At 45.2% G+C, this 140,407-nt stretch overlaps 4 protein-coding genes and 1 long non-coding RNA gene across 12 annotated transcripts; all 5 read right to left on the reverse strand.

Moving 5' to 3' along the window:
* Positions 1–8,320: 8,320 nt before the first annotated feature.
* Positions 8,321–11,387, reverse strand: LOC125728006 (uncharacterized). Its single transcript, XR_007388894.1, has 5 exons — positions 10,543–11,387; positions 10,351–10,427; positions 10,075–10,230; positions 8,737–8,826; positions 8,321–8,625 (listed from the first exon to the last, which is right to left on the reverse strand). It is a non-coding gene; the product is annotated as an uncharacterized LOC125728006 (long non-coding RNA).
* Positions 11,388–11,724: 337 nt separating this feature from the next.
* LOC125728005 (signal peptide peptidase-like 3) lies at positions 11,725–32,042 on the reverse strand. Of its 2 annotated transcripts, none has more exons than XM_049005033.1 (11): positions 31,518–32,042; positions 17,882–17,959; positions 17,582–17,688; positions 17,128–17,247; positions 16,934–17,012; positions 16,684–16,796; positions 16,397–16,503; positions 14,648–14,811; positions 13,986–14,176; positions 13,568–13,677; positions 11,725–13,482 (listed from the first exon to the last, which is right to left on the reverse strand). In XM_049005033.1, the coding sequence occupies exons 1-11, from the start codon at positions 31,541–31,543 to the stop codon at positions 13,411–13,413; spliced, it is 1,167 nt and encodes a 388-aa protein (XP_048860990.1). In that variant the 5' UTR covers positions 31,544–32,042; the 3' UTR covers positions 11,725–13,410. The 2 variants fall into 2 exon arrangements, with proteins under 2 accessions (XP_048860990.1, XP_048860991.1); XM_049005034.1 differs by having other exon boundaries at positions 17,588–17,688; positions 31,518–32,041.
* A 15,779-nt stretch (positions 32,043–47,821) lies between these two features.
* LOC125728010 (guanine nucleotide-binding protein G(z) subunit alpha-like) lies at positions 47,822–78,519 on the reverse strand. Of its 2 annotated transcripts, none has more exons than XM_049005036.1 (3): positions 78,376–78,519; positions 60,234–61,492; positions 47,822–49,301 (listed from the first exon to the last, which is right to left on the reverse strand). In XM_049005036.1, exons 2-3 carry the CDS (start codon positions 60,954–60,956, stop codon positions 48,957–48,959), a joined length of 1,068 nt encoding a protein of 355 aa, XP_048860993.1. In that variant the 5' UTR covers positions 60,957–61,492; positions 78,376–78,519; the 3' UTR covers positions 47,822–48,956. The 2 variants fall into 2 exon arrangements, with proteins under 2 accessions (XP_048860993.1, XP_048860994.1); XM_049005037.1 differs by lacking the exon at positions 78,376–78,519 and adding an exon at positions 74,254–74,505.
* Positions 78,520–93,094: 14,575 nt separating this feature from the next.
* LOC125728016 (indoleamine 2,3-dioxygenase 1-like) lies at positions 93,095–98,759 on the reverse strand. The gene is made up of 10 exons (XM_049005043.1): positions 98,581–98,759; positions 97,919–98,014; positions 97,564–97,683; positions 96,846–96,964; positions 96,505–96,519; positions 96,182–96,281; positions 95,934–96,051; positions 95,603–95,654; positions 95,253–95,395; positions 93,095–94,236 (listed from the first exon to the last, which is right to left on the reverse strand). The coding sequence occupies exons 1-10, from the start codon at positions 98,650–98,652 to the stop codon at positions 93,902–93,904; spliced, it is 1,170 nt and encodes a 389-aa protein (XP_048861000.1). The 5' UTR covers positions 98,653–98,759; the 3' UTR covers positions 93,095–93,901.
* Positions 98,760–101,869: 3,110 nt separating this feature from the next.
* LOC125728001 (disintegrin and metalloproteinase domain-containing protein 9-like) lies at positions 101,870–137,873 on the reverse strand. 6 transcript variants are annotated; one of them, XM_049005026.1, is made up of 22 exons: positions 137,550–137,872; positions 132,794–132,897; positions 131,931–131,989; positions 130,093–130,171; positions 127,107–127,183; positions 126,683–126,857; positions 126,522–126,587; positions 126,198–126,269; positions 125,915–126,084; positions 125,336–125,417; positions 125,054–125,187; positions 124,633–124,804; positions 122,842–122,934; positions 122,495–122,690; positions 121,298–121,403; positions 120,734–120,917; positions 119,677–119,757; positions 119,410–119,515; positions 119,123–119,261; positions 118,159–118,237; positions 102,841–102,914; positions 101,870–102,507 (listed from the first exon to the last, which is right to left on the reverse strand). In XM_049005026.1, exons 1-22 carry the CDS (start codon positions 137,629–137,631, stop codon positions 102,405–102,407), a joined length of 2,433 nt encoding a protein of 810 aa, XP_048860983.1. In that variant the 5' UTR covers positions 137,632–137,872; the 3' UTR covers positions 101,870–102,404. The 6 variants fall into 6 exon arrangements, with proteins under 6 accessions (XP_048860983.1, XP_048860982.1, XP_048860986.1 ...); XM_049005025.1 differs by lacking the exon at positions 102,841–102,914 and adding an exon at positions 112,834–112,907; XM_049005029.1 differs by having other exon boundaries at positions 102,354–102,507; positions 119,123–119,176; positions 137,550–137,873.
* Between the last annotated feature and the right edge of the window lie 2,534 nt (positions 137,874–140,407).

Genomic DNA, 140,407 nt, shown 5'->3' on the forward strand with positions numbered 1-140,407 from the left:
ACAGGAAACCGGAGAGGCATGAGAGGTGGGGGGGGGGGCGCAGGACAGCCACCGTGAAGAAAGGGGGGAATCGGCACAGTTAGGAAGGAAACGTGGGATCAGGATGCTGGTCGATAAGCTGCTGACCGGATGGGGGGGGGGGTCATCTGGCTGCAGTGAATCTGCATTGGTGCCATCCAGCCTCACTGGATGAGGGGGAAGTTCAGGAGACTGTAACTCAAACAGTGGTCCATCACAGTGACCAGCTGACAGGTAGCAACACCTGGCAGTGCGTTGGATGCACAGCTAGCCCTCTGATTGGTCGAGGTGCAGAGGTCCCCCATTTTACGATGTCACTTTCTTCCTCCTTTCACTTTCTTTTTTCACTCTTTTCCACTATCGTGCTCGTGTTCCCCTCAAAACCAAAGCCCTGACAGAAAACCCAAATTTCAGCATGGAATGAATATAGTGAATTTAACAAATCGATGTTAGATCCTTAAACTTATATTTTCTTTATATTTGATACGGGTCACACACTGGAAGCTCAGCTTATTTACACTTGTACCTATTTGTTGCTGACATCTGTATGATTGTTAAGAAATATCCGCCTCACCCCTATATCACTTTGGACCAAAGCATCTGCCAAGTAATCAAACAAACACATAAACAAATAAACAAACAAACTCCCCCCACTAACTGAAATAAGCAATGGCCGTGTCTGATCGTCACAAAAGCAGGATGGCGAAAGGTGAGCATGATCGCCAGCAGAAGATCTGTCCCGGCCCTGGCAGAGCACGTGGGATCCCGTGTTTGGCTGGAACGCCTCAGGTCTCTGAGGGAGCTGAGCAGACAGGGATACCACGCGGCAAAATCACGCGAGGGTCCGTCTGAGAGTGCCCCCCCCCCTTTAATGGGACGCTTCATTGCCATTACCTGAGACATCTGAAATATTTCTCCAGAGCTGCTCCACATTTCACCCTTATCAAAGGCCTCAGTTGGTACTGAAAGGGGAAACTGCTTGACCCCGTGGCGACCTTTCACCCTCGGGGGGGCGGGGGGTCAAGGCCCGTGGAATTTCCAGGTCCCGGGGCCGCGCTGCCGAGGAGCCACAGGGTTTCCCGGGCCGAGTGGCGCCAGGCGGAGGTGGATACTCGCAGACATCTAAGGACAGCCTATCACAACGGCTAATGCGATGTGGGTGTGGCTTCACTGCGGTGGTGGTGGGGGGTGCTTTCAGTGAATTACAGAGCACAGTTGAGGACTCGGGCATGCTCAGACAAGTAAACGAAGTCATAATAGAATTCTGCAATAATGTCTAAATCATATTAGAGCAGAAATGCACAATTTTTCCCTCTCTGTGATGTATACACGTGTACATTTCATTGTGATGTCAATAAATAATTTTAATTGTCTGTTGCTTTTTAAAATGTTCATAGTAAGAATAAATGTAAAATATATAGTACAGTTTGTGTTTTAACAATATTTTAAATTTCTTATACTTAAAATAATATGTGCGAATTGAACTAGCGCTCATTTATTCATAATTTATACTCGTTTATTTAACTGTTCAATATTTACTTTACATATTTTTCAGCTGCCAATGGCATTTTCGAATATCTTCAGCTGCTACAGCAATTCGATGAGAAATAAAAATGTATGTCTGATCAAAGGATGTCGTTTAAAGGTTGGATAGATGATAGATTTGTTGTTTCTACTAGAGCAAAGCGGAAAGTCCTCCGAAGTTGTAGGGGGCGTTAGGGGTTTGGCTCTTTCCGCGAACATGTGTCCCACCCAGCAGTACATCTCCATGCCTTTGCGAAACCAATACTGATTTATCTAGTAAAACAATTTAATATGGTAACGGAAAGGCTTATGATTTCTATGTGTAAAGCAAAACAAAACTGGATAACAGGACAAACCTGGCATTGATTTAATCAGCCAACAGCTACCGGCGTAGCATGATTTATTCAGCTTGTGACTGGTTACGTTGGAGTTTCAAACCATTTGAACTGGTCTAGAACACGATCCAGCAAACGAAGGCAGTTATGCCTTTTTTCAGCCGTTTTAAATAAGGTGTCTCAAATTGTTTCGATATAACAACCAACAAAAAAGAAAACATTGTGAATAGAAAATGATTTTTGTTTAAAATAAACCAAGCTATTTTTTCAGTTAATGAAGTAGAATACGATTAACATCTACTGCCTTTAATACACAATTAATTTATGGGTATGGTTGCGAGATGACGCTCCTGAATAAACTACTTTTGTACCTTTGAACAAGTTCCTTATCCGGAATTGCTACAGTGAGTTATGCGTTTGCATTCACATTTAGAAACAAATTCTTTGTTGCGATTTTACATAAAATTGTAAGGCAAGAAAATCGTTCATTATAATAAATTCCTTAACATTTTGTTAAGCATTGACATAATTTAACAGGTGCTAGGAAATGTGTTTTGAAAAAAGCAAATCCTGTAAAAAAACTTACAAAAAACTGAATGTGACGTCAATTAAAGCTACAAAATATTAATGTTTCAAACTAAAATTTAATCAGATCGATTGAAAAAAATAAACAAAACAGTGGACATCTACGGAACAATCTTATTATAAATATGATCTCAAAAACAAAAGATTTGGAAAAGTTTCTTATAAAAAAAATTGCCTACATCTTGCTTTTTATGTTTGTTTAACTGGGATTTTACCTTGATTTTATTTGGATTTCGTAAGAGTAAAACCAAAAACATATTTAAGAAATAATAATTTCATATATTTGAAATATTTTCTAATAGCTCCGACATATTTATTTTAACAGGAATACATTCTTAACACATTTCATGAGATGGAACACATATTTTTAATGAAAGAATTTAACAGTTCGTTTTTCCAACGACTGTTTTTAAATTCAAAAAACGGTAATTGTTGCATTATAGCCTCTGCTCAAAATGTACGGATAGTTCGTTCCAATTAAACTATTATTTGAAAATAGTCCAAAATATTAATATAGTTTGAAAAACTACTTTAATTGTATATTTTAAGATAGATACATATCCTAAACTGCTATTTTTAAATGAATTGCAATAAACTAAATTCAGATAATGGATCACAGATAAGTAAGATCTGAAACAGACTGTAAATTTAAAACGGAGTGTATTATTGTGATTATTCAGTATTCAGAGTTCCTCTGTGGCCTTTCAGATTATTCTGATATTATTTTATTCAAGGTGAGATAAATAAAAATAACAGGGATGAGTTATGAAGCACCTTGATGTTCTTGATGGAAAAACTACCCTGTGATTGATGGCAGGCCAACGAAGGATTGATTACAATGTCTGTCCCATCACAGGACACACAGTAGCCCTGTGCTTACGCCTGCGCTTTGTCTGCGTCCCCAGCAAGCAGGTAAATGGACACCTTTAAGACACAGAGAATGACGATGTTTGAGATGCCAGAATAAAATCCACAAAAGTGTCTACCCTCTTTCCGGTTGTCTCTTCCTCTCTCCTGCTATTTCTCCCTCTCCTCTTCTTCCTCACTCCCTGAGACGGCCAGTTTTCAGGAGAAATTTCTGCCTGTGCATTTACTGTCTGTGCTCCTGTGGGTCAAGTGGCAAAAATCAGACTGGCCTTGCACTAACAGCCCTGGAAACCCATGCTTGGGAGAGGGGAGGGCTCCGAAAAGATCACCCCCACCCCCCATCCAATCAGACATAATGCACTATGAGCAGGGGTGGCTTTTGTGAGCGGGGTGGCCACACCCCTCTGACAGACCAGCAGAAGCTGCTTAATTAGGAGTCCCCCCCCCACATATACACACCCTAAATTCGTTAGGACCACCTACAAGGCATGAGACCAGGTGCTGAAACACGGCAGCAGGGCAGTGAGGGTGATCCCCAGATTGCTTCGCACCAGTGTATCAATTCTCAGGAGCTGCTGGGGTTTTACCGTGTTTCCACCATGGATACTCCTGAAGAGATTTCTGTGTGACCCCCCCCCCCTCCATCATGGTCCGGGTGTGGCTGTGTGGAGCGCCGCCCCATGGGTCAGTGGGAAAGGAGGCCGAGGGTTTGGAACGTCCACTGGTCCTTTCATTATTTCAATCTGTGACCCCTATGTACCTCTCCTCCCCCAAACCCTACACCACCACAACCCCCCCTCCCCATGTCCTCTCCTTTCATCCCACTGCCCCTGCGATTCTGCCTCTCTTTCACTTTCTTCCTCTCCGGAAGCAAAGGGAGGGAGGGGGGGTGGGTGAGGGTCGATCGCAGGTCTGCGTGCTGCATTTCAGCCCCCTCTCTTTTTTTTTTTTCTCCAACGCAATCGGAAGCAATAAATCTGCTTTGAGTATTTTTTTAAAATCAACAGCACCGGGTTTCCCGCACAAACACAGCAAGGAGAAGGAGTGCTGTAGTACCAGGAATCACCCCCAGAGAGACCAGCTTAGGTGCAGAAAAATATCCTGCAAGTTTTTACCAGAATAGAAAATGGATTGTATGTTGTCTCTGTCATTGGCGACACAGCAGTGAAAGTCTGACCCCTTCCTTGAATGAGCAGGTGTAACGTTTTTCGTGGTTTCTTTTAGCGTTAGGGTTTCACTAGCTGACTGCACCAGTCACAAGCTGACATCTTGGAGCCCCGTCTCTATGCTTAAAAAACTTGATTAGCGTCATATAAAATTTCCAGCATTAAATGCATTTCTGGCTTTACAAAGCCAGACGGATATCATTTCACCAGAGAGCAGCAATCGCTTGTGTTCCCGCTCCTCAGATGTCTTCTGCTCTGTTATGCTCGGACACTGATACTCTACAGCATTAACGGCCATGATGTCCGACCGTCATGCCGTTTTGGTCGTCAGACCTTTGTCGTTTGCTTTGAGCCGGCTGCCCTGGGACGGGAGCCATGCAAACATACATTGATCCTGACTGAGTGACGGTTACTTCTCAGAGACATTCTGGACCTCCGCAGTCACACTCGTAGTTATCGATGAATGACATTTGTTCCCAAATTAGCCGTTTAAACTGGCAGCGGCACCTTTCCTTTTGGGATCCAAGCGTAGAATGTTCAGGTCCCAGCTGAACTCTCTCAGCTCACTACAGAAGCCATTTGTCTATTGATTTTTGCAGATGGATTCCCATCCATCCATTTTTCATAACTCTTTATCAGTATGGGGGGGGGGGGGGGGGGGGCTAGAGCCCAACCCAGGAAGTGCAGGACAAGAGGCAAGGTAAATGGGATGCCATCATTGAGCATCTCTCTCTCTCTCTCTCTCTCACACACACACATACACACAAACAATAACACACTTTGGCCAATTCAGAGTGACTAATTGACCTAAACTGCATGATTTCGGATAGTGGTAGGAAACCAGAGTAACCACAGGGCCAGGAGGAAGCTTACGGAAAGACAGGGAAACCTTGTATGTGCAAATTCCCGCAAGCAGCACAAGGGGGACACAAACCCACAACACACCACCTCTGCAAGACACATATGTTATTCCCAACGTACATGAAGGCCGCCAGGAACCGGCCTGCTGCTCCCGGCCACTCAGGGCGGACCGGTCCCTCGTGATATAATGAAATGCAAATTGCCTTCGGTGTCACGGCTTCATATCTGTAGTGCAATCGTAAGGTGTCTATCCCCGCAAAGCAGCATCTGTTACACTAATAAATGACAGCGTGATATTATAATTACTGCGTGTTCAGTTCAAATGCTCTGCTACCTCGCAGAAACTGGTGATTGTGGCTGGAACAAAGGGGCCTTGTTCTTGAGATGATGAATTGAATTGATTATGCGTCCCAGTTCACATTAGGCCTCTCGCACCTGCCGCGGTGTCCGGAAAGCCATCCACTCTAGCCTTTTGCCTCGCGACCCTTTCACCCCACTCTGAGATGGAGAATGGAGGACCCGTCGTGCTCAGAGGTGGGGGTGGGGTTAAGGGGGAGGGGGGGGGTGACGGCTTTGCGGTGTCAGCAGAAGACTGGGGACGAAAAGGATTCGTAAAGGGCTGAAGAGCGGAACACATGCTTAAGAACTGAATGCTGAAACACTGGCCTGTGCACAAAAATACATGACATCTACAAAATGTGTGTCTTCACCTTAAGTCAGGTCCACCCATAGCGAGAAGAATGAATATCAGACCCTGCAGAAGAAAGAGGCAAAAGCAGAAACGTCTGACCTCAGAGCAGGAATATGCATGCAGCTTGCAGTGAGATTAAAAATACCCGCAGGCTATTCTGCCCTCTAGTGGTACGTTAAAAGCGGCGCATCGAGTGCGCGCATCTCCGCGGAGAAACACGCCTTGGTTAACGACCCGGTGGCACAGGCTGGAACAGCCTGTTTCAACGTAAAATGAGGATATCCTGTTACAACCGTCATTTTCATCTTTGAGTTTCACTGTCGCCTGGAATGTTTCTAATACATGAATTTATTACATTTAAATTTAATCAAATCATACGTTGAGAGATCTACACTTTCATTGTTGTATAGTCACCCACCATTGCTTAACATATGATTTGGTTGTCATAATAAATTCGCAACTTATTTATAGCATAATAATATACTAGACAATCATTTCGCATGGAGAAAACAATGAATTTATTGAATCTAATGAAAATCGGATTTTTAAAAAGATCTCTTCAAAGTATATTGAGTGTAAACTTTTTATGAAACGATTACCGTAACTTCTCACAAAATCAATTGAAATGACTGAAGAAATATCGCCGTAACACAATTGACTAAAATATACATTTTTAAATAATCTTTATATTTCCTGCACTCAAAGAGACTTTACTAAGATTTGTTCGGTTATGAAATCTAATGACAATTTAACAAATTAATAAATTAAACATAGAGTATTATTCGGTTTTACTGGGAGAAGTCGTACAAAATATTTGTTAAAAAAAAAGAACATTCCAGAATAGAAAACTAGTACAACTGGTCATTTTAAGAAAAAAATGTGTAGGCCTATTTTCAGCGATTTTAAATTTACTAAACACTGAATATCGATGTACATATAACATTATATTTTTTGTGAATTAAATGTAGCGTTAATTTTCATCAAGCTCTAAGGAAGAAACCCGTTTAAAATGCAATATAGAACAGAAATATTGAGTAATGCATAAATGTCTGTATGCAGAGTACCTCGTTATGTATTCGGACTAGCCATTTTAACAATTGAATATCCATGAAGACGCCGATTACCTCGAACATGCAGCCATTCAATAACGGGACACGGCTTTGAGCTTCGGCTAACTTAAACTTCTCTCCATGTCCTTACACCTTTTTTTCCTCAGCCGATTGCAACCGTGTGTTTTCCTGTTGTGCGACCGATCGCTGGATAGCGTTTTATATTCCACCCATCCAGTTTCTATATCCACTTTTTCATATTAACTCTGCGTCTTATTACATAAAAATAGGTGGTCCGATTAACGTTCACCTTAAATATACTTTAAATGTTAAAATAGTGGTGTATAGTACACTGTAAAAAATTATTCATTGACTCAACTTGACTTAGTCAAGTCATCTTGTTGCTTTGACAGAGTTAAGTCATATCTATGTAAAGTGATAAATTAACTACAATTAAAATAATTTGTTGATACAACATGAAGCATGTTGACTGAACATTTTGTGTCAAATAATTTGGATTAAAAAAGATTAGCTAAAATAACAAACCAATGCTGGGTGAACTTAATTCATTAAGTTGTTTTTACAAATGTGAATCATGCTTGTTCAACATAAAATACTTATTTTTTTCAACTTAGTCCTCAAATTTAGTTTGGTTAAGTTTACAGAGGTTGATAGAGCATTACAAAACCTACCAGGATATGCAAATAATACCTACAAAGCTACTACTAATCTACAAAAGAAGTAGTCCAACAAATATTAGCATAGAAAATAACCCAAGACATATTTCAATCTGGAATATTTATTCTCAACTGCAGACAAATGTCAACTAAGACACATGGTCAACTATCTTAACATCAAAAGTATAGGTACTGCTCAAATGTAAACTCCGTTCAAGGCTCCTTTAAAACCAAATAAAATTGTGTCTCAGAGACACATTTCCTCTGAACAGAGCAGCCACAACAAAAAATATTAAATGTCAATTGTACAGCTGCCAAAAAATAATAATAAAAATAATATAGTGTCTTGCTGATACATTAAAGAGATACTTTAAATATTACAAAAATGCCTCTGTTCACGGGAATAGGGCTGAAATACATAAAGTGTATAAGTAAATATAAGTAAGTATATAGACACATTTGCTTCAAAGATCAGCAAGAACATCAAGACACAGAAAATCAAAACATAACCAATGAAGATGCTTGCATTATATCTAATTAAATGAACAATTTATTCTTCAGAGAGTGGACTCTGGCAGTGCATGCGTCCAGCCCTATTCCCATGAATAGTCGTTGAATTACTTCAAAAGTGTACTTCAAGTCTTTTGGATAGTCAATGTTCAGAATGTACAGCAGTCCCATCAGATTGACAAAAGCACTGGGTACATCTCGCAAGTGGCGAATGACAATAATTTCTTCAACCACAATGGCAATATCATTGTAGGAAGCTGGAAGGGGCTCCTTCACATCCTCAGCAACTAAGAGTATTCCAGTGAGCATTCCCCTGATGACATCCTCCTCAGGATCCGTGGGCTTTAGGAAAAAATACAAGGGTTTGTTCTTTAGGAAAGTTTTGCCAAATAATGCACAAGTGTATCCCTGCTCCATGTGAATTAGCTTTTTGGATGACATGACACTTCTTACCTCACACATCTTCATGAATGCAGATGGATTTTCCTTCATGTACCACGGTAGACCATGCAAAGCTGTTGCCCTCTTCTTTTGGTTTGATACCTGCCAAAACACACGAGTAATATTTATTTTAGTTTGAAATCTAAAACTGGGGATACACAATAAGAAAACTTTTGCGCACGACACTCAGCTGCATCACAATAAGGTGATGAACACATGTCCGTAATTAACACTGAACATATCAAGCAAGTGGCAGTGTTGCAAGCAGAATGCTGGATGCTGCTATCAATCAGCTAAAATATGAGTTGTAAAAGGGAGGATTTGACTGAACTGTAGCACGTGCTGGAGTTCCATGTGGGAGTGAGCATTTACATGGTGAAAGATGTCACTGATACGGTTTTATGCAGGTGCTTGTTTTTGTAGACCGATGAAGGTGTGTTGGTGGTGTGCTGGCGCTTGTTTCCAGTCAGACATCATGAGTGAAATGCCCCCTTTTAAAAGGCGCTATCTGCCAGCAAGCAGTTTCACCAATTCTATTAGCCAACTTTATCAGATTTAATGTATTTTTTCGGGGCAATAAAAATATCGGCCGATAAATTATCTGTCCGATAAATATCGTGCATCCCTACCTAAAAGTAAAAAGAAAGTGATAAATCAACAGTAGGGTGAAGTAAGAGTTTACCCCTCATTTTCTCTCTCCTTCACTTCTTTCCATCCCCACTCCTTCTCCCTAGTCATAAAAGATCCATTCTCCCACCCAACTTGTTACATAATATAGGTGTGTAAACTACTGCTAACAATGAGTGATGAAGACCTGCCAGTTGCAGGGTGTTCACCTTACACACATAATGAAAGAAAAGTGAAAAACTGAGTGATTGTCATTGTGAACATAGCACAGCACAGCACCACAACAAAATGTGACCTCCGCATTTGACACATCTGAAGGAGCAGCGGGCGGCTAACATAGGTAGCAGCCAGGGTCCAGGGCTTGGGAATGGTACCTTGCTCACCAGTGGTACCTTTAACAGTCTGGGACTCAAACCTGCGACCTTCTGATCACGCGACCAGTTCCCTAACCATTATGCTACAGACTACCATGTCAAATAAAAGCATTTTAGTTTTGTTCAAACCCCTGAAGTTTGAGCTCTGAGTAGTAAAAAAATTGTGCATGTATATGTGATGAAAGTGACACAGTGTACAGCACCTTTGGTTGATAAGATTTGAAATGTTTGACTGAGACTATATTCCACTCATGCAGAGAGCTTTTCACAACATGGAACAAGCACAGCATACCCGAGGTATCCAAGAAGCACCTGTATGACCACAAAGACCCAGCAGAAATATACTCACATCCTTGTCAAGGCTCTCCAGTAAGGATGTCATTTCTTTACTCCCCTCAAAGCGCTTTGACCTCAACAACTGAAGAAGTCTGAGCAGGTGACTGTCCAAACGCTCATAGAACAAAGTGAGGTCCATAGACATCAGCCTGGTGAATTCTTTGACGATCTACAATAAGAAGGGACATTTTAAAAACTTGTGACAGTACACTGGCCTTTCACTATTTACTTAAATATAAGTGACAGTAATATTTACATTCCAGCAAGCTGTCCAGAAACAATACTCAACATTGCCCTTGCCTTTGTAGACGGTCTTCTCTTTTCAGGCTACCGTACTTTGTGCTGAATGAAATCTTCAAGAAGGCACTATAGAGGAAGGAGATTACATGTTAACCCACAACCGCTTGAATCACATATGATTAAACTCGTTTCAGTATATATAACTAATAAATATTTCAGGAACATAGAACAAGCCACCTACCTCTCCTCAGAGGGTAAAACTTGCCGTTTTAAGTAAGCATGGCGACAAAAAAACAAAATTCACAAGAGCTTCCAATAATGCGAACAAAAAAAAGCACAACCTACGTACATTGAATAGGATCTTCAACAAAACAAGATTGTTAAATAATCTCTTCCTTATAGTTATCCCGTTATTGGTGAAATGATTTATGAGCTATATAAATATTGAAGATTTAACAACTTCTCTGCTACACATACATGCATGATTGAACGCAGTTTACGTTAAAACACTCCAGTGATTGAAACGGATTTTCGCTTGAAGCGAGATCAGTTTGCTATAATATACGCGTATCCACTTACCCTTAACCTTATACTAAAAATAAAACGCGGCATGTTAAAAGTTAGCCAAATTATCACATCATCATAAAAAATCCAACCAACGGCTAGCCAGAGCTACCTAAGATGCTAATCTATGTCCAATAATCACAACGAACTAAATATAAAATATGGATAAAAGGTTATGGTAACTGGCCGTGTAAGACAGAATAGTTTATTAATTAACTATGTTTCCTAATAAACTGTGTCCAGGTACTTGCTTGTTAACAGCATTGTGGTTCCAATTTTGACGAAATGGCGGGCAATTTCTTCATCGGGCTTTGTGTGTCATGTGACCCTGGCGCAACATTAGTGCGCATGCGTGTTATGTAAAATGCGGATTGCGACGCATTTTTTGCAGTTAATTGAACGAAATATTTTGAGTTCATGAGTATTTTTGTGAGTTGGAGTTGTTCTAACTGATCTTACTTAGTCACAATGAGCAATGAGTTCACTCAGCATGATTACACTAGCCCATCTGACTAAAACCCCAGATCACTTTTTACAGTGTAATAAACGTGAAAACGGAACGTACCAATCACAAGTTATCATTTTACTATATTAAATATGCAACAATCCCGCGGCACGTATATCAAAGGCGGAAAATTGTGAAGAATCTGCAGAATGTTATTAGTTCTGCTGATTTCCCGACTATTAGCAACAAGTAACGACAATGGGTACGGCACCAACACATCGTTCTTACTGCACTGGGCTCGCTAGAGAGCAGAAAAAAAACTTTGTTGGTTTGCGCAAAAGTATATCGGTGCATGACAAATCACCGGCTCAACCAAAGACCGGACCCAAGAGACAGACCACGCAAGACACAGCATTGTACAGTTAGAGTCATAGTCATCTTTATTTACAGCCAATCCTTCGCCCTATCAGGCGACGCCTTTAGGGTCACTTGACCGGGCTCCATCTCGCACACATTATCAATTTTTTTTTAAATTCTGCGTTAATTAAACAGAATTCATTGAAATAATGGCGATGATCCAGAGCTGGCGCCCTCTGTTGTGAGGATGGGACGGAGCGTAACAAAAAGCCTAAACTATAGCACAAAGACGAAGTGAGAACACAATACAAAGAAGAGTTTTTCCTTTTTAAAAAAAACTTTCATAAAAAAAAAACGTTCCATATCTTTATTTTGTCATTACAATGCCTACTGCAGTAAGAGTCTATATGTTGTGTCCCCCCTCTCCCACCCACCTCCAGAGGCGATGGCAGCCACTGTGCAAAGTGCTCCGTTCGGAAAGCCGTGGGCCAGGCTCCGAGACGAGGTGAGCTGCACACATCCGCCACTGACTGGAGTGTAGCAGGGGGTGGTACCAGGCAGGGTCACTCCAGGACAGGGACAAATATTCTGATGACTGGTGTCACCATTCACTCCATTTGGCACCCCCCCCCCCCCCGGCATGCGTGCACGCACGCACACATACACACACACGCTTTGTCCATGTCTGGTTCTCTATCCAAAGTCTCCATGCCGCAAAATGGCTGCAAAGCCGAAAAGGGGCTGTGGAAAGAAAGGGCGGATTCAGCCACCATGGCCACCACAGCCACGTCCGTCGGTCCTTGTTTGAGCAGCCGAGGCCATGATACACGGGAAGGGCAGGCATTCACCCGGGAAGGGCAGGCATTCACCCGGGAAGGGCAGGCATTCACCCGGGAAGGGCAGGCATTCACCCGGGAAGGGCAGGCATTCACCCGGGAAGGGCAGGCATTCACCCGGGAAGGGCAGGCATTCACACGGGAAGGGCAGGCATTCACACGGGAAGGGCAGGCATTCACACGGGCCACCCACACAGCACGCTGCTTCACTGCAAATATGGGCACACGCGCAGACGGATACACAGACACACCTGTGCTTCAGGAAGAACATCTGCTAAATAAAAGGGAATTATGAAAAGTATCCCAGGAGTAGTGTATTAGAAATGATACAGAAATCATCAAGTTGTAGAAGTTCTACTCTCCTGAATCCCTTTGCTGGTCCCTGGCCAACACACACACACACACACACACACAGACACACACAGACACACACACACACAGACACACACACACACAGACACACACACACACAGACACACACACACAGACACACACACACAGAGCATGGTCCCATGTCATCTCAGCCTGGAGCACGGCGGTTAAATGGGGGAAAAGAAGAATAGCAAAATTAAAAAGACCCCAGTAGCGGCCAGTCCCACTGATGTCCAACACGGCCGTCCGAATGGCCTCCGACGAAAAACAAAATGTATATATACTTGTTTTTGTTTGGGGGTGGGGTGCGGTTTATGTCTGAGGATGAAAAACTCCCCGATTAGAAACTGACTTCCGGTCAAAGTGACAGTCACACGCCAAACTGATGACACAGGGTGGATAAAGAGGGGCGGGGTATCCGGTGGTCAGATCCGCGTGCAGGGAGGCGTCCTGCCCAGGGAAGGGGAGGGGCCCAGGGGGAGCCCCACCCTGTCCGTCTCTCCTCTGCGCACTCCCAGAGATCCTGGACGCTGGATCATACCTCCAGGAAGCGGGAGCCGCTGCTCTTCGTGTGGAAGGGCTCCGACCACATGCGCCGCAGGTCCCCCTGCGTGCACAGAGACACGAGCGCAGTCAGCAACTCTGCCTGTCATTTGGAAACACTTCACTACGCTACTGTGCCGCGGACGCACCTTCAGGTAGGCCATGGTGAGCAGGGGTAGCAGGGTGAAGGGCACGAGGTACAGCAGCGCAGGCTGGGCGGCTCGGTGGATCCTGGATGCCACGGTCGCGGTCAGGAGGCCTGGGGGGATGGAGAGAGAGTGGAGGGGGAAGGAGGCGCACATCAGCTCAGCTGGAAGCCAAGGCAGCTGCCTGCGCTTCTGACTGCCCTCTTCAGGACAAATGAAACTGCTTTGAGGGACAGAGCAGAGCCTTTTCACAGAAATGCCATGATGCCATGTCCATCTGGAAGATTCTCCTCTCTATGCACCATTCCTCTGCAGCGGCCCTTTCATAGATCGAACAGCGGCAAGATGGGTCCTGAATACGCAGGAGAGCAGATGAACCCGCGGCGTTACCCTGGCAACGCTCCCCTCCCCCAAAACTCACCCACGAAGTATCCTATGAGAGTACAGTGGAAGTAGGAGACGCGCTGCATGCGGCCCGACATGTTGGGGAGGCCCGGCGGCTCACTGCCCGCCTGTTTCTTGTAGTTGTCGTAGCGCAGAACGAAGCAGAGGAGCAGGCCTGGCATCACGATGTCCCCGATGCCCAGCATAGAGAAGTGGCTCCCCGTCGAACTGCGGGCAGAGCCAGAGTCAGAGGGCAGAGCAACAAACAGAAGAACGCACTTGACTGATTCCTTAAAGAGCGTTTTGTTTATGAATCAACGCTAAGGTATGGAAGCAGGGCACAGATATTCAGCAGAGGATATGCTGAGACAGCCCTGGCTATGTTTGAATGATGTGTGTGTTCTCCCTCTGTTCAGTGCTTTTCCTCTGGGTTTCTCCTGCAGCCCAAACGAGATGCTGGTAGGAGAACACGCCTCTAAACAGGCCATAATGTGGGAATGTGCTCAGCATCCTGCCTGGGGCGTCCCTGGCCTTGTGCCCTTGACTCAAGGCTCCCCGCTGCCCTCTACTGGGTTAGCGGCTGGAAGGTTGATAAACAGGCTGGAAACATTGGCTGCCTGCTTAAAAGCGAGGCGAGAAGCTACAACGTCTTTTGGTCATGGCCAGTGGGGCCGGGCCAGAAGCGGCTGCCTCTCCTACCTAGGGAAGACCAGCTTGCCGGGCAGCGAGAGGCGGGGCACGTCCCGGCCCATGCCGGGCCCTAGGTGCAGCTTGCGGGACAGAACGTCCAGGGGGTTATCAGCTGGCTGCGTGGCCACCTTCACCATCACGTTGCTGTTGAAGATGTAGGCTGAGAAGAAGACCTGGGGGCAGAAGGGGTGGTCGTTACCCCAGGAGTGTGGCTATCGGAGTCAAGGACAAGTTGAGGTCTAGCCCAGGCAGTCCCGCCAGGCTCCTCCCCCTTCACATGCATGTCCCATTACCCATCAGCCCCCACACAACCTCATGGGGCATGACTTAAGCCAAATTCACACTTCACCTTTCCACGTGCGCTTTCAGGCTGCAGACAGTTGCACGTGCGGCAGCTTGTGTTCATGCTACATTTGGCTGCAAATGGTTGCGATCTGTGCATTAATACAGCGATGATACTCCACCAGACCAGCAGAGGGCAGATGTATCACAAAAACCACAAATACAAGCAGTGAAGTGAAACGTTTAAACTTTTTATGAAGAGTTGTAAAGGCATTCAAGGCTTTGGTAGTGTTAAGGTAACACTGCATACCAAGGTATTCTGAAATCGTTACGACAAAATTTGCTATGAAGATGCTCCCCCACCCCACCACCACAGCTCAGTGTTTCGCCAAAATTTCTAAATGCCGGAATTCTGCTGCCTTTTAAAATATAGAGTAAATTGTGTCTGGACAGTATGAAAAATTAGGTATGTGGGTACCTTCGCACCCCGGTATGCAGCTGTTCACCACAACTACTACTACAGCTATTCTTCCTCTACTCTTTCTTGGTTGACCACTGCACCGTGAACGTCGGTGCTGCCACCTAGTGGAAATATCTAGTCAATTATTTTGCATATACGCAGCCGACTCGCCTGGACGTGCATGATCTCTGCCGGACAAAATCCTGGGCTACACAGGCACTGTCTACAGCTCTCTGTCACAAACCTTGGATGTAATGTGTCACGTCACCCTGTGCATGACCAAAAGCACAAAGTATGAATGGGCCTTCACAGCGCTAACCGTTCAGCTAGAGAGGCTTAGGCGAGGGCCATGCTCAGCCATTAAGATGGTGGGGGTTCGGTAAATTAGAGTTGAACACACTAATAAGCAGGCTAATCACATTGCTAACGCTTGCTGTTAGGATGTGCGCATGCTTTCGATCACCTGTTGATTAATACAGTGATCCCCGCTATATCGCGGTACAGCTAACGTGACCCTGCTTTAAATATCACGGATATTTCCCAGACGCATCACAGTTTATATATACATTACATAATAATAATATTATGTCACTTGTATCCTTAGCCTGACATCCACATATATGTGTTTACAAAGTGTGTTTTAATAAGTTAACGTGTTTAAAGCGTGTGGGAAGGATGTTTTAAGGCTTAAACTAATAAAACATGTTTATTTATATAGTCTTTCTATATCGCGGATTTTTACCTCTCTCTGATGGGTCTGGAACGCAACTTCTGCGATAGTTACGATAGACTGTACTGAAATCTGTTAGGGAACTTTATGAAGGACCCCAAGCAAACACGTTTATGCCAAGACAGGAACCAAGCAGATCTTTGTAGATCTTGCGTGTCGGGGTTTGTAATCGTACTAGCGTTAATGATCAATAAACCCTGGGTTTGGGGGAGTTGAGGCATGATATGTGGGTGGGGCCTGCTAGCTGGGAGGTGGGGCCTGCTAGCTGGGAGGTGGGGCGACGTACCCAGAAGACGTCGTAGATGAGCAGTCCCGAGAGCAGGAGGCAGGACACCTTGAGGCTGGGCAGGCGGACGAAGGCGATCATGGCGACGCAGAGCCCCATGGCCAAAGCTGTGGACACACCGAAGTATCAGGCACCGCCAGTGGTCTGTAGTCTGCAGCTTGTTCTTTCTGGGACAGCTAAACCCAAGTAATGGACTTCGAGATTCCAGACCTGCTACATTCAAATCACACAGCCGAAGACGCACTCATACGTGGACACATGTACATGGGGGAGGAACCGTCACGCACCGTCCATGAGCAGCCAGTGTCCCGTGAGCACCCAGATAAGCACCAGGGTGATCGACAGAGAAAAGGAGAGCAGCTCTGCCAGGGTGAAGCGTCCACAACAGCCGAAGGAGATTCTGTGGGATGAGTAAACGGTCATGTGCAGAACCCGTGCACGACCAGCGGAGGAACTCCGCTTCACACAAGCGGGGGGCGTGTCCCCAGAACTCCGGACTGCCCAGAGATTCACGCGACTATCGGTTAGCGTTCTTACTTGTTCTGCGGGGAGCAGGGCCGGGTCAGGTACTGGCACATGGGCAACAGGAGGAAGGCAAACGCTATCGTCGCTAAAACTACAGAAAGAAGGGAGGGGGGGGGGGAGGGTCAGACAGGTTCTTCCAGGGCGAGTGCCGACCGGACGGACAAACAGGCCAGGCACGCACGTGTGACTGAGAGGCTGCCGGGTACCTGCAGTGCAGATGGTGAAGACCACCTGGACAGAGTCGAAGAAGAAGAACATGACGAGCAGGGAGACAGAGGCACCGATGGGCAAAAAGAGGGCCTGCGTGGAGTCGATGGTCTGAATACCTGCAAGGGCCGAGACCCGAAGGGAGAGAATGCTGAGGATATGCATACATAGGCACACACACACACACACACACAGACGTGCTTGTACTCATATCTTTGTGGGGGCTGTCCATTCATTTATGTGGGAAAAACCCTAATCCCAGCAATGACAACAAATAACCCCAACCATCACCAAAAGTGAACAAAATGCAAGAATTTCTCTTTTGATTAGTCACAGATTTTCATAAAATTGGGTTCCCCCCCCCATTGTGGGGACGGAAAAATGGTCATTCGGTGTGATGCAGGCGCACAGTGTGATGTGCAGGTCCTCAGCAGCTCCTCCCCCCAGACATACACTCACTGTTGCTGCTGTTGTTGCCGCCTGTGGTGTTGAAGGCCCCAGGTACAGAGCCCCCCCCGTCTTTCTCCTTCTCTTGGTTTTCGCAATCCATGTTTAACGACCTGTGTGCAGAGGGGATACGGCTCGAGTGGACCAGTCATGGTCCACGCCCCACCCCACACTGTAGAGCTCGCACACTACCAAGCCGTCAGACATCTGAGTGACCCGCCACGACCCCCAGTTCGGCTCCTCATTCGTTTCCACATTCCAGCGATTTCAGTCCAGCACAAAATGGGAAGCCTGAAAGGTGCTTACCTGAAACTGCCGTAGACAATGAGGAGGATGGAGATGAGGAAGGTGGAAACTTGGCTGGAGTCGATGAGCGAGTACGCCCTGCGGAGAGATTGGGGGGGGGGGGGGGTGGGGGAGAGTAAGTCTCTGGAAGGGCAGGGAGCCTCAGCACAGGCTGATAGACACACAGAAGGTGAGCTCAGAAATATCTGCCTTCAGAGGCTGTTTTCAACGAACTCTTTAAATGCCATTTTGGCCGATGGACGGGTTTCCAAATGGCAGATCCGAGAGGCTGCCTTAGCTGCAAGCCGTCAGACCACCATGTCCTCGCCGGCTTTGCAGGCAGGTGACCACCTCCGGCGACCCGTCATGGCGCCTGCAGACTGATTAAATCCCGTCTTTCGGTCCCGAAAGACTGGAATGTGCCCGAGACGTAAACGCCAAAGCGGAGTCAGCATGCAGGTGCTTAGCCACCGGCATTCCATTCGACCCCCCCCCCCCCCCAAACAGCCATGTCAGACCACACGAAAAATCTGCGTGTGCTTGTTGCCATAGAGACTGACGCCCTTCCCCACTGCAGCAACCTGGCAAATGCAGACAGATGTACAATATACAGCCCCCATTCACAGCAGCACTCCAGCACACAGGCAAACATTTTCTAATGATTCGTTGGTATATACACTATACTTTTACTGTACTGTACTACAGGCAGTCCTTGGATTACGAACAACATCTAATCCTAAGGGCCAGTTTATACTTACGCATGCTGTCACTCGTACTTGCACGTAGAGTTTACATATATTTGGAGGACTAAAAGTTATGTCCACCAGGGGGCAGTGCAAGAAAACCCATCATGGTTAGCTCTTGTCTTCAGTCTTACTTGTTTGTATGAGGCTGTGGCATGAAACATTTTTCACACTAGCTACCTTCACTGCAAGTTACTAATTATGTAATACTGCTGCAGCATTCTCTATATTCTAATCACTGCTCCATTTCATATTGGTACTTTGCCATCACTTTACTCTCTCATGTTGAATGTTGCATTATGTGTTGCGAAATCTCTTGTAGTAGTTAGTATTGTGTAGTTAGGGTTACGGCCACACAATATTGGGGGAAACTGCAAAACTTATTAAGCTAAAAGGAGTTCAAAGAAATACATTTCTAAACAAACACTTGAGTGAGGAAACAGCAAGGAGGAAATGGATTAGGATTGACTTGGTAAGCGCATGCAGACCTCATGCAAGCGCAGCAGTGATTATATTTAAAAATAGAAAAAGAAAAGAAAAAAAAAAACATTAAATGCCTTCATAATGCAGTACAAAGCATCCTATAGTGCATTACTGATGAGAGCTTCATAGAGCAGTCACAATACATTTTAAATATTTATAGCTGTCTTTATACTAATTTATGAAGGCATCATAAGCATACATACCTTCATAATGCCTTAAGTAACGTGTTCTCTCTCCCTCCCTCCCTCGGTTGGGCATTCCTAAGATTTTATGAATTCTGATTCTGCTCATCAAATCTGATTCTCATCGATTCTTGGTTCCAATTATAATATGGTAAAAAAAGTTCAAATGTTCCAATAACAAAACACTGCATTTATTCTCTTTAAAGAGTTCAAGTGTTACAACAAAAAGGTTGGCTGTAGCAGTTATGTCATTTCCATGTTTTGTGATAAAAACCTTAAATTTATCTTAAAATACTGTGAACAACCACAATGAATCTTGGATGGCAGTTTGCCACTGATGTCAGTAATACTGTATAATCTGCCTAAACTGGATGGTATGCAGGTCCGGCTTTAATAGGCTGTAAATGGTAAATAAGTTGGGTTCCATCCATAATGCAGTTTAATACCAGGAGGTACATTAAGCTGAATTAATGAAACAATGGCTGAATATGAAATATATATACATACATATATATACATATACACATATACACACATACATATACACATATACACACATACATATACACATGTATACATATACACATATACATATACACATATACATATATATATATAAAACATATACACACACACACACACACTCCCCCCCCTCCATTTAAAAACGCATTATAGCTACTTATACCATGGTTGTTACATATCTGTCTTACACATTTGTACATAAACTGGCCTTTATGTTTGTTAGCAATTTCCAAACTAACGCCTGGCTTATGGTCGCTCGCGAGTAATCGAGAAGAAAAATTTCAATGGATGCTTTTTAATATTTGGGTAATTGGGCCAAGTGTAATTGTGACAGTTATAATATCGAAATACGCCCAAACTGACCTGCATCTGGTGGTCCCAGTTCCCAAATGCGGATGCAGATCTATGGATACCTGTATTTATATATCCTTGAGCTTGAAAGTCAAACCTTTTGTAAACCAGTTGAGCAAACAATGTTGCACACAAGTAGAATCTGAAAAGTGTATGAAGGACGAAACGTGACTTAATTCCTTATACATTTTCCACGTGAATAATGGAATAAATCAATCCTGGGCATACATAAGGAATAAAAATAAATTAATTTATGTTCGTTTCAAGTTGAGAATATCATTTATCTTTTAGAGGGCTTTGACAAGGACAAAATGTATTGAGTAGGTGTATTGAGCAGGTGTCTACACACAAGTATGTTTTAAATAAATTCATGCATTCTAGTTTTTTAATGCTTTACCTAATCAAACTACCAGTATATGCTGTCTTTCTAGCCCAGACCCCCAGGTCCTCCAGGGGAAGGGAGCCTGGCTGCTAACTCATACTGATAAGCACAGAAACCTCTCACCATGCACCTGCTACAAGGCAGGTTAGCAGGCCACAGAGGGTGATTAGGGGCCAAAGGGTGCGTGATATAAAATTTCAGTCCATACATTCTAGTTCTGATACCAATCTGTTTATGCTGCAGGTGGTCTCTCTGTTAAGGGTTAAAGGGCACATGGGGAAATAAAAAAAAAAAGTCAGATCTGAGGATATAGAGAAACAAACAACTTGCCACACACAGGCCCAGTGTGACTGCAACTATCAGGGGCAAACCCACATCCTTTTGCAAAGTCGTTATCAGCATCAAAGATGACTTACATATTAATACAATGAAAAGGCTTCCTGTTGAGTGAAGTACCTTACTTAGAACTCATTCCATCACCCTATGTGTACAGCGTTCGTTTTACCTAGGGAGGTTCAGCATGTAGTTTAAGTGATTTGTCTGGGATAAGAAACACGTCATTTCCCCAAATTACCCGAGACGGCAGAAATAAAAGAATTCCCATCTGCTGGTGTCAACATCAGAGTTTGCACATCTTGAAAGCAAATAACTTGAATTCTCATTTCCGTGTGATATAACCCTTTAACATACTAAGGAACCTAATAAAAACAGAACTTTTTTTCCCCTCCAACCCATACGGTAGCTTACAAGTTGGTGGGTATTGCTCCGCACATACAGAAAACCATCACGCAGAAGAGGATGTAAGATGGCGGACGTTTAGGCAGACAACTAAACACCCACAGAAACTCCGTTTTTTGCATACATTTCCACCTAAAAAATAATTGACATTTGGTTACAGATGTGGCCGTATTATCAAGATGACGATTCACACTAGACTACCATTACCGAACGTGGTCCGTGTTCGTTGCAATACAGAAGAACCTACTCCTGAATTGTTACTCTGAAGGCTTGTAATAATTATAGGCATGGAGATTCAGGATGGGTTAAAGTTACAGACCTCGTCGGTAATTGCTTCAATTACATTACATCCCCAGGTAAAACTAATCCCTTGCAAACAGTACTAATAGCTGCATCTACTGCTGTACTGTTGTGCATTTGATAAATAAACCTTGGTTTGAGTGCCATTAAGCAATGTCAGTGCAGTCGATTGCTCCGATCACTTAAGGAAAACTGGATCTCACTGCAAATGTAGTTTTTATTTATTTAATTAGTTTGCTTTATGTATATGTTCACACACAACATAAGGAAACATACAAATAATGCAAAAACAGACAAAGTGCAAAGACATTAAACGCAGGGCTAACATCCATCCATTTCCTGAAATCGCTTGTCCTGTTCAGGGTCGAGGCAGGGTCTGGAGCCGCCCCCGGAAGCAATGGGCACGAGGAAGGGAACAACCCAGGATGGGGGGCCAACCCACTGCAGGACACGCTCATACAATATTCACTCGCATGTGCACATCTATGGACGGTTTGGTAACTCCAATTAACCTCAACATGTCTTTGCACTGCTGGGGGAAACCGGAGTACCTGGAGAAAACCTGCCACGACACGGGGAGAACATGCAAACTCTACAAACACAGAGCCAGGGCGGGGAGACAACATAGTGCAAACACAAGTAAAAATAATCTTGGTGGTCCATGAAAACTCGTTCCCGAGGGATTTCCCTAGTTAATCTGCAGTTATTCAAGTTCTATTCATTAAGTTCACTCATTTACAGCTGTTATATTTCCTCCTATCTTTCCTTCCTTTCCTCGCTAGTTGCTTCTGTCACCCATTCGTTCCTCACATCATGTTCTTTCCATTTCTTACGCAAACCACTCTCAAAGCCATCTGACCCCCAGGCTCAAGGCGTCTGTACAAAGCCCATAGATAAAGGGCCTGTTTCACTCAGTGGGGGCAGAGACAGACACAGACAGACACTTAACCAGCCGTGCACGAATCTTCATTCTCTCTCTCAATAAACTGCTTAAGGAACCTGCCTCACCATTCGACTCAAAGAACCCAAGGTTTCACTGAAGAAATCTATCAGGCCCAAATCTTCCTGTTATACAGTCACTATCAAGAAAGCTGTATGTATCACATTTTCATGAATATAAAGCTAATTTATATGTGGATCCATTAGGGGCATAACGATTCTGCAAATCCACGGCTCGGTTCATACCTGTTTAAATTTTGCAAGAACGGGGGGGGGGGGAATACTGTTTTTTTTTTTTTTTTTTTTTTTTTTTTTTTTTTAAATCGGTCAAACTAAACAGAAGAACACTAAAGAACAAGTTAAATTATTATTTTTTTTTAATTAAAAATACTATACTGAATAACCAAAATGTTGACACGCTGCTGACTCATGTGCCTGGGTACTCAAATAAATGGACAAAATAAAAATAAATACATTTTTCGATTTACTTTTTCACGTGAAGGCACGTGTGCATGGTACAAATTGTCGGCCTGCACATTTTGGTTATTTTGCTGTTTTACCTGCAGTTCCCTGCTTTACAGCCGGGTGTCGCCTTTTCCCAATTTGTGCAGAACATTGTGTACGGCTGCCCCTGAGCTTCCTGTTAGAGATGCACTGATTGCAATTTTCTTGCACGATTCAGATTTCCGATTTTTTCTGCAAGTGTGATCTGCCAGTACAGATTTTTGCCGATTCAGAATTTCGTAACAAGAAAACAAACTTTGTAATTTTCCTCAAACCGCACTAAGTTACAGGGTCTTCTCACATTTAAGAGATAATAATTAACTGAAAATGAGTTGCTGTGCACCCAAGTTTATCTGACCTATTTTACTTTACCAAACAAGAGCAGGTGCAACAGATTTAAATAATAAAACAAATGTCAGTTACTTATTTTCCAGTAGGTTTACATGCACCAGATAAACTGAAGTGTAACTACTCTCTTCCAAATAATAGGCGCAGGGTAATATTGTTAATACCAACATTGCATGTTATGCAAATTACGTGGCTAGTAAGCTAGATTAAAATCAGGCTTTTTCATACCTTCATACTGTATGGGCATTATATTATGCATATGCATATATTATTATGCAGAGGGTCAAAGTTTCGCTAACAAAAAAAAAAAAAAAAAAAAAAACTTTAGCTTAGCTTTGCAATTTTAATGATCATTCCATTTCAAGATTATCTTGTGTATGTTTAATAATCAGTTTAAAGCTCACCTCCGATGTTTCACTACGTTTTTGTCCTGGCTCCCTCGCGGCTTACTTTGGTTCACATGTATTACGAATTGCAAGCTTTGTGTTGTCTTCACTCACACTGAAGAACTCTTAGGACACGCTAGCGAGTGGCTGTGAGTGTGTAAGCGGCTGTGAGGTAACCAATAATGGACCAGTTCGGAAAATGGCTCAACTTCCTTGGTCGACCATGGCGAGGCCTGTTCTGAGTGGAACCTATCCTGTTAAACCACTGTAGGTCTTGGTCACCGTGCTGCAGCTTAGTTTCAGGGCGTTGGCAGTCTTCGTACAGCCTAGGCCATCTTTATGTAGAGCAGTGGTTCTCAAACTTGGTCCTCGGGACCCACTGCCCTGCTTGTTTTCCAGCTATCCCTGCCCCACTCACTGCTGATTGACTGAACACACCTGATCCAGGTAATCAGAAGCTGAAAGACAGCTGGGACTTGTGTGTGGGGCAGGGATAGCAGGAAAACAAGCAGGGCAGTGGGGCCCGAGGACCAAGTTTGAGAACCACTGATGTAGAGCAACAATTCTTTTTTTCAGATCCTCCGAGTTCTTTGCCATGTTGAACTTGAACAGTGACCAGTTTGAGAGTGTGTGTGAGAGCGATAACACCAAGTTTAACACACCTACTCCCCATTCACACCTGAGACCTTGTAACACAGTCACATGACACCAGAGGGGAAATGGCTAACTGGGCACAGTTTGGACATTTTCACTTAGATGTACTTACTTTTGTTGCAAGCGGTTTATACATTAATGGCTGCGTTTTTAGTTATTTTGAGGGGACAGCAAATTTACACTGTTATACAAGCTGTACACTGACTACTTTACACTATCAAAGTGTCACATCTTCAGTGTTGTCCCATGAAAAGATACAACATATTTACAAGAATGTGAGGGGTGTATTCACTTTTGTGAGATACTGTAAATCATAGTACTGTATTCCGTTCTGTACTGTTGTTGCATTCATCTACAAAAAAGCCATTTATATATGTTCAAATGTGTTTAATAATGAAATAAAGGATTTTCTTTGCCGTGGTATCGAATTGGGTACTGAAAATTATGTAATTTGACTGGTATTGGTACCGATTACTACATTTCTGGTATCATGACCTCTGGTATCATGACTTCTCTTCCTTTCACACATGCAATGTACAATGCGTAAAACATTCCCAGTTTGACAACATAGCGACATGGATAAGTTGGTACCTAAAAAGAAATTGACATCAGTAATATGGAACTTTTTTGGATTTTATGTAACTGACATGGCACAGACAGTTATACAGAAAATACGTGAAGACAAGTTTCACACGTTGGATGGCAACAGCAAAAAAACCCTTTTAACCACCTAAAAAGAGAACCCCACAAAATTATGCTGAATATTTTTTGAAACAGGGGAATTAGTTTGGTTGTACAGTTCAGTAACCAACAAAACCAACATGAAAAAAAAATGTACTAAGATCATGGATGGTAATCCATTATCTGGGAAAAAAAAAAGTAAAAATATTTTTGCCATGTCACGCACAACTAACTCAGGACATGTGTAACTTCACACTGGAGGGGGGTGGGGGGCAACAAAACCGCTTATCCGTGAGAGCCTTTCCAAAAATGTCATGGCACCTTTCAACTGAATTACTCCATATTGTACCGAACGGAACCTGATACTATGAAAGCTGATGCCTTTGTATAAACGCTGCAACATGCCATCATTAATTCACACCTATTAGAGACACACTGCTGAGCGCAGTGGTCCCGCCACTGCCTCCACCTCATTGGTTAGCTATGACACAGCTTAAAGGCTAAAAAGGCTCGGAGGCCTTATTTTAGGAGCCCTTAACACATATAACCTGAAACTGGGGATCCACAGACACTAGGATCGGTATCAGGTCTGAAACTGTACTCATACTCATGACGATGCAACAACACCTACAACCAATTCCAAGTAATGACAGACCAGCAATATCACTATAAAGCCAAGTAAACCAGACAGAATATGTGCTGAAGCAATAATCCAAAAATGAACTATGAGAAAAAGCACAGCTGGACTTGCAAACAGTGCTCTATTAAACTAAAGAGGTAATAAAGCAGGTTCATACAAAACTAGTAATATAAAAACAATATATAAGAGTAGGACAAAATTGCCACCAGCAGCACTGCACAACAACCCACTGTGCAGCAAACACGGAAAGAGAAAATGTCAAATGATAACCTTTGTGCAGTGAAAATAACAAAAGGTCTTACCCAGTACGTTGTTCTTCACAATCAAGCATGACGTCGTAATGGCGGCACGCAGAAGGTGTAATACTCTGAGGTGCAAAAACTTCGCGATTCACCGCTTTAGACGGCTCACTACATGTTCTTAAACTGTAATTAACACTGGCCCGGCGATCCATCGTTTTCCACAGACTAAAAAAAAAAAAACCACGATGAGCAACGCTAACGAGCTACTGCCCCAAATTAATGCTGGCTGTTCAGCAGATAAGTGAACAAAAGAAAAAGGGAAATATGCACCGTTTGCTGCGATTAAACAAAAGGAGACATGAGAAAGAATAAACGGGATGTGGGGTGCAGACATGAGCCGCGAGTGAAAGATGGAGCAAGGTCGGTCATGCGAGAATAAGGTACACGGCTCAGGCACACATAAATGCATGCACGCACACGTAGCATGATGCAGCCCCCACCCAATGCCAAAACAATAAGCCAGCTGCAATTTTCCCACCTCCCCACCCTGCACTGACCCAACCCATCCCCTTCCCTAAAAGTGGGTCAGTGAAACCCACTGGGATTAATCCCAGGTAGCACCGGTGCCAAAGCAAACTGGCACAGACTCAGACACACCGCAGTGACAGGGAAGGGAGTGACGGTAATAAAAAGCGAGAGGAATCGCGGATGACATTCTTGCTACACCCACAGATTAAACGACAGGAACACCTCCGACAAAGTCACGTACCCCGATTAAGAGACCGGTTGATGCAGTCTATCACACGGCTCCGCAACTGTTTTCCCTGCAAAACCATAGAGAGATCCACTCGCCCACAGTAAGCAGCCATTAAGCAATGCAAAGCACAGCCTCAACAACCTGTCCCCAATGCATTATTCTGTGGCCAAATTCATAAAACAGCATACTTCACTGACGGCGGGGGGGGGGGGGGGGGTGGGGGGTTAGGGCGGAGGGCGGGATACAGACCCTCAGTGCTGGTTCGCATACCTTTGAGCTGGAGAAACTCACTGCCCTCATTGTTCCAGTTAGAAAAAGAAGCATTTCGGGTTTCTAAAGTGTCATACAGTTCCAAGACCCTTTCTGCTACCCAGCCCACTTTTCTGCCTTTCCAAACACCAGGGACTTGTGGGAAACTGAGGATAATAAACCAGAGAAGATGGGGCTGAGATGGCCCCCATTTAATACAAGTTTCAATTTGGATACTCATTAAAAGGTGGAAACTGGACAGGAGCGCAAGGGGCAGCTGTTAGGGAGATGTGACCAGCACTGAGGGGTGTAATTCTACTCCAGCTCCTATCCTGATTGTGTCAGAAGTGCTACCGACTCACAATAGATGTTTCACATGGGCTTCAGTTGAAAGTTCACACGAAAAAATGTGGACACGCGGGAGCATCTAATGACCTACAGCATGAATGACATTTGGGGGGTGATTTGTGCTGCTTCTACACATGTCCAGTCGACAGGGAACGGCCCCCTGTGCCCTGCACCGGCCAGTTCTTCTCTTGGCTCCTGGGAGCCCTAAAGAGTAGGTTCCAGTGACGCCCTTTCGCCTCCCTGTTTGCTTTCCTGCTTATTCTTATCTCAAGCATCAAGAAAATGTGATTCATGGGTGGTGGGTGATCTTGAGGAACATCCCAGGATTTGCATGCACACAGAGACGTGCCTGACAAGACCTCGAAAAACCATGGCCTCTGATCGAGCTCTGGAGGTGCTATATAGGCAGTCAGGGTGTCACCTTCCTGAACACTGGAATCTGGTCAGTCCACCTACCAGGAGGAGGCCCTCAGCACTGATAATCCTTAAAACCTCTCTCGTGACGCAACAGGCACTGCGGTGATGTTATTAATAACATTTCAAAACACTGGGAAAAAAATTAACTTCGCAATTAATATTACAACATTTATAAAAGAAAGTTGAAATTTACCTAAAATAAACTATAACCAAATAGAGTTCATTATCTAACAGTAGAGTGTACCGAAGTCTGACTTTGCACTTTGTCTGTTTGGTTCTATATGTATGTTCATCTGGGCAGCACGTTCTTACTACTGTATGCAACAGAAATGTATCTTAATCTTAAATAAGTTGGTGGTGTTGCCAACAGACACAAAGCAGTGTCGACAAATGCCCTGCTTTTGGTCGATATGTTCTCTACGGAACCCAAAGTATTTTCATACAGCAGAAAGCGAATGTGTTTTGGTGACCAATTCTTGTTTGAATTTCTTCTTGTTTCTAACACACCACACTGTCTATGGCCGAGTCAGACAGCAAGAACAAAAATGATTATGATGAGCTCTGCATGTGCTCTCTTCTCAGAAACAGAGGTGGAAAACTTTAGATCGCTTTTTTAAAAGCATATTACAGATAATGTTGAAAAGGACCCATCATTAAAACTGCAACACACGCTTTGTTTGCCATGACAAAGTAAAAACGTTATTGTCTTAACTCAGTAGACTATAGCAGTGCTTGCGGTTTGAAAACTGCATATGCATGACATGCGATGATGATATTAATACCGCATATTTTGCGGCTCTTGTCGTTAAGCCCAAACACATCCAACCAATGGGAGGCCTGGTAGGAATAATCACTGGGGCTTGAGGGCAGGATCATTAAATAGTGTGGCCTGAGCAGTTGGTAATTCCCAACCAGTGCGAGCCTAAAATCCAGCTGGGGCTCCTTCTGGCAATGCTCATCGCATGCTAACGACATTCCCACCCCCCACAAAACGGAGACACCCTGTACAGCTGTTCTTCGATGCTCCTCAAGATCGCCCACTAGTTCCCCCTTCAGGAGGATCTGACGTTGTCAGTCATGAACAACATCTCCTTGATGGTAAGAATAAACACGGAATCAAAGCACCAATCAGGTCCTCACGCTATCAAAGACGGTTTTTAAATCTTCTTCAGATGTTAAATGATCCTGCCACAATCACCATATTAGCATAAGATCTCTCTCCAGTGCCATAATACCCCACGTGTGTAACCACTCGCATACATTTCAGCTGCCTGGTAGCCTGGTCTCAGACAGGAACAGCTAATACTCGCTTCACCGCAAGGCCAGTCACATGATGTGCTCCTACTGATGTGGTGTGACCACAGGATTCGCCCACAGCTAAGCTGCTCTCGGGCTGCGCAGGGACCCAGCCGACCTCCAGCTTATCCTGTTTCTGTTACCGCAGGAACACCTGTGAAATCACAACGATTAAGATAGTTGGGAAGCGAGAGGCTTAAAAAAATCCAGAGTGGGTGGGATCATTATATTCTGCGAATCACTAATAACCAATGAGAAGCTGGTAAAACCCACCATAACTCCTAAAGCTCAGATTCTTTTCAAACTGTATGTGACCTATATGATGACATCACAAGCTATACCTTTCAAGACAGCTAGAAACAAGCGTGTCGCTCAACAAACCGAGGTACCTAATTATCTCAGCCTCACTAGTATCTAAAGGCTCTTTGGGTTCGCAGATGGACACCAGCATCGGAAATTCAATGCAGAGCCATGACAGGCAATCATGAGGTCTTCACAGATGTTCCTGGAAAGTAAGTCACAGCAGGACTGCGGCCAAAGTTTTGCCATCGGATGAAACTAGGAGGAACCTCAAGTAAGTCTGGCTCAGTGGAGATGCCCAGGCCAGAGGGCTCAGCACCAGGTCCCCATAGTATTTCCACAGGATTCCTCCTGCTAGTGCCGGCCAATGTCCATAAACAGACACAAACAAAAACTATTCTTTTAAAAGGAAGTTGAAAGTGCTGGTTGAAGCAAAACACTATAGGCCCAACTTGGGCCTGAAACCTGCAACTGTCCTGCTCTGAGCTGGGCCGAGTCAAGGAGGAAGTCAGAATACCCTCTGTACAGTTTGTACACCGCACACACACATAAAATGCAGCATTTCCGTAACTCTTTCAGGAGCCAATCGAACTGGAGAAGCACTTCTTCTGTGAGAGCTCAGCAGCGCTGCCCCCTGAGGAGAGGAAGAGGGGGAATTCAAGACAGCGTTACGCCAGACGCCCTGGCTTCTGCGCGGCGTTTAATCTTTGCGGTTTCCCCAGCATTATTTAATCACAGCCGCGCTGCCTCCAGCGTGGGGGAAAAAAAGCAGAGATTTAAGATGGTGAGGAAAGGGAGCACCCAGCGCCTACCCCAGACCATCACAGCCCTTCCAAGACCTGTAACGTCACACGGCGGTCACCACTGGAGACATGACGAAATGGCGTCAACCCAATGCAACCTACAAACAAGGGCAGAGAGGCTCCCTTTCAACCGCGGGGCCTCAGTCATGCAGACATCAGCAATTAAGTCTTTGTTTTGACTCTGTGTTGTTATTGAGAGTGGTTTGCAATGGCAGCTTGATAGCAGCCTTGGTGCAAACTTTTCTGGCCGACATATACTCCCAAAAAAATTATGTCAACCCTTCAAAATACTACAAAGTCAATGGTTCTTTTTCCTGGCAGGAAATAAAACAGGATACAACTATAATAAAAATGTCAGAAACCCGTTTTGTGCCCGTTTTTTATGCCACTCACACAGACGGGATCATCATCGAAGAAAAAAATATGGCTTCTAAAATGTCAGAACCATTCTTCTCGTCTCTTCAAAATGTCACCTATGGCTAGGATCTATGAGCATGGGAGACAACAAAACCCAATCTATTTCGGGTTGGACGGTCATTAACTGCTGCAATGTGAGACGGGGGCTCTCCAAACAGACCAATTTCACATTTATTTTCCACCCGCCCCCAAAATGTCTCCCCTGCCAAACTGATAAAACCAAAAGCCGGGTTGGTCTACTATTATTCAGCTGACGGCCTGTCTTTCTAATGACAGAGGACTAGATATCTTCACAAAACTTTAATAACAACAGTGAATAAACACGCAAACAGGAGCGTAGTCATAGAAAACACTCCTTAGTGTATCCACACGTCTTCGTTGCAGATTCGATCAGCGTTTAAAAATGTAGAAACAATCCCCATTTCCAGCCTGATGGACGAGATTACAAAAACTGCATAGTTTATAACCTGAAAGAGAAAACCGACCGGCTCGCCAAGAAAAGGGAGTATTTATCGGGTCAAGGGACATGTTTCAGTCTAAGTATACGATAGTGTAGCCGTGCTTGGTAACAAAAACTCTTACAGTGCCTGGACTTTTCAAATACAATAAAGGGATGCGGTCAATGGCCGTTATGGACATTATGCCATTAATTACACTACAAGACAACGAACCCGGAGGCCGAATAACATGCGATGGGCGGTGGGCTTTTTTTTTGACAACGTTTGTCATTGTCATGTTTGGCACTAAACATAATACAGAGGGAGGACTGGTTTTACCTGCAAGAGCACCGGGGCAGTGCTAAAAATACACATTTTTAAAGTGCAGAGACGCGCGCGGTACGAACGCGGCCGGTCCGGCTCGTCGCCGTCAATACGCGACCCCGCCAGGGCCGGCAGCCCATAATAAGAGCCGAGCACTCGGCCGTCGCCGCGGACGGGCAGCGACCTCACGGCCGCCCGGTATGCGCTCACTCACCACGACGAGTAGCTCTGCTCCGCCATGTCGCCGTGCAGCTGGGCTTCCACACGGCCGCGGCGCTGCGCTCCGGCTTCCCCCGCTTCCCGGACGGCGGAGGGGAAACTCCGGTTAGGTCTGAGGCGTCGGCTACTCAGCGGGCGCCGTTCGACGGCGACATGGCAGTTTGGTGGCTCGCCCCGGCTCACGGGCGTCGCATAGACGGCCTCGCGTGCGCCGGAGGAATGGCAGCGATGTCCGGTTAGCTAGCCAGCTAATGTAACAAAGCGCTCCAGCGGGGCGCAGAGAAACTCAAAAATTCCTCCGATTCTGAGGATGTCTTGCGGAACCAATGTCCTCCGCGCCGCCACCGGGTCTCGACGGCACCTAATATCGTTCTGTATCCATAATTATCCTCCTTTTATCTGCCCTTGTTCAAGCAGCTCTCGTTGAACCTCTCCTCGGTTATAATAGAAACCACGCAGTTAGCTTTGTTTTCAATGGCCATGGGCACAGGAGCGCGCACCCTCCCCCGTGCTTTGACGCGTGCACGCGGAAACGCGCACGCTGCTGAGCGTGTTCCTGTCAGCAAACTGAAATAAATAGTATTATTTATATATTGTGGTGCTCACTTTCTATATTTACGTTTTTAATCACTTGAGGGGGCAGTAATAAATGTATCGTAATTTATACCATGTAAATTTACAAATGTGTGGTTAAACAAGAGAACGTGATCTTGCCATCTGGAAAAAACAGGAGCAAACATGATAAACAATCTAAAGTAATTTTTTTAGAGATTTTAAATCTTAATTGGATATTATGGTGGTGCCTTTCTCTAGAAGAATGCCTGGAAAAGAAGGCCCACACAAGAGTTAGTGGGTCCCTGGCAGTACCAGCCAGGATTACAATAATCCACAGGGATCTATTGTCATTGCAGATGATAAGCAATCTGTTTAAGGGCAGCAGGGTCATGGATTAAAGGTAAAAGGCTTCCCTCAGAGAGTGATAAATGTCAGCGAATCACAGCCCTGCTGTAATCCACTTTCTTATGTCTTCACCAATCAGAACCAAGCGGGTGGATGCTGTCAGTGTGGGGATTTGGGTTCCTCTTTGTGTGTTATGCTGATTGGTCATGGTCACTTGGAGTTAACTCAGGAGACAGGCGAATCACTGCCAGTTGGTGCAGACTGAGTGAAAGACCCATTGCTTAACAATTTACAAAGCATGCTTAAATACATGCTAATTGGGCCTTAATAAATTGAATGTCACCCTTGTGCATATCAAATATAGGTCACCCCCTTACCAGAAGGGGCTGAGATCATCAGCTTCCCCGATTAGAAATCCCAGCAATTTGTGATGGTATGAGTGAAGCCCTGTGTTTTCAGCATGCTCTGACCCCTGTTTGTCAGAAGGTGGCTGTAGTGAGTCCATTGTGTAAGCAGACTAAGTACAGCAGCTGTAGTTAGAACTGAAATTCAGTAAGACAGGAACCACTGCAACCCAGTAACCAATAGGAAGTTGGTGAATCCACTGTGAGCTTTCAGATAAGATCTGCTTTTGTGTTAAGCATTGTTCATTTTTTTATTTAAAGTGTATTGGCAATATTTAAAAACAGAAGGCTGTAAATGTAAATGTAAGGCTGATTCTTAAAGGATTGAGAGACGAGGCCTTAAAACCCAAGGGAGATGGATTATCCTTGTGTTGTCAGTCACACATAAGTCTAACTAAATTCCTATTGGCCGCTTTGCTTTTGATTGGATTGAGTGAGCCAGTGATTGACAGTGCATGGTTGTTCCACCTTCCACCTGATTCGTATCCTAGCCAGGACAAGACTAGCCTTTGTGAGGCTTGTGAGTTTTGCCATTGGGAATTATCATATTATCTCATCATAACTTGTGACTGATGGTGGTCAGACAGTGTGAGATAAAAACAGTATTAACACATTGCTGGAGTTATAAATACTATAAAGTAAATATTGTTTGTAGATTGGAAAAAGCACCATGGGTGCTCATGGCTTTATTGTGTGCATTGCCATTTCCTGCTTTGGTTTCCTGTCTGCATATTACCCCCCCCCCCCAAAAAAAAAAAAATAAATAAAAAAAACCCTCACAGACTCTGTGGGAATTTCTTCATGAATGGTCTTTGCTGTATCATTGCCTGTCAGGGTATTCTTACACTCACGGACAGAATCTGCTACAGGCAGAGAAATGTCTGCAATCCTCTCTCTCAGGCATGGGGGGGGGGGGGGGGGGCAGGGAACAGTTTTTTTCTAGTCGTTTCATATAAAACCTTGTTCTTCCTGCCATGACCATGTCCCTTATCCCTTATCTAGGGCAGGCACCCCCAAAATAAAATAGACCATAACTAGAGACTCTCCCCCAGGGCTGGACTGGCCATCTGGCTGACATGTTGGGCATTTTCCCAGGGGGCAGAGGGATATGTGGGCCGGGAAAAATAATTGTGGGGACCCCCTGGTAGGCAAAATTAATCTTTAGGCTAAAATTATCATGGGGAACCCCTCCCTGGCTTGGCAAAATGCATCGCCGGAGACCTCACCCCAGTCGGCAAAATTAATTGTGAGGAACCCCCCCCCCCCCTCTCCCGTGGAGAACCCCATAGACTAGGGCTTATTTGAGTCCCAGTCCAGCCCTACTCTAATATGTTTTTCTTTGCTGGGGAGAAAGCCCTCTGATTATTTTTTGCTCTGATCGGTCCTTCTGTAGTGTTTCCATAAGCACCTGCTATGAATATTCTACACTCCCCCAGGGGTCGTGACCCCCCAAGTAGAAAATCAGTTCTAGGGAGTGAACGTTTCGTCCATCAAACGTGTCTTCACTTGCAGTGGTTTGGCTCAAAACATTAATGCACCAGGCCTGGAAAAGTCGAGTTATTCATGTCATTTGAGTTAAAACCAGCCTGAAGTTGTACCTGTGTACTGTGCTCTGGAGATGAGCCCAGCTTTCCGGCATTTTGGTTAATATAATTTAATCTGTCTGATGATGCTTTAACATGTAGGGACCAAACAGGCTTTTCTGCATGGCTTTTACTACAAAGGTAGAGACAAGCTAATCAGGCTACCAGTAATTTGGCTTGTTTACATATTACATGCCTTGTGTTTTTGCGTGCACCTCTTAGGGAGTTGCTAACTGTTCTTGTCTTGTGCATTGACAATAAAGAATTGAATCTTGTAGAAGATAAAGAGCTGTATCACTTGACCGAAGCAGAGACGAACACCTCTTCCAGAAGCAAAAGAATTTACTGGAAAGGTAGCCATAAAACTGTAAAAATTAGTATTTGTACTTGTATAGTACAGAAGGGTATCTGGTATCTGTTTCTATCATTTTAACTGAGTAGACGTGACAGTTTTCCAGGATGTTCTGTGATTTTCTGCGGATTGATGTTTGTTGCTACCTGATCTGTACATCATCATTTTGCAGGAAACACGCTCTAGCTGTCACTGACCAGCAGCGATTCGCTTTCACAACCCAACAGGCAAAACCTTCTTCTCCATGCCACTCCATGGTGATTGTGGTATCTGGGATGCTCTGGCATTCTTGACATCTCTCCAATCATAGGGTTACCATACAACTAGGTCTCCCCAGACACGTCCTCTTTTTGAGCCCTTGTCCAGGCATCCGGGAGATTTTTCAAAGATCGGTGGTCTGTCTGGCTTTTAGTGCTGCAACCCATATGATCCTGCGTTGCATGTTATAGTGGAGTAACGAGTGAAGGAAAAGGCAGCAATTTTCAATATACAGCAGCCACTCAGTATCATCACATGGCGTTTGAAAGGTTTGTATACGCATTTACTTTAAAAATTAAACGATATGCACATCCCTATGTGTCACCCTGCTCATGGATTACGTCAACTTCTGGAAACCGTTGATGCTTTGATACTTTGCTTTTTTGTGTGTGAACAGTGAATCTTGAGCCGATGTCTGCCAGCTGTAGTAAAAAGGTGGAGTCCAGGTACGCTCTTTGGCAAACCCATTTGACTGTGAGTCAAGACTCAAACTTGGCTCGTTTGCCTTATACTGTGCCCAAGCAGGATTGCTTACCCCCCCCCCCCCACTGCTCTGCGCTCACGTTGCACTTAATGACACTGCCCCAAGGACGCTTTCGTCATCACCGGGCGACTTTTTTGTTTTCCAGAAAACACAGGAAGGTAAGTGCTATTGCACAATAGAATGGAATTCATGTTTTGTGTCCTTATTTTAAGGCCTATGAGGAGCCATTTTGGGCGTGATGACACACATACACTATATGGACAAAAGTATTGGGACACCTGGCCATTACACCTACAGGAACTTTTATGACGTCCCATTCTAAATCCAAAGGCATCAGTATGGAGTTGCCCCCCCCCTTTGCAGCTATAATGGCTGCCAATCTTCTGGGGAGGCTTTCCACAAGATTATGGAGTGTGTCTGTGGGAATTTTTGCCCATTTATCCAGAAAAGCACTGGTGAGGTCAGGTATTGATTTTAAACGTGCAGTCCTCACCTGGAATCTCTGTACTAGTTCATCCCAAAGGTGTGCAATAAAGTTGAGGTGAAGGCACTGGTTGGGCCAGTCAAGTTCGCCAAACACACCCAACCATGTCTTTATGGACCTTACTTTGTGCACTGGGGCACAGTCATGCTGGAACAGAAAAGGTCCTTCCCCAAACTGTTCCCACAAAGCTGGAAGTATAGAATTGTCCAAAATATCTTGGTATGCTGAAGTATTAAGAGTTCCCTTCACTGGAGCTAAGGGGCCTTGCCCAGCCACTGAAAAACAACCCCATACCATTATCCCTCCTCCACCAAACTTTACAGTTGGCACAATGCAGTCAGGCAGGTAACATTCTCTTGGCATCCGCCAAACCCAGACTCACCCATCAGGCTGCCAGACAGAGAAGCATGATTCATCACTCCACAGAACACGTTTCCACTGCTCCAGAGCCCAGTGGTGGCGTGCTTTACACCACACTTGGCATTGTGCTTTGTGATGTGAAGCTTGCATGCAGGTGCTTAGCCATGGAAGCCCATTCCATGAAGCTCCCGGCACAGTTTTTTTCCTGGGGTTAATGCCAGAGGAAGTTTAGAACTTTGTAGTTATTCAATCAGTAGAGCATTGGCAACTTTTACGCTCTACGCACCTCAGCACTCGGTGACCCCGCTGTTACTTTATGCGGTCTGCCACTCCGTGGCTGAGTTTCTGTTGTCCCTAAAGGCTTCCACTTTGCAATCATACCACTTACAGCTGACTGGAATATGTAGCACGGAAGAAGTTTCACGACCTGACTTATTGCAGAAGTGGCATCCTATGACAGTACCACACTTGAATTCACTGAGCTCTTCAGAAAAACCCATCATTTCACAAGTGCGTGTAAACCTGACTGCACGGCTAGGGCCTTGATTTTATACAGCTGTGGCAATGGGTCTGAATGAAAGACCTGAATTCACTGATTAAGAGGTGTGTCCAAGTACTTTTGTCCATATGGTGTAGATTTATCTAGCATGCAATACAGCGATTTTAATTTACCTGTGCTTCAAGGATTTTTACCAAAAATTTACCAAATATTTCAGAGTATTTGTGTTGGGCCCAGTTGTTCCTGGATACTCTTGTCAGCCCAAATTTCCAGCAAACACTGCATCTCTACCATCGACTGAGGTGATCCTTCATTGCTATGTTTGTAAAATGTTTGTTGCTACCTGATCTGTACACATCATTTTTGCAGCACGGTTTTGTGGGAAAAAAAGGACAGGGACACGCCGGCCAGTTCATATACACCCATGCAGCCTGGAAGGGTGGCGCGTACCCTGGTCCGTTGAAGAGAACATTCCAGAAGTCACAAGATAAGCCTCCCGAAGCTCTGGCCTTAATAAGACTATTATCTCATTAGCAGCGTCTGTGCGCTCTCTCCCTGCCGAGTGGGCACGACGGTGCCCGCTGTTGGGGCAGTGTGCCATTTGCACTTTCCCAGATGCTGCCCCCCCTTCCTCACGATCTTATCATCAAACTGCAGGCATAAAATACGAACTGCATCCTCCCGAGACTTCCACATTCACACCATCAATTATGAAGTGGTGGGGGGGGGGATGTTTTATTTAACAATGTTATTTTAAAACCCCATTCATCTTTATTACTGACTATAAAGGCATTGGCAGCAGATCCCATATCCCGTAACAGCACTCCGCTGTTGCCCCCGGAAACATCATGGGCTTACGCTGCTCCACCATGCACAGAAAGCAAGCAGGACCCTACACAGGACAACTGACTATAACCAATCTGCGGGCTGATGCCGACACATCACATTTGAACAGACGCTTATCTTCCAGTTCAGAATCAGGTTCCAGACATCGGTCCTTACATTCAGAGCCTCACATGACCAGGCCCCACCGTATGCAACAGACCTGGTACATCCCTATGTGGCTGGCTATATGCTAAGGTCCTCTGATCGAGGATTTATTGTTGTTTCTCGAACAAAACCTAAATCTCGTGGTGATCGGGCATTTGAAGTTGTCGCAGCAGGATTTTGAAATGATCTTGCTCCATCGTCGCGTCTTGCAGATTCTATCGAAGGTTTTAAAGGGCAACTTAAAACTTACCTTTTTTCAACCTTTTGGTACAATGTGAGTCAATCCTGTGTTTTGTACAGTGCTTTGTGACTGCTTTGTCTGTGAAAGGCACTTAAAAAAATAAAGTTTACTTATTTACTTACAAACGTGTCAGCTTCACTTTTATGAAGTAAATTTCGCCCTGCCATTAGCAGTTAATTGTTCTTTATTGGAATAATGGCCAGCAGCTCTTAATGCATCTCCCCGCTACAGTGACTGCTTCTACCAAATCCCCCGACAGAGGGTGGGGAACGAGACCTTTTCAAAGGAGTAGATAACGCCATTCTCTTTCATTGTGGTTGCTTTATTGCCGAGAAAAAAAGAGCATTAAAATAAATCTAGTTTTTTTTTTTTATGCAAATGTTTCTCTTTTTTAATGCTGTTTCTTTGCACTTGCCTGACTTTGCATAACACAACGTGACCTTCACACTGCACCTATAGGCTTCGTTTAAAGTTGCTCTCTTCTGCTAACAGCCATTGAAGCTGCTTCCGAAGTCTTACTGGAAGGATGGCATCCCAGTCTGTGAGAACCTGACAGGCTGAACCCTCGACATTGTTTTCACTTCAAGTGACAATCAAGACAACAACTCCAAATATGTAGCCACGCCCACCATGCCACCCCTAAACCAATCAACTTTATTTAGCGGATTTTTTCTAACAATGTGTCACTGCTGGACAGTAAATCATCCAGATGGATTAATAAAGGTGAATGCTGAAGAACTTCGAAAATTATAGCTGTTAAAAGCGTTTAACTGCATCAAGTCGACATTATTGTGTCACTTTCCTGAAAATGTTTTAAATTAATTTCTAAAGCTTTTTTTTTTCCTGAGACAGTTCAGATTACATACCTGATTCACTGGTCCTACACCAGAGCCCTCCTTAATTCCCATCAAGGGCAGGTCATTCAACACCACCGCACGACTGGCAGAATCCTGGATCCTGGATCACTGTCAGCCAAGGGTCTGGATTTGTTTGACGATTTGTTGGATCAGGGTCAGGTGACCCCAAGCAGGAAGGACAAAAGATGATTATTAAGACAGGCTTGTGTAGCTGGAAGTTATTGTCCTAAAGAGCTTCACCAGATGGCGCCATTGTGCCAACTTTAAAAAGTGTACCATACTTCCTCCTCTAGATACCTCCTAGGACGTATGAGGCCTGTTCAGATCTGTTGGTTTTCTGTACATTAAAGGCTGGCATAACAGTGATCACATTGATTTGCTGTGTTGGTTTCTGCTGGTACAACTTTTGCTAAGGTCTTATGGATACATTTATTACTTAAAGATGCTAATATAAAGTACCATAATTGCTTGATGCTTGACACAGAGCCCTGACCTCAACCCCATGGAGCACCTTTGGGATGAGCTAGAACTGAGATTGTGAGCCAGGCCTTCACATCCAGGCCATCAGTGCCTGACCTCACAAATGCTCTTCTGGATGAAAATCCCACAGACACACTCCATAATCTTCTGTAAATCCTTCCCAGGAGAGCAGCAGCTGTTATAGCTGCAAAGGACAGACCAACTCCACACTGATGCCTATGGATTTAGAATGGGATGTCATAAAAGTTCCTGCAGCTGTAATGACATGGCGTCCTAATACTTTTGTTCATATAGTGTATATCATGCCTACTTGATGCGCCAAGATAACTCGCATGTTCTAACTTAATTCTCTACTAATACTGATTGGTTACTCAATAAGCACTGCAAATTCTGTGCTAAGACTTAATTGGTACAAAACATTTCTATAATTAATGTACCGCCATTAGTCCATTATTGTTAACTAGTTTCACATAGAGACATGGTATGAGACGTAAAATAACAGCCCATTCTGGCCTAGTGACTGAAAGGGTGTCTTATATCACCCACATTACTCCCAACACAGCAGTGTTGACCAAACAGCCTGTGTTTGTTAAACTCCTCTATGTTTATCTCATACAATGAGCCTGAACCAGCAATGACCTGATCTGTGGCCTGCACTACGAAGCGGGATTATTGGCTTACCGGGGTAACTTGCCGGATTTAAGGTAGTCTGGGCAAAATGTAAGTGAATGAATATGAAGTCCATTTGAATCTGACAAGTTACCCCGATAAGCCAGTAACCCTGCTTTGTAGTACAGGCTGCAGGGGAACCAGGACTAGCTGACACTTAGAACCAGCAGTGAGACGCATCGCGGAAGCTCAGACCCAGGAGATGAACACTTTGCCATTTTAAATGTTGCCCATTTTTTAAATGTTTTTTTTCCCCTATAATTGTCACTCTCACCCCACGTGTTCAGGGTTGAGCTGCTGAGGATGTGGATTTAGATGCTGTGTTTGTGTGGATTGCTTTAATGAGAATCCAGCTGTGACTGACGATGTAAAATTGTAATCCGTGTTAATCGGCCTCGGTTTGGAAGCACAACAAATCCTCAGCAGTGATCACGCCAGCTGGGGGAGGATTTTGGGCTATGACTGTGCCGTTAGCTCTCACTCAGCACTGTTAGCCCTCACTCAGCACTGTTAGCCCTCACTCAGCACTGTTAGCCCTCACTCAGCACTGTTAGCCCTCACTCAGCATCTTTAGCCCTCACTCAGCACCTTTAGCCCTCACTCAGCACCTTTAGCCCTCACTCAGCACTGTTAGCCCTCACTCAGCACTGTTAGCCCTCACTCAGCACCTTTAGCCCTCACTCAGCACTGTTAGCCCTCACTCAGCACTGTTAGCCCTCACTCAGCATCTTTAGCCCTCACTCAGCACTGTTAGCCCTCACTCAGCACTGTTAGCCCTCACTCAGCATCTTTAGCCCTCACTCAGCACTGTTAGCCCTCACTCAGCACTGTTAGCCCTCACTCAGCATCTTTAGCCCTCACTCAGCACTGTTAGCCCTCACTCAGCACTGTTAGCCCTCACTCAGTGTTTTTAGCCTCACTCAGCACTGTTAGCCCTCACTCAGCATCTTTAGCCCTCACTCAGCATCTTTAGCCCTCACTCAGCACTGTTAGCCCTCACTCAGCATCTTTAGCCCTCACTCAGCGCCATTAGTCCGCACTCAGCGCCATTAGTCCGCACTCAGCGCCGGTAGCCCTCAGTCAGCACCGTTAGTTGCTCATTCAGCACCGTTAGCCCTCACTCAGGACCCTTAGCCCTCACTCAGCGCCATTAACCATCACTCAATGCCTTTAGTTCTAACTCAGCACTGTTAGCCCTCACTCATCACCATTAGTGCTCACTCAGCATGTTTATCCCTCACTCAGCGCCTTTATCCCTCACTCAGCGCCTTTACCCCTCACTCAGCGCCTTTATCCCTCACTCAGCGCCTTTATCCCTCACTCAGCGCCTTTACCCCTCACTCAGCACCGTTAGCCCTCACTCAGCACCGTTAGCCCTCACTCAGCACCGTTAACTCATTATGAGCTGCTAACCCTCACTCAAAGCTGCTTTGGGCTACAGAAACGCAGCAAGGTGGTGCATGCGGTGACACAGCTGTGCTGTAAATGTGAGAAAACGGCGTTAATGAAAGTCAATTATAATGACTGAGAAGGATCTCTTGGTGTCCTGCCTCAATAGCATGCAGAGGGTGGGTCCACTGAGGTTGGTCCCTGTCAGGCAGAAGGAAATGGGCCCCAAGGGAGTGGCTGTGCTGGAGACTGGCCTGATACTAAAGCCTGATCAAAGCAGCCTCTTTCTACCTGACACATTTCACAGGATTTACGGATTAGAGAAGCCAAGCCAAGCAAGCGAACGAGGCAGCTGGAGGGGGCGAAAGACAGAAGAAGCCCAGAGCACATGCAGAGTTCCCCATCATCAGAGGTGGAAATTTCGGGTCCAGAAAATACAAATCCAGACCAAGATTTTGTTTCAACCAAACAAATGAGCATAAAGAGTCACAGTCACAGAGGACTCAAGTGGTTGGTTGGAAAAAAAAACGTGGACTGGATTTGTACTTTTTGGACCTGAACTTTCCATCTCTGCCCATCACCACCATGATCTAAACCAGTGGTTCTCAAACTCAGTCCTCAGGACCCACTACCCTGCATGTTTTCCTGCTATTCCTGCCCCACACACAAGTCCCAGCTGTCTTTCAGCTTCTGATTGACTGAACACACCTGATCCAGGTAATCAGCAGTGAGTGGGGCAGGGATAGCTGGAGAGCAAGCAGGGCAGTGGGTCCCGAGGACCAAGTTGGAGAACCACGGATCTATACAGAGTCCAGGTTACCAGGTTACCAGGTTACCAAGTGCAGGTAATGTTCTTTTGCTGTACAGTTGCAAAAAAATGATGATTAAACTAAGTAAAAACAAAAAAAACATGCAATTTGGTCGTAAGAGCATATAAAACAAAAAGATCCAGATGGCATGACAAGAAATGAATAACTATTTACTGTATATAGCGTGCTGTAGCTAGCAATGTGTTTTTGTTGTAATAAATATTGGGGTATTTCTAAAACAAAAAAGGATTCCATAAATTTCCCACAAACCTGTCCTTGTGCGATTTTAATGGCAAGGATGAGAATGATTACGATTGTCTCGGAGAACTCATGCAGCGCTCATGCAGAAGCAGTGGAGGTAAACTTTCAACTTTCATTTTTTATCCATAAATTAGATTAGTTTATAAAAGGCATAAAAATTTAAATCGCAAACCTTTTTTTTTCCTATGACAGAGTAACAGAGTAAAAATATATTGATCTGTATGGAGTCCAGGTTATCAGCAAAGTACATGTAATGTGCTTTCGCTGTGCGATTAATATAGGTCACCAAGGTCTTTTGTGATTGAACGGCTTCTGTCATTCTAACAGGGGATTGGTTGAACCGTGAGCATTCACTTCTGCCAATTAGTTGCCGAACAAATGTCTCTGGGATTACCAAACAGGGCTCTATTTTTAAGTCACCCACATACCAGCCTAGACCTGCCCTAATCTCCCTTCTAAGTTAGACCTGTAATCATCCTCATCCTCTCCTTCCTCTTCGTCAGGTTCCTTATCAGCAGCCCAGCTTCTTCTATTCTCACGGTAACATCTCCTGTGGTGGATAGACGGTTCCCATGTGCACCTGGACGTTTTGAAGTATCTTAAGCAACATGAGTCTTACACGTCTCTATTTCAGCAGCATGTAACTTTTATCTGCAAACGCAATCAGACGGCTGCTCACCCAATGAGCAGCGGGCTTTGCTCATGAGTTGCTACCCCATCGATGTCCGGTATCACGTCCGCGAGAGTGACTACAGATCCAGGGCTGAGCATCTGAATCCTGCCTCTGCTCGCTGTATGTGGAGAGTCTGCATGTCCCCCGTTTGTGAACATTGGTTTCCTCCTGCAGTCCAAAGACATGGTGTCTCTAAATTGCCTATGACTGTGAGTATATGTGCCCTGTGATGGACTGGAATCCCATCCCTGCCTTCTGTTTCCTGCCATAAGCTCCAGACTCACCAAGACCCTGAGCTGTCTCAGTGCTTAGAAGTTGGATGGATGTTGGATTACATCGTAACAGTATATCCAGCTTATCTAGCTGCAAGCACTGCTAGTCAGTACATCCTTTAGTGTCTCAGATGCCTTTTCTTGAATAACCTTCCTTACAGATATGGGTAAGGGTGACAGTATATTAAACAGAGCAGTAAATATGGAGGTTTGTCACTTATCTTGTTGAAGCTTGATGACTGCAAGAAAAGAGGAGTGAAGTTGTTATTACACTAGAAAACCAGTTAGCTGGACAGATCAACAGACAGGCCAGGAAAGGCAGATACTTTAATATCACATGTGCAGCTATACTGGGAACATTTTATTATTCATTATAATTGATCATCAAATGCAGTTTTAAGGATCGTTACATACCGGGCTTATTATAAATTTTAACGAGGACAAAAGCATAGGGACAGAAAGATCTGCAGCCTTTATATACCACCCACAAGGACAAAAAAGTGTTACAAGCTCACATTGTCAAAATGATTGCAGTTATATTTCAGGTTCGACCCAGTGGCACAGATCAGCATTTAATATATTATCTCTGCATCATTTTGATGCCATACGGGGGCCTTGCAGCAAATGTGCAGTGAGCACTTGATGCATGAAGCAGATCGGGGTGTAGATATGAAATGTCAACTGACTGTCTTCTCCTTTGTTAGCAGGCTGATGTGGTATCTGCAGGCATTGAAAATCCCCCAAAGCCGAGCCAGTATTTCAAAACGACAACAGGAAGCCTTGCAGCTACCCCCCCCCCCCCCCCACCCTGATAATGCATGACTGCGCATATCCGCTGCCACTGCGGCAGTTTCTTCACTGTCTCCTCCCTATTGGTGTTTGTTGTGGACGATTGTATCGGGCGAGCGAGCTTCTCATGGCGTGTGACGGCGCTCAAGCCTCATGATAAAGCTGGTGGTCAGATAAGTGTGTGGCACGTGTGATACATCACTGAAGTGACCATGCAAGGCAGCTCCCACCTAGATTCAAGATGGAGGATGCATAGATAACCAAAACCCCAACTCCCGTCCTGTAGAGCCTTGCCAGGATGCCCCATGCAGGCTGCAGGGAGATGGGGGGCTGTACATCTCTTCTTGTCTGTTCATCCCATCCATCCTTGTACATTTTTATCCATCTTTCTGTATTCCTGACCATCCTTATGCATTTCTGCTTATCCCTGTGTATTCTAACTCATTCCAGTTCCTATCTGTCTACTCATATACAGTACATCCCATTTGTTCCTATGCATCTCTGCTTTTCCCGATGCATCCCTATGCATTCCTTTAAGTCTTTACACATCTCTGCTTTTCCCGATGCATTCCTTTAAGTCTTTACACATCTCTGCTTTTCCCAATGCATCCCTATGCATTCCTTTATGTCTTTACACATCTCTGCTTTTCCCAATGCATCCCTATGCATTCCTTTATGTCTGTACACATCTCTGCTTTTCCCGATGCATCCCTATGCATTCCTTTATGTCTTTACACATCTCTGCTTTTCCCAATGCATCCCTATGCATTCCTTTATGTCTGTACACATCTCTGCTTTTCCCGATGCATCCCTATGCATTCCTTTATGTCTTTACACATCTCTGCTTTTCCCGATGCATCCCTATGCATTCCTTTAAGTCTTTACACATCTCTGCTTTTCCCAATGCATCCCTATGCATTCCTTTATGTCTTTACACATCTCTGCTTTTCCCAATGCATCCCTATGCATTCCTTTATGTCTGTACACATCTCTGCTTTTCCCGATGCATCCCTATGCATTCATTTATGTCTTTACACATCTCTGCTTTTCCCGATGCATCCCTATGCATTCATTTATGTCTTTACACATCTCTGCTTTTCCCCATGCATCCCTATGCATTCCTTTATGTCTTTACACATCTCTGCTTTTCCTGATGCATCCCTATGCTTTCCTTTATGTCTTTACACATCTCTGCTTTTCCTGATGCATCCCTATGCATTCCTTTATGTCTGTACACATCTCTGCTTTTCCCAATGCATCCCTATGCATTCCTTTATGTCTGTACACATCTCTGCTTTTCCAGATGCATCCCTATGCATTCCGTGATGTCTGTACACATCTCTGCTTTTCCAGATGCATCCCTATGCATTCCTTTATGTCTTTACACATCTCTGCTTTTCCCGATGCATCCCTATGCATTCCTTTATGTCTTTACACATCTCTGCTTTTCCCGATGCATCCCTACGCATTCCTTTATGTCTTTACACATCTCTGCTTTTCCCGATGCATCCCTATGCATTCCTTTATGTCTTTACACATCTCTGCTTTTCCCGATGCATCCCTATACATCTTTGTATGGCCTTACACATCTCAGCTTTTCCCAATGCATCCTTATACATCCCTGTATGTTCTTACACATCTCTGCTTCTCCCAATGCATCCCCAAATGGCTGTACGTCTTTGTCTGTTTATCCCAGTGCATCCCTAAGTATCCTTGGATATCCTACCCCTCTGCTTTTCCCAATGCATTCCCACACTTAGTGTTTATATGTACCCATCTCTGCTTCTCCCAGTGCCTCCATAAGTCTTCCTGTATGTCCGTACACATCACTGCCTCTCCTCCTGCATTCCAAAGCATCTCTTTATGTCCTTGTTAAGGCTTGGAAAGTTTACGCATTAATGCATGGTGTTCATTTTAAAGGCATACCTCATTATTATCTTTTTGCATTAACACATGCAGTATTTTGATACACAAATGGGAGAATGACCAATGATTTTAAGAGAGACCTGTAATATGCATTTCCCAGTGTGTCCCTCTGCATCCCTGTACGTCCCTATACATTCTTACATGTTCCTATACATCCCAGTCTGTCCCTCTTTGGGAACTGAAAGTCCTCCTTATGCATCCATCCATCCATTTTCCAAACCGCTTATCCTATTGGGTCGCGGGGGGTCCGGAGCCTATCCTGGAAGCAATGGGCATGAGGCAGGGAACAACCCAGGATGGGGGGCCAGCCCATCGCAGGGCACACTCACACACCAGTCACTCACACATGCACACCTATGGGCAATTTAGCGACTCCAATTAGCCTCAGCATGTTTTTGGACTGTGGGGGGAAACCGGAGTACCCGGAGGAAACCCCACGACGACATGGGGAGAACATGCAAACTCCACACACATGTAATCCAGGTGGAGACTCGAACCTGGGACCCAGAGGTGTAAGGCAACAGTGCTAACCACTGCAGCACCATGCCGCCCCCCCCTCCTTATGCACAAATTATGCAATTCTGGATCATCTTGGAGAAACACTTCCTCTCTATCCTCTGTGAGGTTCACAGGACTGATTTCATGGGTTTTTCCTTTGGCAGTCCTGTATTAAGGTCACTCCAAGCACTGATCCTAGAAGTTCTGACTTTGTGGAGGAATTCTGCCTACTGACTCCCACACCTTGTTAGGGCTAATTATTACTCAAACAGAACAAATTTGATAGAACATAGATTTAAGATGGAGACTGCAGTCTGTCTGTCATGGACTGATTTATGAATTTACGAAGACATCCAACATTTAAGAGCAACACCGCAGCAGGCCCGGTGCTGATGGCAGGCGGGGAAATTTTTACCCGTCTGATGTACTCTGGACAACAGCGGGTGACTTTCCACATTTACTGTTGTTATTGAACTTGTAAAGAGCAAAATGCTAGTGGTTTCACACATCATGAGTCACATGCTCTTTTTTATTGTTGTCAACCACTGGTTGTTTTTAACAGCTATATCAATAAAATTACTTGATATATGTCATCTGAGGAAACATCTCCACAGGTAACAACATCACTCTATGCTTGCAGGCTTACTCCTTTTCTGTTACATAAAGCACTTACTTTCATTAAAAAGCAGGTTTCTTCAGGGAGGAGCATCAAGAAAATAAACAGTAAACATCAGAAACAAGTAAATGCAGTGGAAAGCCTGCAGTGCTTTTCTGTTTCCAACTTCCTGCTTTCCTACGTGGTCCCCAGTGTCACTGCCCACAAAAACACATCTGAGAGTAAAGTCACGTTTGCATCATTCATTTTATTCATTATTGTTCTTTTTTAATTAGACCATTTCTCAAGGTGACCCTGTTTGTGGGAACTTGGCAGAGTAGCAGGTGGAGCCGCCCTGGTGGACAGCAGGAAGAAAAGACCCCAGAACGGTTCCCCTTCTTGTACACAAATGGCATCACACAAAATGGCCACAGGAATGACACTAAGAGATAGAAGGTTGATGCTTGTCATTAGCATTCTTGGTCTTGGTCTCTATCCCCCCCCCCCCACCCATCCTGAACCCCCTACCCCTGCATCTTCTCATGCTTGGTTTTGGAATGACACCATTTTCCTGTGATGCTTTCAGTATTCTTAGATAATTTCAGGAAATCCTTCTAAATCCCACCCAGCATCAATCTCATCGTTGTACATGAACAAACAAACGACAAAAGTCTTTTGTCCACGTCAACGCAAAGTGCCTGGGAAACTGTCGCAATACTGCCATCAGTATCAATGTCTATACTCATTGTCAAGCTCAATATCAATATATACCTTTCAGATTACAGCTGTACAATTCAGTATTTGTTTTCTGATCTTACATCTTCAGGACAATTTGTTAAAGTAAAATACAACAAACCAAATTAAAGGGTAAACGTCTCAACTGTAAGACATCATGCATCCCCCCTCCCCCGTCCTGCCTTATCAAATTAAAAAACGATTTCCGGGACGTTTGTGTGGCTCCCTCTGGACGTGGAAATTGGCACTTCTGTCTGGTATGAGCTGGAAAGCACTAGAGGAGGACAACAGAAAGTCAAAATGAAACTGAAAAAGGCAGGTCTGATGCACGTCTAAGTAAAAAAATAAAACAAAGGTCAAAGGAATGGAAAAGAAAAAAATTCTCCCAGCATCCTTTGTAACCTTCCACCCAAATACGTGTCCGACGGTCGGCCGCTCTAATTCTGGATTGCCGCGGATATAGGAGGGACGCGGTCACATCTGCAGGTCTGCTTCAGTCCTGCCCCCCTCCCCCGTGCACCTTGACAGCCTGTCCTCCTTTGCCACCTGAAGTCAAACGAGATGTCCGACGTTAAACGAAAAGAAGTCCTTTTTTTCTGTAAGGCAGCACTGATTTAGTGAGATGACCCGAGCTGCAGGGAGCGCACATAGTCGGCTCCCGCTCCATCTAGCAGGATGAAAGGTCAGGCAGCATGTGGCTGCCTTTACAACAGCACTCTGACCCCTGACCTTTGACCCTTCCATAGCCCAGTCAGCTTCCACCAATCCAACATTCATTTACAGACAGGACAACTGCACGTGACACTGTTTAACCTCTGCTTCACTCCCCCCCGCCTTGACCTGTATGATCTCCCACCCCCACGTCAACCTGCCTGCACCAAGGCCAGGCTGGGGTTATTCCATTTCCCCCCCACTGTGGTCCTGTCCTAGCAGAGTCCAATGTACTTCAGATTGTTCTGGATGATGACGTCAGTGACGGCATCAAACACAAACTGGATGTTGCTGGTATCCGTGGCGCAGGTGAAGTGTGAGTAGATTTCCTTGGTCTCCTTGTTGCGGTTCAGGTCCTCGAACTGGCGCTGGATGTAGACCGCTGCCTCCTCGTAGCTGTTCTGGCCCTTGTAGTCAGCGAAGCCGACAGTCAGCGGGATCCGCTTGATCTTCTCCGCCAGCAGGTCCTTCTTGTTGAGGAAGAGGATGAGCGAAGTGTTGATGAACCAGTTGTTGTTGCAGATGGAGTCAAAGAGCCGGAGACTCTCTGCCATGCGACTCTGTGGGGGTGAGGGAGGAAGATAGGTCACATGTTGCCACTATTCACTTCCTGGGTCTTTCGATGACACTCAAGGATTATGGTTAGTGTAGTATTTCCCTCCATGTAGTCCACCTCACTGCTGGGTAAATCTCACACATGGCTCATGATTCAAGGCTCTCAGTAAAATCTAGTGAACCTGAACTTCTTCAGTACATTATCCAGCTGTATAAACATGCATGCACATGTAAGCCAACAAAGCTTTAGCTAAACCACAAAATAAAAAGGGATTGGAATTTATACAAACATGCATTCATCTGTCTTGTCCCCTGGGCTTCAAGGGATAAGCTACAGACTCAGGAACGTGGTGGGATGGGTGAGTGGATGGTTCCAGTACCAATCACTGTTCCAGGGTAATACTTAGCATAAGAATTTGCCTTCAAAAAAGGGACTGTTTAGACAGCCTTTTTGGCAGTGTTTCTTAACCCGGTCCTCGGGGAGCCCCAGACACTCCATGTTTTTGCTCTCACCCAGCTCTATTCACAAAAGCTGATTGGACGAGTGTTAAATACAGCCCCAATGAGAACGAAAAAAAGAGGTCCATCCTTCCCCTGGGGGATTGTGGGGGAATGTAGGGTCTGCCCAGGGTTCAAAGGGCAGGGCTACGCCTTGTACGGGATGCCAGTCCATCACACACACACACACACACACACACACACACACACACACACAAAAGTGATGAAATGGCCAAATCAGCAGCTTATTCCATCAAAAATAATAGATTAAAGTGTGAAATATGTTTTAATAACTGACACAGCTAATAAAAAGCCATGCGGGCCGAAGGTGCTCTGACACTCTTGTTAACATCTGCGGCACCCAATAACGTAAATGTCCTTCAGCCATGAAGGAGACGCAGGCCTGGCCCACTGGTCTGCGGAGAGAGGCCGCGGGGGGGGGCCGCCGTCCTGCTTCTGAGGCTGCAGGCACAGCGATCTTCCCAGTTCACAGGCCCCTTCTCATTTGCATTTACACCTTCCAATTAGCCTTTTTTATTTTCAAGGGGGCAATTCAATCAAATTCTGCCCCGGTTTTTAGGAGAACAATAAATGCAAAGATGTATGGGAAATATTCAAGCATTTGTGTACGTGTGTGTGTGTGTGTGTGTGTGGTCCAGGTTTACCTTACGTTGTTGGGACCAAAAAAAAAATATATATATAAATATATATATATATATTTCCTCAATTTTATAAAAATCAGTGAATGCAATGAAAAAACTAAAAATGCCAAAAGTGTTCAGTTACTTATGGGTAAGGTTAGAGCTGGGTAGGGTTAAGGTCGTCATACTGGGATTACAGTTTTCCTCATACAAATGAATGGAGCGTCCCCACAAAGACATAATTACAAACCTCTGTGTGTGTGACTGGCACCCCCCCCCCCCTAATACCGATAAATGGCGGGTGGGATTGATGCATTTAAAGCATCGGGCCCTAGAACTCACACAGGAACCTTCTGCTCGTTATCATTCATCAAATGAAAGATATTCCTTTTAAATTTAGAACATTAAAGCCACAAGCCATTTTATTATACAGATTAACATCAGATGATGTTGGGTCTCTAGGAATAGACCTTTCACATTACCGGAATATGCACTGAAATCAATGGTCGTGTGCAACTTGTCCTGCAGCTGTCTTGCTGTCCTGAGTACTGAGATATAATGAGAACAGGCTGCTCTCTTCCATATTCATATATTCTTGCTTTTATTCATCAGCAATGTGTCTGGACCTGATGACAATTCATCCAGCTCAAGAGGCTTCAAGTGAAAATAAATTAATCGAGAGGGCATAAGTATTATTGAAATAAGACAGCGCAGAGTCGGGGTTAATATCTGTCCGCACCACATCTGAGGTGGCAACAATGTACACAGTCCCCTGAAACCAGAAAAGGAGATGATACGCCTAGAGCAAAGAGGTATGAAAGAAGTGTAAAAACTCATTACTGTGCTTCACCACATTACCTAGCAGCAGGAGCAGTAAATAACGTTGTTATAGGAACAGGGGATTTCATTTAACAGTATTAAACTCTGCCGTGATGCTTAGTTGTGCTTGCCCTGTTTACCTGTCCGTCCGTCCATCCATCCATCCATCCATCCATCCATCCATCCATCCATCCATCCATCCATCCATCCATCCATCCATCCATCCATCCCTCTTCCAGGCACTTATCCTGCTAGTCACAAAGCTGGGCATGCCCTGAATGAAATTCCAGTGCATTGTGCAGCAAATAAATATTGCTTTGCTGAAAATGTGTGGCAGTGACCCTCAGCAGGAGATACCGTGTGAACACGAGCTGTGTGGGGGCCGTGTGCTTTCACCCCAGCCTCATCCATCCCACTGCTGTGCACACCCTGTCCCCCCAGTCCCCTCAGCTTCAATGCCATGGCAACATGGCAGAGCATCGGCCCAGCTAGCTAAATTGACCGCTGTTTTGTGGTTTATCAGAGCTACTGAATGTTCTGCGGCATGATCACAGATTCAGAAATGGCCTACCGCACCACGCATCACATGGCCACACATGTGATTCCTGTTATGAGTGGACCCTTATCTGATTGGTTGGTCCTGCCTCCTGTAGCTGCTAGGACTCACCTCCTCTATAATCTGATTGGTCATCTCTCTGAACCAATCACTTTTCGTTCTGCCCTCAGAACATTTTTTGTGAGAGTGAAACTCCCACGAGCGAATCGTTGCCAGTCTGAGAGACAAAGCTCCCAAAAACAGTTAGAGGATGGAGAGCTTGGAAAATGACCGGCATGAGAACAACGGCAGGTTGTATGATCAGTGCCCACAAAGCCTGGCTGTGGGGATTCCGGATTTCCCATACAGGAGGGGAGGAGCTGCTATTCATGGCTGCTCAGCTCTTCGCCTCTAAGCGGCGCTGCTCTCTTGGGAACCGTGCCCCTACTTCCCCAGAGTTCATCTGTCTCACTTGGAAACGGGGTCATCGATTTCCTGTCGCGCTCTCTTACCCCCGAAGTACTGTGCGGCGTGCCCATAAAACCACCCAGCTGTCCCTGCTGGGAGACGCAAGGGCCACAGGCGGCCAACCACTGCCGCCGCCGTTTGGGATGTGGCCATCTGCACCCCTCTGACGCCCCCCCTTGGCAGGAGAGAGAAGAACATGCCTGCTAACCCTCAACTGACCCCTCCAACCACCAGCTCTCCATCCATATCTACACCGACATTGCCTGCCTCTGTGCTTCCGATCCACTCCCCATTCCCTGATCTCCTGCAGATTCAGATGCCGGCACTGCTGTTGTTGGTCCCGCTTGTTTGGCTTCTCTAGCTTGATGTCACAGATCCTGGTTGCTTCGCCGGATCTTGTTGCAGTTAATAGTAAACGGAAGACCATGTTTGGTAGATGTTCTCTCCTATGTGGACGTGGACCAAAATCACCCCCGAAAAGCGAAGCTCTTAATCACCTCAGCTGTCCTGGGAGATGCTTTCACATATAATATTAATGGGCATAATTTGGAGAATTAATTAGTAAGAAACCAATTAGCAGAATTAAACTGAAGAGAGCACTAATTTTATTGCGTAATGATATAAATTATAATGCAGTCCAAGAAAATAAAAATTATTGAAACACAGATAATAAATGGTACTCAGTTAATGTTTCAGCTGTTCCATGGTTAATTATCTCCATAACATAAAATGTTAAAGTGGTAACGTGATCGTAGTCGTAATTAAAAACTGTTCATCTAAAAAATGGATTCCGCTGTGATATTTCTAGATCGCTGTCTGAATTTAAACTACGTTAATCTGATAGCAACTGATGCGGACACATTAGTCATTAGTTCGATGCCTATTTGCGAAGCTCAGGGTGCATCACCCACGATGAAGTCATGCTTCTCTGTTGTGAATATTTATAACATCACTACTGCTTCCTACTGGGTGCCGGGGTAGCGGTTGGAGTCACATGGTGGCTTGTGATTCGGGGGGAGGGGGGCTCGCCTGAAGCTTGGGGGGAGCTGTTTGAAAGGTTCAACAGATCAACGTGATTCCCTGGGGAATCACAAGATCCAGTCACTTTGTGGTTCTGCTCTCTGACTGAGCTTCCCAGAGCCAGAAGGGCTGACGTCACTTTAAGATGAACACCGTGAACGACAAGGAGTGACTGCCATGGAGCCCCTCGCTGAGCATTATGGGATAGCGTGCAGCCTGAAACACAGCCCCATTCTCATCAGAACCGAAGAGGACAAGCCCTGGGCATTCACCAAGGACACAGACCAAGTCCTCTGAAAAATCCTTTTCTAGTTTTAGTGGCTAAAAATAATAGCAAAACCATTCTGAAAACTGCTGCATCGATCTATTTCATTAACCCTCACAACGATGGGCCCTGCTGTTGTACCCTTACGCAGGGTATGTACTCCCATGTCCTTCCCGCAAACTCATAGCCTTGGACACAGAGAGCAGGGTGAGCCAGCCTCCCTGGAGCAGTGCCAGGCACAGGATTTGAACTCACAACCTTCTGGACACTGGCACAGACCCGTAACCTACTTGCCATCTTATGTTTTATTTATTTAGCAGCCAGTCCCTGAAGCAATCAGGAATTAAGGGCCTCACTCAGGGACTCAACAGTCATATCACTCTGCCAACCACAGAATCTGAACCAGCAACTCCTGATCCCAGGCACAGCATCCACACCCACTGAGCCACATCACTGCCATATTCACTGCAAGTGAATACTTAGTAAATAAAAGGAGAATGCAGTGCAGGAAATAGTGGAGAGATGGAGGAAAGGATGCAGTGTATTGTCTCAGTTCTCTTTACCTTTGAGTTGAAGAAGAAAAGAAGAAACAGAGAAGACTGACTACCCCCCATACCCCCACCAGTGTCCAGTTAGCGGGGGGGGGGGCAGGCCATCGGCATCAAACAGTATGTCAGTAACCACCCCCCACACCGTGCATGTAATTCTCTCAGCTACACTCTCTGACATTTCACGTCTCTTGTATCATCCACGTGGGGGGGAATTTTCGACAGATGTTGCCCCCTCCCCCTCTGACACTGTATCCGAATTCCATTCATTTATTTGCAGTTAGCTTCAGAGCACGACAATTAGGCATCGTGAAAAAGATGACAAGAATCTGCTATGAAGTCATTTAAGAGCAAAGAACAGAAAGGTAACCGGACGAGTATAAGTGAGGGAGATTAATCAGGTCAGATTTCATCACTCCACTGACATATAAATGATGGCAATAATTGTGCTGGACCAGGTGTGAGATTAAGCTCTCAGACAGGCAGCGTCATTTCCTGCTAATTCCACCCTCCATCCTGCATCATTTCCTCTACATCTCCAGGAAACATAATTCTGAGGAATCGACTTAATGAAAAGCTGATATAAATAATAATATTGGGTGAAACAGCAGGATGTGGGGGGCGCCCTGGACAGGCATGTGTGTGAGGCTCCGCCCGGCCAGCACAAGCCCCATTTCCTGCTCTCAACTGACCAGTTCTTGTAAGCAGCGGTGTGGCAGCTGTAATTTTGACTACAGATAATCAGCTCACACCTTCTCAGGTGGCATTTAACGGGCTGGTGCTTATTCCCAAGCCCCCAGGTATAATAATAATAATAATAATAAGGGAACCCCCCCCCCCATGAACCCAATTATTCAGATAGTGATGCAAACCTACAGACACACGGTCCAAAATTAAACCCCTGAGTTAATGAAGCCGATTAAGCTACATGCCTGTCCTCTCAGTCCCACCCTCTCTCCATCTCTCTTTCTCTCGCCTTTATTGCCATGACAGCAGAAGGCTGCATGCCCTTACTCTCCCCCCCTCCCCATCCTTCTGGGTTGGAAACCCCTTATGGCCACAGAAGGATGGTAAGAGTGAGGTGGGCAGCCAGTGACCTATGGGGGGCAGCCAGTGACCTATGGGGGGCAGCCAGTGACCCCGTGTTCCTACGTCCTCCGCTGATGCTCTCGTGAATTGAAACCTGTAGTCTTTTTACACCTCTGCGTGTTGTTAGCCGGGGCGTTCAGGTTGGGTTCCTCAGCAAACTCCCCCCCCCACTTTCAGACTGCGTCCTCCATCGCCACGGCGACCTGCTGCCATAATTACCCTAATCATTGCTCCCAGAGAGTGACCGTGCCGCGAGAGGACTGGTCCGTGTCCGTCCTCCTGAAACGTGATGCCGAGTGGCGCAGCGGGTTTGCCGGGTCACCTCTGCGGACACCGAAGATTAATAACAAGCCCTTTTTAGGATGCGGCCCGATTTCGTAAGACTTTCATACAGCTGCACATGCACATGCCTAGTTACTACAGAGAACCTCAGCTGTAGGAAGCTGCCCCCCCCCAAGGTAGTGATGGTGGGGCAGGGTAGGGCCACTTCTCACATTGGCCATGTGTTAGCGAAGGTGCTAACGTAATGTAGGTCCCCTCCCTGAAACCAGCGTGTTTGCTGGGGTGGGGACTGCTGTTTCAGCACCGGGGCTGTGCAACTTATTGTACTGTCAGCACCTCCCAACTCCCCCCCTGCTATTACCCTCTCGAAGTCAAATGAGGACAGTAACTGTGACCCATAGAGAGATAGCATCTCGTCTGCGCTAAGCGCTGGCGGCTGATGGGAGGTGAAACCCCTGTGTGTGTGTGTGTGTGTGTGTGTGTGTGTGTGTGTGTGTGTATGCTAGCCGCGCTCCCTGTCCATGTGAGCAGGCCTCGGGGTTCCATGCACAACCTGCTGCAGTACTCAGCTCCATGCTCGGCTCTGCGCTCCACTCTGGCTCACCAGTTTCAGCCGCGCCCACCCCCTACTGCTGGGAATTCAGCCCAGGAGACTCCATGCAGAATCACGTAGAAATGCTGCACGCAGGGGGGGCAGTGCCTGGGGTCTGTCCATCCTACTGCTCTAGATAACAATATCGACATATAAATGATGGCAATAATTGTGCTGGACCAGGTATGAGATCCAATCCCCGGACATTATGCCCCAGGGTGACTGGGGGGGGGGGGGTGCAAAATCTTTAGCCTTTTTTTCTGTCCCCCTTGATGGCACACACATTCTGCATCTCATTTGCTTGGCTCCCACACCCTTTTTTTTCCACATGGGGGGGCTGTTGAGTAAGTTGAACCCCCTGCTGCAGTCTGCTGAGGGACCCGCCCCTCCCCCCCTTCTCCCTCCCCAGCTCATTGTCAACAGGATCAGGTGCGTGTGTGACTGGCCTGTTGCTAGGCAACGGCCTCCATGGAAACCTGCTCAAATTGAAGAGAGGGATAGGGGGGAGAACAAACTGATGGGGTGAAAAGGGGAAAAAAGACAACTTTTAATGAAGGTCTGTTAAATAGCGTGGGGATGTTTCCTTCGGTGTGAGACCGCATGTTTCTTGCTGTCTGACGGGTTTGTTCGAAGAGCTCACAGTAATGACAGCTTCGTCCTGTTGGTCGATACCCCCATCACCTAGTGGAGTGTCAGTGTCAATGTGCACCCTAGCGATGAGACTCCCCACAGCAGGAGTAGAGTGAGGAGCCGGAATAATGTTGAGTCGCGTCCCAACAACAGGGACAATGAAACCTCAGGCTGTAAAAATCATACCAATGACCTTCCTCTGGAATTACCCTGCTGCCCCCCCTCGCCGGGCTTTGGAGGTGGAGTCCTGGTGGTCCTGGGTCTGCGTCTGGCTTTCTAATTACACCAAGTGGCTGTCAGCGGACGCAGGGCCTCATCTCCACGGGTTGATCAGTTTGTACCGAGGCTTACGTATGCTGACCGACACCCCTTTCAGCCGCATTACCACCGGAAAAAAAAAGAGATTCGACCTCAACACTGTTAGTGACAAAAATTATTCTAAAATGCTTCGTCAACCAGGATTTTCGGAGAAAACCAGATGATGATAAAAGTATTTATGAAGCCAGAAACTACGAGAAAACGTACTTTCATCAGCAAATAAAAACAAGGCGAATATGTCAGGAAGAGTCAAATTTGAAACTGATCCAATCAGAAGCAGCATCTTTACTTAGCGTTGCCGGTAGTTGCGGATGATTGGAAAATGTTGGTCTAATCGGATTCAAGCACGTAAACTGTGCAGTTCTGTCTCGATTGTCTATCTGTAATCTCGTTTTGTCTGTGCTTGGCTCAAATGACTTTTATCATTGGTGACTATATAATTTCTGCATGGTATAAAATATTACAGTGGTCTGTGTCACAATCAGTTTTAGGTAGTGAAAAACCTACAAAGGTATGGATACATTTCTCAATAGATGCAAAAGAAAACAAGAGTTGCGAAGCGAAGGGGATAAGCGACACAAACCTGAAGCACAATGAAGTGAATTGGAAACAAATTCTTTTGATGTGTTTGTAAAGTTCACTGTCATGAACTGAACAAGATGCAGAATTAAACACATCAATGTGGGGTTTAACTAGTCAAGTATTGGTTACATTGTTTTCATTATTCAAGTCTATGCTCTGCTATTTATCCTGATATGAATGCAGATGCGAGTAAATTTTGGTTTTATTTATATTTTATTTTAGGATACATAAAGCTTCTATAGAACCACATTTGAATTAGCCTAGTGTGATGTTTTATATTACAACAGTTCAATTTGTGTCCCTAAAGATTGTACGCTGAAACATAATGCCATGCCAGAACAATAGCTTCATGTATGTCTCCTTCTCAAGTGGATAGAACCAGAACAATCTATATTTCTGTCTCTGTGTGACTATAGATAATAAATTAAGTGACATTTACAAAGAGACTATGACTAAATCTGTTACTTTCATTGACTGCAGGTGCTGTATATTGACTAAACTTAAGTAGGTTTAGTTGACTAAATATGTAATATGTAATTTTGTAGACTAAAACTAGACAAAAAAAATAAAAAGATAACTAAAAGATAACAAATTAAATAGCATTTCCGTCAAAGGACTACAATTAAATCAAAATACGCTGTCAAAGTTAACTGTGCCCCTAAGGTGCTGCTCTATATGTTACTCCGGAAGGTACCGTTTTCCTTTTCTGGTCACACACACACACACACACACACACACACCCGCGCATGTCGAGTAAACATATCCTTAAGGGGCCCGCTCATTCATTTCTATGGGAAAAATGCTAACGCTAACTTAACCTTAACCTCTACCCAGCCTTGACCATAAGTAACCAAGCAAAATACAAGGGTTTTTGCATTTTTAGTTTTTTCATTGCAGTCAAAAAAAATTTATTAAATTGAGCTTTCCCTCAAAAAATCAAAAAAATGGATATTCATCATGTTGTGGAGACATTGTCTAAGGTAATCATAAGGTAAAGTATACCCGCTTGCGTCCACACACACGCACACACACACACACGCACACGCACACACACGCACGCACACGCACACACAGAGGCCTATAGCTGCTCACCATGGTGTGACCAGGGGAATTGTTGTGCTTTCTTGGTGGGTGGGGTGGTGCTAGTGGTGGTATTTGAACCCACAACCAACTGTCTCGCCCTTCTAGGAATGTTGGGCTCTCATCTCCACCCATGTGGTAAATATAAAATGACATTTTTCTCTGGTTGGGGGGGGCAGGGCTGAGCTCTTTGCTGTATGGCAGAGATTTACTGCAACTCTTTCATCTTCCTGCCAGCGCTGCCCCTCCACCCACAAGCCCCTGCCAGTGGCCACCGCGCCTTGGCTTCGGAGAGGCTGCATTGGGGGGGCCGGTGCCCCCGGAAGAGCTTATTACCCAGGCAGAAAGGGTGAGAAAAGCAATTACAGCATCGGCGGGACGCGCAGCCCTAAGACCACCAGAGGCCTGCTTCTGAAACGGCGATTAAATATTCTCTCCAGTCTATTAAAACACTCCACGCAACTGTGAGAGTCCTGCAAGCTCCGAGCTTCAGGTTCTGCGAAATTACCGTGGTGACTGCCACTTCTGCCGGTAGAATGCTTGCACATCCCTCAAGGCAGACCCAGGGAATCACCTGACATACATCTGGTGCATGGTACCATCACCAAATACCACATCAGGTAACACAGCTCTGAGACGGTGCGTTTGCTTATCGGCAGCCCTTCCCAGAACGCTGTCGTAGCCAGAACGACCTGAGGGGTGCAATCAGACTGAGAGAGCAAACTGTGAGAACCTGAGACTCAGCGATCTTCAAAAAATGTATCAATTTCTGCCTCTGTAAGGCTGCCTGTGCTCATTAATATCTCTGCTGTGAACAGGGCCTCACTGTCCATAAACACCCTCTAACAGCTTTCTGTCAATCTGGCAGGCTAAGGACCAGTCATGTGACAAGTCCATTCATTTGAGTGTCATATTTTTTAACTCAACTACCATCACCAAATAATGTCCCTGTCCCCCCCCCCAATCCTCCCAGTCATGTGGTTCTGTCCACCATCCCACTCACAAAGTCATACATTTTAAACAGCGACAAATAGTGTAGTGTTTAAACCATTCTTAAAGGAGATTTTTTTACCCGTAAAAAAAATCTATCAACCATTAATAGAAAATTTTATATCAGCTAATATAAAACTTTCTTGTTCTCAGAAAAAAATAATCCTCCACTGTTTCCAGAAATGTTTGTGTTGCAGTTCATATGAAGAATCAGCGAGCAAATTTATTACTACTATTTATCATTATTACCAGCAGCATCACCCTGAAATATGCCAGTTTTATTAATCACAAACACTAAAGCGTTAATGAATGTAGCTAATTCTGTAAACGTGGCCACCTACATGAAAAAAATATGTGCAAATTACATATATGATTTCCTTTTCAGTGGTATAAAAATGTAATGCTCCACCGTTAAAAAAATGTTACTTGGAAATAATTGCTTCACTCACGACTCAACTGAAGTTGGGTGGATCTTAGTGTGCCTCATTTAGGTTGAATTCCCCTTTAAGAGATGGGCCTGTAGTCTCACCCAAGCCCTGCCCTAAACCCCACCCTAGACCCCTCCCAGATGGCCTCTTACCGTCTGGTTGTCCTCGTACAACTTGAGGTCGTAGCCGCTGAGCTCCACGCAGAAGATGATGGCCGTCACGCCCTCGAAGCAGTGGATCCACTTCTTCCTCTCGGACCGCTGTCCGCCCACGTCCACCATCTTGAAGGTGAGCTCCTTGAAGGTGAATTTGTTCTCCACGATGCCCGTGGTCATGTCGCGTGAACGCAGGATGTCCTCCACTGTGGGGATGTAGTCGGGGGCGGCGATGCGGTCCAGGTCGTTCAGGTAGTAGGCAGTGTTGTCCTCCAGGTGGTACTCATTGGAGCGACAGAAGCACTCCTGGACACCGGCGTCGGCCCAGAGACGCTTCATGACCCCCAGCAGTTCGGGCGTGATCTCGCCCTTGCTCTCAGCTGGCCCGGTGAGGGCAAAGAGCTGCACAGCGTCATAGGCGCGGTCCTGGTTGTGGAAGTCGATCTTGAGCGTGCTGAGGGCGCGGATGATGCGCGTGAGCGAGTCGATGGCGTTGTAGAGGATGAGGGGCTTGTACTCCTTGCAGGCCTCCAGGTTGAAGCCCCCGCTGTGGATGATCTTCATCTGCTTGACGATGGTGCTCTTGCCCGAGTTGCTGGTGCCGAGCAGGAGCAGCTTGATCTCGCGCCGCTGCCTCTGGCTCTCCGAGCGCAGGTGCCGGTCGATGCGGCGGGAGCGCCGGGCCGCCTCCTTCTCCTCTGAGCTCTGCCGGCATCCCATGATGCTCCTCTTTGTGGGGCGTGGCCAACAGAGCACGGTGGTGGGCAGAAGATCAAAACAAAAAAGTTTTTTTTTTTTGTTTTTTAAAAATGATACAACTATCGCTTTTCTGGATGTGTGGGGCACTTGGGGAAATCAGAAAAATCAGCTTTTTCCCCCCTTTATTCTGTTTCTTCCGGCCTTCCGGGCCAGTGTAGGAATGTGGTCCTACTAGGATAGGATGGGCAGCTTGGGTGGCGCTCTCTGGTGGCCAAAGGTCATATCAGCGGCCTGCGCCCCGTCAATGCCCAGCTGGGTGGCGGCTGTGTCTGGGACTGGCACACGCAGAAGACAGAGACCTCTGGCTGCCCTCCTGCATGGCTCCCCTGCTGCCGCTTCGGGTTGCCCCGGCGGCGCTCATCTGCTCCCCTCCCTCCTGCCCCCACCTCCACCTAGAAGTGCTTCAGAACTCCGCTTTGCGTGAAGATGCGGAGGCTCCTGAGCGTCTCTCCTTAGAGGGCTCCTGCGATCTGGGTCCCTGAAGGTTGCGGGATCAGCTGACAGAGAAAGTGGGGAAATTAAAAATTAGGGATAAAAGGACAAGCAAGAGATGCACCTGAGAGATTGGACCCCCCCCCCCCCCCCCCCCCCGAAATTCTTCCCTACGGAGACTACTGGTCATTCCTGCCCTCATTCATTTACAGTAGCGCCACGTCCAGCAGGCCACAATTCCATCCCAAGGTCACGTGGGGTGGGGTAGGCATCAACCAGCAAGCATCTCCCTACAGCATGCACTCAAGTGCCCTCAACCGACCCACTGGCATGATCACATGATCACATGATCACATGAAAGGGGAAGCCCAAGCTGGGAGACTCCACGACAGCCTTCGACACCTCTGTGGGTGGGGTCTGTAGCTCAGCCTCTCTCTGCACAGGTTGGGAAAGGGCATAGAGGCCATATAACCCCATAAAGCATAAAATACATCAGAATAATGAGAAGATTAGATCATGCTTCCCTGTTCTTTGCCTGCTGCAGGGCAGCCAAACAGTACGGTTCCTCTCAAAACAGGGCAAAGACTGATCTGCAGAAGTGCCCTGCAGGGAATGCACAATATGCACATGAAGTAACACAACATGCAACATCCAGTGTGATTAAAGAGAAACGCCGATAATGACACATGCTCAATACAGACAGCACATCTCAGCAGACGTTTCGCTACATTAAACATGTTTTATGCTTCCCGGGGGTCATCGCTTCTCCTGCATAATAAGCTCGAGGCATTTTTCTTGCAGCTAAAGAATTGCATTAAAAGCATTCCAGGAATTGCTGGCCCGTGCAGTGAAAAGGCCGCTGAAATGCATGCATGGACCACGGCATGTGAGTTTACGGCGTCTTAATCAGCTGTTTTCATGCTGTCTTGTGAAGCAGTGCCGTTCATCTTCTTTATTAGGTTTCAAGCTCAGCACATCCTGCAATGTGTGAACCAGTACCTGTTGGTCAGCCGTCCAAATGCTGGATCAGCTTCTGCGATAATTAATCTGCTCTGTCATGGCACCAGACAGAGAACAATTACTCTGAATTACCTTGAATAACACTGCTCCTGTCCAAACTGATCAACCTCCCCCCCATCTCACGCTCACATTCCACTCAACGGCGTCATACGATCGCCTAGTTCAGACCCGGTAACACGCCCTCCTTGCAGACTGCGAAGGCACAACTGCCTTTAATATCACAGACATTTTTCAAATTCCCCATTCACTACAGGTCACTTCACAGCAGAGTAAGCGACGCCCTCGGATTCAGCACATTCCTACGCACTCCGACTTTCGGAAATCCAGGCCAGCTACTAGAAAACATGCCCTGTCATGGAAGCAGGAGGCCCTATAGAGGGAGATAGTGGGCGTCTGCAGGGGTGGAGCTGGTACCAGTTTGGACTCGCCACGTGGTTCCTGTCCACGCTAACTGCTTTTTGACCGTCGCACGTTCTCTCTCTCTACTGCCTTTAAAAAGCAAACCCACCATGTGCGAGGTGTCCGAGACCATGAGAATGATATGCCAAGCAACCGGACCAGACCGTCCCCAAATCTAACCCGCCCAACAGCAAACACCCTCGTTACTCCTCTGACCCCCTCTGCTTGGCCCCCCCTGACCCCCGATCAGTGGCCAGGAGAGTCACTGTCTCTGGCCAAGTCTACCTCTATCTCCTAAACATGTACATCAATGAGGGTATGTCTACAAGGACACTGTAAATATCCCTGCTTTAAGACTGAATGGTAGCGTCATCACATGACAATCAGGAACTGGATGAGGAAAAGGCCATCGAGCTAAATGAAGAAACGATGCTTTGTGGAGGTTCGATTAGTGATGGATGAGTGATGACTGTACAGCTTCACATTTTGTTTGGCCAACAATGATTTGGACACACCTGGCTAGAAAAGACCACCCCTCTGCTCATAATGTGTAGAACTTTGCACACCACATCGTGCAGCGGGCTGTGGAAACTCTGCAGAGACAGAATGAAGTCTATGCATGAGGTGTGGTATCTAAACCCGGCAGGAAGCCCCTTGCAAAGGTCAGCAGGAAATCCCCCCCCCCAGATTAACAAGAAAGCTGACGCAGCTGAATGCGGGATTATTATAATTTTTGCTAATTCTTGCCAGTTTATGTGACTTGAAAAAAAAAATTTAGCTTTCAGAAAATATCATAACATCCAATAGTCCTTCTGTAGCATGAACAACAGCGACTCCCTAATATCACAAACCTGTAGGTCTGTTGAAAAGAAAAAAAAAACCCAATTATTAGTTCCGAAAATAAGTTGGGATTTGGTGCGAGGTCACTCAACGGTATTTAAAGAGACTAACCCACACTTAAGCTGTCTAGACAATGAAGCTGCACCTGAAGCTAATTATCCATTTAATTCACCAGCCTGGGAGAAATAGCAGCACGATCAAGGATGGAGACACGTGGGCTGCCTGGACAGATATGTGATTAAGCAAACTTGAGTTAAACCAAGACACAATGAATAGAGGAGAACATGGTTACATCTGAGCGCAAAAAGGGTGTAATCCCTATATGCAAATGGGAGAAAGGTTTAACTATAACAAACGACCTAATCGTGGTTAATGATATGTGGGGATTCTCAGAAGGTACAAGTAGCTTAGGGGTGGGACCAAAGTGCACTGCTGGTGACAGCACTGGGAATTGTCACTGCATATGACTGGCAGTGTGGCTTGTCCTGTCACTGGGGGAGCCTGATCTAATGGTTAACCTTCCTAGAACAAAGGTCAGTTTTCCAAAACATGCATCGTCATTGTGGAAATGAACAAACCAGCCAACCAGGAGGTGGAAATACTGAAAAAGAGAATTACCAGATGGGGGCGCACTGTTGGCTGGGATGGACCAGTGCTTTGCCCACCTCTGCCACCTCCCTGTCTTCTAAGCACCAACACTGCCCCCTAGAGGGAGGGGGGGGGCTTTTGTCTGCAGGCTGCGTTGGGGGCTGTGCATGGAAGATGGGCCAGGTGACACGGCAGGCAAATGCAGGGCAGCGTTTGATTTGTGGGTTTGACTTTAAATACTAAACCCGTTAAAGTTCCATTTGCGATCTCCTTATTCCCCTGTAAGAGATTATAAAATGAGACTTCAATCAAATAAAAAGATTTGAAAGAACAGAACAAATTATATAAAGTACGTTTTAGCTATAATTTTAGTCCCTACATGTAATTTTTAATGATTTATGTGTTTTTACAAACCATTTACTGGTATGTATAAATGAGGCATATATGGATTTTTGAATACTGTCTCTGTGCTCTAGACTTGCACTGCAGGTGTAACTAAGCTCTGTCTTGAAAGGTGACAGAGGCCCAACTGGGAGTCACTGGGAATCATGTACACCAGTGTTTCCCCGTCCGGTCCACGGGGACCCACAGACAGTCCATGTTTTACCGGGAGCTGTCAGGGAGCAAAAATGTGGACTGTCTGGCAGGAAGCTGGGAGGGAGCAAAAACATGGACCGGCTGTGTGTCCCCAGGGACCGGATTGGCAAACACTGATCTACACACATCACTGTCTTTCTCATGAACATAAGGTAACCCTCAGCTGTGTGGCCAAGACCTTCTGGCGGTGTGCATGACTTAGCAACCAAAAAATGCCATAAACACAGACCACCTCCCCCCCCCAGCCCCCTTTTGTCACATAGGAGGGATGTGTACTGTGTCCTGTTTGGTGTGTAGCTCGCTGCAATCGGTTGCTATTTGCCCACACCAGTTAATAAATAAAATGAACCGTTTGGCAACTCTGACTGGCGGGGGCCCGCATACACAGCATGGTGTGTGAAAGCCCCTCCCCCCAACTGTGCCACATCAATCCACATCCAATAGAATTGCCACGCTAGGGGCTGGGAGACAGCCAATCACGAGCCTACAGGCAAAACTCTTCAGCAGAGTCTCTCAGCCTAAGACAGTCAGACACAGTACCCCCAGAAAATATACATGTTTATTTCGAAAATATTTCACAATACATGCCTTTTCTTAAAACTTTCCTGAAGTAAGAACTATATTAAAAAGTTTAGTCAAAAATATTTCTGTGTATGAGCTGTAATGCTGAGGACTACAACGTCAGAAAAATATTTTTTTTTTCAACCGTTTTAAAAGCTACTATTTATTTCGGGAGAAGTTACTTATTTCTTTGTCGCTCGCAATTTATAACTTTGCCAGTTGTAATGTAACTTATTTCACAATGTTTATCTTATTCTGAAAAAAAAACTTAGTATCAATGGACTTTGACACAGAAGGCAAACTGGACTTTCTGGTTTCGATCCGAATGCATGAGGTCCCAGAACACAAGACCGCCCCCCCTCGCTGTGAAACCCGGGACACTGTGGGGTTTCTGAAGGGAAAATCACATTTTCAATGGATGCTTTTAAAAAGCCCCCCCCATTAGTGGGAAAAAGGTGTCAGGGAGACATATGGGGGTGGTTTGCATGGAACACCTGACCTTCCTGTGAGGGGGGAGGCAGGTGTGGGGGGGGGATCGGCGCTTTTCAAACAGATACTCAGTAAATATACTTTAATGGGTACACATTACATCATTACTGGGCAAACGAGCCCTTTTCAAAACGTGTTACGTGGCTGTTCAGAAAGACTGATGGCACCTCAACAAGTGCCTCGCTCTCCACGGGGAGACGCTGAAAGTTCATTAAGCGAACAGCTTTTTTTTTGGGCAGAGAACCTCCTTTGATGAACACTTCAGTGAATGTATTTTACCTTCCGGGACAGCAGCAGACATATTCACCTGTAGCAAATGGCCAGCTGACTGATTTAGGCACTGCAAAGGTGACCTTTCCTGGAGTCGTGTTCGGCTTGACCATTTTGTGCAGCTGGGAGTAGCATTGGAGTGACTTAACATCTCGCTCAAGGGTCCAACAGCTGGACTCCTCCCAGCACCTGGGACCCACAGCATCACCCCATGAACCAACATGCTTGGTCTTTAGTTGAGATTTCACTTTAACCATGAAAGCAATGAATCCAGGTGAAGTGAAGTCATTGGTATGGGGCACTGGCATATGAACCCATGACCCCCCCTGGCAACTGAATGAACCCATCAACCCCCCACCACCTGTGTGCTGAAATTTATGAGGATGGCAGAAGGACACTGTCACAGGGCCGAGCCAGTGAGAACAGCGGCTTTTCATTAAAGTGCCCCCCACCCTGCGTTTATGTTATCTACTTGTAGCATCTACAAATGATAGAGCAGACTCTGAGGTTTAACGTATCGCCAGGGGACGGGTCCAAATGACCCCACTGACCACATCAGCACTATAAGCCACACAGCTGCCATCTGTCTGGAAGTAACAGCACAACCATTAAAATATCAGATAGGGGAGCCACACCAATGCAAGATACACACCAAAGACAACTGGTGAGTCATTGCTGGCTGTAGCAGACATTAAGTCTGCTGTACTGGACAGCCCAGGTTTTCTGAAAAGAGGCACAAAATTCCGGAAGCATGGAAATGAGTCAAAAAGCATCTCCATGACGGCTGAAGAATACATTCTCTGGTATCTGCATGCAAATTTTATTCACTTTGCTTACTTTTTTTACCTGATTATTTATTCTTTCATGCGGGACAAATTCCTTGTACATCCTGTACTTTGCAAATAAGGTGTTCTGATTTGCAGAGGCTGAGACTAGTCAACCTCTTATGGAATCCTGGGTGAAGAAACACCTCAGCTACCACGGAGGGAGAGGAAGCTCTGGCCTGACATCCGTCAGCGTTTTCACACCTGTGTGCCAGGTGGGAATTTTGCAGGATTTTCTAGTCTTCAGTGGGAAACAGAAGCTGTGTTTTCTAGTTTTGCCAAAACAGCTATTCTCCAAACAGCTGGACGAGAGCACATCCTGCATGAAGATCATGAATACACATCTGGGGCACACATTACCAGAACACCCTACTGGGTGAGCTGGAACGTAATCTTCACAGCGTGGAATTCCGGGTTCCCAGTTAGACCAGTTTGACCAGTGCTTGTTGTCCTTTTATTCTACCTGTGACCATGAACCTGGAGACCCTCACAAGGTGAGGGAGATTGAAATGGCCCAGTGGAAGGCATGTGGTTGGCTGCATTTAATGCACCTGGGCCTGTTTATACAGGAAACTGAAAAAAGGTTTGTGTTTATGCAGTAACTCAGAGAAAAAGTAACGACCCTGCAGTCTCCCCCCCCCACTCCAAGATCTACCAAAACTCTCCTAAATCCCTTCTCCCAGGGGTTCTGAAGCTCACAGCAACTGTCAGCACCAGCAGAGCCCTCTAACGTGACCAGCGAGTAAAACGGAGCGACTCCATTGAGTGCTACAGTCGCCAGTGAGAGCGCAGGGCTCCCAGGGGCCACATGCTCGCTAACACGTTAGCGACCCGCATGGTCAAGGTCCCGGTTAGAGTGTACCAAACAAAAGCGGGAGCATCGCCCCCCCCCAGAGCCGCTCTGACGCATGGCATCAAGCCGGGTGCAGTGTCCTGCTATTCACATGACAGCAGTGTCAGCTCGCGCCGGCTAATGTGACCCGCATCCGTCCTGCGGGAACCAATAAAATAAGCAGAGGCTGTGGGCAAAGGCCCGGCCGCACTCAGAACCAGCAGTCCTCCGCAGGGGCGACTCTGCTCATTCCTACCATTGACGTCTTGTGCCTTCTGCTGTCAGAGCGATCTGGGAGAATGGCTGGAAATTGAAGTGCTTTGTTTTATAAGCCACTGATCTGACTGGTTTACGCTGGTATGTCCTGTAACGCCTACGTATCACTTCCTGACGATGCTGTTCCCTTTTCTCCCCCCCCCCCCAGCCCCCACCTATTGCTTTAAACAATAAATTTTGAGCGCAGTGAGCCAGCTGCCTCCTTCAAGCCTGAGAAATCTGGGGAAGAAAATGAGAGCCTGGACAGTGCAAATCTGGAGAGTTTTCATGCAAGGACCGGTCATTTATTCCGTGACAATGTTGTCAACTCCAGCGGTCACCCGCATGCTGCACCTTTGCTCACAATCACACCCCGGACTCACCTTCCCACTGGCACCTTGATCCAGGTTCCTGGGCAGTTTCACACACTGAAAAGGATTTGCCAAAAGCCACACCCCTTGTGTCTCTCGCATCACCTGATTGGTGAAGAGGCCATGTGCTCATCCTCCCTGCTGCCCGTCCTGGCAGGTACAACAGGACCATACAATAACCCCCCCACCCTTCACATAAAGTGACTGGCAACATCTGAGCTGTTTTTTCTACACAAGTAAGGATTATTCATACCTTCCGGGTTACAGCCAAATCATTACTTTTGCTAGAAACCTTGAGTTTTCACAATGCATGTTAAACTAGAATTCTGTAGAAACTAGAATCTAGTAATACACACAAATGTTACATGTGTTTACTTCCAAAATCTACAAAATCTTATATCTAAGCGTTTGACCAACAAAGTCCACATCACCGCAAAATGATACATGTTCCAACCATTGGTGCATTTTCCCAGAGAGGATCACGGAGCCTATCCCAGGGTGCACTGGGAATAAGGCCCTGGATTGGATGCTTGTCAGCTGGGGGACAGACACTCAGAGTCACGCAGTCGCACACCCAGACTCTAATCCATCTAACCGCATGGTTTTGGACTCCAGGAGGAAACTAAAGCACCCCAAGGAAACTGGTGCAATTTAGACCAAATGTGCACACTCCACACATGGTGGGGGGGGCTGAAACCCACAACCCACTGAGTGAGGTCACAATGTTACTCACTGAGACACCATGCTGCACAGTGGCATACTGCCTCAAACATGCGAGAAAGTCTAATCTTTCACAGCGCTACCCACTGAGTCTAATACAGCCTGAATCCAGGCCCAGCCAAAGGCTATTAAACCGTCCTTCTGAGGTCATACGCCACTGCCCGGCCAATCACCATGCAGCTGCGTCTGTTTCCGTGGTGACCAGCTCCGGGTTTGTCGCGTGGTCCCAACAGAATGTCCTGCGCTGCTGGCAAAGGGCCGTCCCAGGGGAAAACAGGCATAATCAATATGACAGTCAGCTGCCTACATACCCCCACGCCACAAACGGTCAAGTCCCAGTGGAGCCATACTGATAGCTGGGGGGGGGGGTGCGTGAGCACAACGATCTGCACAAAAAGCTGTCACAGGGAGCAGGTCCATGTGTTCTGGATTTGTACAAAAAAACAGAAAGAAATATATGGAGAAGGTGTGTTGCATTGTGGGTAAAACATGCTTGAAGAGTTGCTGTGTATTATTGCCATGATTATAAATTTTGAGTGGCCTGCTTGATGCTTTCAGACGCTTACTGAAGAACGCACTCTGCGGTACGGCAGCGTAACCCTTCTTAGGACAAAGGCACGGCGATACCTGCTGCATGCCAGAGACGTCCATCCGCAGTAAATTACATAACTCGCCCCTTCCTGGCTCCATCCCAAAAGCCACCCCCAGATAGGCAAACTCCCGTCGCGGCGTGATATTGGCGTCTAATATTAGAGTTGTCCCGTACTGAGAAGGTAATGACCACAGATGGGCAACAAACCGGAGATGCGAATGACTCTCCGGAAACTGCAGAGCAGGACGAACAGGTCGTCCTCTCAGCGGGTCCCATTCATGCCTCCTAAGTTCCACTTTTTTCTAAGTGGGCAAATTAAATAACTGCATGGTCGATGTGACATGTATGTTCACACGGTTACAAAACGGCTACACAAAGCCCACTAAAGTCTAGCTGTTTCAACTAGCCTTTTAATGATAATGTCATCCATCCATCCATCCATCCATCCATCCATCCATCCAACTTTCAACTGTTTATCCAAGACTGCACTAAGGAGGGACACACCCTGGTTGATATTCCAACTGATGGCATCATGCACATCATATAAGAATCATCTCCTGTTTCCCAAACAGAAACAGAGTCACGATGGACTGCTGGTCTGGAGCTGGGAGCGTTTTGCTGGGAAAGGATCCACTCATAGCATTCAAACAAGTCATGTGACAGGGAGTGGGCGGGATCAGCAGTTTGTTAGCGGCCCCGCCCCATGTCCCGTGGGAGGGCAGAGGTGGGTCATACGGTCATATGCTGACAGCTTGTGTACAATAGCATGTCTGTGCAGGGGCTGCGGGGGTGTCTTGAAGGTGAGCTCCCGACATGGGGGGGGGGGGCTGTTTGTACCACAGTGGAGCAGACTTTTCCCGTAAAGTAGAGCAGGCAGAGAGGGGGGAGCACTACTCTCAGGCCAAAAAGAGAAGCAAGGAGACAGAGAAACACTCATGGTGTGAGGGAAAGACAGGCAAACCCACAGGGATTCTATCCGAAACACAGCCAAAACCACAGGGATTCTATCCGAAACACAGGCAAACCCACAGGGATTCTATCCGAAACACAGCCAAAACCACAGGGATTCTATCCGAAACACAGCCAAAACCACAGGGATTCTATCCGAAACACAGCCAAAACCACAGGGATTCTATCCGAAACACAGCCAAAACCACAGGGATTCTATCCGAAACACAGCCAAAACCACAGGGATTCTATCCGAAACACAGCCAAAACCACAGGGATTCTATCCGAAACACAGCCAAAACCACAGGGATTCTATCTGAAGCACAGGCAAACCCACAGGGATTCTATCCGAAACACAGCCAAAACCACAAGGATTCTATCCAAAACACAGGCAAACCCACAGGGATTCTATCCGAAACACAGCCAAAACCACAAGGATTCTATCCGAAACACAGCCAAAACCACAGGGATTCTATCCAAAACACAGGCAAACCCACAGGGATTCTATCCGAAACACAGCCAAAACCACAAGGATTCTATCCAAAACACAGGCAAACCCACAGGGATTCTATCCGAAACACAGGCAAACCCACAGGGATTCTATCCGAAACACAGCCAAAACCACAGGGATTCTATCCGAAACACAGGCAAACCCACAGGGATTCTATCCGAAACACAGGCAAACCCACAGGGATTCTATCCGAAACACAGGCAAAACCACAGGGATTCTATCCGAAACACAGGCAAACCCACAGGGATTCTATCCGAAACACAGGCAAACCCACAGGGATTCTATCCGAAACACAGGCAAACCCACAGGGATTCTATCCGAAACACAGGCAAACCCACAGGGATTCTATCCGAAACACAGCCAAAACCACAGGGATTCTATCCGAAACACAGCCAAAACCACAGGGATTCTGTCCGAAACACAGCCAAAACCACAGGGATTCTATCCGAAACACAGCCAAAACCACAGGGATTCTATCCGAAACAGCCAAAACCACAGGGATTCTATCCAAAACACAGTCAAACCCGCAGGGATTCTATCCGAAACAGCCAAAACCACAGGGATTCTATCCGAAACGCAGCCAAAACCACGGGGATTCTATCCGAAACACAGGCAAACCCACAGGGTTGCTATACGAAACACAGCCAAACTCATGAGGTTTCTGTCCGAAACACAGCAAGACTCACAGCGTTCCTGTCCAAAGCACAGCCAAACCCCCAAGGATTTTGTCTGAAACACAGCCAAACCCACAGGGATTCTGTCTGAAACACAGCCAAACTCACAGGCTTTCTGTTAGCCGTGCAGGTGACATGCATGCTGTGTTTGTATTATAGGTGTCTTTCTCAGACAGAGAGTAAAGGGACTGGTTCCTGCCTCCTACAGCGTGCAAGATGCTGACTAACTAATTAACCGAGTCAATCCTCTTATCCAGTGAGTGAAGTAATCCCTGGAAATTATCTTCACACGAGCACTGTACACAAGATGCACAGTCGGCATCACAGTTTAACATGAGTTCGTATTAGACGATTAAAAATAGCCATTTTATGTTTTTTTACACCTGTAAGTTGCCAGAAAGATCTGTATTTTGCCTCTGGTTGTCCTGGTTGGAGACTAAGGATTACACTGTAATCCCTGAGTTTGCACTGTGAGTTTGAAACCTGATAAAAATGTCTGTGTCACAGTGACGTTTCAACTGCGATCGTTACAAAAAAGTGATGGAAAGAATTCACAGCAATCAGAGGTCAAGGCAGAAGTTCTGGGCACCAAAAGCAGAGCATTAGCAGAAGAAGGACACCAGAATAACCAGGATGGGTCGGTGTTTCAACCACAAAGCCCAGGATGGAGAGGAGGATCTGCTTAGCTTAATGATAGATCCTGATAAACACCAATTCCTCTCGCAGAGTCAGATGAGAAACGTGTTTTAAGAAAGGAGGAGCGTCTGTTTCAGTCAGAGAAAAACACAACAACTGGGCAGCTTTTGAAAGCGGCAACATGTGACTTGCTTGCTTGTGAACGCGTCTGTGCTCCAGGATTGGCCAAATCCACCCTCGCCATCAGTCCAGATGATCAAAATGCTAGTCAACTTTGTCACAGGCTAAGCCGCTGCTATAACACCACATGTACCTAAAGCTCAGGTCCGGTTACATCTGTTCGCCGGTCAACACTTCTCCACTGGAAGTGACGGAGCTCACAGCACAGCCATGCATGTGTTAAACATCTTTTCAGTTGTATAACTGTAATGCCCGGCTCGTCCGCTCCTCGTGTGTGCCACGCCCCCCTGATTACCCACGTGTGCTTCCCTGATCGTACCCAGCTGTGTCCGATTATTCTCAATCAGTCCTGTCTATTTGGGTCCATGTCTTACCAGAGTTCAGTGTCTGTCATTGATGTTAGTCAGTGTCTGATGTTTCCTGCCCTGAGTCCTGAGATTAAACCCCGTTTTCCCTTACTTTGCCCGCTTGCTTGTTCCTGCTCGCTCGCCTGCCTGTACGCTCACCCAGCGAACGCGAGCGTAGCGTGACAATAACAAACTTTTACTGTTGAAGTTTTCATTTTCAACCGCAAGAGAGAAGGAAAAATCATAGTAAGATTCCTTTTTCATCTTTACTAGGGGAAAAAGCTCACTGGACTACAGAAATAAGATGTGATTTTTCGTTTTGTTGAAAATCTCAATCGCTGCTGGGCTGGATCTAAACAACAGATCTCTGCAGGGTGTTGTAGATTTACAATAGATTTATAGTTAATTTCCTCAACAATAAATAATTCAGGCAATTCATACAACAAGACCCTTTCGTCTGGACCTCGTGTACCATCACCTTCACCTCTAATTTCTTTTGAGACATTCTGCTTCATCAAACCTAAAGCCCGTGATGGAGAGGAGGATCTGCTGGTCGCCGTGGTGACCAAACCAAGGTTTCTCGGGGCTGACGCATGAAAAGCTGTCATCAGCAGGAAGTCTGGATTGAGGAACATGTGCATGACCCATCTGTGTTGCTTCCACTCACACTGATAATTCATAATCACCGTCATCGGCAATAACAATGACTGCTTAGCTCAAGGGGCAGCTGCAGCCACCTACGGTGAGAGTGGGCGGGGAAAGGAGTGAACCCGTCAAGCGGTTCTTCAATAAATTACGTGGGGCACCAAGATTGTTCATTTGCACTCGGTGCACCAACAAACAATTATAAGATGCCATCTGATTATTAAGAGCAGGAAAACATGCAAGTCAGGCCCTAAGCCTTGGGGTGCCAGCAAATGTAACCAATGTGCGCAGATACACACAAACTGTCACATGGTTATAATAACCACCCCCACAGCCTCCGACACATTTACATTACAGGCTACGCAGCTAAACCCTGGGTGAGAGAGTAGGGACATACCAAGTCTTGGGCGGGGGGGGGCAGGCCAACCTTGCGTGACTCACCATGATAATGAATACCCCCCCCACACACACACAGAGATAAAATGGACCAGCCCAAAGCATGCTGTTGCTCTCAGGCTAGCGCTTACCGTGTTCGGCCAGCAGGGTCACATCAGGGCTGCCAGGGGTGTGTCCCAAAGGCCTCCGACCGGCCAATCATAGGCCTCCATCAGCGCGTGTGCATGGCACAGAGTGATACGCTGCGTCTCTTCATGCCTCCCCAGCCCCCTCGGGCTACATGTTGTGATGCAGTCTCAAAAAAACAAGCCCTTAATTTGTTTTGCACTCTGGACGCCGATTCTGCTCCTCAATGCCCCTCTTGTGTGGCCGGCGGTCAAAAAACAAAAAGGGGTGGGGGGCACAGGAAGGGCATGTGAAGGGCCCCCCACATGCTTCCTGTAGGCCCTGACGTCAATGGGCCGATTAGGACTGGCGTTTAAGACAGGGCGGGGTCAGGGTCACCACCATGCCGTACATGCCGTAAACAGCAGCGCGTCCCCCTCAATGAGGGTATTGTCACCGGCAACACCCCCCAACCCCTCCCCCCCCCCCCCCCCCCCCCCCCCGTGTCTATCCTGTAAAGTAGCAGCTCCCGAGGCAAGCAAGGCGCCCACATTCAGCCATGGCGTGGCAGGGGGGGGGTGTCACGGTGGCTGCGAGCGCGTACTGCCATGCGGCAGCCATGCATGGAGGTGTCAGGGCCCCTCAGGTGTCTGTGGAGCCTGGCGCTGTGGCTGCTTAACAGGGCGTCCGGGGAGGGGTGCCACTTCTGGGACGCCTGCACGCTGCACCTAAAACAAATACTGATATCACACCCCCTAACCTAACTGATTTCCTGCCTGACTTATTCTGGGGGCTGGCTTTGAACACATAACCTGTATGTGAGCACATTTGCCTTGCAGTAATATAGGGGCGTCAGGCGAACCCCCTGTCACAGACAATCCCCGCGGCTGGATCACTGGCCTTACTCACGATAACTAGGTGTGCATTTTCTATTTTTTTGTGAAAAGGCAAGCAGATCAAGAAGAGCTCCTGTCTCTATTCTATTCTATTCATTGTTTCTTTGTGTTTCTTTGTGATAAACTGCTACTACAAAATTACTAGGTGATCTAAAAAGGTTTATAAAGTATCAATCTTTATTGATCCTCACAGACCTGCATCTTCACTTTCACTCACGTCGGGCTCCATGTTTTCACCTCATCTGTCTGTGTACAAAACAGATTCTTTTGCCCCCGATGCCCATCCAGAAAAACCGATTATGTTTGCCAGAGCGGGGCACCGCCATCGATCACAAACCCTTATGCTGCAACTGAAATATCACACGTGTCGTCTCTCATTCTGTCCATTATGTAAATTTGCAGCTTAATACCCGCTGGGTACAAAGGAAATTTGGATCAGATCAAGAGAACGGAGGGTCACTGTGGGCAGAGCGTAGATCTGCAGTCGCCTACTAGCAGGGTTACATAATGTCAGAGGTAGACTTTTGCCCAGATAGTGCCCCGGCTCACTGCCACTTCAAGCTGAACGACTCGTGTTCTGGGGCACGGATCCTGCCTAAGTGCACAAGCAAGGAGGGCTTAGCGAATTCGGCGGCGGCTCCACGGCTCGGAGAAGAAGCGGAGTGCCGGAGCGGGTGGGGTGGGTGGCGTGGAGAAGGCATGTAGACGGGCACCTGGGCACAGCACCCAGCAGTGCCCACCACCAGTCTCACGTTGTGGGCTGCAAATGAGTACAAGCCCAACGCACAGGTGAGGAAGCGCTGCGCAGAGGAGTGGCCCACACAGTCCCGCTCAGCTCGGCTTGGTCCTTACAGCCGTCGCTGTGACCTCTGTGTCTGGAATCCACCTGTCCTCGCCAGGCCCAAGCTGCGACCCGACCTGCTTGCCGGAAGCCCGCCACCTGTTTCCCTGGCTGCCAGCTGGGTCGCGTTCTTCCGCGTTGGACAGAACTCGTGGCCTGGTGCCTGAGGTCGCTGACATGCTTCTCGAGCACTAGCAGAGCAAGCCTTTAATCACTTTAAAGTTGAAGCAAAAAATAAACCATGTGAGTGGAAATGTAAACCCAGGGAACATGTTTGGTTGGACAGCTCTTTTAAATCCGATACACATCATCCGAGACAAGTGGTTCAGGAAAATGAATGGGTGTATTACCCAGATGACAATAGCATTGAAGCAGCATGCTCTCTTGGGCTCAGACTACACATGAACTCAGATGGATGCAAACATGAGCATTGATGCTATGGCCTTATCAAGCATGTCGATCCAGAGCTCCTGACAGCCAACCACACATATCCTGGGAGGCAAACTGTACCCAACAGTGAACACAGCTAACCAACTCACCCTCAAAACCAACTTCATCTTCAGTCACAGTCAGGCTACCTGAACAACATTTCATTAGTAGAAAGAAGGAGGGAGTGAAGAGCTGAAGTTTGCGATTGAAGCATAAATGCTGTTCCCAGGGGCTTGACATTATTTTTAGCTTCCTTCAAGCCGCTAATTCGATTTGTTGCCCAGCCATGACGGGGAGAATACACTGACCTTTTATCGGGGAAAACGGGAGTCTTCATGGCAAAGGTGTACTGTTCACTTCACAGCCCAGTTCTCCCAGTTTGTGAACCAGCCTCTCATGTCCCTGTGTCGTTCAACCATATCAGTGGTGCTGGGAAGCTAAATTACTGTCGGGTTCAGCGGCTCCTGAAGTTTGTGCGCCTTGTTTTCATGAGTGGCGTACGGTACGAGAGACCGAGCTGCTCCTCCTCATCAATCGAGGTTTTTTTCCAGAAATTATAGTTAAAATTTAAACAGCTGCAGAGCGACCGGAATTCTCAGGCTGTCACAGAGATGTACTGCAGGGCATAGAGGCGATTTGCAGCCTCACAGCCTCGTGCGTAAACCGTGAGGGATAAAATACGATCGGCACTGCGATAAGACGGCACTCTGACAGTACGGCTGGCCGGCATAATATCCCTCCTGTAATCCTAACTCTCTAACATACAAACAGAGAGGAAGCTCTCCCTTTAATGACAAAGATGATTATTTCAAGAGACCATAAGACTACTTGATGCCCCGGTTTATTCTTGAAGAAATAATATTAATTATGTAATTAATATGTAATTTCACCTTCTTTACTTTTAACTTTTAACTTGGTTAGAGGAATTATTTAGGTCAGAACTGGGTTGAGGTCTATACAGGAAATTAGAAAATATGAAATAGATCATTTCGAAAGCTGTCAAGTCACAGTGACATTACCACACGCAGTGTTGCCTAGAGTACAGATACTTCTTCATGTCGCCATAATTAGTGTATTTCGGAGGCACCAGCTTCTAAAATGAAGGATGACAGTTTGGACGTGATTTGGGACGCATGTGTCAGTAAACATTGGGTCAGCACCTCAGTGTGCCCCGGCGACCATGTTAGATGAGAAGCTCGACGTCCAAACGCATTTTGGCGCAGACCACTGTCTCTCCGTCTCCTGCCGCTCCCTGATTTGCGCTGCCGTTGAATAATTCAGAGATGCCAAACGCTGGCCATTATGTAACGTCTTCTGTCATGTGCCATCCAGCCCCCCCCCCCCCCCCCACCCCAAGTCTTGTCTGTCTTTCCTCTCCCACCGCATCCCACCGCACGTGCAGCCACAGGAACTCGGCAGTCCCCTGGCATCGCCTTCCCTTCGCGTCCTGGACATTTCACAAGGGGTGCAATCCTGGGGGGGGGGGGGGGGGGGAGTAGGGGGGTGGGTAAGCTGTGATCTTACACTTCCTCCATCTCTCTCCACGCAGGTGGGTGCTGGACCGGCCGATCCTCGAGCCTCCAACCACCCCCCTTCACACACATGGCCGCACAGCACCTGCCAAGCCCGGACCCCTGCACTAAGCAGCTCAGCATGTCGCTCTGTGCTCACCCCCCTCCCCACCCCAGTCAGCTCTGTAGAGTGGCCACATACGCACGCAGATACACATAAACACGTTTGGTACTCCCGTCCGACGCGGGCTGCATCCCGTCGTCACGGCGACCGTTTCCCTCGGAGATCGCATCCCCGCACAGGGCAGGGCCACCCCAGCAATCCTGACTCCGTCCGCCGCCCCCCGACTTAGTGAGACCTGCCGCTATTGCGTGACAACAGAACGGCACAGGCAAAGGGGGGGGGGGGGGGGGACGTTCCCGGGGATAAGTTGGCTAGGGGGAGGGGAGATAGAACAAAGGTTTCCTTACTCAGTCAGGGTCCTCTGTCCATCGGCGACTGACGAGCTGAGAAAACATTCACGAGGACGCGGCAGGCTGCTTGCTGCTCCAGCCCAACTGACTCTCTGACATCCTCAGCTCTCTCTCTCTCTCTCGCCCAGCGTGTGCCCTCCCCTTCCTTTCTCTCTCTCTCTCTCTCTCTCTTATTATGGTCCATGCGCCACTTCCTCCCCTAGTAGCTCTGTAGCAGTTGAGATACGATGGCAGTGGGGGGAGGAGTGTGCGTATGCGTGCATGTGTGTGAAAACGAGCGGGAGGGAAGGAGGGAGGGAGGGCTAGGATTAAACCGCAAAGAAAAAGGCAGATTAAAAAGCAGAGAGGGGTGTTGACGACTGCACCCGGTCAGAAGCAGCACGCCAGCTCATGCTGCAGTGGGGACGGCATGGAACGAGCTGGAAGGCGACGGGCCGCCGGGCACCGAGGCACAGCCATCAGCACGGGAAAGGGGCTGCAGTGCACCACCCCTCGAATCTCCACACAATAAGGAGCAGCCACTGACAGTTGAGAGATGAGATGCGGGGGGGGGGAGGCAGAAAAAACCAGGCAGGTGACACCAGAGGACAGGCCCGGACACACTGCGCTGTTACCGTGCCAACCGTTCCCACAGACTGCCCGCCTCCCTACCCCCATTGGCTACCTTGCCCCACGGACAGGCATGCCGGCTAATAGGAATGGCTGCCTGGCAGACGCAGGGAGAGCCCTTCTTACGGCCGCTGCTATGACATTGGGTGCTCTGGCAGCCAATAGGCGAGCAGGAGGGTGAGAAGGTCTACATATGGGGGCCGCCTCTCTCGCTACGCACCCCAGGGGTGTGCAGACCGGCCGAGTGTGTCAGCTCACACCTGGTGACCCTGAGACACCCTTCAGCACTGAAAGCAATGGCCGGGGGGGGGGGGCTGAGCAGGCACCACACCCCCTGCCCAGACTCCCTGGTGACCTGCCCGCCATCATCGATGGCACCTGTAAGCATGGTGGCCTTGGCCCTCTCTGTTCACCAGGGACGGATTACGGACCGGGCCAGCGGGGCCGCTGCCCAGGGGCCCTTGGGGTGCAGGGGGCCCGTGGGGTCCCTTGCCCAAAACAATTTGCAACGCTTATCAACAATGTATTTTCGTTTGTCTATTTCAGAGGGCCTACATTCTTTGATCCTCTGCCTACAAGGGCCCCTGACCCTATAGGGAGGGCGTTTGGCTGCCAAGGGCCCTTGAATTGTGGTGGTTGTGGTGGTGGTGCTGGTGGGGGGGGGGGCTCGCGAACGTTTTGCCCAGGGGCCCACACAACCCATAATCCGTCCCAGCTGTCAGAGGAGAGGACCCAACTACCTACATCTCCCACTCTACCTACATCTCCCGCTCTACATCAGGGAACTCCACCTTATTTATTCCCCATATTTGACCACCTTATCAGATTCTCCCATTTTCAATAAGCAGTCCGAACCTGACACCCAGTGTATCACCTGCTCTGTTCACATACATGTGCAAATGTGAAAAAGTGGATTCTGACTTCTTGTTTTAGTGGAATTAAACACATTCCCAGGACACTTAGAAAGAACTTTCCACTATGGGCAGGTTATTTGAATAATTTCCCAGTTCTTAATTGATACAATAACAAGAAAGGCCACCATAACAATGCAGACGCTCCTCCACTTACGAACTTGCAGAGATACTAACGAAGAGGGCTGTAAATCCAAATTGTGCTCATCGGGCTCCCGTTTCCTGTCTGCACCATCAATTTTTTTTTCTGTGCGCCAGTTCTGCTTAGTATGACCTCTGGCCGCTACTCCCGCCGCGCAGCAGCGTAGCGTGCGTACTCCCAGCATCCATGTTCTTTGTACTTGCGTATACCCTTAAAATGACGTTAAATAATAACTTACAAGCGTTTCAAGTTACGAGCTTAACTCATTCGTTAAGTAGAGGAGCGTCTGTACTATGGTTAGTAAAAATGTACTTCGCAGGTGTTTTGCCATAATAACATTTAAATGTGAAAAGGAATAAAAAAAAAGTCTTCTGTGATCCTAAGACTGAGACATAAACTAAACGTGCCACTCTGGGATCTGCAAGGCAAAGTTTTTATAAATTTTACGACAGAGACACCTGGTGGTAACAAATATTATTGCAAGCCAAACTGTTCTGGATTTCCAAACTTCACAAACTTGTCTGGGTTTCCAAAATGATTCTTTTTAATTTAAAATATATTTTATAAACGACTTTATAAAATGTCTCAAATTTAAAAGACTCGCCTGCAGGCTCAATATTCTTGCCATGAAGTGCGTCACGTAGAGCAGTTTTCAATCTTATTTGCACCGCCGCCCAATTTTTAGCATGCCAGATCAGTCACGACCAAGTATAGGTTTAAATTAACGCTATGATCAATCTGTAATTTACGCCAATCAATGCCAATCAGCAAAAATTCATCGACATAAGTCAACGAGGTCATGCAAGACAAGAAAGAGATCCAAGACAAGACTAGGCAACAGTTAACCAATATCCACACTGAGCAGGGGTGTCAATCACTTAAAGTTACGTTAGATCGCCTTCAGTAATATGTCAAAATGGCTTTCAGATGTTCCTGTCATTAATAAAAATATTCCGTCAATGACAGAAAATATTCGGTTAGCGCGACATCTGGTCATGACACAACATCATTATGGTTTCAGCTGCCTGTAGGATTTACAGACGTTACTTTGTAAAGACGTGCATTAGTAAGTATATGCACCTTGCAGTGTATAAGATATAACAAGAAATGAAACAGTAACTCATTTAATGACCAATGAAATTTATACAACTAAATTTACAGTTTAAATTCATTTTAGGCGATATATTGTATGAAGTCTATTTTTGTATAATTCAAAACATGCATATGATTCTTACTCAGATTGCAACATTCATAAAGACAAAAAAAAACAAATTGTAATAAAAAAACTCCTCAGGATTAATAATTTCCAGGCGTATTTGTGACATTGAAATTAAGCTGCTGTTCATCGTGACCGTGTAACCCTCCTTTAAAAACTATTCACTGCGTGGTGCAGGGTGGGAAGGAATTATAACAAGGGGCCTGTTATCGTCTGATACTTTAACCCTCGTTATAAACCCCTCCTACTTCTCGTAAGAAATCCCTCCTACTCGACATTGCCCCTCCCACTCGACACCCGGCTCCCGCCTACAGCGATATATACTGATAACCGCAAAGTCAGCGTCAGATTAAAATGGACCCTCTTCCAAGTAATTAGCAGGCTGTTATGGAGATAAATCGGGACCATCAGTTATGTTCATTTTAAAAAAAGAATTGAACCTATTTTTCGATTTAAAATCAATTTTGATTCAGTTACGGATTTCTTTAAATAAATGACATTTTTTATATATATTGATATTTGATGTAATTTTTATGAGTTGTAATTTTTCTATTTTGAGATTCAGATTTCATTTTTTACAGTTTCAAATTATATTTTTGGGGGGTTCAGATTTTTTTCACATTCAGATAATTTTTTCAGTTTCAGACTTTTGGCACTGATTTGGTGTAGGGGCGAGGTATCACCCTAGAGGGGTGTGGAATACCGAGTGACAGCGTAACAAAGTAGGCTGATGACTTCAATCGTTGCCTTCGGTATCGTCTTGCACTAGATACCAAATACTAAAGTCACAAGCATACGCCGTATCCTTCGTTCATTAACATGTAGAAAACGCAGTATTCTCAAAAAGTTTTCAATGTGAAAAAAAATCTAAAACCCAAAAAATAAGATCTGAAAAAATTGAAATTGAAAAAATGAGACCTCAAATATCAAAATGTATATGAAAGCGAAAAATAAACCATACATTAAATAAAAAAAAAAATCCAGAGATAAATCAAAATTATTTCTAATCAAAAAAACTTTTAAACACGTGTCTTTAGTTTGAATGCATAGATGTTTGTTTAAAAAATCATCATCAAAAGTGGAACTTTCAATTTCAGGTAATTTTTTTTTTCAATTTTTAACCAAACTACTCGCTCTGATTTAGCTTAGAGCACGAGGACGAAACACGTACCTAACGAACGCTGTGGTCCTTTATCACACAAAATCATTTTATCATACGGATCAGTTACTTTTTTAGTTATGATCAGTTATGAAACAGCGCCATAAAGTTAATCATAAGCCATAATCTTATTTGATGAAATCTTTATTATCGGAAAAGTATTTTAAAATCTTTCTTACATTGCATACTTTTGCAATGTCACTATTGCATATGTGCTTATTCCAATATGGTGATATGCGTTGCACCCCCTCCACCTCAGCACCCCCCCCCCCAAATTCGGTCTAATGAGGGCAGCGGTGTTTTGATGGTTAGAGGAGCGCATTTGTAATTGAAAGATTACAGTTTCGAATCCCTGACCAGCAAGGTACCACTGAGGCACCCTGAGCAAGGTACCGCCCCCAAGCACTGCTCCCCGGGCGCCGAATTAGCTGCCCCCTGCTGTGTCACGAAAGTCACATATGGGTTAAATGCAGAGGACACGTTTCGTTATTACGCACCGTGTGCTGTGGTGTGTCAACACTGATCATTAAATTCTTATTCTAACTGTTTATCCTCATCGGGGGGCACTGCAGAGCACAACATTGGCGTATACCATAAATGAGATGCCAGTCCACCACATAACGTGCAGTTTTGAGACATCAGTCTAAGAGATGGAGGTGGGACAGTGCTACCCAGAGCTACCATGCTGCTAAGAAACATTACAAATAATATCAAAATGCGCGGTTGGGGAAGATGGCATCTTCAACACTCTCCCATATCACCCTGGCTTTTTGCTTTGCTGTCAGGCTGAGGAGTTTCAGCCTGGAACTTTCACACATATCTTGCCTTAATGCATTTGCAGTGATGCAGAAGGTGTTAAAATGTGCCATAGCTCCTCAATTTTACATACGCTTGATGCTATACGTGGACTGTAAGAGTGCAGAGCCGTTCATCATTCATTTCCCAATTGTTTTCAGAGGTTTCTCACTTACTTGATTTTTATCTAATCTTCACTGCTTACTTGAATTAAATATCAGGGACTCGGTGCCGGACTCAGCACCGGCGATATGGGATGGAACAAGGCGAAGTGTCACTTTTGGCATCTCATGTCCAACTCAGAGAGGCGAACAAGTCCGTTACGGACTTTAAAGGTAAAAGCTCCACTGCTCTAAGCGCTGTCTCCATGTCCATTGACGAATGTAACTCGTTCCACGTGAGGTTTGATGTGATCTGCAAGCCGTCTGCCGACAACCTGCTAGTGCAGTGTGGGGACATCAGTCCCTACACAGTGTCCCAGACAGCATGCGACGTGCACGCTGCCATGCGGCGAGTAAACGCCAGGAAAGCTGTGGGACTGGACAGTATCTCCTGACATGTACCGCCGAGCTGCGATGACCAGCTAGCTGATGTGTTCGTCCACATTTTCGATGACTCTCTGGCTCAGTCTGTCATCCCGGCGTGTTTTAAAAAATCCACAATCGTCCTGATTCCAAAGAGTGACAAGCCCTCAAGCCTGAATGACTATCGCCCTGCGGCCTTAACATCCCTTGACATGAAGGTGTTTGAGAAACTTAAGAACTTCATCTGTTCTTCCATCCCCAACTCCATCGATCCACTGCAGTTCGCCTACCACACCAATGGACCCACCGAGGTCGCCATGTCCTACACACTACCCTCACTCATGTGGATGGATAGAGGGGACTTATGTGAGAATGCTGTTTATAGACTACAGCTCAGCATTCAACACCATAGTCCCTCTCAGACTGTTCACCAAGCTAAGGGATCTGGAACTGAGAGACCAGCTGAGCAGATGGAGTCTGGATTTCCTTGCAGGAAGACCACAGATGGTGAGAGTAGGCAACTGTGTATCCAGCACAATCACCATCAACGCGGGAGCCCCGCAAGGCTGCGTTTTGAGCCCACTGCTGTACACCCTCTACACTTACGACCGCGTAGCTACACTCAGCTCAAATCCCTTCATGAAATTTGCTGACGACGCAGTAGTGCTCGGCCTCATCTCCAGCAATGATGAGTCGGCCTGTGTGAAGGAAGTGGAGAACCTGGGACAGGTGGTGCCAGGATAACAGCCTCCAGCTGAACGTCACCTGATTGTGGACTACAGGAGGCAGAAGGGCTCTTACCCACCTGCCTACATCAACGGTGCTGCAGTGGAGAGGGTGAGCACTTCCAAGTACCTCGGCGTCCATTCACAGGAGGACCTCACCTGGTCCACACATGCACGTGCTCTGGTCAGCAAGGTGAGGCAGCAGCTCTACCATCTGAGGCATATGAGGAGGTTTTAGGTGCCTCTTGTTGTCCTAAAGGTCTTTTACTTCGCTGCTGTAGAGAGTATATTGACCATGGCATTACATCATGGTTTGGGAACTGCTCTGTCCAGGACCAGAAAGCCCTGCCGAAGGTGGTTAGAGCAGCTGAGTGCTGCACCAGGTCTGCCCTGCTCTCCCTACAAGACATTTACACCAGCTGCTGTAGGACCAGAGCAATGAATATCTTCAAGAACCCATCCCATCCCAATAACTCCCTGTTTTGCCTGCTGAACTCAGGCAAACAGTTCTGTAGCCTTATGACCAGAACTGAAAGGACAAAGAGGAGCTTTTTTCCCCAGATCATAAGGCTCCTAAATGCCCCTAGGTCTCCCAGTGGACTCTACAGTGACTCTTCAGTCACTGTAACACTGCCATCACTCTGTGCACACTGTGTACGCAGGCCCATAACCCTATGAGTACTGCTTTCACACTGTCCTTATTGTTGGTACATACCACAGGTCTCTTGCACACTGCACTTACATTGCACAGCACAATCACTTTTACCGATCACGTATGTATAGATTATGTACAGCTGAACATTTCATATATTTTTTATTTTATATTATTATTCTCTATATTTCGTCATTCTCTTATCATGCACAGTTGCTCGAGGGGACCAGGGTTACATTTCACTACATGATGTATGTGTACAACTGTGTACGTCAAGAATAAACCTCTTGAATCAGTGAATCTTGAATCATCACCTGGCTTTAGGCTTCGTTTTATTGCTGCAGCAAAATCTTTATTTCCATATTTATTTCCATTTATTTATTTCCAAACTTAACAGAATAGCATGGTTGTATTGCAACAGGCAGATCAATAACCTTGTGCTGGGAAGCTTTTCCTTTCTGGTTTCATGTGTTCAGTTTGAATAGAACATGTCGTCATCAAAAATTTGGTTTAAAGTGAATTAATTCTGTTAACGTAATATTGAAAATGTCTATCAAATAAACCAGTGCTGACTTTGACTAATACATTGAATAACATTAATTGTTCAAAAGTATCAAGGCAAAATGAAATCTAGTTTTATTTATTTAGCAGGAACAAAAAGAGGAACACAAAGAGGAACACAAAGAGGAACACAAGCAGGAACACAAAGAGGAACACAAAGAGGAACACAAAGAGGAACATGCAGGACTGATGTTAATGACCAGACTGGGGAAACATGCTCTAACGTGGACCTAAATATACAGGACTAATTAACACAACTAGAAACAGCTGGGAACAGGAGGATTCCACATGAGGTAAATAAGGGGGCGTGGCACACAGGAGGATCGGACGACCGGGGCATGACACCATCGTTGAATAATGTTAACCAGGGAGGCCCTCTTTTCCTGCATACGGGTTCAATAATATTCATGGCACTAAGACATATGGTTGTATTCCTTTAAATATAAAATGTTTCATAAGTTCTCTATGCTACCCATGAGAGAAAAAAAATGCACATATCTACTTATGAGCTGTGCCCTCAGGTAAGAAAAATAGTGAAATTTGCTGAAGAGCTTCCAAGTGCCCCTCCAGTGCCTTTCAACTGCTGCTCCGTGCACTACTTACCCAAAACGTTTATTAATAGCAGTGCTTGTTGTGCATCTGTTGAACTTCAGCTCTGCTTTCCTGTGTATGTCTACAGTGTGGCTACGTTCACACTGCCAGTCACATCGTTCAATTCCGATTTTTCGCTAAGATTGGATTTGTCTATCTTGACGATTCACATTCATAACTACAAGTGACCTGTATCTGACTGCAACGTGAACGCATCGGTCCTCCGAAACGTCACGCATGCGCATTGATACGTTTTTACACGGGTCAACTGCATCACCAACAACAAAAAAACGTCATATCTGTGGGACGACTCATGGCATTAAATATGGAGGCTTTAGTAGCTCACGCATGTATCGCACTTTGCTCTGGAGGACGACAAACAGACATCAGCTGTACATGAGCAGGTCGAAAAGGAGAAAAAAGTCAGGCGGTTAGCTTTTTCTGTTTTCGCAGTTATTGCTGGAACTGCTGCACCAAGAGATATGTGGGTACGAGGCTGCCGGCGCAGGCTGATGATGTCAGCGCATGCGTATAAGCAAAAGGCCACATGAATTCCGATCTGGGCGTTCACATTCAGGTCGCATGGCCGCGAATCGAATACATATGAGATTTAGCACCACATATGAAAGTGACACAATCTGAAAAGATCAGATTTGTGTGTCCACACAGCCCTGAAAAGATCAGATCTGTGTCACATTAAGGCAAAAAATCCGATTTGAGTCACTTCAGCATGGCAGTGTGAACATAGCTTAAGTGAACGATACTTCCTGATAAGTGAAATGACTCACTACTGTGGGACCAGGAGTGCTAATTTACATATTAATGGTGTTTACTGAAGGGTAAGGAGCTGGCCTTGCTCATCCTGAAGCTCTGGAAATTTTTCATAGTTTAGTCATGTAAGTTATTTCTGAACAGGTGTTATGGACCATGGTGCGGGCGGGAAAAGGTGGTGATGATCCACTTACGGCTGAGACAACAAGGGGGTTTATTAAAGAACACACTGGGGTCAACTACAAAACAAAAGGATCATGAGGGGTCTGTATGTATGTGTGTATCATACATACACCAGCTACACCACAGGAACAAGACTAAGCAACAGGCAGGATAATTAACAGACAGTATCTTTTAACAGTGACCAACTGAGGAAAAGAACACAGACAGCTGGGCTAATGAGGGGGCAGGTGTGGCACATGATGCAAAAACAACCAATCAGCAGAGACGACAGGCAGGAGAATTATGACATACTGAGCAAACCAAGCTCAAACGTTCAACAAACATAATTCTCCACCTGTATTGGTCTACCTTGGTATCAGGGTGTTCATCTCTCATCCAGAATTTGGCCACTTTGCTCAATACTCATATGATACACTGGTTTCCCATTCCCCTTTGGCCTCATATGAGTCCCACACACAATCCTGTCCATCCAGCCTAGAAAGGAGGGCTAGAGCCCTAAGCTTTAGGGAAATGCCACTCCCAACCTGCCAAAAGACACGCCCCACCTTCAGGTGCTGAGACTGGTAGTAGCTGTCTGCCAAAGCAGTCTAGAGGCTGGGTCCAGTGATCACAGTATCCCCCACATAGGGCAGGAGCAGGCAAAGGGCCACGGACCCTGGGGAAATCTCAGAAATTCTGTGAAGTTTTCAAGTCGGTGACACACTGAATTATTGTGTTGAGACGAGATTGAGACAGAGGTGCTATGGCGATGGTCCGGTTGGGGACAGATGGCAGGGCAGCCATGATGGGTAAAATCTGTAACTGAAACTGATGGGACAACCTAAGCCAGGTGCTGTTAGAGTTTCCTGAGGCCAGATCGAGGGACTAATCAGGCTCTGGTTTCCTCCCTGTCCTGGGGACAGCTTGACGAGCAATATGATAGCTTTGTAAGCCAATGAGAGCGGAAATAGTGATTTAGTGGAGTTTTGTGCAATGTCCCAGATGAGGTCAAGTTTATATATGTGTTTGGCTTAACGCGTAGGTGAAGGTACTAATGTATATGACCAACAGAGTGGAATTGTGGAGTAATTTCCCACAATGCTCGCTGGGCTCTGTAGTGTTAAATTTGTGTGAGTTGACCGCAGCCCCTCCTTCCATGTTTGGGTTTGGGTCAACATGCCTGGTCTGGACTTCCCATTTTCGTGTGTTTTGGAGAGTGTGAATAAAGTGGAGAGAAATAAAAAAGAACAGCAGTCTATTAATATGCCGAATGCCTGTAGTTTGGCTGTGCGGACCTGAACAATATCCGCTTGGAAGAAGCACAAGGTAGATTCCAGCAACTACCAATCAGATGTCTTGGTCTTGCCTCCTCTATTTGCTTGGACCTATCCCTTCTCTGCAATCTCATTGGTTATCTCTCTGAACCAATCATTTTTGTTCTGCTCTCACAATATTTTTGTGGAAGTAAAACTCCCAAAAGCTGGAAATGGAACGGAGCAAAGTTTGATGGAGAGGGTATGTGGAGGCACTCCGGTGTGGAAGGAAAATTGTTGTGGGACTGAGAAACGGTGTTATGATATTATTGTCATATGTGCATAGGCATGAATAATTTGTTCTTATGTTATCAGATGGTTGTGTGTGCTCTTGCAAAGAGCTTGTGAAAAAAATATGCTGAAATAGTAAGGTCATGAAAAGGGCAAGAAGCTGAGGAATAGGGAAAGTCTCAAGAAAGGAGGAATTGGTAAGAGGAACTTACGGTTTTGTCTTGAAACTCTCAGGTCTAAATAATCTAGTGGATTTACGACGTGTACGAATGATGCAAAGAGAGATTTAAGATGCAATATTTAAGCCTCTCTTTTCTTGCATAGTTTTCTATGCTTATTATACTCATGATAATTGCGATACTGTTTAAATGTGGTTCACTTCTTCACACCTCAAATGCTAGGACCATCATGCATCTGTGCCCACCTCCTGCATTGCCTATAATCCCACAGTGGCTGTGCTCTGCCCCATCCACCCCGGCAAGCCCCCAGGTCGTCATCAATGTGACCAACATGGTGAGATCCGATCTATCCTCCTTCTCCTCCCTGCTGTGTGAATGCGGAGATCCATATGACTATTCTGAATGGGGAGATGAGGGCTTGGAAGGAGATGCTGGGTCCAATACATTGTAAGCACAAGGGATTTTGTGTGTTCAAAAGGTTGAGAAGATGTTTGTGAAGATAATTGGAACCTCCTCTGCTGAAGGAATAAGATGTACTACTGTATGTGGGCTGCTCAGTGACGCAGAGGGAGTTAACATGAAAGCGGTGATGGTTCTTTTAGGTTGCGACAAATGTGTTTAAATCACAGCACAAGCAGTCGATGACGTAACCCAAGGAGGAAGTGTCTGCGCTACATTAAAATAGCCACTTGCCTCTCTGGATGTGTGGCTGTCATTAAGCTGAAGGGACTATTTCAAATGTTTCTCTTTGCTTTCCTCTCTTGATGTCAATGTTGTTGTGTCCCAAAGTTACTGCTGGCACCCAGTTAATGTTGCCTCTGGCTGGGTTGCCTTTAAACTTTAAAGGATCAGAATGGCATTTAACACGTTTCCAGTCATGTCATGATCATTTTCATTATTTATGAATCTGTTGATTTATAAATGGGATTTATATAATTACTAACTATTTCAAATCGTATTGGGATGTTTGAGAATGGTCTGGCTGCAGATGTGCTGTGAGGTACATCCACTGACAGACTGGAAGACCTAAAAGCTAAAAGTAGATAAATGCTAGTAGTTTTTTGTTGTTGTTTATTCTATATAATTGCTATATATATATATATATATATATATATATATATATATATATATATATATATATATATATATATATATATATATATTGCTATCTGCTACGTTTCAATCAATATGTGCACAATTAAAAAAGAGATTTTTGCAGTTATTATTATACTGGATATGTGGAATGAGTCCACCCTCTGCCAGTTAATCTTTTAAGTAGTTTTAAATAATGTTGAAAAATTAAGGAAAAGGAAGGTTTTCATTTTTCTATAGGTAATGCTACTGCTGTATAATGGCTGTTTAACATATATTTCTCTGACACAATGCTAAACCTTAATGGAAAGGGTTAAGATAAACTATCGCTACTCTGATGTCTATTTTGTTCATTTACTCTGTGTTCTTCATACAGTACTTTTAGAGTTATTGCGATTACTGGTTTACTGCTGATCAGTTGAGATTACAATGTCCATGTGCATTTATTTTTTATACCACTTATGATGTAATTTATCAACAGTCATGCAGTTGTGTCTGGTAAGCTGAAATACGGCCTTGTAGCACATCTTATTACAACTATATGATCATAGCCTTTTCTTTCCTTTCATATTAATGTGGCTTTGGACAAAAAACATTTTCCTGATCAATACTTGTATCAAGGAGAGATGATGGCATCACCAACGACGTGTGAAGCTTCACTCGGAAATTCATACCCACTACATTTGGGGAGTTTGGGGAATTCGAAACGTACGAATGGAGACATGCGACTCTTGGGGGTTTCTAACGTAGGAAAGCAGGTTGCTGATTGTGAATATTAAGCACTGTGTCGCAATGGAGTTAGCATCTAAGCATAAGATTTCCCAAGTTTGGGAACATTTTGATTTGATTTTTCCCAACAAGGTATATTAGTTAATATCCAAACATTACGGAAATTGGAAGAAAAAGACACAAGGCACAATTGTAAACAATAGAATTAACTGTACAAGCTGAAAAATACATGTAGTGCTTATTTTTTATTTTGCCTTTTGTCATTTTGAGACAGAGACACGGGAGGAGGTTCTGCAGGGGTCTCAGTTGGTTACACAACCAGAATGAATAAATTCACAAGACAATGACCTGCTCATGTAAAAACCGCAAGCCATGCAATATGTCTGCACAGTTACAAACACATTGCTGTTCTTTCGACACAGTTAGCAATTCTGATGCACACATTTTGCAAAACCAGTGTTTCCCAACCCAGTCCTCGGGGAACCCCCGGACGGTCCACGTTTTTGCTTCCTCTCAGCTCCCAGCGCACCTGTACCAGGTATTCGGTGTTCCTGATTGGCTGGGAGCTGGGAGGGAGCAAAAACATGGACTGTCCAGGATTTCCCAAGGACTGGTCTGGGAAACACTGCTCTACATGCACCCATCATTGCACAGCAGTACAGCTGTCATCGTGAGCATAACTTTTGGAGAAACACCACAGTTAGCAATTTAAACTAAAGCAGGAAAACACACATGACCTGTACCTAAATGCTTAACTCGGTTATCGGTTTAGTAAACATGACACAAAGGGTTTTGGAACAAAATGGAAGATACAAGATGCACACAGAACATACGAGGAAGAGCAAGACAGAGGACAAGATAGAAACTGAGCTATTAAATGAGAACAGCGGTTTTGGTTGACAACAATGTCATGACCATGTGAGAGGTTGGGCCATTTTACAGTAAGTAGGTATACTGTAACTGGAAACATTAATATGTTTCACAACAAAAATGGATAAATCTCATGGAAAGGTTGTGCAATCGTGGCTTTTTTTAATGTCTAGGAGACAGTAACTATTTTCACCAAACAAAAGTCATAGAAAAACATCCAATGATGGGAGAACCATCTCTTCAGAACAAGAATAAGAATTTTTTTTTATATTGTGTTGATGAATAATTTCATCAGTCTTAGGGAACTGTCACACTGTCACACTTTAGATTCACCAATCAACCTACCCTGCATACACTTGGACCATGGGAGGAAACCAGAGCCCCCCAGCAGAAACCCACGCAAACGCAGGGAGAGCATGCAAACTCCACACAGAAAGGACCCAGGACTGAACTCCAGACCTTCTTTCTGTGAGGCAGCAGCGCTAACCACTGCACCACCATGCCGCCCGAGTCACGTGATTTAAAGTCAAATTACAGAAGATAATACCACAGAGTGGGCTTACTGACAATTAACCGTATCCTGAGGAAAAAAAATAAGATATACAAGTGTACTGTGTGCTTTTTTGAGAGGAAATCTGAAAAAGCAAAAGAACTTTGTTGTGAGTATGTGGAAGTATCACTGGCCAAGATGATGTCGATTTGAAGATTGTAGACCAGGGAGGGGGGCATTAGGTTGTTGGCGGAGGTGACCCTGGTTATTTTCTAAGTCAATGCCCCCTCAGAAGATGACTTGACAAAGAGGATGTATCAAGGAGCATCAATAAAGGACGAGGTGAGATAGAGACCCCTGTTCAGCATGAGAGAAATATTACTCTCTGTGAGCTCATTAGCCAACAGGGAGCACTCTCCTGCCAAGCTGCCAAAGGTGCCTATAACACACTATTATAACAATTAATAACATTTATCACTCCTGATGAAAATGATTGGTCAGAGATTCCTGTATACGTCATTATCTGGGACAATACATATTCCCACCGATCTGCTCATATTCTGGACTGGTTTGATAGAAACATTCATTTCATATCTGTGCATCTCCCCCATATTCTCTCTTTTTTAACTCAGCAGAAAAGTGTCTTTCTGCATGGCAGAGGAAGGTTTATGATCGTAAAACCCATCACTGTGTCACCAAAGACCTGCCAAGCCTGGATTTGTTATTCCAGGGGATAATTCCTCCCCTGCCTGTGTGAGGACAACATTCACTGTCATTTTAATGAAATACTCAGGCATGTTTGCGAGATGCAACAGCCCAACTTTTGACTTACTGTATTGATGGATGTTGATTTGCATTGTTTTCAGTATTTAGATTTTTCATGTATTTATGGGAATACATTGAATAAGATTACTATAAACCTAAGAACTGCCATTTTATGGAAGGAAAAAATTGAAGCCAAAACTCAGGGATGTTAAGATAAAATCTTCTTTATTAGTAAGACGTTGCAAATCGAATTCCCTTTTCTGACCTCCAATCTTGCTTACAAAGTACATACATAATAATTCCATGATAGATTAATTCCCTATTGTTCTATCATTACATGTTGTTTGTACTCAAATTACCACAAACAGAATTAAAGTAGGGTTTCCCCCTCCCAATCGCTCATGTGCAGTTCATCGTTAGCATGACAGTCTTCCCTCACAAACCCAACCAATGCATCCTCTCTTCCCAATTAGGACAGTTCCTTGACTGGCACCAGATCTGCGTGTTCGACAGCGTATTTTCTCCAGCATCCTTCCTCTCCCGAATTTCACCAAAACAACAACAACACACTCTGGCCCGAAGCCTAGGACAAGGTGTTGTTCCTACCTCCCCAAATCTCACAACATGTTCTTGCCTAATGCCTAACCACAATCCCAGAATGCAACAGCATCTTCATACCTAAGGCCTAAGACAAAACATTAACTCCATAATTCCCCCTACCCCAGTACCATTCTTCCAAAAAGGATAGAGCACAGTGAGTGTATTTAATTTTTCATCAAGTGTGAACTGCATGCATTGCTAGAATTTGCCACAAAGTGCTGTTCTGGTGAACATAGTGTTATATTTGGAGCAAGATTTGTTCACTTCTGAGAGCTATTTGTGGATGTGTGCTCATAGTTTTGTGAAAATGAGGCATTGAAATGTGTATAATCTATTGAAAAAAATATTAAATATCTTCTAAGCTTTAAATTGATAGGATAATTGTTAGCTGATAGCTCATGCTGTAAGACTATGGTTGGGAAGAGTGTAGAGCGCCTCATTTAGGGCTGATGAGGACATTCTTGGTCGAGTCCCGGACGCTCTTCAGGAAACAGAAGGCATCTGTGCCACCTGTGCCCTTTTCCTCCCTGGGGGCGGGGTCGCCCCTGTGTGCTCTCTTACTGGGCGCAGACACATAGCTGCTTACAGCCTGCAGGTGGTAGCATCGCAGGTCCACCAGGGCCTTAACACACTTGTCGTAGGTGTCGATGAGATCCTGCTCGCCAGAATTCTCCACGTACGAACGCAAGGGAGTCCGACTCTCGAGGACCTCGATCAGGTGCCGGTGGGCTGGGGGCATGTAATTGCGGATGTCCTTCAGGTAGCTGTCAGCTGAGAAGAAGCCAGAACAGTATTTAAATAGAATGTTAAATGTACGGGATGTCACGAAATAGCACTTAGCTAAACCAGCCCTTCTTGCTTGTTTAAATGTTTTACATCTGCCAGTTAGAGGTGTTAATCGATTTTAAAAAAAATCTAGTTAATCAAAATAATAGACTGTGATTAATCATGATTAATTACTTAAGTTAATTAAGTTAAAAATGGTAGCATTTGCTTGTTTTTTTTTGGAAGATCAAACTACATGTGCGGTCATGGAACTAAGAAACGCATGACATAAGATAATTATCACCGATGCTTTTATTTTTTCATCTTGCGCAACAGCTTCTCTCAGAGAACACGAAAGCTGCGTCATTTTTTGTGAGTACAAGTGTTTTTAGTGCAAAAGTTAAGTCTCATAAACCTAGTTAAAAGAACAACCTAGTTACCAACTCTCCTCGGTCAGTGCGGACAGAACCCAGACATGAATTCTTGTTTATGGGTGTTATCATGTGTTTTCTTGACCCAATAACGACTGTCGCATTATCATGTCATTATCATAGGAATAAAGATATTTGCAAATGGGTGACCAGTCAGAACTGCTTTGTGACTCAGGCACTCGAGTCAATGAAAAATTCTTTTTCTTCTCCTAATAAAGCTGTAAAAATATGCTTAGTTTCTACCTATATTATTATTATTATTATTATTATTGTTGTTGTTGTTATGTAGTGTATTATTATTTTTCCGACTTACCAACAAATTCGAATCTACGGACTATTGCTAGATCGTTTAAGGTTTCTCGTTGTGGTTTTTATGTGTTTATGACAAAAACTCATTCTCTTAGACAGCTGGCAAGCTTTCAGTTTTATCCCGGTGGCAGACTCCAGAGCGTTTATTTGCGTTAAAAACAAAATTGCGCATTAAGGTTTCCAGATTAATCGCTAGCGTTAACGAATTAACATTGACAGTACTACTGCCAGTACTTCACTAAATAAATATGAGGAGGGTCTTCAGTAACTCAGCAGGCTCACCTGATGTCTCCACTTGTTTGACACCCAACAGAGCATCAAAACATTGGATGCTGGAGCTCTGGGCAGCGCTGCCCCCCCTCAACTGCTTCGTGAAGAGCCCCTCATAGCATAGCCCATCGGGCAGGGCTGGGTTGTCCATCCAACTGCGGGCACAAAGCAACAGCGTCACAATTATGGTTCTCAAGGAGCTTGAAGAACCATCTACTAAATACTGGGTGCGCCTTTGACCCTCATCTGAATGTGCTGGGAATCTAAGGTGCCTTCAACCCTTCCCATTCTCCTTTCTGGCATCACAAAGAATTTCTTTGTACTGCATTTCTTACGGGAAACGGTGAGCATAAGAAGCTTACCCAGTAAAGAAGATCCGCAGTGTCCCATAAAAGACGTCGGGCTTCACATGACCTAAGAAATAAATAAACAGGGCAATTAAACTTCCAGCAGACATGTCTTCTTTGAAAAGCAAAATTCCAAAGCAAAGATGGTGGAACAGAAAGTGAAGAAATGTTAAGTCTATACATAACCAATGACAGCCTCCTGTAGCTGGGCTTACTCTGCTTTGGGGGGGTCCAGTTACTGCCCGGAGCAGGACTGTAACTAACAGCATGCTAGATGATGATGACGCCTAGTAGTTGGTTTGTCGCCTTTGATAATTCTGCATCTGAAAGGTGATTTGAAACTTACTGCGCATGAGTCCAAACATCTCCTTCATCTTCAACAGAGAATTGTTCACCATCTCTAGGCCATCATGCACACCACGATTGTCCTGGGTCAGCATGGAGTTCATCACCATGGCAATTCCCTGAATGAATGAAAAAGGCCATGCCATAGGCTTCAGCTGTCCCAGCAAACCATGGTGACAGCTCCTGTAATTACACAGAAATACACCTGCTGTCAGGTGATGCAGGCATTCCCATGGGGACAGATCCTACCTCCATCCCTGTGCATGCAGCCTGTTCCACCACCAGGGAGACCAGGAAGAAGCCCCTGCATGATTCCTCCCCAGGAAACTTGAATATGGTGTCCATGTTCCTTTTGGCCCATAAAAACACAAACAGTTAAACTTAAAACCTTTTCCCACAACCTGAAAAACAATTCTATAACTTCACATACTAAGACATTATGTTATTATACTAAACAGCTTTATCCAATTCACATGACTTGTAGTTCATATCCTCATACCACTAATACTGCAGGATTTGTCACTCACACAGACACACATGTGTTCAAAAATAGTTAACATATTACAACTTACCCAATTTCGAACGGGCTGGAGAGCGGCAGAGGTCAAAGGGGTTCATGACATAAGAAGAGCAGAGATGGAATTTTAGTAACTGAAAACTTTGGGATTCTGCATTCTGAGTGTAGGCGGGTAACACAACACAGCAACAAATAATATAGAAACAAATAACAATGGTATTTTTAAAAATGGAAATCTTTACATTACTCTGATAAAACATTCACGACAGCACTAATGACAAACATAATGGCTCTGAGGTATGATGAGATTATGAAGGGGGTAGAAAACAGGGACCGAGAGAGAGAAAGGAAAGGTGAGAAATGGGGCGGGGGGTGGGGGGGCATGAACAAACAGACCCTGTGGGGTCCCTCAGCTTCCAGTTGGCCAGCACACAGTCGGCATAAACCAGGATGGGCGGCAGGTCCAAGGCCTCCGACACTTTGCAGTACGGCTCAGCCAGCTGCCTGGGGAGCGTCTGCAGGCAGCAAACAGCACCGGCATCCGTCAGCCGCCTCTCTCACTTTCATTTTTACTCTTCTTCAAAAAACTCACACAGATGAGGGTATGACAGGTGAAGGTATCGCCTTTCTAGTCTTATCCTTCAAAGTTTCGAATGATTTATTGTGACGTGAACTTAGTACGACGAAATTCTTTCCTGCATGCTGATTAATGACCACAACACCGAATAAATGCAAAACAGATAAATAAAGCAGCTAATGATGAGTGACAGTAAACAACAAAGAAAAGAACGACACAGCAGACAAACCCTTAGACATACATGCGCTGTAGAAGCCCTAGATATAGAACCTGGAAATAAAGGGCCAGAGTATTAATTCCTGCAGGATCTGGCATGCAGGCAGCTTTTGCTGAGGAGCCTGATTGCCTGTAGGTTGTGGAATCTTGTGGTCCGTCTCCTTAAGGCTGTCTACCCTAAGCGACCTCGCAACACTTCCTCCTACCATCTCTCCTCCGCAGTCCTCCACCTGCTGCCATCCCCACTCTGAACTCCTCCTCCTATCATATCGCTCCACTCCTCCTCTTATTTTCCACCTTCTTAGCCCCCACCATACCCACCTTGACTGGCTGGTGCTCTCCTTCCTGCCACACATAGCCCATGGTGATGAAGCCCAGTGCCAGGTGTGCCAGCCTCTCTTCTCTGTGCCCTTGGAGATGCGTGGTGCTCAACAGCGGCATCTGGTGGCCGGAGGACAGACACAGGCTGCAGTAGGTCTACATTACCTCAGCATCTCTGCCAGCTGCCATCCACTTAACACCACTGCTGTACTGGCTAACTCTTAGCGAGGTATTCAGTACAAACAGCTCCCATATCTGTCTGTACAATTAGCTTAAAGAATACACCTGAACACCGAGTTGTGTGTCATGCTGCGGTCCTTAACCACAGTGCCTCCTGGTGCTCGATGAGACTTACCTCATGGACCCTGTCCTGGAGCTGATGAGTTTGGATCAGCTGGGGGAGGTCCATGGCGATGCTCATCCATGGCTGGTAGTACTCTGGGAGATCGGTCTGAAAAGGACGCACATGAAGTGACCCATCATCTGCACTGACGTGCGCGATGACGACACCTCCACTCAAGTGGAGGTTCTTCATATACTTTATAATATAATATAATATAATATAATAATAAAGGGTTAATGCTAGACTTAGATGTGCGTTACATGTTTATAAACAAATGGCTGCGGAGGAAAAGAATGACCACAGCTGCTACACATTTGGCTTTGTACTTTTGTACGTTTGTACTTTTGTACGTTTGTACTTTTGTACGTTTTATTTTCATATTCATGAGTCCTGCACGGACGACACCTTTTGCTTCGACGTGACCTAAGCCACTGTAGTTATAGTAGTAACAGCTGGCCAGTGGTACACCGATGTGGAAATAGTGACTGATACTGATATTTGTACTTATCGCAATACTGATAACCGGCTAACTTCTCTGGTGTGGCTGTAGAAAATTAGTGCACACCCTTTGAAAGAAATAGACCCAGGAATTCAACAGCATATTGGTATGATTAATATATAATGTACTGTATTACAATATAATTAATACACAGACACATTGTGATGTTTCTTACCTTTGGATCGTCCAGGACAAAGCCCATGGTGCTGGACACATGGAAAGATTCCAGTTGGATTTCAGGCTCCATGGCAGCGACGACAATGTCTGTATGTCAGTGTGTGTGTATGCCTGCTGCTGTATCTTCCTCTGATTTATAGATGTCAGGACACCAGGCTCCGAGCAGCCAGCACCATCACCTGAAAGGTCATATGATTGGCAGGTCCTGCCCATCCTGTGATTGGCAAGAACGATTTTATGTAACTGCCACGTGACAGTACACACAAGAAAAAAAAAACAAAACAGAATGGACAATTGAGTTATTCATCTGCAGGCACACCCAGAAGAACGGGAATGAAAATTATGAAACTACATGGTTCCTAAAAGTTCAGAGATGGTCATAGGTTGTGCACAAGTGTTTAGACCAGCCTCCATTGCCATGATGCATACATCATCATGTTGCCACCACAAGACAACTCATTAAGAAAGAGCTGTGGGAACCCCCCCCCCCCACGCTATGACCACTTTTTCTTTCTTTTTGTGGCTGGACAAACAAGAGGTTGTAAAGGTCAGGGTAGGGTTAGATTAGCTAAGATGAATCATTACTCAAGAATTTCATTACTACCTTCAATAAAAGTGTCTTTCTATTATATCATTTGTAAGTGTCGTCTGTACATGTAGGATATTTAAAAAGCCAGAGGAGTGTTTCTTGGTTTTCTTTGTAAACTTCCATTATACTTGTAAGTGATACAGTTCTAATGGTCTAGCAATAAACCTGAACGGAACTCGGAGACTAACTCAAAGCGATATTTTTAGACAGCTTAGGCCACTTCAGAGGAATCCAGTGAGACTGGTCATCCATTGTGGAAGGGCCAGCCAATCAGCACTCATTCAACATCGGAATGCTGAACATGTCTTCCTGCCAATTGCCACCAGCAGACTGACAGCTGACATGATTTAAATTCATAGTGTGAAATTCGGGGACCATGTAAAAGAAAATACTGATGGAAGTAGGGGAGGCTGGTTATGGCTTTCACATTTTTTGCTTGTGTCATTCAAACATCCATCCATCCATCCATTTTCCAAACCACTTATCCTACTGGGTCGTGGGGGGTCCGGAGCCTATCCCGGAAGCAATGGGCACGAGGCAGGGAACAACCCAGGATGGGGGGCCAGCCCATCGCAGGGCACACTCACACACCAGTCACTCACGCATGCACACCTACGGCCAATTTAGCAACTCCAATTAGCCTCAGCATGTTTTTGGACTGTGGGGGGAAACCGTAGTACCCAGAGAAAACCCCATGATGACTTGGGAAGAACATGCAAACTGTGGCCGGAGGGAGGCAAATTTTCTTTTTGCAGGGTGGTAAGAGATGTTTCATTAATATTTATAAGAGAAGTGCTACATGATTGGTCAGTGCATGCCTCACAAAATAGTGCGGCTGTATCGTAAATGAAAACTATAATAAATAAATAAAATATTGTAGCTCTCGAGCGGCGAAGAGATCATCAGGTGGACAGTAAAGTTCAGTTATTAGCAGACTGGTTTATTGCGCGATTCTTAAATGGACAGTGTTAACGTGCTCACGAGTGGATAAAGTATTTTCCCTTACAATACGTTTATTCATCACTTAGTGCATTGCAGTTACAAAACATTTACATAGTTTCACATGCATTTTTATAATCGACGCTGAATAATCGTCCCAGCCCTACTCACATGAGGAATAATTTTGATGGTGTTTGAAGTTAGAAAAAGAACACAGCAATTACGCATATACTGTATATGTAATATTGGGGAGGTGCAGAGGTTAGCACTGTTGCCTCGCACCTCTAGGATAAGGGTTCACGTCTCTGCCGCGTGCGGACCCTGCATGCCTTCCCTGTGCCATCGTCAGGTTTCCTTGATGCACTCCAGTTCTTCCCACCCCAGTCCAAAAATGTTCTAAGGTAACCTGCAGTTACCTGCATTGCCTGCAGGTGTGTATGTGCGAGCGAATAGCGTGTGAGTTTGCCCTGTGATGGGTTGGCATCCCATCCTGGGTTTTTCCCTGTCATGTGCTGGACAAACTGTGGGCCACCCCTGTCATGACCCTGAGTAAGACAAGCGGTCACAGAAAATGGATTGCTATATAGTGTGAGAAAGGCATTTCAAATTAGAAAGACAAAATTCAAACCAAACTAAGAAATTCTACATTAAACAGGCATCACAAAACTACTGAACATCCTCTCAATAAGAAACCACAGTGATGTGAAAAGGAAAGGAGGTGCTCATTCATTTCTGTGGTTTTACATAAAAAGACAGACATCTCTAGTCGCAGATTGCCACACCTCCCCCTTGTGATAATACCAGCTTGATCGCGAAGAGAGCCACACCTGTCAGGCTCCTTTTTAATCCTGGGTGACCTTGCAGATGATGCCAGGTTTTCTTGTTCCGATGTGGTCACTTATTGAGCACTTTCTCCTTTTCTCTTGTACAGCCCTGACCCGACCTGCCCTTTCTGTTCCTGTTCCTGTTCCTCAGCCCCGGATCCCCATCCAGTGTCAAACCCTGACTGGAGTCCCCGTCATCGTAGGATCAATCTATCTGTCTCTGCCTTCCGATTCTGCTTTTGATGTTTCAGTTTAAATAAATCCTAGGTTTTCCCGGCATTGACGTCTGCTCAGCTGACTTCTGATATGACACAGATAACAGACAGAATGCAACTTTGTCTTCCTTTTCCCCAGTTTCTAAATTACACCCGAGTAAAGCTCCTCAGCGCAGTTCTGCTGTGAAAAGCGCTACATAACAATAAACTGAGCTGAATAAACATGCAGAAAAGAATTACATCAACCTAGTGCTGTTAAAGGTTCTCACTTTATCACGGTACATTTTATGCACACATTTCATCCATGCTTCTTGACATTTGTGGAAGATTGCGTGAGGCAGCTGCTGAGTTCTGGGATGGAGCCCCAGGCACCAGTCTCGGTTCATGCTTCAGACTCAAGCCCCCAGAGATGCTGAAGCTGGACTTTAAGGGAGCTGTGCCTGTAGGAATGCCCTGAAACGTCAATGGGCTGAAGCTGTAAGGAAGAATGACCAAAATTCTTCCAAACCAAGATTCTTGCTCTGCTCAAGTGTTTTCTGTAGTGATACAGATAACAGGTAACAGATAACATGCAACTTTGTCTTCGTTTTTTCCCAAGTTTTTTAATTACGCTGTATAAATGATGCAGTGATGTATTACATCACACCAATGTAAAGCTCCTGGGAGCAATTATAGTTTGGCAGGTGCTATTTGTATACATATTAAATTGAACTGAATAAACATGCAGAAAAGAATTATTCAAACTTATCGCTGCTAAAGGTGGTTCTTCATGTTACTGAATCATGGGGCGTACTTACTTTTCCACACATGGCTTCTGCTGGTTGGCTTTTTTTTTGGTAAATAAATATTGACATATCGACAATATCGTTCTGTGTCACCTGAGGTTAGATTTATCAAATTTTATGACCTGGCAGGGACCAGATGATTTTATGTTATGTCCTGTTATATAAAACTACAGAATTCATAGAGGGTAAAATTACTTTATCACTGTACATTTTATGCACACATTTCATCCATGCTTCTTGACATTTGTGGAAGATTGCGTGAGGCAGCTGCTGAGTCCTGGGATGGGGCTCCAGGCACCGTGTGCTGCACAGTTATTGCGAGCAGATACTGTGGCAGGTGTTTCCGGCGTTTAGTCCAGCCTGGGGGGGCAAACCCCCGATATGGTGAGGACACTCAGACTTCTCACTGCTTCCAGCTACTCAAACCCAGTCTGAGGACTCGCCTCTCAGTTGGCACATGTCGTGAAAGGTCAAGGGTCATAGGAATTTTTTTGCCACTGATCCTCCTTGCCCCACTGTGTTGGAGGCAGTGGAGCAGGCCTCTGAGGCACTAGATGAGGTATCGGTGCAGGTCTGAGGAAAGTAAGGATGGAGAATAAGTCAAATGATCACAGTTTACCGTCCTTAATGAGGCAGACACCTTTAAAAACACTTAGATCCTACAGTGGAGTGTTTTTTCAATCGGGTCCTTGGGGATCCCCCAGATGGTCCATGCTTTTGCTCCCTCCTGTCTCTCTGCCAGGCAGTCCACATTTTTACTCCCTACCAGGAGCTGGGAGGGAGCAAAAACATGGACCATCTGGGGGTCTCTGAGGAACGGGTTGAGAAACACTGCTACAGGATACGAAATGGTCAGACACCATCTCATGGCTTTAACAGGGATACAGAAAGCTGGCGTGCATTTACCGCGGGTGTGGTGGGGGTGGCGGGGGCTTGGCAGCGTGCGATGGCGCTGCGGACCTGCTGCCCACCTGCGTGACCTGCGTGACACACAGCATGTACAGGACAAGTGAGAGGAAGTGACTGACATTGTGGGGACATTTCCTGCAGATGTCACATGGTCAGACCCTGACGTTACAGACAGGTAATGCCTCTTTAGAACAGAAATACTCAGATGTACATTTTCTACCAGCAAGGCCCATTCAGGAACCCAGCGAAAGAAAGACGGAGGCTGTACTTAGAACTTAAAGTTCTCAGCTTTATGGATGCCTGTTCCATAAGTGACACGTACTCATGTCCTCGTGATGCAAGTGCAGCAGGGCAGATTATCTACCACCATGGAAACTTCTTTGCCCCTCCTATTTACTATGCCCTTAGTTAGTGCCGTCCATATAAAGACAGGCAGTTAGGCATCACTTAAGCGTGTGCTTAGTGGTGCGGTGACTGATTGCTCTGGCCTTGTCTGGGGGGCTGTTTCTTCTGGCATTGACATTCGGCTGCCGATGGTGCAGCATGAACTGTGGACTTATAAAATTGAATTGTAGTGCAGTGTAATGCCTGGGGGGGGGGAGGTTGGATGCCTTTGAATTGTAGTGCAGTGTAATGCCTGGGGGGGGGGGAGGTTGGATGCCTTTGAATTGTAGTGCAGTGTAATGCCTGGGGGGGGGAGGTTGGATGCCTTTGAATTGTAGTGCAGTGTAATGCCTGGGGGGGGGGGAGGTTGGATGCCTTTGAATTGTAGTGCAGTGTAATGCCTGGGGGGGGTGAGGAGGTTGGATGCCTTTGAATTGTAGTGCAGTGTAATGCCTGGGGGGGGGGGAGGTTGGATGCCTTTGAATTGTAGTGCAGTGTAATGCCTGGGGGGGGTGAGGAGGTTGGATGCCTTTGAATTGTAGTGCAGTGTAATGCCTGGGGGGGGTGAGGAGGTTGGATGCCTTTGAATTGTAGTGCAGTGTAATGCCTGGGGGGGGGGAGGTTGGATGCCTTTGAATTGTAGTGCAGTGTAATGCCTGGGGGGGGGAGGAGGTTGGATGCCTTTGAATTGTAGTGCAGTGTAATGCCTGGGGGGGGGAGGTTGGATGCCTTTGAATTGTAGTGCAGTGTAATGCCTGGGGGGGGGGAGGTTGGATGCCTTTGAATTGTAGTGCAGTGTAATGCCTGGGGGGGAGGTTGGATGCCTTTGAATTGTAGTGCAGTGTAATGCCTGGGGGGGGGGAGGTTGGATGCCTTTGAATTGTAGTGCAGTGTAATGCCTGGGGGGGGAGGAGGTTGGATGCCTTTGAATTGTAGTGCAGTGTAATGCCTGGGGGGGGGAGGAGGTTGGATGCCTTTGAATTGTAGTGCAGTGTAATGCCTGGGGGGGGGGGAGGTTGGATGCCTTTGAATTGTAGTGCAGTGTAATGCCTGGGGGGGGAGGAGGTTGGATGCCTTTGAATTGTAGTGCAGTGTAATGCCTGGGGGGGGGAGGTTGGATGCCTTTGAATTGTAGTACAGTGTAATGCCTGGGGGGGGGGAGGAGGTTGGATGCCTTTGAATTGTAGTATAGTGTAATGCCTGGGGGGGGGAGGTTGGATGCCTTTGAATTGTAGTGCAGTGTAATGCCTGGGGGGGAGGTTGGATGCCTTTGAATTGTAATGCAGTGTAATGCCTGGGGGGGGGAGGAGGTTGGATGCCTTTGAATTGTAGTGCAGTGTAATGCCTGGGGGGGGGAGGTTGGATGCCTTTGAATTGTAGTGCAGTGTAATGCCTGGGGGGGGGGAGGTTGGATGCCTTTGAATTGTAGTGCAGTGTAATGCCTGGGGGGGGAGGTTGGATGCCTTTGAATTGTAGTGCAGTGTAATGCCTGGGGGGGGGGGAGGTTGGATGCCTTTGAATTGTAGTGCAGTGTAATGCCTGGGGGGGGGAGGTTGGATGCCTTTGAATTGTAGTGCAGTGTAATGCCTGGGGGGGGAGGAGGTTGGATGCCTTTGAATTGTAGTGCAGTGTAATGCCTGGGGGGGGGGGGAGGTTGGATGCCTTTGAATTGTAGTGCAGTGTAATGCCTGGGGGGGGAGGAGGTTGGATGCCTTTGAATTGTAGTGCAGTGTAATGCCTGGGGGGGGGGGAGGTTGGATGCCTTTGAATTGTAGTACAGTGTAACGCCCAGAATATTTAGCTGCTCCCCTGGATGTACAATACGGTACAGAAGCTTGGATTTGTTGCCATCATTCTGGAGTGATTCCCTCTGAACCGACCTTTGCTTGAATAAGACAGTAAAGATTAGGGATGTAACGATACACTCAACTCACGATTCCATACGATTTACGTTTCAGTTCACGGTATGATTTTTAGCAGAATGAGCCGCAGAAAAATTTATTCAAAAATATTCCATTATTTATCTTTCTAAACTGTGCAAAACATGTCCTCTCCTTAACAGTGCAACTGAAATTGAATAAAATACTATTTTAAAAAAATCAAACTAAGAAACTAAAAAAAATCTTCAAATAAATAAACTAAGGCTTGCATGTGCGCACACACTCACACAACTACAGGGCCAATTTAGACTCAGCAATCAACCTATCCTGCACGCTTTTGGACCGTGGGAGGAAACTGGAGCCCCTGGCAAAAACGGAGAGAACTCGCTCACCATCTCGCGTTCAGTCAAAACCAAAAATTGGCGTACAATGTCGACATGGATACGCAGTGACATCAGACGTGATCTCGCAGTAGCGTCGTGAAATCAATTGTAATATTACACCAGTTTTTCTGTTGAAGTACTGTGAAGGACAAAGCGATTCATTTTCCACATCAGCCGGTTTAAATCGTCATACAATTACATCGATTTTTAACCGTTTTGCGATTTATTGTTACATGCCTAGTAAACATCTGTTTAACCGATGCATCAGTCAGGGATATTTCCAAGCCTTAAACACACACACACACACACTATTAAGTATCTGTATCTTTGTGGCGACTCTCCATTCACTCTCCTTTACTATAAGTCACCAAGAGGACATTCAATCTCCATAATGTAATATATATGTCACGCCCGGCTCGTACGATCCTCGTGTGTGCCACGCCCCCTGATTACCACGTGTGCTTCCCCGATCTTGCCCAGCTGTGTCCATTTATTTTCGCCCAGTCTCGTCTATTTCAGTCCATGTCTTGCCTTAGTTTCTTGTTCGTCATTGATGTTAGTCCATCTCCGATGTTTCCTGGTCCCCGTATCTTTATTAAATCCCAGTTTTCCCCGTATTTCACGTCCTTGCCTGCTTCCTGCCCGTGCGTTTCACCCGCTTTACCAGCGAACTCTGAAAATATACATGACCACACACAAACTCTTGTGCAACAAGATCAAACATCCTTCCCTGTTATTATCAAGTGCTGCATTTTCTTGTAAACCCAACGTCACGAGATTCCATCGATCTATATTACCTGCATATTTTCCCAAGAAGCAGGTGACGTCCTGTACAGGATGCCGGCCAAGCATGATGATAATCTTTAACCCCACAATTACACAACTGCTCTTTAAATTTACGCTTCACCACTTTTTAAGAATATTTTATTCTATTTTGTAGCATTGGTGGAGAACTCATTGCGCAGGAAGAATGACAAAGATTCTGCTCTGTGTTATTTAATATGCTATTTTATATTTATTTTTATTGCCATTATTAACACATTAAAAATAATAAATATTAGTATTTCATTGAAGTGTTATGTGAAGCGGGACAAACGATGCTGGAGCAGGTGTTACAGCGAAAATACCTAAAATCATTGTTGACAATCAAAGTCTAAAACACGTGTAACTGCAATGAACCTGCCTGAAGGAGGACGTTGGCCCCCATGCAGATTGAGAAGGATGGTTAGAGGAACAAAATAATTTCTCCAATATCAGAAGTGGAAATTTTGAAGATGGGAGTATCTTGGGCAGTCGGAATGGGGGGGGGGGGGGGGGGTCCACCAGGTTTCCAAAATCACCTCCATGCCAACAAACTATCAAGAAGGCATGGCAGAAGAAAGCCTTTGATTTTATTAAGCACTTGTAGTTTGCTAGATGCTACTGAACATTCACTGGCACATGGTTCTATGGTCAAATGAGGTTTAGTGTAGAAATAATGATGATTTGTTAATGATCCGGATCCCTACAATAAAACAAACCAAAAAAAAAAAAGCTGCACAAATTCAATAGCAATACAACTAACATTTGTGCATATTTCCCCAAAACCTTGAATTGAGCAATTACAAACACACAGCTAGATGTGCAAGGCTGTAACGCTAGACACAATATTACACAGCCCAATAAAACACCCTTATGAGCCTTTCGCAACTGTAGTTCAGTTCCTCTGGTCAGAAGCAGCTGATGAGTTTGTAAACTTGTAGCGGCTTCTGCTTGGTTCAATTTGGGTTCCCACAGAGAAAAATCCAAGCAAAACAGCATTATAGCACTACAAGCAGGCCATGGGGGGGCATGGCGCAGGCGGAGAGAAAGGAGGCAACACTGCACTGGCAGCTGCAAGACAGCACAGGGGGTTTATTGGCAAAGTAAAGCATAGAAACAGACACACAGAGTTCACCTACACAACCGCTTACATTCCAACACGCACTGCATACAGGCTGGAATTTAAATACACAAACTGAACTGGGTAGCGAAGGAGCAGGAGTGAAACGTGAAGCAATTAATCAATGAGGGAGAATTCAGGACAACAAGCAATCAGGTAGAACAATCAACAGTCAGCACAGGGAAACAGGAAACAGGTGGATCTAATAAAATTAATCATGTGACTAAGAAACTAAAAGGGAAACTAGGAGACAAAATCTAATGCTAGGAATATAACATAAAGACAAGTAACACGAAACCAAAACAAACAGAACCCAGGTAGAATATAGTAAACGTGAGGGAAACGAGGGAATCAATTAACGCTAATGACAGGAGACTGGTCAAGTGTAGCGTGTCCCATGTCACCTCTAGACAAGAAGAGATGGACTCAGAGGACAACCCCCCCCCCCCCCCCGGGGAAGTTAGACAGAGCCACAGTGAACCTGACAATGGGCCCCATTGTCTTATCACTCCTGTCATTACAATGCAGTGTAATATGGTTATTTCTGCCTATGGTTATATAGAGGAGAGATTGAAGAAGAAGAAGGTCAGGAATGTATGGAATGAGATGAGAGAGATCGCCAGCTTCCAGAGGAAAGGGGGGGGGGAACTCTAGGACACTCTCACATCCCCCACAGCCCGACACCAACTCCTGCAACAGGAACCACTTTGCTTCACCCATGTCCGCTCTACCCCAACCCCCTTCAAACACCCACTACAGACTTTACTTCAGTCTCTGCCACATCCCCCACCTGCCAGACTGGACTAGACATCACAGCCATTCAGGTGAGGAGAGAAGTGGAGAAGCTCAACCAAGGAAAGGCTGCTGGACCAGATGGCATCAGCCCTCGTGTGCTGAAGGCTTGTGCCATCCAGCTATGTGCAGCACTTCAGCACCTCTTCAACCCGAGCTTGTACCTCCAAAGAGTCCCAGTGCTACGGAAAACACCCTGCCTGTTTCCAGTGCCCAGGAAGGGACATCCTGTATCACCGAATGACTACAGCCTATAGCACTAACCTCTCACATAATGATGCTCATGGAGAGACTGGTTCTGACATCTGACATTCCTCAGACCACCTGTGTGCTCATCACAAGAACCTCAGCAGTTTGCACAGCAGACCTGTGTGGGTATATCTGCTGCAGAAGGCAGGCTCCTCCCAGGACAGACCCGACACCAGTACATGTCATGTTCTTTGATTTCTCCAGTGCCTTCAATACCATCAAGCCCAGACTGCTTAGGGCTAAACTGGAGGACATGCAATTGGAGGCTCTCCTGGTCACATGGATAGGTGGCTGTCTGACAGGCAGGCCACAGTTTGTGAGGCTCTGTGTCTGACCTTCTGATAAGCAACATCAGCCCCCCCCGGGGCACTGTGCAATATCCTTCCCAGACTATATGTGCTGCACTGAGTCATGAATTTTCTAATGACACATCCATACAGGAACCCGGTTGACCGCTTTATGACATGGTGTGGAAAACAGGAACAAGGGGAAAGATTAACAAGCTTCAGGCATGGCTGATAATAAGTCACTCCTGAGGGAAACACAGGGATCAGACAAGCAGGACGGTGCTGGAAAGTGACACTTTGTGTATTTGCAGTATCCTGCAACTCAGAATCCCGGATATCCTAAACTGCATTTTTGCACCTGCATCACCTTGCCCATTGCAGTATCCTATTTCTGTTATCGTATTGTATTGTCTTGTAACTCTATTGTTTTGATTTAAATGTACCTGGCTGCAATGACAGCTGTCTGTCTGTCTGTCTGTCCTATCATCAGCATCATCATTATCAATCCTGACATTTTAAATAATGTTCACCTGGATGCCATCTAGAGAAATAAGAGCATTTTCCAAATCAGTTTTATCAATTGCCAATGATAAGTTCATGTTCATAAAATCATGGGGTTGAGAAATTTTCTTTCAGTATGTCATGCCCTGCTCGTCTGATCCTCCTGTGCCGCGCCCCCTCGCTACCTCGTGTGGAATCTCTGTGTTACCAGTTGTTTCTTGTCGTTGTTAATTAGTCCCATGTATTTAAGTCCACGTTAAAGTCATTGACGTTCAGTCCTGTGTGTTGCTCCATGTTCCTGCTTGTATTCTCCCTTAATAAATCCTACGTTTCCCAGAGTCCTTGGACTCCTGCTTCCCCGCTCCGTACCCCTTGGGTTGTGACAGAATGTCGAATTTATGTGTGCATGACTTATGTATAATGTATGTCTAATTTATGTTATATATGTATAATTTATATATAATGTGCATATGTCCAATCTATGCATATTCCCTCACAGGTGCCTGCACATTGTGTGAATGTCAATAAAAACTGAACTGAATTTATTTCAGGAATGCTATAATGTGTCTCAGTATGTAACAATCTCTTTGAAGTTGTTTTGCTGTTGCTGTTTAAAGGCTGCTTTATTTTGTTGTATTGTCTGTATTGTAAAGTATCCCTGAGTGTGAGAAAGGTGTAACATAAATAAAACTTACTATTATTATAAAACAGAAGGCAGATTTTCATCAAACCAAACAGTGCAGTTTTATCTTTGGTTCTGTGCATTTTACCATGACAATGTCTTTATAAACATGAACTCAATATGTTTAAAATGGCGCCTGGCATCATGTGACAAAGGCACCAATGCCAAGAGCGTCCAGTCATTATGAACGGAATAAGGTATGGAAACTCTTGTAGGGTTACGCCATGCAACTCCGCACTCAGGCTAGGTCACTGCTTGGTGAGTAAACGCACAAATTGCCAGTAACTGCACAACCACGATACTCATAGATCATCATTTTTTTGGATACCAGCTTCACGTACAGTCAGTAGTTTGACTGAATGACAGTATGGCAAGAGTAATTCCTACCAAAACAATGATCGCTACCACTAATAATAATAATACTCATATGACTGTTTTGAGTGTTTAGAAAACACATTTATCGAAATCACAACGGTGTGTCTCAACCTGTACAGCCTGATACTGCTCCTGAATTGTAATTTAATGTATGATTCTTAGCACTTAAACAAGGATTCTATGCAATTTAAACAGCCCTTTGTTTGACAGTCCGAGCCATTAACCATAATGTCACTTACTGGGTGAATTATTGGTTACATGCAAGTCAGGATCACAGATGCAGTTTGGGAGGAAACATGAATGAATACTTCTTTTACACATAAGCAAATAAGTAGATAGCATTTCAGCAAGGATGCATTAAAATACATACAAAATGTGGAAACTTAAACATTATTAAAAAAAATCACAGACGGCTGGTAGGTGTAATAATATCAACATTTCAAATAAGAATGAAATTTCAAACTAGACAAACACATTCTACATTAAGTAAGGATCAAAACTGCTGAACACCCTCTCAATAAAAAACTACAGTGATGTGAAAATGAGGATGTGCTCATTTGTTTCTGTGGTTTTGCATAAACAGAATTATATCTCAGAATAACTGCAGGTAACAAAATGCAACGCATTTCAAAATGTCATTGCTTATCAAATATAATCCAAGCCATAATGTAGAAGCCTTGTGGGAACAGTTTGCGCTTACTGAGAAGCTAACTGGCAGCTAGGCACTGCTAATCAAATGCACTTCATCGCTTGGTCATCAGAACGTGTGACCACTTCTATTTAAGCAGAACTTTTGGCAGTTTGCTGGTTTGGAGCATTCAGGTTTGTTTCAAGACCATGCTAAGGAGAAAAGACATCAGCAACGATCTCAAAACGGAGACTGTTTCTGTTCATCTATCTGGGATGGATTAAACAGCGAAAAGGATTATTTAAAATAAAGAAAATTCTACATAAAGACAGTCACCTGTCAGACTATAATTCTCAGCAATCAATTGCCATGTTATTTTGTCATTTGAGTTCATTACTCTAAGTATGTAGTAAGTGTAGTGAGAGTCATGGAAAGGTAGCCAAGGAAAGTTTGTACTGTCCAAAAAAAACCAGTAATATTCTATAGGAAAATGTGAGGCCATCGGTCTGGCAGCTGAAGCCGGGCTGACATTGGCCCATGGAACAAGAAAGTGATCACAAACACACCATATATGAAACGAGTCTCGGTTCATGCTTCAGACTCAAGCCCCCAGAGATGCTGAAGCTGGACTTTAAGGGAGCTGTGCCTGTAGGAATGCCCTGAAACGTCAATGGGCTGAAGCTGTAAGGAAGAATGACCAAAATTCTTCCAAACCAAGATTCTTGCTCTGCTCAAGTGTTTTCTGTAGTGATACAGATAACAGGTAACAGATAACATGCAACTTTGTCTTCATTTTTCCCCCAGTTTTTTAATTACGCTGTATAAATGATGCAGTGATGTATTACATCACACCAATGTAAAGCTCCTGGGAGCAATTATAGTTTAGCAGGTGCTATTTGTATACATATTAAATTGAACTGAATAAACAAGCAGAAAAGAATTACTCAAACTTATCGCTGCTAAAGGTGGTTCTTCATGTTACTGAATCATGGGGCGTACTTACTTTTCCACACATGGCTTCTGCTGGTTGGCTTTTTTTTTTGGTAAATAAATATTGACATATCGACAATATCGTTCTGTGTCACCTGAGGTTAGATTTATCTAATTTTATGACCTGGCAGGGACCAGATGATTTTATGTTATGTCCTGTTATATAAAACTACAGAATTCATAGAGGGTAAAATTACTTTATCACTGTACATTTTATGCACACATTTCATCCATGCTTCTTGACATTTGTGGAAGATTGCGTGAGGCAGCTGCTGAGTCCTGGGATGGGGCCCCAGGCACCGTGTGCTGCACAGTTATTGCGAGCAGATACTGTGGCAGGTGATTCCGGCGTTTAGTCCAGCCTGGGGGGGAAAACCCCCGATATGGTGAGGACACTCAGACTTCTCACTGCTTCCAGCTACTCAAACCCAGTCTGAGGACTCGCCTCCCAGTTGGCACATGTCGTGAAAGGTCAAGGGTCATAGGAATTTTTTTGCCACTGATCCTCCTTGCCCCACTGTGTTGGAGGCAGTGGAGCAGGCCTCTGAGGCACTAGATGAGGTATCGGTGCAGGTCTGAGGAAAGTAAGGATGGAGAATAAGTCAAATGATCACAGTTTACCGTCCTTAATGAGGCAGACACAATCGGACACCTTTAAAAACACTTAGATCCTACAGTGGAGTGTTTTTTCAATCGGGTCCTTGGGGATCCCCCAGACGGTCCATGCTTTTGCTCCCTCCTGGCTCTCTGCCAGGCAGTCCACATTTTTGCTCCCTACCAGGAGCTGGGAGGGAGCAAAAACATGGACCATCTGGGGGTCTCCGAGGAACGGGTTGAGAAACACTGCTACAGGATACGAAATGGTCAGACACCATCTCATGGCTTTAACAGGGATACAGAAAGCTGGCGTGCATTTACCGCGGGTGTGGTGGGGGTGGCGGGGGCTTGGCAGCGTGCGATGGCGCTGCGGACCTGCTGCCCACCTGCGTGACCTGCGTGACACACAGCATGTACAGGACAAGTGAGAGGAAGTGACTGACATTGTGGGGACATTTCCTGCAGATGTCACATGGTCAGACCCTGACGTTACAGACAGGTAATGCCTCTTTAGAACAGAAATACTCAGATGTACATTTTCTACCAGCAAGGCCCATTCAGGAACCCAGCGAAAGAAAGATGGAGGCTGTACTTAGAACTTAAAGTTCTCAGCTTTATGGATGCCTGTTCCATAAGTGACACGTACTCATGTCCTCGTGATGCAAGTGACACACGGAAGTATGACATGGTGGCCATTTTTCCAGGCCTTAAACAAACACACCCACACTTGGTCAAACATTCTTCCCTGTTATTTTGAAGTGCTGCATTTTCTTGTAAACCCAACATCACGAGATTCCATCGATCTATATTATCTGCAAATTATCCCAAGAAGCAGGTGACGTCCTGTACAGGATGCCTGTTAAGCATGATGATAACCTTTAACCACACAATTACATAACTGCTCTTTAAATTTATACTTCACCACTTTTTAAGAATATCTTATTATATTTTGTAGTCTTGGCGGAGAACTCATACAGAGTTTCATTGTGAACGACAAAGATATTCTGCTCCGTAATACTTCTTATTTCATATTGTTTATTTTTAAAACCACCATAATAAAAGTAATATGGAAATAAGTAACGAATAAGTATTTGTATTTCACTGTAGACTATTTACCAATACATGTTAGATCAGATACCTTGTCAGGGGTGTCAAACTCCAGTCCTGGGGGGCCGGAGCCCCGCACAGTTTCTGGTTTACCCTCATTTAACACACCTGATTCAGCTCCTTGTGCTAATTACCACACGACTCTTGAGCTGAATCATTTGTGGTGGAACGGGGAAAGAACTAAGCTGCACAGGGCTCCGGCCCCCCAGGACTGGAGTTGGGCACCCCTGCTCTATGTGATGAAGGCCACTGCCCAGTATCTAACCAATGACTTTTTACTTACAAGGCCACACCTTAAGCTGTCAGCATTCCTGCTGGCCTCTGCCTCAGACATTACATCACTCATGCGTTCTTGCGTCAAATTCCTGTTGTGGTGATCGTCTGAACACATGCGAGTGAATAATCCGGTCCCAAGCAGTGATCAATGCAAAAGAATCTGAGGTGTTTTTTAGGTCAAAGCAAAAACCACTTGACATCTTTGTGGTTCTTTTATATGTTTTCGTGCTTTAGTTTCACTTTTACTTCTGTAAATCCCCAGTCATCAAAAACTAATAAAACATTTTCTCGTAAACTCATCCTTTCCCATAAAGTCATCAGATTCAGCTGTATTACCTGCAGAATATCCCAAGAAGCACATAGCGGAGGACACCTTGTACTGGACACCTTGTTTAAATTTTGTCAATAATATTCTATCATTTTTAGATATATAATTGGCTACTCACTAACATTTACCGCAAGGGAATGGAGAGAAATGCTTTCTTAGATTTTCATAGTTTTCTTCCTACACCTTTAAAGTATAGTCTACCATATTGTCAGGCTGCGATGTGTTTGTGACAGGGATGATGTGTTTGAGATGCAGGCTGGAGAGCTGTGTGAGCAGGAGTTATAGTAATGCATTAGTACAGGTGTGCTTTGACCGAGTAAGTAATACGGAATGTTCTGAAACGATGAACTGCACAGCATGGTCCATCCATCCATCCATCCATCCATCCATTTTCCAAACCGCTTATCCTACTGGGTCGCGGGGGGTCCGGAGCCTATCCCGGGGGCTATGGGTGCAAGGCCATTTCGCTAATATTTTGAAAGACATTGTGTGGCACCCCTGGTACATCTTAAGTAGTGACCCAACTTGAAGATCGAATTACACTGAAATGTATCTGTGTTGTGAGAAGGTGTCTAATAGAACTGGACTGAAGCAAAGTGAGACTTCTGTTTGTTATACTTGATTGGTTTTCTCATTATGGTCCAGCACACTGACAATTGTGCTGTATTACCAGAAGTGAAGCCCATTTTTCAGTACTATAACCATATGATTGCACAACTGCAGTTTAAGTGATTCTTCTTTACATTTATTGTTTTATTTTTAATCCACAATCATGCACCAAAAACTTATGAAGACTATACCACTGTTTTTCTAGCCAGGGTCAACCTAACCCTAACCCGAACCCTAACCTAACCCTAACTTGACCCCAAGTGGCAATTCAGTACTCTCCAGAATTACTAGCACCTTTTATAAAAATGAATAAAAAATGTCACAAAAAATATGCGTTTATGGTCCATTAGATTTACCTCACACTGAAAACAAAATGAAAAATGCCATCTTTAATTGAAGTAAAATAATGTTTAAATGATCTTCATGTTGGGGTAACCCTACATTGCGCCTGTCAAACAGTCAGCTTAGCCGTTTCAAAACCTCACTCAAAGCTACCTCAGTATTTGCAGCAACCATCCAACACAGCCATGCATTTTTACTTTCTGTTTGATTTAGAAAAGGCCATAAAGTTGACCAGTTTTAACCAGCAGGCAGTTACGAGGTTTCTGTTTACCCTCGTTCAGAACGAGAGAGATGACACACCTTGAAACTACTGTGTTCACCCAATGTTGTTAACTTATAGACATAAAATAATTACAGCTTACACTAGGTTTACTGCTCTGACAAGATACAGTGGATATAAAAAGTGTACACACCCTTGAGACCGTGATAAATCCTTTCAAAACTTTCCCCACCTTTAATGTGACTTATAACCTGTACAATTCAACTAAAAATACAAATCTGTTATGGGGAAAAATATATATGCTGGTTGCACAAGTGTCCACTCCTGTAAACTTTGTTGAAGCGTCTTTTGATTTAATTACAGCATTCAGATTTTTTTGGGTAGAAGTCTATCAGCATCTCACATCTTGACTTGCCCACCCTTCCTTGCAAAAGTGCTCCAAATCTGTCAGATTGTGGGGGCATCTCTCGTGCACGGCCCTCTCCAGGTCACCCCGCAGATCTTCAGCTGGAATTAGGTCTGACCTCTTGGCAGCCTCCTTGACCAGTTTTGGTCTTTTCATCAGTTTTGGAAGGAGGTCTAGTTCTTGGTAACATCACTGTTCTCCCAAATTTTCTCCACTTCTTCATGACTGTCTTCATTGCGTTCCATGGTATATCTAATGCTATGAAATTTTTTGTGCCCTTCTCCTGACTGATATCTTTCAACAATGACATCCCTTTGATACTGTGCAAGCTCTCTGCAAACCATGGCTTTTGCTGGAGGATGCAACAGAGTAAATGTGAGGAAAATCCTACTAGGACAGCCAAACTTTATGTGGGGTTAAGCAGAATCACTGTATTTGATGGCCGGTGTGTATTCAGAAAGACAGAATGCTGTAACGAAATCGAAAGGGGCTTCAGTTTATGGGCGTGAACATTTATGTAGCCAGTTTATTTTTTGCTTTTTATTTTTTATATGTTTCTCCCTAACAGATTTGTTAATTATTCAATTGAATTGTACAGGATATTGGTCACATTAAAGGTGGGTAAAGTTTGGAAATGATTTACCGTGGTGTCATTTTTTTTACATCACGAAAACTTGCCATTTTAACAGGGGCGTGTACACTTTTTACACCGACTGTAGTACACATATAGCCTCCGTGTTCTCTTCCCTGAGGGTGATCCGGCTCGAGCGGCTCAACCAGGCCGAGGGGACGTCCACGTAACACGTGACTGCGGCAGACGGACGGCCATTTCCGGAGGGGGGGGGGACTGGACCATGTGTTTGCCTGGGATCCCGAGGAGTTTCAGCGCGTGGTGGGTGTGGCAACGCGCTGCGTCAGCACATGCTCCTCAACCTGACCTGGCCTGTGGCATAAAGCTTAGATAATGAAACTGAAGTGTGAGGTGTCAGTTGTACAGTGAGATGATGCCAGTATGACTATCAACACGTCTTTTAAATGTCTATTTTTACTATGAACCACGTCTAGCATGAGTGAAATACTGTACTGCTTCATTCCAGATGTCGCACTTCTGCCGCGAGGCATAAGCTGCACCTGAGACACACATCTCACGTGCCAAACTGAAAAGCAACACGCACTGCAGCTGCACTGCATACCACACAGCCAGTGTCCCAGGCTTAACTTGCAGAGGCTGTTTCCGTCACGCTCCGGTTGTTCACACACTCGGATGATGTTGTCCCCAGTGAGTTAGCATGTTGGATGCGTTTCAGTCCAAGTTTCGTATAACAGAGCTGATAGACAGTCTTGGTCCTATCAAGAACTCTCTCTTCAGTGGCGGTGGTGTCATTTATTGGGTAACCGAAATCTTCCAAAAATACTGATTTAAGTTACATGGGAGGGTCTTTGAGCTCTCTAGCAGTAGCTGTAACCAACTCAAAAGCACAATTAACATAATATTTTCAGTATTGAACACCTATTTGTGAAGTTCTGCCCCTGTCAGAAAATGTATTCATTCATTTCATTGTGCCAGTTGAATTGAAAATGATGTAACTGAAATGCACAAATACGTGTATCATTACGGCTCTTGTCTTTACTTTAACTGTAGACCTGAAGTGCTCTTCAGTAAAAACTATTTTATAAATTGTGATACACATTGAATCGGCAGACAAATATTGACATATCATGGAATCAGGTGGTCTCTGCCAGTTCCCACCTCTACTTGTTAGGACACATGATTTCATGGACTCCTTAAAGTACCAGGAAATTCAGTTGCTTCACCTAAGAAGCTAAAACTAGGATGAGGTTGGATCACACAACAGGAAAATCATACTTCAAATGTAGACAAAATGGCTCAGTGACTCCAGACATAGGCTTTTGCCATGGTCACCCTAGCTGCCTGACCTAAACCCCACTGAACACCTAGGAGTGAGCTGAGGGGGGACATCGAATCTAGCATGTATTGGGGGGGAACATTTTCTTTTTTCTTGTTATAAAGGGTCTTTTGTTTCCTGGAACCTCATTTCCATCAGCCCCTTTTCTTCAGCTGACAGCTGGGTTTCTCAAGAAATTCAGTGTGAGCATAAGCTAATCGAACCACAAACATTTTTTCATTCTTATTTTTTCTTACTCAATTTTAACAAGGGTGCCAATAACTCGGGGGGGGGGGGGTCTTTTCTCTTTGGCTTCTTGTGTATTACAAATATTCACAAAATATTTTGTGCCATGTGTCCACGAACAGAATGTTGTCAAATGAGTTACACAGAATAACTGGTATTTTAATGAAGGCCACTAACTTGGCGTCATATAGAAACAGTTACTCACTCCTTCTCTGACGGCCCGACTGGGCCCGCCTGCCCCTGGAGGCCCTCGGCTGGTGTTCGTCTGTGGCCCACACTCCTCTCTGTGAGCAAAGAAGACAGAAACAAGCCTCTGTTAAATAAATACTGGGTACTTGACAGTAAGTGAGTATGTATTCAAAGAGCCCTAAATAATACAAAGAAAAATTTAGACACCCCACCGAAAAATCAAGTCTACTGCATATTTTTCAGATTAACGCCATTTCTCTGACCCGCAGACAAACAGGTAAACAAGCATCACATCGCTCAGAACTTCTCTAGATGAATGCTTTCAGTTTTACACACAGACACAGAACTGACCTAATGGGGAAAGCAATTTGTCAAATATCCGGTATTTGCACATATAAAAAAATCAATCTTGAAGTACTGGTATATACAGATGCTCCTCTACGTACGAACTTTCAACTTTCGTAAGTTTCTGTGCGCCAGTTCCGCTTAGTATGACTCCTGCCCGCTACTCCCGCCGCGCAACAGCGTAGCGTGCGTACTCCCAGCATCCTAGTTCTTTGTACTTACGTATACCCTTAAAATGATGTTGAATAACGACTTACAAACATTTCAGGTTACGAACGGCCATTCGGAAAGTAACTCATTCGTAAGTAGAGGAGCGTCTGTATTACAATGTTACAAGTACTTGTTAATATGACGGGTATCCAGCAGGACTGAAGCTGGTATGGCAGTGTACTCACTCTGAGCCCTGTAGATGTGTATACAGGTATGATGCAATACTCATGCATTGCAGAACTGTTGCTGGTATCGCAAAGTACTCACTCTGAGCCCTGTAGGTGTGTATACAGGTATGATGCAGTACTCATGCATTGCAGGAGTGATGCCGGGGTGGAAGAGTACTCAGTCTGAAGCTGGAATATGTATATACAGGTATGATTCAGTACTCATACAGAGCAGGACTGATACTGGGGAGGACTCACTCGTAGGCTCGGGAGTTCTTCTTTCTGCAGAGCCGCTGTCGTAGCAGGTTCCTTCTGAAGAAGATGTAGAGGCAGAGACCCATCAGGGGCAGGACCACAAAGAAGAAGACCAGCAGACCGTCCCGCAGGGAGGTGTTCTCTGTGGGGGGGATTCAGGCACAGGCTAAGGGCAATCACGGCACTAACAAAGACACAAACAGGGATACACACACCCCGCGCTCATGCTCATGTAGCCATAGAGTTTACGGGGAAATTAACTGTAAAAAAGACCCAAAACCCCAGCTCACGGTTCCAGGTGGGGCCGCTGTCCACGCTGCCCCCGTAGCCTTTGATTTCACAGGTGGGTGGGGCCCAGCCATTATCACAGTGACAGTTCTTGTTGCTGTTGCAAACCTGAGAAGGCCCGAGACAAAGTTTGCAGCACTATACGAAAAGAAGCCCGCTAGTCATGATCAGGTGAATTATGAGGGCAGCTTATAGGACAATAGCTTACAGCTTTTTCACTAGCTTTCTCACATGTGATGTTTGGCCAGACCTCCAGCACGAAGCCTTACCCCGTTGCTGTGGCATTTATTCTGGATGTCGCAGTCGTATTTCAGCTCATCAACACTCACACACTGGTAATTCAAACAGACCTAATGGATTGGGGACGGGGGAGAGAGGAGGAGCACATCAGTTTGCTTGTGAAATACAGCACAGAGGCGCTGCATTGCTGAGGATCACGGCTCAGCAAACCAGCTAATCCCAGAGGCAGGAACTGTACGGCGAATGCAGGCCTCTGTCAGCAGACCGGGAGCAGGGGCGGACTGACTTCTCTGGGGGCCCTGGGCTGGCATGGGTAGGGGGGGCCCTGGGCTGGCATGGGTAGGGATTTGTATCATAGCAACATTTTCCTCTTCTGTGAGGTTCCTTTGTGTTGATTAGCAGTAGCCTACCATTCAACACCAGTGTGAACAGAAAGCTGGGTACTGCTACGTCTCAAAGAAGGAAACGTCCATCACAGCTGGACAGGGGGCAACTTTTTCTAGCCTGAAAACTGCTGCTAAAAATGTAAATAAGACTTATTGCTATAATTTAAATGATAATTTATCATATATCCATAATTTTTTGGACATTCTGTCTTCATGAGGCCCCTAGTTTTCAGGGGCCCCAGGTGGCAGCCTGGTCTTATGGTCCATCGTCCCCCCCTGCCTGGAAGCAACTATCATCAGGGTTGACTGATTTCCAAACCTCTCCCTTCACAGAGTACATGGAAGAGCTTTCTGACATACTGACGTTATGGTGACCAGCAAAGCGACATTATAAATCTCACCTTCATGCCCACGTATTTCTGCCAACTTTGTCTTTTCTTCCGGTAACTAATGAATGACTCATTTCTCTCTCCATAGCCCCTCCCACTTTTGGGGTCTATCATGACGTACATCTGTTAGAACCAGCCAGCACAGAGTTAGAAAGAGGAAACGAAAGTCTGAGGATCTAAACTTGGACGCCTTGGTGTGATTCTGGGAAGAGGGAAGCTATGGGCAGCAAACCAAGCTTTAATCTCTCGGTTATGGCTACTTGGCTCATATCATGTTCTGCTCTGACTCATGCTGGACATTTTCATAATACCTTGTTCTCCCCGCATCGGGTGCCCTCGTTAACCATGCCCGGGTCTGGCACGTCTGAGCCCAGCAGGAAATCCACCCCCCAGCACTTGGTGCCGGCGATGGGCGTCTGGATGATGGAGGGTTCGATGCCGAACACAGTGACTGACTGCACGTTTTCACACTGCAGCTTCCCGCACATGGCGTTCCTGGAACAGAGACGGCAGTAGAAGCGCTCCAGCCAACTTCACAGCAGACATGTGCAGATAAATCCTACCCAGCCGCTGTCGCACTAACAGCCTCAGGTGGCTTAGGCATTTCTACATTCAACATTCTTCAGTCACCTTCCAGTCCATCAGCTTCCAACAGGAAATATGCCAGCTTTTCAGTTCACACAGTTACAGAAATTTGGTGACTTTGGTTATAAGCACTGTTGTAAGCACATACCACCACAAGGGGTTGCTGTTTAAACATAGAGCAAGGTCTACCTGAACAGTCTTCAACTGTGGATGTGAAACACAGCACGCACGCGTACACACACACACACACACACACACACACACACACACACACACACACACACACACACCTGATTTCACACTTCTTGTACCCCATGCCCTGATAGCCACAGTTCCCAAACCGATCCCCCTTCAGGTTGACGTCTCTGAAACAGACCTCGGGTGCTGCTTTCGCTTCTGTGTGGACAAGATCATTCTGTTAGTTAGATTCACAGCACACTTGCTGTGCTCACCAACCGTAACTGAACACCATGACGCCTCGGATAAAAACATGCGGCATCTGCCTTGCAAAATGATCCAGTACCCCAGTGTGAAGGTATGGTTTCAAATGGTTTGTACTTTTGAAAACCGGTTCAGATGAAGAATCTGTGACTACGTCGAGCAACGACAATTACGGAGAGCCAAACCTGAGCTGCACCATCTGTAATGATAATTTTCATGTCCCATCAACACACACAGCAAATTGAGGGAGACATAAAGACAATTTGCCCATGGGGATCAGAAAACAGTGTTTTTAATTAATGTGGTGATGTCACACAATGAATACCGTGATTTGTAAGAAAAAAGCAAAAAAAGTGAAACACAAGTCCCCGGGACACGTCGCGCTCAGCAAAATCAGGACGTGACCCTGTATTTGCATGATTTTATACATTGTGCTGTTGCGGACAAACAGTTTGGTCCCCAGGGCTGCTTTTAGCTGTAGTTTTGTTTGGCTAAAACGGACATGCAGGCTCCGCCTACAAGGTGCGTGGTGTGCCGGTGATATCCAGTGCAGATACGTAGTCGGGATTATTAATAGTCATGCATATTTATAAATAGGCATGACGTAACAGCAGGCAGCACTGATTGGTCTGTGTGGCTGTCCATCACTAGACACGGGGTGGGATGCAGTAAGCACTTATAGGCCATATATACTTCCAACAGTCAGGTAAAGTTGAATTACTACATGTACAATATAATAATCTATACCATAAGTGTATCTGCTGGGGTGTGGCATGAGTAAATGGTGTCCTGCAGTTGTGTTCTGGGCACACAGCAACTCTGGATATAACAGACTGTTTTGCCAGGTACCTTGAAGTCAGTTGAACTGATGTACCTTAAAAAGGGTCCAGTGAGTGTATATTCCTTTGATGGAAACCTTACTGGTACCCAAACACTGATCATTGTGTTGGTGAGTTAATTATTTTACAGAACAATTAGCAGAGTGCAGATTAATCAATCTGAGAGCTGTGGTCTGTCGCTGGCCAGTACGAGGGTAATGGACTTACTGGGTCCGAAGATGGCCTGGCACTGCCCGTCGTAGTGCCGGCACCGACCATTATAGCAGTAGGCCCTGCCCTCCCGACAGAGGTGCCCGTTCTGCTTGAATACGTCTGCCTGGCATAATGGCGAAGAGCCGTTACAGAACTCCGGCAGGTCGCATTCGTCCCGGACGGAGCGGCATTCGGTGCCAGCGGGCGTGAACTGGTAAGGGGGGAGAAGGAGGTGCATGAACGTGGGTGAGGGTACGGCCTGCTGCGCTGATGCGGCCTCTTTACACCCAGCAGAAAGGCCACAGGAGGTCAGATCGGCTGAATGCAATGCGACGCAAAGCAATCGCCGGCTAGGCACCCACCTTGCAGTTCTTGCAGCAAACGCCGTCTGCACACTGAGCCCCTGGCTTCAGCTTGCAGGTCTTCGCCTCACAGCAGGGGTCCGTCTCGCAGTCCTGCCGTGGGGAGGGGCAATGACAGATGAGAGGGACAGGGATGACTGATAAAACAAAAGTGATTAATGGTCATCGTTGACTCACCATACCACACTATAAAGAAATGCATCCCCTGCATTTAACCTATATGCATCAACGGTGGCCAGCGATTACTTAGCTACCCAGGGATCAGTGCTTGGGGGCAGTACCCGGCTAGTCTGGGATTCAGATCAGCAACCTTTCAATCACAAACACATTTCACTCACCATAAGGCCACCACTGCCCCAGTATAAAATGATGCAAAACCCTACATGCCTCCAGAACCCTGAAGTGGGCAGGAAAGAATATGGCCAATCCCTCCCGTCCTGGACATGGACTGTGCAAAAAACTACCCTCTAGAAAAAGACTCAGGTCTATCAAGAGCAGAACCACATGGGACAAAAACAGCATCTTTGTCCATCTTATTTCATCTGTTGAGCATCATACATTTTCATACTTTCATATTCCAGTTTTCAAACACCTCTGTTCCCCGTAATGCCTAATATTGCACAGCTTGCACTGTTTTATTCTTTTAATCTATTATGTATACTTATCTATGTTTCTTAATTTATGTTCCTGTTATGTTATTTGTGAATGTAAGCACCGATACTGCCAAAACAAATAGCTAGTACATGCAGTTAGTACCTGGCTAATAAAGTGAATTCTAATTCTGAAATATGATCAGAACATCAGAGCACAGACTTATTCAGATATTGGTTGGATTAAGCTGAGAAGTTTGTCCTACCCAGACAATGAGCTAAACAGAGGACAAGGTGCTTTCTCTGTTTCGTATTAGGGAGCATTTTTAGAGTGACCGCTTTCACGTTGCAGGAACTTTTTCGGGAATCAGAACCTTTACCTAGAACCTGTAAGTTTTGTAGTGTTCACACCACAGGAACCCGGCCTGATTGCAGTTCCTTGGGGGCAGTTCGGAACCATTTTTTTAGTCCTTACTCCAGACTTGTTACTTTTTGTCCAAAACAACCTACTGGGGAGGGGCTTACAGAGATACGTTGCTGATGATTGACCACAAGCACCGACACGAACTTGGAAATTACACAGAAGTGCAGGGAAAAGAGATAAAGAGTAGAGGAGCAAATTACTGTTGCACTTCAGTGGAATAAACACCTTTTTGTTTGCAGCTCCATATTTCTGCATCAGAAAATTCGGTCACTAACCAGCCTACTTTTGTCTAATATATTTTTCATTCTGTAGAAAACGAAAGATCAATCTGCTGGCCAGATTTAATAATAAATAAAATATAAATAAAAGGCTGTATCCAATTTTGATTGCGATTGATCCTCCCAGGAACTAACAAAATGACTTGTTCTTCCCTCCATTGTTTTAGGGGTGGTGATGTAGTTTCGCATTAACCTATAAACTTTTTGCATCTTCCATGCTCATTTTTAGCATATAAGTCACTGTACCGGTTTCAAACCTGCAGTGTGAAAGCGACATATAAAAGTAGGCAGAGACAACAAAAGTCTCCGGTCAAGACATCCGAGGAACTCAGAACCCGGAAGAAGGTTCCTGGAACTTTGGTATGAAAGTGCCCGATACATCAAATACACAGTCCAGATCATACGTATTATATGTACCTTCACACCAAAGATTTGCGTCAATATTTTCCATAAGCAATAAGTAGTTTTCAGCACAAATGACAATTCGAGGCCTCCTTACCTTTTCAGAGCCACAGTCACACTCCTCCCCAACATCAAGCAACTTATTCCCACAGTAGGGGGCGCTGTAGGCCTCATCAGGCCTCGGCACGTTCAGCAGGCAGCTGCCACCACCGGTCAGAATCATCTTCTCAAAGTCATCTGAACTGCAGCTGCTGAAGTTTCGTGAGCCTCTGTTGGGGAGGGGGAGGCCTTATTAAGGTTTGAATCGGCTACGATAAAACCCTGTTACCTCAAAAAGAAAATGCCCCAAAAACACAAATGGCTTTAAGACTAAAAGTATAAAACTTTCAAGTGTCTCTGCATAAAATATAACATAATTAACCGGCGTTATCAAGGATCGGGGTGTGAGGACGTGCCGGGGGAATGGAGAGGTCACCGAGGTCGGTAAGGGCTTGGTCACTATGCCGACGGAAGCTCACGTGGTACCGGAGCTCATGATGCAGCTGGCTGTGTCGCACAGACAGCTCCGCCCGTCGTCGTGATTCATGCCCAGGTTGTGGCCCAGCTCGTGGGCCACAATGGATGCCAGTGACAGGACGTCGGAGCCGAAGTACTGGTGGGGGGTCAGAGACGAGAAAGACGGTGAACACCACACGGAGAACGAGCAGAAGAAAGACCCTCAAGCTGAGCCTCTTTTACTGGCAATCCCCCAGGCCAAATGCAGCCCAGGGATGGGAAAAGGGGGGGGGGGGTGCACATACCGCATTGATTCCCCCGCCGTGGCTGCGTGAGCAGACTGTGCTGACGAAGGCCATGCCTGCCGTCCCACCAAAGCTTTTCTTCCTGGAAGAGACACAGCAATGAGGGAGCATGGGCTTCACACGGGACTCACAAGATTCACATAGGATTCACATGGGGTTCACACGGGACTCACAAGATTCACATAGGATTCACATGGGGTTCACACGGGACTCACAAGATTCACATAGGATTCACATGGGGTTCACACGGGACTCACAAGATTCACATAGGATTCACATGGGGTTCACACGGGACTCACAAGATTCACATAGGATTCACATGGGGTTCACACGGGACTCACAAGATTCACATAGGATTCACATGGGGTTCACACGGGACTCACAAGATTCACATAGGATTCACATGGGGTTCACACGGGACTCACATAGGGCTCTCACGGGATTCACACAGGATTCACACAGGACTTACATTACAATTACACAAGGTTCATAAAGGACTCACGCAGGAGTCACATGAGGCTTAGACAGGATTCCCATAGGACTCACACAACATTCACACAGAATTCACACAGGACTCACAGTATGAGCTGTGCACTGTCATGTCGACGTCGTGATCCCAGAACCTGTTCCCTCCACTGGACGAAGCGGCCCAGAACCTCTCCGGCACCACCCTCTGTGTTGATAAGGTTCTGCTGGGTCCAGATCTCCAGCCCGACCAGGACGACGCGGATGTTCAGAGCCACATACATCTGCCATCAGGAGAGAGCTCAGCATTCAGCTGGAATTTACAGACCCTGTAATGCCATACACCGAAGCCGGTTTTCTGTCAAGCTGCCTTCCCCACGACCGGAGCAGAACTTACACTGTCCACATAGCTGGCGAGCTGGACCATCTCGTCCCGCACAGCCGTCTGGTTCCTGGTCATGTATGTAAACTGGGGGGGAGGGGGGTGTGTGTTATGGTTAGGGACGTGTTTTATTCACACTTTTTAAACAGTTCAAAGCAAATTCCCAAAATATTTGCATGTAATTTACGGGAGAATGTCAGAAATGATGTCTGTATATTAGTGCACCAGTGACAATGCAATAAGGTTAGTGTAACATTGTAGCCATCATGCCCTAAAAGCTTATTGTCTTCCAGTGCTTATCAACAACACAATTTGAATAGTCGATGAGATTCTATTCACCCTCTCGTTGTCCACCACGACAAACAGCTCCACAAAATGAGTCTGGTGGAGTACTGCTCTTTTACTCTGTAGACAGAAAACACACAGTCAAGCAAATGCAGTCTCACACACACACACACACACACACACACACACACACACACGCACACACAGTCACTCACCCTGCGCGCTTGGCTGAAGGGCTGGGCCTGCGTTGTGTTGAAATGGCCATGCTCAGGGTGTGGTGTTCCACACATCAGTGGTACATCTTGAAGTCTGTACACCAAGTGCTGGAAGCTGCTGGAGTTGGCCAGGGGTTCCATTCCATAGCTGCTGTTGTCCACATGCAGAACACCCCTGGGGATGTCAGGAAAATATATATTACCATTTATATAAACTAAGGGTTTTGGAAGACAGTTATAGAAGAAGCAGGAGAGACACTAGCAGACTGGGGTGGATTAATTTTAATTTGTGTTGGGTGGGGGTGGAGACCAACATATAGACATGATCCAGTGGCACTAACCACCCTAGCAGAAAATCCTGACTTCTTACTGACCTCGTTAAAGTGCCCTAACCTTCCCTGGAAGCTTTTCCAGGCCTCCTCACCTCAGGCCAGAGCAGATGCTAAGGGCCACAGCAGAGCCAGGAGCGTCCTCCACGTAGCCCTGGTAGTGACAGTGGTGCTGGAAGGCAAAGATGGACAATGAGGTCAAACATCTCGCTGTGGAATACTAAGCCAGGCATGGTATTCTTACACCAATGGAGCATCTGGCTACATGTGAATAATGAGGCTAATTAGTATGGTTAATAAAGCACAGCATTAATTAACATCTACATGTAAAATACTCAGAGCCTCATCTGCCAGAAAAGGTTCCTGTTACTGGTCTGCCATTTAAGTGAAGCAGCGTTTCCTCTACGTCTTCCTGAGCAGCTCCCAGTGAGGCACACCACGGCCGATGCCACTGCATCACGTTAGCGTTCACATACACAGTTGCTGTCTTTCATGCACACATTGTATCACATGTGTAGGTTGTGGTGTACAGGCTCCACACAATGCAGTATTGATCCCCACCCAGCAGGGCTTTTAAAGCGTAACTCTCAGCATATTTATTTATTTCCCAGAATCCCCATGCCACTACCAGCTTCTGAAACATCTCCACTAGCAACCATAACCCCAGCAGATGGTAGCCTTTATAATTCATAAAAAATTAACGGGGAGCAGACAGGTGAAAAAGCTGTTACATTTACATTAAAAAGGTACTGCAGGTGCAGAAGGAACATGTGAGAAGAATAAACTATTACACAATTAAAAACAGTAATGCTGTGCATTAACTGCGCCATCACAGTACATTCATAATGCATTCACAGGACATTCATATACAGCATGTAAGTATACCTGTAATTATATGATTATAATGTTTGTTATTATCATATAATGTTTATTAATGTATATCAGTGCTATTAAAGTATGTTAGAATGTTAAGGTATACTTACATGCTGCTTATGAATGTTTGCGAATGCATTATGTATGCATTATGAAGGTGCATTGAATGTTCTGTGAATGCATTATGTATGCATTATGAAGGTGCACTGAATGTTCTATGAATGCATTATGCATGCATTATGAAGGTGCATTGAATGTTCTATGAATGCATTACATTAAAAATGCATTATGAAGGCACAAATAATGTAAAGTGTAATGTAAAGTGTGCATTATTGTGTCACCCCCGGCTGGAAGACTCAAGTTACACAGGTTAACAGACAACTAACTATAAGGCTGTGCGTGTGGTGCACTGGGGACGGAAAGAGGGTTCAGCTTCCAGCACAGGTCAAACCACAGGCCCCAGTGTAAACAAGGATCGCGAGATCAGCCGCAGGGTGTCAGGCAAACTGTGCAACTGGCAGCATTTCAGAGAGTCTTTGATAAACTGCATTAACAGTCAGTGTTTATTGTTCATCTATCACAAAATCACAATTAACACATTATGAGGAAATAATGAATAGGTGATGAATGATGTGCAAAGCAAAATCAGTGCGGTTAGTCAGGTCACATTCATGCGCAGTGATACGGCTCTGCCCAAATCCTAGCCTTTTGTTCTGCTGGATCAACCTGATTCTCATCAGTGTAATTACCCCACACCCTACCCTCCTCACCATGACAACCAAACCACCCCTCCCCGCTAAACCCAGCAGTGCTGACAGAATAATGGCGGAAATAAATATTTCCGCTAGATCAACATCACTTATGTGGAAAGAGAAGCCTACTGCGACTACTCAAGGCTTGCTTTGTCTTCATGAGTGGTGGGAGTTCAAGAGTGGTCTATAGTCACAGAACCAGGTACAAGAAGGTATACGCCCTGCCCGTTCATCTCAGTCTATGCCCCAGTTCACATTTCTACATTTTCCTGTTTTCCCCCAATGTCCCTGATTCCATAGTTTTGCTGTTTCTCTTCCACATCCTCTGAAGTCACCATCAAAGCTCTGAATCCCAATCAGCTAATCATTTCCTATGGCATGACCGCTACCTGCCCCCCGTTTGTTCTTGGCGTTAATCTGCATCGTGTTGTGATTCATTATCTTATGGTTCCATTGTTTTACCCTTTACTCTCCCAGTTAGCTATGGGCTGCTCTGGATATTTCTGTAGAAAGCATTACAATATGCTGGGAAGCTTCTACCTATTCATAAAAGCACAGTAACGGTATAATGCGATTGGTCAAAAAAAGCACTGAAAAGCCCTCGTCAGCGTGTCCAGGGAAGATCTATACATACACATGTTACATAAATCTGTTAAAAGTACAGAAAGCCTGAATCAGCGGGATTCACACGTTGTAATCTTCAGCGTTTCAGCATTTAATGCTCCCATAGTTTAGTGTGTCTCGTGAGGCTTGCCGCCCATTTGTAACTGGGAGCGTTCATGTCTGAAAGGAAGCTCTTGACCGTTTCCGGAACATTCTGTCTATGAATGACACACCTGTTAGTACTCAGGAAATGCACAGGAGCCAGTCTTATAAGCGGGACCTGAACGTCTAATTATTGTCCAAGTGTCCAATCAGATGTCCAAAAATATAACTTCCGTGCTAACATGATCTGCTCCCATTGGCTCCTGGGCTCGACCGCGCTGCTCACAATGACGAAGCACCTTCCCAAATATGACAAAGACGGCTTTTTCCATGTTCACTGATACCTCAGCAAAAATTGCTTGAGACCATTTCCTTAGGAACAAAGACCCAGTTCAGGCTGGTTTGGAACCATGGAGATTCACGTTTCAAGGGATAAAGTTCCATAGCGCTGCACCGCTTAGACGGACTGAAATGTTAGCAGCACCTGGGAATGCTGGCTGCAGCTGTCCTATAACCACGGCACAGCTTACAGCCGCTCTGAATTACATGTGCTTCAGGTGAACATCTGCCATGAATCACCTGCCATCTCCACTTAACACTCTATTTTTTAATCATATCAACACAATACTCACTGCTACTACATGTTTCATAAAAACTCTGTCTCACAAAGCGCAACCAGCAGCAAGCTGCAAACAACAGACTATTAGCTACAGGTAGATACACATTAAATGTACGGAGGCCAAAACTTCACCTGCACTGGCGGCGTTTCCGTCACCATGGTACCATCTTTGGCGTATGTATACACAGTGAAGTCCTCAGGAACAAGGAGTCTGTAAGAAGACACATGATTGGTGGCCACAAAAGAATATTACTTGTGTACAGACGCTCCTCTACTTACGAATGAGATATGTTAGGAACGGCCGTTCTTAACTTCGTAAGTTAAATGTTCGTAAGTCATTATTCAACATCATTTTAAGGGTATACATAAGAACAAAGACCTAGGATGCTGGGAGTACGCACGCTACGCCGCTGGGAGTACGCACGCTACGCCGCTGGGAGTACGCACGCTACGCCGCTGGGAGTACGCACGCTACGCTGCTGCGCGGCGGGAGTAGCGGCCAGAAGTCAGACTAAGCAGAATTGGCGCTCAGAAAAAAAAACTTGATGTTGCGGACAGGAAACGGGAGCCCGATGAGCACAATTTGGACTTACAGCCCTCTTTGTTCGTATGTTTGAAAGTTCGTAAGTTGAAAGTTCGCAAGTAGAGGAGCATCTGTATAATCTGTATTTCCAGGGAGCCTGGACATTTTTGAGAGCTTCTCTGCCACAGAAGTGAGCACACTCAGCCTTGCTGAACAAACTGGTATCAGGAAGGAGTAAATATTAGTGAGGCACCAGTAAGGAAATTTCTGGCCGATTCCAATAGCCGATTATTTCAAATGCTGAGAATGATACAGATTGTTTGGGAGGTTCTGCTTAAATATGTTTAAATGGACACCCCATCTAAATCAATTTAAAAATAAATTACATTCCAAAAATATAAAAAGTATTTATTTCATGGTAAGAAAACACCAACTCTGGCATACAAACAGTCTCAGAAAACTATTTTATAACTGTATACATCTTATATAACATATATAAAAGAGAAGGTCTGATCAAGTGCGATAAACCCCACAATTTTCCAAGTAATATATTTTGATTTCGCACTGTCTGCACTGAATTGTATTTCGCTATCAGTTGCTTAAACTTCAGACAGACTAGTGCTACTCAGCAGCGCTGCAGCCGTCTTCATTTGAATGGATGTGTTTTTCATAAACTCTTCATACTCTTCACTGTCTCGCCTTAAGCTGATTGGTTGTGCTGAATTGTTTATGAGTATATCCTCCTCATGATATTTTAGCAAAGAATTGACTGCAAAATGCGTTTCTAGTGACGTTACAATAATTCCGCACAGCCATTTTCCTAACTGTCCAGTACGCGGGTGCACAAAGCAACATGGGTCACCATTTTGAAGGGAATTATCGGCGGTAAATATTGGCCAATTTTTAACCGTGTTGATGTATCGACCAACACTGATAGTTGGCCGACACAATCGGCACGTCTCTAGCAAATATGATGTTATCTCCTCAATTAGGAGCTGAAGACACCAGCTATTAAACACACTCTGGTACAGTTGATGGCCATCTGTACTGAATGCACTGTGCTATAACGAGCTATAACAAGTAGTAGCTGGTAAGATACAGGGTGTAGCGTGTGCGGGCAGTATCGAAGAATATAGGGGTACAGGATGGGCATGTGAGCCCTTTGCCTTCATATGCTACAGGGTCATAAAGCCTTAAAAGTTACAGTACACAAAGTAATCATCTGTACGCTTTATTTTTCTCAAGATAGCTTTTACAAGCAGTTTTTACAACAGACCACTTTATCTAATGTACTTTCCGCTGTTGCTTAGGGAAAAATAAAACTTTTTTTTTTTATTTTACTGTACATCTACAAAATGACTTCAGCAAAATGGTCTGAACTGCTGCTGCCAAAATACCCTTAACTGTTTTTTCCATCACCACACCCACACCAAAAAAAGAAACTTACTCATTTTTCTCCAGGACCACAACGCGGTCCTTCCCCTGGATGCTGATGATGTACGACACCTATAAGAGAGAAGTTGACCTGAACACAGGAGAGATACAGGCCACGCAATCATGGCTGCTGACACCTAACCTAAACTACAGAGCCCTGTCACCATAGCAACATCTCCAAGAAGCACCCCGCCTTAACCGGGGGGAGTGATAGATACGACAGGCCCAAAGAGTCATGTGACCCTTTTAAGACAACTTTTAGTAACACCTCATAAATAAATGCGCTATCATATCATGCCAGTGAAATTGAACTAGCTGACCGGATTTGGAGAGATGCGGAATGACCTTCACCAGGAATACCCCTGGAAATTTGGGGATTCTATTTTCTCTTCATCGCAGCTATTCCACTGCCCCCCCCCCCCCCCCCCAGCTGTTTTATGTAGCAGTAAACAAGATCTAAAACCTTTAGATATCAGCTGCCATCATTCTATCTTCCATTAGATGGAACCATAAAGTGCATAAAGTGCCCCCCCCCCCCCCCCCCCAACCAATAATGCACCACTCATTGCAGGAAGACTGCAGCAGTGGAGGAGATGTGTGTGTGTGTGCATGTGGGGGGGGGAGTTAATACTATTTAAGGTCTGCAAAGAAATGGTCTAATCTGTCTAACCAGACCATCTGTCTGGAGTCTGGCAGCGAATCTCGGGCTAAGATTCCTCAGATATTGACTAATGCCTCCCCCCCCCCAGAGGAAATTCACCATAAATGCCACTGCCTCCATTTGTACATTTTTGGCCCAAAAACCCTTATCAGGCACATCAAAGAAGTCTATCCTTCAACATGAACTGCTGGGGACAGGGGTAGGGGTTTACAAACCTGATTTGAGGCTGCCTCGACCACATCTCGCCTCTGCCTCTCGACCTTCCTGGGAACGGTCACGTCGTACTCAGTCGCCTGGGAGGTTGGCTGGCAGCTGGAGGCTAAGAGCAAAAGAGACCAATGTTTGTGTCTAAAGGTGACAGAATCTCATAATAATATCGGGAAAAGCGTCTACAGCATTGTAACTATTCCCATGCGTTTTGGAAATAGAGAAGGGATCCAAGCTAAGTGTATCTTTGAAGGGGGTGGTGTTTAATTAAACAGCAGAACATTACAGTCATGGCGGAGCCTGAAATGCAGTGCGAGCCGCTGGTCAGGGACAAAAAAAAATAGTCCTAAAACGGAGCCGAGATCCGAAGGAAAATATAATGCGAAGAAAGTTCGTCCAACAACAAGCAAGGCGGTGCGCTAAGATCAGACCAGCCGACGGCATTGATCCCTAAAGTCTCTCATGCAGGCATCATTCCAGCTGGGTCTCCGGAGAGGAACCATGGCAGCAAAGCCTTCAACTGGGTGCAACAGTTCATTATAAATGCAGGGCTACATTAAGGCTATGAATAAGAAAAAAAGATCAACGGGAGACACAGCATATGGAAGTAAATTAATGACAAAAGTCGTTGATGAAAAAAACACGTTGAATTACACTTAAATAAAAAAGCATTGCATTATTGATGCTTTGAATTTTTGGGGACTGTAATTTAATATGTGTATACATTTCAACTAAAACATTTCAATTGTAATTTCATTGCTTAAATATTCAGTACAAAAATATTCGGCTTCCAAAATTCAGTTCCAAAACATACGTATTTTAAAGTGCATGTTTATAATTCAACCACATGAATTCAGTTAATTTAATTTCGCCTCAAAATAAATTTGAAAAGAAGACATTCAGTTGAAAATATTCCATGTGTTTTATTCGCATCTTTATTATTCAAGCAGTAATATTCAGTCGTCGTATTTACGCTTTACAATATTCAGTCCCGTTATTTTCGCTGTTTCAAATACGCTGCCAGAATTTCAGAGGTTTAAAATACGGTCCGAAATTCAACCCTCTACATCCGGGACCAGCAGGATGACTAATAGACTGCCGATAGTTCGTCTAACTGCTGTCCAAAATGGAGCAAGCGGGAAATACAAGTACTGATTGACTTGGCAGCAGATTTTTGTTGATTGTGTTATTTATGTTTCTTGTCGTTTAGTAGTCAATCCGATAACTTATTGCGCCCCCAAGTAATAGGTTTTTATGTAAGTAATTCGCTAGCTGCATCAATTATCACCAAACGTATCTTGCTTAACGTAAGATGCCTGCGGGCACCTACAAGGTCCGCTAGCTTGCAAGCTGGCCAGCTAGGTAGTTGGGATGGGATAGTACTCGACTTGGAGACTGACAGGTCCGCGATGACACCAGAAGGGACCTTAAAGGAATTTTTGAAAGTATATGCCTAATTAATTAAGGAAAAGACGGTGAAGATGAAACAGCATCCGACTGGGCTGGGCCGTGAAATATCGCGTCGTGTTTATGAACATTCATATCGTCATCAGTGTAAAGTTGTTAGGATTCGCGGGTGCGGACGGGTAGGCAGGCAAGGAAGAACGAAATAGGTAGTCGAAAGTCGGGGAAAACTGGGGATTTATTCAGGGGAAGACGGCTACGGGGAGACCAGGACATCGGAACGCTACTAACATCAATGACGGACAAAAGGCAGGGCAAGCCGTGGACTGAAATAGAACAAAGACAGGGCAAATCAACAGGATACAGCTGGGCATGGTTAGGGAAGCACACGTGGATAATCAGGGGGGCGTGGCACACACGAGGATCGGACGAGCCAGGCATGACAATAAGATCGTGCTAAACATTTTTCTTACGTAATTAATAGTTATAATGCATTATTTATACAAATTCCATCAAGGTATGAGTCAGTTGCTGGCGCCCATATCTATTAGTAATAAAATTTGGTCATCAATCAGAACACCTCGAAACCACCTGTCATATTTTATTGTTTTTATGGAATATTATTTAGCACTATATAACGTAGAATACAAGTATTATGATATTATTAAATATCATAGAACCTGAACTAGCATTGCAGTAATGCAAACTTTGTAAAGGTGTATTAGTTTGAAGCTGTGAATAGCCTGTTTCTTTAGCTGTATATAGTAAATGATGGTGATATGATCATACGTGGTCGCCCCATTCGTCCTTGCTCTTGCTGAACAGTCACAGTGGGTATCTCCCTGAATGTCAGGTTTCGTTGGATTAATGGAAGCAGTTCAGTGACAGCCTGTGTTATGTTATGCAGGGTGGTTACTATCCTGGAAATTGCATTCCTGCGATCAGACAAAGTCCAAGTACAAACAAACAAATTTATTTTTGTATAGCGCATTATCACAACATTACATCGTCTCAAAGCGCTTTACAGCATCCCCACCCAAAGCCCCCAGTGAGTAAGCCATAGGCGACAGTGGCAAGGAAAAACTCCCTAGAAGGAAGAAACCTTGGGAAGGACCAGACTCAAAGGGGGAGCCCAACCTCCAGGGGCCGGCAGGGAGAGTCAAACTGGAGAGATGGCTAAGTGCCGAGTCATACTGTCCAAATCATAAAATTTGAGACACAACCGGGGAGCAGGGGGAAGATGACAAGCCGGTGCCGACACTACCTCCAATCGCAGGGCAACCAGAAGTAAGGCAGCGGGTCATACATGGAAGATGACACAGGCAGTGTCATCCAGCCCAGTCAGATGCCGTTTCATCTTCACCGTCTGTTCCTTAATTAATTAGGCATATCATACTTTCAAAAAGTGCTATTAAGGTCCCTTCTGGTGTCTTCGCCGACATCGTGGACCTGTCAGTCTCCAAGTCGAGTACTATCCCATCCCAACTACCTAGCTGGCCAGCTTGCAAGCTAGCGGACCTTGTAGGTGCCCGCAGGCATCTTACGTTAGCAAGATAAGTCTGGTGATAATTAATGCAGCTAGCGAATTACTTACATAGAAACCTATTACTTGGGGGCGCAATAAGTTATCGGATTGACTAGTAAACGACAAGAACTCAGTTAGACGAACTCTATCGGCAGTCTATTAGTCATCCTGCTGGTCCCGGATGTAGAGGGTTGAATTTCGGACCGTATTTTAAACCACTGAAATTCTGGCAGCGTATTTGAAACAGCGAAAATAACGGGACTGAATATTGTAAAGCGCAAATAAGACGACGGAATATTACTGCTTGAATAATAAAGATGCGAATAAAACACATGGAATATTTTCAACTGAATGTCTTCTTTTCAAATTTATTTTGAGGCGAAATTAAATTAACTGAATTCATGTGGTTGAATTATAAACATGCACTTTAAAATACGTATGTTTTGGAACTGAATTTTGGAAGCCGAATATTTTTGTACTGAATATTTAAGCAATGAAATTACAATTGAAATGTTTTAGTTGAAATGTTCAATGTTTAAATGTATACACATATGAAATTACAGTCCCCAAAAATTCAAAGCATCAATAATGCAATGCTTTTTTATTTGATAAGTTCAATTCAACGTGTTTTTTTTCATCAACGACTTTTGTCAGTAATTTACTTCCATATTTTATACGGCGAATAAAGGAAAACAAGGAAGGGGGGGGGGGCGCTTTGGATGGGAATCAGGCTAGGACTCCCGGATCGGCGACTGCATGTATAGCGATGGACCGACATCCAGTCCGTCTCGTCGGACTGCGTCCATACTTTCCGCAATCCTGAATTGGTAACTGGCAGTGGGAAACGGATGCATGACTAAGCGCGGTAAAAAAAAAAAATACACACCAGACAAAAAAAAAACATCGACTGAAACACTCCATCATGCACGGAACGAAATGGAAACACAAATCACATCTGTGACAGAAGAAGAAGACGACCCAGTAAAAGATCAGAGTTTATGTGAAATAAATATGTTATTTGACAGAGGAAACACTTTTACTGAGCGATCTGGTACGTCTACGATTCATGATGAATCTGACATAATAGTAGAAGTCTTAAGTGGTCAGGAAACTGGCTTGGGACCAAAGGGCTGCATGTTGAAATACTCGAAGGGTTGATAGAAATCCAATGCAAAACAGCAAAATAAAAGTGGAAACAAGCGGCTGGCACGTTTATGCATTCTAACGGTGAATAATTAGGTTTGTACATCGTACCCACGGCTGGTTTTCAAGCACTAATAAAGCATGTGTGCCGCCCAGTTCAGTTTCCGAAGTCCGTCTCCCAGCAGATGGCAGCTGAGACCCACAGCCCAGCCGGCTTTCCTGAGCCTGACAGCGCGTCTGGGGGCAGCAGAAATAAGCCGAAGCCTAAAGTGTAAATAAATCGACACCATTCGCCTACATCAGGTGTTTTCTTATGGGGACGACAATTCGCGCCCCAGTCCGATCAAGATTAACCCAGCGCAAAGTTGCATAAGCCATCCAAAGCGTGATTAGATTTCTAATAAGCTTTTTCAGAAAAATCGTCCAAGTCAAAGTGATCCTTAGGGAAAACAACGGTATACAGTCTGCTAGAAGTTAGCAGGGTTCATGAAGGCTGGTGTGTTCTTATGTAGGACATGGACTGACGGAAAGAATGACAAGTTCACCATGTTCTCAGTGCGTATTACAAACCGCAGCTTTGTGCACTACAATGCAGGAGCGGAGGCTTCGTCCTGATCGAGGTCATGCACAGACAACGAGTCCCACTTCAACACAACCTAAAGAAATAACGTAACAAAGCACTGCGTACTTACTCCCACCCCAGAAGATAAGACCACACAGCAGAGTCCAAATACCAGTAACTCGCACGTAGGCTGGGAGGGACTCAGTCCCCATGACTGTGTATTGAAGGGCAGACTCCGATTTTCCGTGATGTTGCTCCCCAGTATGATCGCCTTTTCCTCATAACCGGTACCGCATATATATCGTCTTAATAGTGCCGACACGCAGTTTATAGCTGACCGGTTTCGTGTTCAGTCGCCTAATCGGATCGCGAATTATTTGTTCGGAGGCTTTAGAGCAGGAAACCCATCGGAGCTCCCATCGGCGGAACGCACGGAGCATGCGTCAGTAAAGAATCCCCCCGGGAACCGTTAACTGTTTGTCTGCTCCCCACCATTCAAGCCATATTTAACTACGCGCCTGTGCGCGGTTTACTACTCCTACTGTAGTCGCGCCAGATATTAGTGTGATCGCGATCGTAGGTGTCCGTTATGGTTAACGCCAAGTCATATATGGGTGAATTTCATAAAGCGGCAATTTCTTAATTCATCTATCTGAATTCATTTACAAGTGAGCGTGTTCAACATGTGAAAATGGCCATTCAGCTACAAAGAGGCGTTTGGTTAATCTGGAGTTTTTGATTTTTTTCTTTGACACCCCTGAGCAATACGTGATATTGGACCTAGCCCTAGTCCCAGTGTTAATAAGTGATTTTATTCCGTCCTTGCGCATAATTAGGCCTAATTATTGCTTTTTAATTATGTACTTTGAAATAGCAGAACATTGTATAGAGATAATAATATACTAGGGCTAGCTTTTCTCAGTCCTAGTCTGCTGTATAGGTCTGTGTGACGTTTCAGTCCAGCTGTGACCATAACGGCATAATTGAGATATTTCAAATCATCTTGCACAATACGGCTTAATCACGTAAAATGTGATATTGCACATCTATTAGTAGTGTATGTTAAGGTTATATTATGGAACGAAACCCAATAGGCTTCTTACATTTTGTTATGAAGAAAGATTTGTATGCGCGTAACTGAAAACACAGTCATCGGTTCTTATACATACGTTGTAACTGATTTTTTTTGTTTTCACAGTAAAATTACTGTATTCTCAACAGTTCATTGCTGTATTTGTTGTGTACAGTATGTTACTGTAGATTTTCATACTTTTTGCTGTTTTTGCACTAATTTACTGTATTTTACTGTATATGGCTCACTGCTCCTTTAAATTCGCAGACCTAGAAGCGCTAGTCTACTTCGAGACAGGTGGTCTTTCTGTTTATTTACGTTTGTTCCACCATAAGCGTACCAGAGTCAACTAATGAAGAGGCTGACGAGTTGGTTATTTACTATACCAGGTACGCAGATGGAGTTCCAGAGATGTTAAAAAAGCTGCCTTCAGCTTGTAAGTAGAGGAGCGTCTGTATAATTTTTTACTTCAGTGATATATATGTTTTTCATGCAGGACGAGCTTAATGAAGTTCACACACGTGGAATTCACACAGAATCAGGCTAAGACCAAGTGATGAACCTGCATCTGGCCGGCCAGCTCATGTATTCTTTTCCAGAGTATAGACTGAAACCCATTGACATGGAGGAGGTGAATTTGTGCAAAGACGAGTGCACCTCCAAATGCCAGTTTCCTGGTGATGAAACGGTTTTTGAACTGTGCTGTGTGCTGATGGAGGAGAATGGATGGGATGTTCCAAGAGATCAATTTGCTGCAGCTGATCTCTACATCTTGTTAAAAGAAGAAACATTTGACAAAATTAAAGACCAGTAACAATTAACACACAAATCTCAGAAGGCCAAGAGAGTGACAATGTGTAACCTGTTTGGAAGCAGCAGATTTAATTTCCTGTAGATATTTAAAGTATTTGTCTTTCACGCATCTCTGACATGCCCCAAATTAGGGAAAGTTGCTGTTTGGCCGGATGTTTTTCATTTAGTTCAGATTCAAATGATTGATCTTCTAAAAATAGCCTGAGACCACTGAAAATGCATACTTTTGTAATGCAATGTTACCTACGATTTCAAAAGATTTTATATATATACAGTACTGTGCAAAAGTCTTAGGCAGGCAAAGAAAATGATGTTTAGATTATCCTCGTGTTGGTGTAAAACTATCATGGAATCTTGGAACGGCTGAGGTGCCCCTGAGGATATGAGTAACTTTTTAGAAAACAGAAGAAATTATTACTAGTTTTTATTGTGTTACTCTTAATTTGCACATGTTCTAATGTCAAATTGCGTTTTTTGTTCTAAGTATAAACACACACACACACACACACACGTATCTAGTAAATGAACACAAATAGCATTGTCATCAAAAAGTCAACCTTTTATTGGAATTAATTTATTGGAGTTTTTCGTAGCTCAATAAAATCATTTTTTTCAAAATCAAAACACTTTCAGTCTAATGTTTCCTGTAATGCTTCCTCTAAAGCTCCATGAATTCACAGAAAAGCTGCCAGTTCCGCCACTGTACACCAACACTGACGTCTCCACTTCCAGTGTTGCCTCTAAACTTGGTGTATCGCATGGGACCTGAGGTCTGCAGCCAGCCTCTGACTCCAACATCAGGATTCTGACTTTTTTTTTTTTTACCAGAATTCTCTGAAATTTATTTTACGTGACCCTAATCCTCTTCCGTACTATATGGATTCGGATTAGGAACGGTTTCTTATATGTCTGAGTTCAGCGAAGAGCCTTTAATACACCCCTGCCTCCGTGTACTGCCCTCTAGTGGGTACAAACATAAATTAAGCTATTTGTCGCACCATAGAGCGTGTGTAAAAGATATAAAATGAAACATTAGTGTTTCCATAAAAGGATAAGAGAGTATTTAAGGATTCCTTAGCACATTTTCAAATCCCAATGAAAGC

Source organism: Brienomyrus brachyistius, unplaced genomic scaffold (assembly GCF_023856365.1).
Source record: "Brienomyrus brachyistius isolate T26 unplaced genomic scaffold, BBRACH_0.4 scaffold143, whole genome shotgun sequence".
Classification (NCBI taxonomy): Eukaryota; Metazoa; Chordata; class Actinopteri; order Osteoglossiformes; family Mormyridae; genus Brienomyrus; species Brienomyrus brachyistius.

Excerpts from the sequence above, each read along its gene's own strand:
- LOC125728005 (XM_049005033.1), bottom strand. The coding sequence starts at position 31,543 with ATGGCGGAGCAGAGCTACTCGTCGTG. Across the intron at positions 14,812-16,396 it reads TCATCTACGACGTCTTCTGG|GTCTTCTTCTCAGCCTACAT; the intron begins GTACGTCGCCCC and ends TTCTGCCCCCAG. Across the intron at positions 14,177-14,647 it reads GGCAAGCTGGTCTTCCCTAG|TTCGACGGGGAGCCACTTCT; the intron begins GTAGGAGAGGCA and ends CTCTGCCCGCAG.
- LOC125728010 (XM_049005036.1), bottom strand. The coding sequence starts at position 60,956 with ATGGGATGCCGGCAGAGCTCAGAGGAGAAGGAGGCGGCCCGGCGCTCC. Across the intron at positions 49,302-60,233 it reads TGTACGAGGACAACCAGACG|AGTCGCATGGCAGAGAGTCT; the intron begins GTAAGAGGCCAT and ends TCACCCCCACAG.
- LOC125728016 (XM_049005043.1), bottom strand. The coding sequence starts at position 98,652 with ATGGAGCCTGAAATCCAACTGGAATCTTTCCATGTGTCCAGCACCATG. Across the intron at positions 98,015-98,580 it reads TTGTCCTGGACGATCCAAAG|ACCGATCTCCCAGAGTACTA; the intron begins GTAAGAAACATC and ends CGTCCTTTTCAG. Across the intron at positions 94,237-95,252 it reads CAAACAAGTGGAGACATCAG|CTGACAGCTACCTGAAGGAC; the intron begins GTGAGCCTGCTG and ends GCTTCTTCTCAG.
- LOC125728001 (XM_049005026.1), bottom strand. The coding sequence starts at position 137,631 with ATGGGGACTGAGTCCCTCCCAGCCTACGTGCGAGTTACTGGTATTTGG. Across the intron at positions 126,085-126,197 it reads TCGCCAGCTATGTGGACAGT|ATGTATGTGGCTCTGAACAT; the intron begins GTAAGTTCTGCT and ends TCCTGATGGCAG. Across the intron at positions 119,516-119,676 it reads ATAAATGCCACAGCAACGGG|GTTTGCAACAGCAACAAGAA; the intron begins GTAAGGCTTCGT and ends GGGCCTTCTCAG.